Raw genomic sequence first — 144,179 nt, 5'->3', positions numbered from 1 at the left:
TTGCGCTGCACCTACAGCAGCACTGTTTCACCATCATCATCAGTGACAGGACCTCCAGCCTTTCCTGAGATTGATCAGTGGAGGAAGAAGCTTTCAGCTCCTTGTTCCACCATTCAGTTCACCCGTATGTCTCTGCTAACAGCTGATTGGACTGGTTAGTGCAACCAGCTGTGACATGCCACTGCCGCCTTGCACTATGTGCAGGCACAGGAGGCTGAAGGAGGAGGGTCTGGCAGAAACTGGGTGTGGTGTTAGTTGTGACTTCATGACTAGTCTCCGAACAGAACACGAAAAGACTAGTCAGGATGTGACCAGGTCCTCCAAAATCAGGAGTGAGGCTGGTCACATGCTGAAGTATAGTATGTAGGCAACGGTGCAGAATGCTGACAGTGAGTATATTACAAGGGGGCAGCATTCTGCAACTTAGACACACACATTGAAAAGTATAAAAGCTCGGACAACCCCTTTAAAGAGGTATTCCTATTTTGGTAACACACACCATACACTTTTTGCACGTAATGGTCCTAAGCCCAGAAGTAGCAGAATTCTCTACACTTGTCTCCATTAGTAGCAATGATATCACTCGATGCCTCGTAGTCCTCCAGCTGAGAAATTGTCATTTCTCATTACACAAAACTTCATTTATGGACATCTATGGTGATTTCTATGCCTGTGTGGATTGGATTGGCTGTTACCGACAGCTGGTGAGAATTTCATGGCAATAGCACCTTTAGAAATATATTTACTGATGACAGCTTCTCTCAGAAGAAAAGGATTGGGCATGCTGCTATCCAATATGCCTGATCTTTCCTTCGCAGACATGAAGAAACACCATACATGTTAGGTGGTGAATATGAGCAGGCTTGGTCCACATCCACCCAGTGAGTGTGAGCATTGTTACCGGGAGTTCACACTAATAAATCCCTTGTGCATTTGCAATGTGATCTACGAGCAGAGATTCATGGCTGACCCTATGATTCCCGCTGCAGGTTTAGGCTCTGTGCACACAGCGCCTTTATCAGGCCGGTACGCTCCACAACCCGTCTGAAGAACAACCACCCAATAAATAGATAGAATGACCATATACCCTGCAATGTAATCCGCCTCGCTGTGCACATGGTCAGTCCTTTAACCGTTTCACGTTTATGAAGAGGCCACACGGTTAGAAGTGACCGCTCCGTTCTCCAGGCGGTTTCTGCTCGGAGTTCTCCCTGTCTCGGTTTCTGCAGCTTCTTCCTGTAGTAAAGCTGAGCGGGTCGCTGCCACCTACAAGACGTGGTGCGCACAGACCCTTATACTTATATCCAGAACATGAGGACCACGGGAGCATTTTTCTTGCACACGTGAAGATCACGGAGGTGTGAATGAGACCCCACTCGTATCCAAGGTGCGGAGCTCCGAACAGTCATCGTTTCTGGGGCGTCACCGGCAGATCTCTTCTAGGAGATCACAGTGGATCCGGAGATCTCCAGCATTTCTCCATCTTTATGTCTCACTATATTGTGGCTGATATCAGCGACTCCACCCTTATAAATGTACAGAGGCCACAGGTGCAACACACCAGACCCCCTGACCACAACACCCCGGACACCCTGACCACCAGGGCACAACACCCCGGACCCCCTGACCACCAGGCGGTCACTATGGGGGCTAATGGACTATGTTACTGGCGGAGAAAAGGATTTCTATAGAATCAGTAGGAAACACCCTGAAGGTTTCTCTTTGCGGCTTTTCTCCAGGATTTTCCTCACCCGTCATTTATCGCTTCTCATTATTGCCAGAATCCCAGTGGGTGAGGACGATCCCGGACAGCGCCCTCAATAGTGAAGTGCACCGAGGAACGCTGCAGACAATCAGTAGCTATAGATCGGCTGCAGACATCACATTCTATATGTAGGTATGGGCTGAGTGTGGGATGGAAATACTGAACAGCCCCTGCTGATCACCCCCTAGTCCTCCATGCTGCTGGTCGGGTCCCACCAGGCTCCTTTCCCAGTACTGTTGGCATGTGACTGCTGCAGCCAATTCAGTGGCCATACCTGCTACCACCACTACTTGAATGGGAAAGGCACGAGCCAACAATGGAAGAAGAGAAGAAAGTAGCGGGGACCCGGTCAGCAGGACGGAGGAATGGAGGGGGGGTGGATATCAGCAGCACGGAGGAATGGAGGGGGTATATCAGCAGCAGCACGGAGGAATGGAGGGGGGGGTATCAGCAGCACGGAGGAATGGAGGGGGGGATATCAGCAGCACGGAGGAATGGAGGGGGGATATCAGCAGCAGCACGGAGGAATGGAGGGGGGATATCAGCAGCAGCACGGAGGAATGGAGGGGGGAATATCAGCAGCAGCACGGAGGAATGGAGGGGGGATATCAGCAGCAGCACGGAGGAATGGAGGGGGAGATATCAGCAGCAGCACGAAGGAATAGAGGGGGGATAGCAGCAGCACGGAGGAATGGAAGGGGGGATAGCAGCAGCACGGAGGAATGGAGGGGGGGTATCAGCAGCACGGAGGAATGGAGGGGGGATAGCAGCAGCAAGGAGGAATGGAGGGGGGGATAGCAGCAGCACGGAGGAATGGAGGGGGATAGCAGCAGCACGGAGGAATGGAGGGGGGGATAGCAGCAGCACGGAGGAATGGAGGGGGGGATAGCAGCAGCACGGAGGAATGGAGGGGGGGGATAGAAGCAGCACAGAGGAATGGAGGGGGGGATATCAGCAGCACGGAGGAATGGAAGGGGGATATCAGCAGGGCGGAGGACTGAGGGGAGGGAGATCAGCAGCACGGAGGACTGTGGAGGGGGGGATCAGCAGGAGAGAAGGCGATGGGGAATATCTCATAGCACACTGGGACCTCACCAACACTAACATTAACGGCAGAAAATACCGTTGATAAAATATTCAGCTATCAGAAAATAATATAATAACATTGATACCCATCACTGGAGTGGACGTCCTTATGTGCCACGGCCACCGGGCCAGGAGGAACAGCAGGAGGGTCCTTCACCTCCTCGTGTCTATTACTCAGGGGCTACTCACATCTTATAGGGTCACATTGTAACCCGGAATATTAGGATCACAATGGCACAGAGCGACGCTGCAGCTAATCCCTGGTATATAACGATCACAATGGCACAGAGCGACGCTGCAGCTAATCCCTGGTATATAACGATCACAATGGCATAGAGCGACGCTGCAGATAATCCCTGGTATATAACATCACAATGGCACATAGCGACACTGCAGCTAATCCCTGGTATATAACGATCACAATGGCACAGAGCAACGCTGCAGCTAATCCCTGGTATATAACGATCGCAATGGCACAGAGCGACGCTGCAGCTAATCCCTGGTATATAACTATCACAATGGCACAGAGCGACACTGCAGCTAATCCCTGGTATATAACGATCACAATGGCATAGAGCGACGCTGCAGATAATCCCTGGTATATAACATCACAATGGCACATAGCGACACTGCAGCTAATCCCTGGTATATAACGATCACAATGGCACAGAGCAACGCTGCAGCTAATCCCTGGTATATAACGATCGCAATGGCACAGAGCGACGCTGCAGCTAATCCCTGGTATATAACTATCACAATGGCACAGAGCGACACTGCAGCTAATCCCTGGTATATAACGATCACAATGGCACAGAGCGACGCTGCAGATAATCCCTGGTATATAACATCACAATGGCACAGAGCGACACTGCAGCTAATCCCTGGTATATAACGATCACAATGGCACATAGCGACGCTGCAGCTAATCCCTGGTATATAACGATCACAATGGCACATAGCGATGCTGCAGCTAATCCCTGGTATATAATGATCACAATGGAACATAGCGACGCTGCAGCTAATCACTAGGACTTGGTTACAATCCGCTTCTTACAGCCAATCCCAGCTGTAGAATACTGGCAGATCAGCAGGTGATCGAGTCTCCCAGGGCACAGTGAGCGGCACAAGTCTCCCGGGCACTGGCAGCGTTACCAGGGCAGGTGCCAGTCTCACCCCATCACCCCAGACACCACACACTATGGGCATCTCCTCCTGCCAGCTTCCCTGGCACTGCTGCGTCCCCATCTGACCAGTATGTGCCCACATCACACAGGACCCATCACCTGCTGCCAGTCCCGGATGCCATCGCCTCTGCCAGCAGCAATCAGCAGCCGGAGGCTTCTCAGCCCGGGACATGGGCTGCGGGCACGGGGCTGCTACTTACCTGAGCCCGCAGCAGCGGCCGGTGATGGATGGAGGCAGCGGTCAGGCTCTCCCCGGCTCCCTGACAGGAGGGGCGGCTCACTGACAGGATCTCTCCGCGGAGTGTGGAGGAGACAAGGCGGCTGTGATCTCTGCTGCCCACAATCCCCAGCGTTATATCAGACTGCAAGAGCAGAGGAGAGCAACATTCCAGCCTGGAAAAGTCTGCCGCCACCTAGTGGCCAGCGACTGCACCCAGCAATTGTAATGGAAGCAACAGCAGAGATGCCCCTCCACCTAGTGGCCAGCGACTTCACCTGCACGCTAGTATTGGCTGCAACAGCAGAGGTGCCCCGCCATCTAGCGGCCATGTGCGGTAATGTCGGCGCTGGACTTGCAGCGGAACATGGAGGGAAGGAGCTCTGTTGCTTGTCTGCTGGACCTTGTAGTTCTAATGGATGGGGAAGACATTGTCCCCAGGGTGTCCTGCACGTTAGTAGATGGCTGCACCAGGTCCTGGGTCACATAGTCCTATTGCTTCCTCTTTGCTTTCCAACTTTCTTATTTTTTTTATTTGCAGTGTTTGCTGTAGTTTTTATCCTTACTATTTTGGGGTCCATACTGTGAAGATCTGAGATGGTGCATTTCAATAATTACTTAGGCAGGTTAATAATAATAATGATTTTTATTTATATAGCGCCAACATATTCCGCAGCACTTTACAATTAAGCGGGGACATGTACATACAATAAGTTCAATACAAGGTAAGACAGTTTAAACTGTTACATGAGGAGTGAGGTCCCTGCTCCTAAGCTTACCATCTACAAGCAACACTATTTTATTCCTTACATCCATGGTAATACAGCAATTCCAGGTAAATGTCCAAAATACAATTGTCTCAGTCCACAAGATCCCCTCCCCGGGGAGGTAATTCCACTGCCTTTGTGCCAAGCGATACTCACTATCCCCCAACTTTTGGTTGGCCCACATATTTCGTATCTCCAGCAAGTATAGTCTGTAGTCACAGTCCACGATCCTCCATATGACACATAAAACCATAGAAGCAAAGGTGCCCAGTAGCAACAGTCCTTTAAGAAAATGTATCAAATCCAGACAATGGATCCCGGATCCCACAACTGTAGCACATTTATTCAGCTCAGGTGGTAGCTGATCTCTACGCCATAAGCCATCGATTCATCCATGGTCCAGATCCTCAGACTAGATACTATCCCTTCAACGACATTCCACCAACTCTAACCATGTGGCTTCTTTTCTCCTTCACTGGGATCAGCCCTCTGAATGGACAGAACTGCTCTCACCCTCCCCCCCAAAGCTAGTGGAGGTATTTTTCTCAGGTCAAACACTTCACCTGGGTCTACATGTGAGACTCCTTGTGGGCCTATTATAATGCCTCAATAATACTGCCATACAGTGGTCAAATTAATTCCACCAAACAATCCCTAAATACCCACCATATGAAACTCTAAAGAATAGTAACACATAATTACTAAAAACGACGATACAATAACTAAATAATGGCGCCATACAGTCCATAAGAAAATAATTCCATAAAGTGGTCAAATAATTCTGTCATAAAATAATACCGTACGGTGTTCAAAATGTTACATAGACTATAAAAATAGAAGCAATTACATTAGTATGAACAGAATTGTACAGTCCATAAAATGATGACACAAAGTTTCAGAATAATAGTATCCATAGTGCCAAAAACTACTACCATATGCTGGCCAAATAATATAGCCACACAGTTCTATGGAAAATAGTGCAATACAGTGCACAAAATAATTCTACCCCACAGTCCATAAATACAAGTCAGAAAGTCCCCAAATAATAGTGCTGTACAATACTGAAATACACCGGCCAAATAACTGTGCCATAGTCCTGACATCACACCGTAAAGTTTATTGTATTCAAGTTTTAAATATTACTACAATACAAATCATTACCTAAAAATACTGTTATACCCTGGCCGAATAATTGATAAATTAATGTCCCAAATACTGCACAAACAGCATAAAACCTCCCATATCAGTGTCAGCTCCCATACTCCGGAGGGCCCAATTCCCAACAAAATAAGCAAAATGTTGTGGACCAGGGTCCTCTCTCTGTGGAAAAGCCGCAGCGTATTATAGCACCAGGAAAGCGGATGGAAGTTTACAAAATGTAATCTGCACGCTGAAAATAAATGTCTCTGCTGATTTCATGCAGAAATTGTTTGCAATGTAGAATTAAAATCTGCATCATGTCAATGTATGTGACACATTTATGTGACGCCCCTTTAGCGTTTCCAAGCGCCTCCTGCCCATTAAACCCTAAAAGACGAACATCGCTCAAATGACGTGGATAGCATCCGAGTGCTGTGCATTTTCCTTACAAACTTTCACTCGAAGGGGCGAGTTTTATCTGCAAATCCGATGGAAAATGGATATATCCATGTTTTATCTTTGTGGACATTGTGAACATGACCATAAATTACAGCCCCAATTCCCAAAAAGTTGGGGCCGTGTGTAAAAATGGAAAGAAAACAAGAATGCAATGATTGGGAAATCTCTTATAGCCACATTTTATTCACAACAGAACATAGATCACAGATCAGAGGGTGAACATCAGACATTTTCCATTTCATTTGAAAAACTTACCTAATGTAGAAATTGACGGCAGCAACACAACTCAAAATAAGCTCATGGTCATGTCTACCACTGTGTGGCATCTCCTCGTCTTTGTACAGCAGTCAGTAAACCTCCGGGTAATGAGGAGACCAATAGTTGGAGTTCTGGGAGAGGAACGTATGTACCTTCATCCATCCTGGTTAGGTGTATATGCCACTCCATCCATCCCGGTCAGTATATGCCCCCCTCCATCCATCCATCCTGGTGGGTATATCCCCCCCTCCATACTGGTGGGTATATGCCTCCCCTCCATCCATCCTGGTGGGTATATGCCCCCCTTCCATACTGGTGGGTATATGCCCCCCCTCCATCCATCCTGGTGGGTATATGCCCTTCCTCCATCCTGGTGGGTATATGCACCCTCCATCCTGGTGGGTATATGCCTCCTCCTCCATCCTGGTGGGTTTATGCCTCCTCCTCCATCCTGGTGGGTTTATGCCTCCTCCTCCATCCTGGTGGGTTTATGCCTCCTCCTCCATCCTGGTGGGTTTATGCCTCCTCCTCCATCCTGGTGGGTTTATGCCTCCTCCTCCATCCTGGTGGGTTTATGCCCCCATATATTCAATGCAAAGGAAAAAAAAACAAAACAATAAACGCTTCTACTCACCTTCCACGTTCCCACGCAGCGCTGTGTCTGTGTTGCCTGAAGATGTCGGCGGTGATAACAGCAGAGAAGCTGAGATCACCGCACGGCGCCGCCGCAGATACTCACTCGGGGCCTCCACTCCCAGGCATTTCCTCCACGGCAGCTCCTGTCATGGCACGCTCTGACTGAGCAGTGCGTGCGACGACAGGGGGAATGTACAGCTTACACTGCAGGCTCCACAAAGATGGCTGCAATCTCCTCCCATGGCTGCGACCTGGACAGCCAAGGGGGCGTGCCCAGGTCACAGCTAGAGGCAGGAGGAGCTGCCTCTAATGTTAGAGATAGGGTTGGTGACAGACTACTGTCTCTTATGGCCAGGGCTGCCGTAAATGAGGTGTGTAAGAGCGCTTCTTACACCCCCCCCCCAAATAAAAATGGCAGCCCCTAGTGGCCAATGAAAAAATAAATAAAAAACTAATAAAGTGGGACATTTAATTTTGCATTAAAAATAATTGATTACATAATTATTAATACAAAACATAAAATGGTGGCCCCTTCCCTGTAAGAATAGCACATGGCTCTTTTCACGTCTGGTTATTTCTCTAACAGGTAGAATATGCTCCGTTATAGACCGGGGACAGGTTTACAGCTCTATTTTTTGTGGACGATTGATCTGTAAATCAGAACTGAGACCGGTCCGATTTCCATCTGATTTGTAGATAAAGATCATCTATTGAAGTCAATGAGTCTGTCAGAAAAATGGTCAGAACCAACCATGTTGCCTGTACTGCTTGTTCTCCAGGGTCTATAGGCCGGGCAAGCGAGGCGAGGAAACCTTTAGCTTTTTACTTTACATATAAAAAAATATGCCCCACTGAGGAGAAAAACTGCCACACTGACCAAAATCAGATGAAAATGAGAAAAAAACACTGATTAAAACCTGACATGTGAACGGGGCCTTAGGCCTTAATCAGATGTCAGTGACTTATCGTATATGCAAAAAATGTCTGAAAGTGGTCAGTTTTTATCTTCAGCGTTTCATCAGCTTTTCTTGTATGCAAAATAAATCCATAAATTGAGAAGCTTCTCCTCTGGTGACAGTGTTATCACAGACAGCACATGGATGGCAATGCCAGCTGTCAGCGATGTCATGGACCCATAGATCTGACTGGAGAATTTTCATCAACCACTAGGATAAAAAACGGACACTACGCGGTTTTCAAAAAAAAATGACATGTGGACGACTCCACAGATTATATTGTGTATGTGATCTATCCGTAACAAATATGGAGAGGACACAAACATGAAAAACAGACGTCTGAATGAGGCCAAAGATATATGTTTCCACACTGATAAGGGAGCGAGAAATATCTATTTCAGATTTGCCAATGAGTCCATGGCAGAAAATTCCAGTTAACCCCTTTATCACCTCAGGTTTTTCCGTTTTTGCGCTTTCATTTTTTGCTCCCCTTCTTCCCAGAGCCATAACTTTTTTATTTTTCCGTCAATATGGCGTAGTTACCAAAAATGTGTAGCTTCTATTTTATTTAAGTGGTGAAATCAAAATTCAAAGCTTGTAAAAAAAATAATCATTTTTCCGAGACCCGTAGCGTCTCCATTTTTCGTGATCTAGAGCCGGGTCAGGGGTTATTTTTTGCGCACTGAGCTGACATTTTTATTGATACCGTTTTGGTGTAGATATGATGTTATGATCGCCTGTTATTACATTTTAATGCAATGTTGCGGCGACCAAAACAACTTAATTTTGGAGTTTTGTTTCTTTCTCGTTATACAGTTTACTGATGGAAGTCATTCTTTTTATATATTGATAGATCGGGCGATTCTAAATGCGGCGATACCAAACGTGTATTTTTGATTGTTTTATTTTGAATGGGGTAAAAGGGGGGTGATTTGAACTTTTAAATATTTTTTTTTACTTTTTACATGCTTCAATAGTCTCCTTAGCAGACTAGAAGCTGTGATCTTCCGATCGCTTGTGTTACACAAATGGCCGCCTGAGGCAGCAGATGCGCAATTGAGACCTCAGTAGCCGAGATCTCAGGAGACATTTACTTGGTTTGGCTTTCTACTTCTTTATCTAACTGTATTGCCCTCTGTATCATCCATTCTGTATGGACTGCTCTGTACTCATATTGGACATTTATGCATTTAGTAGGGCTTAAGGGGATTATTGTGCTTGTTACCCATCAAATCTGTAGATGCGCTCACTAATTAGACTTTGTTTAGGGCAATTTTAAAGTATAATATTGATAACGGTCCTGCACAGTGACAAGATTATGTTACAGGATTCTGGACAAATGTACAATGCCAGTCATTCAAGGGTTAATTCTTTGGAACACTGAGAGAGACTTTCTAGCCAGTGAAGCACCAGTAATGAACACCTGTGGTAACTACGGCAACTGTGCTGATGTCATAAACACATACATCTATGATATAGAAGATGATTCCGGAACCACAGGTCATTCAGCCGTATGAAGCGCCATACTTGATGTGTCTGGAGACCTGGAGCTTCATCACTCCATAACCTGTAAGGGAGGAAGGGGATACGGCCTAGCCAGCCAGATCAGCCATACCGCCTAGCCAGCCAGATCAGCCATACCGCCTAGCCAGCCAGATCAGCCATACCGCCTAGCCAGCCAGATCAGCCATATCGCCTAGCCAGCCAGATCAGCCATACCGCCTAGCCAGCCAGATCAGCCATACCGCCTAGCCAGCCAGATCAGCCATATCGCCTAGCCAGCCAGATCAAACTAACCCTAGCGATCAATGGGGTGACAGATGTTGCAGCCAGATCTCCCTCACGTCCAGTACTAGTTGCCTTCACCTTTATGTGTACGGCCTGGAGATGTCGCATTAGACTTCTCCATATGGTGCTCGCACAGGGCACCTACTTTGACCTTCTCCATTACTGTCTGTTTTCTGATGATGTAATGTGTAACTTGTGTGACTATGTGATGTCACTGCTATCATATCTATAGTGGATGTATATTATGTCTCACTGTAAATATGATACAATGTACAAATTCTAGTACAATTTGCTGTTACTTGTTGGCACTATCCTTCTAAGCCCGAGGGATGGGCAAGTCCTCCAGCCATGGTTCCCTAGAGGTTTCCTCCACAGGGGGTTTTCCTCTCCTGAGTGCTGACGGATGATTCTTCGTGAGTCGGAGGTTTGCCATTTTCAGTGTCTTTTTCATAGCAATTGGCTTATTCTAAATTTCAGACACTGAATGAAATAATATGATTTGTAATAAAATTTGGTCTACTTAACATTCACTAAAAGTGTTTTGTGCATTTCTTTCACAATCTTGGGTTGGTGGGATTCTCTTGGGAATCAGGATCCAGCATCTATGATCAAGCCATGAAGCCGGATATGGAGTCAGAGCATTTTTAACCCTCTGCTTGAAGACAGAATGGAGCAGAAATGAAAAAGTGTTACTGCACAAGTAGCACAAGTTCACAATCTTCCTTGCATTCAGATAATGGAGGTGGCTGCTGCAGAAAAACATACCCACAGCATGATACTGCAACCACCATGTTTCACTGTGGGGATGGTGTTCTTGGGGTGATGAGCTGTTGGTTTGGTGCCAGACATAGCATTTACCTTGGTGGCCAAAAACTTCAATTTTGGTCTCATCTGACCACAGCACATTCCTCCATATATTTTGGGAGTCTCCAACATGTCTTTTGGCAAACTCAAATCGAGCCTTACAATTTTTAAGCAGAAGCTTTTTTTCTGCCCACTGAAAGAGACAACTATAGACTGGACAAGGGGATCAGAGGATGCCCGCAAGCTCGGACACTGAGTTTTCAGCTCCTGTAGTGTCAGTGTGTGCAGGGCTGAGGATTCAATATAGGCAGTGCTGTCAATCACCATAAGGGGCGGGGCAGAGGATGGAAAGTAAGGGAGGGGTGTAAATGGTTTGTTTGCATAAAAATATAATCTGTACCTAAAGTAGAATTTTTTTTATAGGAGCCAAGATTCCTATACAAATCCATAAATGATTTGAGTATTGGGGGTGACAGACTCCCTTTTAGAAACTGAGACCACCCCATTAACTGGTTGTAGAAAAAACATGAAAGGTGTGAATTAACCAGACAGGTAAATTACAAAAAAGGAGATAAACACGAATGGAAATTTTTTGAAAATGTGATCAGTTTATTTTTATTAAGCATAAAACACGTTTTCCTGGAATATCCCTGTGTTTCCAAATAAATACCAGTAACGCAGTGAAGGATGGACATGGTGGAACAGGTTTCTATTAAAGTGCTTGAGCATATATTATGGATGCACCAAAATTCTGTAGTATAACAAAGCCTGCATCTTGGAGGGTTTCGTCCATATCTGGAGTAATATTAATAAAAATGTGGAGTTGGTGCATCTCTAGTATACTGCTATATCACTAGTAATACAATGGGACACACACAAAGCACTGTGTGCTGCCACCTAGACAGGGTGCGGATTCGGCACAGATTGTCTATGATGACAGATATGTTGAGCTGTCCTCCACATTTATCTGATCGAAACTAGAGGGCTCCACAGCAAACAGTCTTCGCATATCCAGTTCTAGGGGATGCATGCAGCCGCTGATCACCAGGGAATGAAGAGGACCTCCAAAGTCAACAGTGCTGAGTTGCTGCAGAGTGCCCGCCGCTATATGTTGGCCAGATGCCCCCCACTCGGCCCAGTCCCACGCAGATTGTGTTCTCAGGTAGAGCTGAGGATCGCAACAGAAACATTTATATCTCAATGATATCGCAATACGGTCTTCTATTTAAAAACATTATAAGAAAACTCACAAGCAAAAATACTTATTTTATATATATATATAAACCTTTAAGCACAATGGATATTGATGCAAATCAAGGTATTTATTCAGACAATAAATTGTTCATGATACAGATGTATGACCAACACTTCAGCCTCAGCCTTTATCAAGGTTTATCTAAAACAATACAAAAATGGGAAGAACTGTATAAAAAACGAAAATCCATCGTCTCAAGATAAATCAAATTACAATCATATCTGAGAAAAAGAGGGGGGGTAACAAATAAGCCGACACTCAGCACATGAAAATATCTCATATAAATGAATACAAAGCGGTGCTTCATTCCAGAGTTAACCACTAAAGAGGAAAAATAAAAAATATACACGATTTAGTTATGGATTGTAACACATATAAGCTTCAAGTGTAAAACAGCCTCCTTCAAAAGAGTAAAAAGGGGGGGACATACTATGAGGTCAGACGTATCACAGGTATCAAAAGAGCCAAAGCGTAATGACACCATATGGTGAGCCACAGAGCAATGGCCCTATATATTGCATTACAGCGTAATGGCCCAATATACGCCCTACAGTATATGCCCCTCATCCTTGTATATGCCCCATCCTGGTATATGGAATATGGTCCCCATCTTGGGTGGGTGTATATGCACCTCCATCCATCCATCCATGCATCCTAGCTAGGTGTAAATGCCCCTCCAGCCATCCATCCTGGATAGATGTATATTCTTTTCCATTCATCCATCCATCCATCCTCGGTAGGTGTATATTCCCCTCTATCCATCCATCCTGGGTAGGTGTATATGCCCCAACCATCCATCCTGGGTATGTGTATATGCCCCGCCATCCATCCATCCTGGGTAGGTGTATATGCCTCTCCATCCATCCATCCTGGGTAGGTGTATATGCCTCTCCATCCATCAATTCTGGGTAGTTGTAGATACCCCTCCATCCATCAATCCATCCTGGGTAGATGTATTGGCCCCTCCATCCATCCTGGGTAGGTGTATATGCCCCTCCATCCATCCTGGGTAGGTGTATATGCCCCTCCATCCATCCTTTCTGGGTAGGCGTAGATGACCCTCCATCCATCCATCCTGGGTAGTTTATTCTAGTATGTGTTTATGCCCCTCCATCCATCCTGGTTAGGTGTAGATGACCCTCCATACATCTATGCTTGGTAGGAGTATATGCCCCTCCATCCATCCATGCAGGGTAGGAGTATATGCCCCTCTATCCATCCTTGGTAGGAGAATATGCCCCTCCATTCATCCATCCTGGGTAGGTGTATATGCCCCTCCTTCCATCCATCCTGGGTAGGTGTATATGCCCCTCCATCCATCGATCCTGGGAAGGTGTATATGCCCCTCCATCCATCCATCCTGGGTAGGTGTATATGCCCCTCCATCCATCCATCCTGGATAGGTGTTTATTCCCCTACATCCATCCTGGGTAGGTGTATACACCCCCCCCATCCATCCAGGGTAGGTGTATATGCCCCTCCATCCATCCTGGGTAGCTGTAAATGCCCCTCCATCCATCCATCCTAAGTAGGTGTATATGCCCCTCCATCCATCCATCTTGAGTAGGTGTATAAGCCTCTCCATCCTTCCATCCTGAGTAGGTGTATATGCCCCTCCATCCATCCATCCTGGGTAGGTGTAAATGCCCCTCCATCCATCCATCCTGGGTAGGTGTATATGCCCCTCCATCCATCCATCCTGGGTAGGTGTATATGCCTCTCCATCCATCCATTCTAGGTAGGTGTAGATGCCCCTCCATTCATCCATCCTGGGTAGGTGTAAATGCCCCTCCATCCATTCATCCTGGGTAGGTGTATATGCCCCTCCATCCATCCATCCTGGGTAGGTGTATATGCCCCTCCATCCATCCATCCTGGGTAGGTGTATATGCCTCTCCATCCATCCATTCTAGGTAGGTGTAGATGCCCCTCCATTCATCCATCCTTGGTCGGTGTAGATGCCCCTCCATCCATCCATGATGGATGTGGATACCCCTCCATCCATCCTTCCATCCATTATGGGTAGGTGTATATGCCCCTCCATCCATCCATCCATCTTGGGTAGCAGTATTTGCCCCTCCATCCATCCTGGGCAGGTGTATATACCCTTCCATCCATCCATCCTGGGTAGGTGTATATACCCTTCCATCCATGCATCCTGGGTAGGTGTATATCCCCCTCCATCCATCCATCCTGGGTAGGTGTATATCCCCCTCCATCCATCCATCCTGGGTAGGTGTATATCCCCCTCCATCCATCCATCCTGGGTAGGTGTATATCCCCCTCCATCCATCCATCCTGGGTAGGTGTATATGCTCCTCCATCCATCCTGGGTAGGTGTATATGCCCCTCCATCCATCCATCCTGGGTAGGTGTTTATGCCCCTCCATCCATCCATCCTTGGTAGGAGAATATGCCCCTTCATCCATAATGGGCAGGTGTACAGTACAGACCAAAAGTTTGGACACACCTTCTCATTTAAAGATTTTTCTGTATTTTCAGGACTATGAAAATTGTACATTCACACTGAAGGCATCAAAACTATGAATTAACACATGTGGAATTATATACTTAACAAAAAAGTGTGAAACAACTGAACATATGTCTTATATTCTAGGTTCTTCAAAGTAGCCACCTTTTGCTTTGATGACTGCTTTGCACACTCTTGGTGAGTTTCAAGAGGTAATCACCAGAAATGGTCTTCCAACAATCTTGAAGGAGTTCCCAGAGATGCTTAGCACTTGTTGGCCCTTTTGCCTTCACTCTGCGGTCCAGCTCACCCCAAACCATCTCGATTGGGTTCAGTTCTGGTGACTGTGGAGGCCAGGTCATCTGGCGTAGCACCCCATCACTCCCCTTCTTGGTCAAATATCCCTTACACAGTCTGGAGGTGTGTTTGGGGTCATTGTCCTGTTGAAAAATAAATGATGGTCCAACTAAACGCAAACCGGATGGAATAGCATGCCGCTGCTGTGGTAGCCATGCTGGTACAGTATGCCTTCAATTTTGAATAAATCCCCAACAGTGTCACCAGCAAAGCACCCCCACACCATCACACCTCCTCCTCCATGCTTCACAGTGGGAACCAGGCATGCAGAGTCCATCCGTTCACCTTTTCTGCATCGCTCAAAGACACAGTGGTTGGAACCAAAGATCTCAAATTTGGACTCATCAGACCAAAGCACAGATTTCCACTGGTCTAATATCCATTCCTTGTGTTCTTTAGCCCAAACAAGTCTCTTTTGCTTGTTGCCTGTCCTTAGCAGTGGTTTCCTAGCAGTTATTTTACCATGAAGGCCTGCTGCACAAAGTCTCCTCATAACATTTGTTGAAGAGATGTGTCTGCTGCTAGAACTCTGTGTGGCATTGACCTGGTCTCTAATCTGAGCTGCTGTTAACCTGCGATTTCTGAGGCTGGTGACTCGGATAAACTTATCCTCAGAAGCAGAGGTGACTCTTGGTCTTCCTTTCCTGGGGTGGTCCTCATGTGAGCCAGTTTCTTTGTAGTTCTTGATGGTTTTTGCAACTGCACTTGGGGACACTTTCAAAGTTTTCCCAATTTTTTGGACTGACTGACCTTCATTTCTTAAAGTAATGATGGCCACTCGTTTTTCTTTACTTAGCTCCTTTTTTCTTGCCACAATACAAATTCTAACAGTCTTTTCAGTAGGACTATCAGCTGTGTATCCACCAGACTTCTGCACAACACAGCTGATGGTCCCAACCCCATTTATAAGGCAAGAAATCCCACTTATTAAACCTGACAGGGCACACCTGTGAAGTGAAAACCATTTCCGGTGACTACCACTTGAAGCTCATCAAGAGAATGCCAAAAGTGTGCAAAGCAGTCATCAAAGCAAAAGGTGGCTACTTTGAAGGACCTAGAATATAAGACATATTTTCAGTTGTTTCACACTTTTTTGTTAAGTATATAATTCCACATGTGTTAATTCATAGTTTTGATGCCTTCAGTGTGAATACACAATTTTCATAGTCATGAAAATACATAAAAATCTTTAAATGAGAAGGTGTGTCCAAACTTTTGGTCTGTACTGTATATGCCAATTCATTCACCGATCCTGGGTAGCTGTATATGCCCCTCCATCCATCCTGGGTAGCAGTATATGCCCCTCCATCCATCCTGCGTAGGTGTATGTGCCCCTCCATCCATCCTGCGTAGATGTAAATGCCCCTCCATCCATCCTGGGTAGGTGTATATGCCCCTCCATCCATCCTGGGTAGGTGTATATGCCCCTCCATCCATCCTAGGTAGGTGTATGTGCCCCTCCATCCATCCTAGGTAGGTGTATGTGCCCCTCCATCCATCCTGGGTAGGTGTATGTGCCCCTCCATCCATCCTGCGTAGATGTAAATGCCCCTCCATCCATCCTGGGTAGGTGTATATGCCCCTCCATCCATCTTGGGTAGGTGTATATGCCCCTCCATCCATCCTAGGTAGGTGTATATGCCCCTCCATCCATCTTAGGTAGGTGTATCGGCCCCTCCATCCATCCATCCTGGGTAGCTGTATATGCCCCTCCAGCCATCCATCCATCCTGGGTAGGTGTATATGCCCCTTCATCCATTCTGGGTAGGCGTAGATGCCCCTCCATCCATCTATCCATCCTGGATAGTCTATTCTGGTAGGTGTATATGCCCCTCCATCCATCCTGGGTAGGTGTAAATGCCCCTCCATCCATCCATCCTGGGTAGGTGTAAATGCCCCTCCATCCATCCATCCATCCTGGGTAGGTGTACATGCCCCTCCATCCATCCATCTATCCTGGGTAGGTGTACATGCCCCTCCATCCATACATGGTAGGTGTAAATGCCCCTCCATCCATCCATCCATCCTGGGTAGGTGTAAATGCCCCTCCATCCATCCATCCTGGGTAGGTGTAAATGCCCCTCCATCCATCCATCCTGGATAGGTGTATATGCCCCTCCATCCATCCTGGTTAGGTGTAGATGCCCCTCCATTCATCCATCCTGGTTAGGTGTAGATGCGCCTCCATCCATTCATCCTGGGTAGGTGTATAAGCCCCTTCATCCATCCATCAATCCTGGGTAGGTGTAAATGCCCCTCCATCCATCCATGCTGGGTAGGTTTATATGTCACCCCATCCATCCATCCTGGGTAGATGTATATGCCCCTCCATCGATCCATCCATTCTGAGTAGGCGTATATGTCCCTCCATCGATCCATCCATTCTGAGTAGGCGTAGATGCCCCTCCATCCATCCATCCTGGACAGGTGTAGATGCCCCTCCATCCATCCTGGGTAGGTGTATATGCCCCTCCATCCATCCATCCTGGATAAATGCATATGCCCCTTCATCCATCCATCCATCCTGGGTAGGAGTAAATGCCCCTCTATCCATCCATCCATCCATCCTGGGTAGGAGTAAATGCCCCTCCATCCATCCATCCCTCCTGGGTAGGTGTAAATGCCCCTCCATCCATCCTGGGTAGGTGTAAATGCCCCTCCATCCATCCATCCTGGGTAGGTGTAAATGACCCTCCATCCATCCATCCTGGGTAGGTGTAAATGTCCCTCCATCCATCCATCCATCCTGGGTAGGTGTAAATGCCCCTCCATCCATCCATCCTGGGTAGGTGTAAATGCCCCTCCATCCATCCATCCATCCATCCTGGGTAGGTGTACATGCCTCTAAATCCATCCATCCATCCATGGTAGGTGTAAATGCCCCTCCACCCATCCATCTTGGGTAGGTGTAAATGCCCCTCCATCCATCCATCCTGGGTAGGTGTAAATGCCCGTCCATCCATCCAGGGTAGGTGTGAATGCCCCTCCATCCATCCATCCATCCTGGGTAGGTGTATATGCCCCTCCATCCATCCATCCATCCATCCATCCATCCATCCAGGGTAGGTGTAAATGCCCCTCCATCCATCCATCCATCCTGGGTAGGTGTAAATGCTCCTCCATCCATCCATCCCTCCTGGGTAGGAGTAAATGCCCCTCCATCCATCCATCCCTCCTGGGTAGGTGTAAATGCCCCTCCATCCATCCATCCCTCCTGGGTAGGTGTAAATGCCCCTCCATCCATCCATCCTGGGTAGGTGTAAATGCCCCTCCATCCATCCATCCATCCTGGGTAGGTGTACATGCCCCTTCATCCATCCATCTATCCTAGGTAGGTGTACATGCCCCTCCATCCATACATCCATCCATGGTAGGTGTAAATGCCCCTCCATCCATCCATCCATCCTGGGTAGGTGTAAATGCCCCTCCATCCATCCATCCTGGGTAGGTGTAAATGCCCCTCCATCCATCCATCCTGGATAGGTGTATATGCCCCTCCATCCATCCATCCTGGGTAGGTGTATATGCCCCTCCATCCATCCTGGGTAGGTGTACATGCCCCTCCTCCATCCATCTATCCTGGGTAGGTGTATATGCCTCTCCATACATCCATTCTGGGTAGGTGTATATGCCCCTCCATCCATCCTGGATAGGTGTATATGCCCCTCCATCCATCCTGGGTAGGATTATCTGCCCCTCCATCTTTCCTGGGTAGGTGTATATGCCCCTCCATCCATCCATCCTGTGTAGGTGTAAATGCCCCTCCATCCCTCCATCCATCCTTGGTAGGTGTAAATGCCCCTCCATCCATCCTTCCTGGGTAGGTGTAAATGCCCCTCCATCCATCCATCCTGGGTATGTGTATATGCCCCTCAATCCATCCTGGTTAGGTGTATATGCCTCTCCATCCATCCATTCTGGGTAGGTGTATATGCCCCTCCATCCATCCATCCTGGGCAAGTGTATATGCCCCTCCATCCATCCATCCTGAGTAGGTGTATATGTACCTCCATCTATCCTGGTTAGGTGTATATGCCCCCCTCCATCCATCCATCCTGGTGGGTATATCCCCCACTCCATACTGGTGGGTATATGCCCCCCTCCATCCTGGCTTGTATATGCCCCCCCCTACATCCATCATGGTGGGTATATGCCCCCCCTCCATCCATCCTGGTGGGTATATGCCCCCCCTCCATACTAGTGGGTATATGCCCCCCCCATCCATCCCGGTGGGTATATGCCCCCTCCTCCATCCCGGTGGGTTTATGCCTCCTCCTCCATCCTGGTGGGTTTATGCCTCCTCCTCCATCCTGGTGGGTTTATGCCCCCATATATTCAATGCAAAGGAAAAAAAAAAACAAAACAATAAACGCTTCTACTCACCTTCCATGTTCCCACGCAGCGCTGTGTCTGTGTTGCCTGAAGATGTCGGCAGTGATAACAGCAGAGAAGCTGAGATCACCGCACGGCGCCGCCGCAGATACTCACTCGGGACGTCCACTCCCAGGCATTTCCTCCCCGGCAGCTCCTGTCATGGCACGCTCTGACTGAGCAGTGCGTGTGACGACAGGGGGAATGTACAGCTTACACTGCAGGCTCCACAAAGATGGCTGCAATCTCCTCCCACGGCTGCGACCTGAACAGCCAAGGGGGCGTGCCCAGGTCACAGCTAGAGGCAGGAGGAGCGGCCTGTAATGTTAGAGATAGAGTCGGTGACAGACTACTGTCTCTTATGGCCAGGGCTGCCGTAAATGAGGTGTGTAAGAGCGCTTCTTACACACCCCCCAAATAAAAATGGCAGCCCCCAGTGGCCAATGTAAAAATAAATAAATAAAAAACTAATAAAGTGGAACATTTAATTTTGTATTAAAAATAATTGATTACATAATTAATAATACAAAACATAAAATGGTGGCCCCTTCCCTGTAAGAATAGCACATGGCTCTTTTCACGTCTGGTTATTTCTCTAACAGGTAGAATATGCTCCGTTATAGACCGGGGACAGGTTTACAGCTCTATTTATTGTGGACGATTGATCTGTAAATCAGAACTGAGACCGGTCCGATTTTCATCCGATTTGTAGATAAAGATCATCTATTGAAGTCAATGAGTCTGTCAGAAAAATGGCCAGAACCAACCATGTTGCCTGTACTGCCTGTTCTCCAGGGTCTATAGGCCGGGCAAGCGAGGCTAGGAAACCTTTAGCTTTTTACTTTACATATAAAAAAATATGCCCCACTGAGGAGAGAAACTGACACCCTGAGCAAAATCAGATGAAAATGAGAAAAAACACTGATTAAAACCTGACATGTGAACGGGGCCTTAGGCCTTAATCAGATGACAGTGACTTATCGTATATGCAAAAAATGTCTGAAAGTGGTCAGTTTTTATCTTCAGCGTTTCATCAGCTTTTCTTGTATGCAAAATAAATCCATAAATTGAGAAGCTTCTCCTCTGGTGACAGTGTTATCACAGACAGCACATGGATGGCAATGCCAGCTGTCAGCGATGTCATGGACCCATAGATCTGACTGGAGAATTTTCATCAACCACTAGGATAAAAAACGGACACTACGCGGTTTTCAAAAAAAAATGACATGTGGACGACTCCACAGATTATATTGTGTATGTGATCTATCCGTAACAAATATGGAGAGGACACAAACATGAAAAACAGACGTCTGAATGAGGCCAAAGATATATGTTTCCACCCTGATAAGGGAGCGAGAAATATCTATTTCAGATTTGCCAATGAGTCCATGGCAGAAAATTCCAGTTAACCCCTTTATCACCTCAGGTTTTTCCGTTTTTGCGCTTTCATTTTTTGCTCCCCTTCTTCCCAGAGCCATAACTTTTTTATTTTTCCGTCAATATGGCCATGTGAGGGCTTGTTTTATTGTGGGATGAGTTATTCTTTTGAACACCACCATTGATTTTACCATATTGTGCACTGGAAAATGGGAAAAATATCCAAGTGCAGTGAAATGGCAAAAAAAGTGCAATTCCACAAAAGGTTTTTTTTACCATGTTCAGTAAATGCTAACACTGACCGGCCATTATGATTCTCCAGGTCATTACGAGTTCATAGTTACCAAACATGTGGAGCTTCTATTTTATTTAAGTGGTGAAATCAAAATTCAAAGCTTGTAAAAAAAAATAATCATTTTTCCGAGACCCGTAGCGTCTCCATTTTTCGTGATCTAGAGCCGGGTCAGGGGTTATTTTTTGCGCACTGAGCTGACATTTTTATTGATACCGTTTTGGTGTAGATATGATGTTATGATCGCCTGTTATTACATTTTAATGCAATGTTGCGGCGACCAAAACAACTTAATTTTGGAGTTTTGTTTTTTTTCTCGTTATACAGTTTACTGATGGAAGTCATTCTTTTTATATATTGATAGATCGGGCGATTCTAAATGCGGCGATACCAAACGTGTATTTTTGATTGTTTTATTTTGAATGGGGTAAAAGGGGGGTGATTTGAACTTTTAAATATTTTTTTTTATTTTTTACCTGCTTCAATAGTCTCCTTAGCAGACTAGAAGCTGTGATCTTCCGATCGCTTGTGTTACACAAATGGCCGCCTGAGGCAGCAGATGCGCAATTGAGACCTCAGTAGCCGAGATCTCAGGAGACATTTACTTGGTTTGGCTTTCTACTTCTTTATCTAACTGTATTGCCCTCTGTATCATCCATTCTGTATGGACTGCTCTGTACTCATATTGGACATTTATGCATTTAGTAGGGCTTAAGGGGATTATTGTGCTTGTTACCCATCAAATCTGTAGATGCGCTCACTAATTAGACTTTGTTTAGGGTAATTTTAAAGTATAATATTGATAACGGTCCTGCACAGTGACAAGATTATGTTACAGGATTCTGGACAAATGTACAGTGCCAGTCATTCAAGGGTTAATTCTTTGGAACACTGAGAGAGACTTTCTAGCCAGTGAAGCACCAGTAATAAACACCTGTGGTAACTACGGCAACTGTGCTGATGTCATAAACACATACATCTATGATATAGAAGATGATTCCGGAACCACAGGTCATTCAGCCGTATGAAGCGCCGTACTTGATGTGTCTGGAGACCTGGAGCTTCATCACTCCACAACCTGTAAGGGAGGAAGGGGATACGGCCTAGCCAGCCAGATCAGCCATACCGCCTAGCCAGCCAGATCAGCCATACCGCCTAGCCAGCCAGATCAGCCATACCGCCTAGCCAGCCAGATCAGCCATACCGCCTAGCCAGCCAGATCAAACTAACCCTAGCGATCAATGGGGTGACAGATGTTGCAGCCAGATCTCCCTCACGTCCGGTACTAGTTGCCTTCACCTTTATGTGTACGGCCTGGAGATGTCGCATTAGACTTCTCCATATGGTGCTCGCACAGGGCACCTACTTTGACCTTCTCCATTACTGTCTGTTTTCTGATGATGTAATGTGTAACTTGTGTGACTATGTGATGTCACTGCTATCATATCTATAGTGGATGTATATCATGTCTCACTGTAAATATGATACAATGTACAAATTCTAGTACAATTTGCTGTTACTTGTTGGCACTATCCTTCTAAGCCCGAGGGATGGGCAAGTCCTCCAGCCATGGTTCCCTAGAGGCTTCCTCCACAGGGGGGTTTTCCTCTCCTGAGTGCTGACGGATGATTCTTCGTGAGTCGGAGGTTTGCCATTTTCAGTGTCTTTTTCATAGCAATTGGCTGATTCTAAATTTCAGACACTGAATGAAATAATATGATTTGTAATAAAATTTGGTCTATTTAACATTCACTAAAAGTGTTTTGTGCATTTCTTTCACAATCTTGGGTTGGTGGGATTTTCTTGGGAATCAGGATCCAGCATCTATGATCAAGCCATGAAGCCGGATATGGAGTCAGAGCATTGTTAACCCTGTGCTTGAAGACAGAATGGAGCAGAAATGACAAAGTGTTACTGCACAAGTAGCACAAGTTCACAATCTTCCTTGCATTCAGATAATGGAGGTGGCTGCTGCAGAAAAACATACCCACAGCATGATACTGCAACCACCATGTTTCACTGTGGGGATGGTGTTCTTGGGGTGATGAGCTGTTGGTTTGGTGCCAGACATAGCATTTACCTTGGTGGCCAAAAAGTTCAATTTTGGTCTCATCTGACCACAGCACATTCCTCCATATATTTTGGGAGTCTCCCACATGTCTTTTGGCAAACTCAAATCGAGACTTACAATTTTTAAGTAAAAGCTTTTTTCTGCCCACTGAACGAGACAACTGTAGACTGGACAAGGGGATCAGAGGATGCCCGCAAGCTCGGACACTGAGTTTTCAGCTCCTGCTGTGTCAGTGTGTGCAGGGCTGAGGATTTAATATAGGCAGTGCTGTCAATCATCGTAAGGGGAGGGGCAGAGGATGGTAATTAAGCGTGGGGTGTAAATGCTGTTTTTGCATAAAAATATCTGTACCTAAAGTATATTTTTTTTATAGGGGCCAAGATTCCTATACAAATCCATAAATGATTTGAGTATTGGGGTGACAGACTCCCTTTAAGAAACTGAGACCACCCCATTAACTGGTTGTACAAAAAACATGAAAAGTGTGAATTAACCAGACAGATAAATTACAAAAAAGGAGATAAATACCAATGGAAATTCTCTGAAAATGTGATCAGTTTATTTGTATTAAGCATAAAACACGTTTTCCTGGAATATCCCTGTGTTTCCAAATAAATACCAGTAGCGCAGTGAAGGATGGACATGGTGGAACAGGTTTCTATTAAAGTGCTTGAGCATATATTATGGATGCACCAAAATTCTGTAGTATAATAAAGCCTGCATCTTGGAGGGTTTCGTCCATATCTGGAGTAATATTAATAAAAATGTGGAGTTGGTGCATCCCTAGTATACTGCTATATCACTAGTAATACAATGGGACACACACAAAGCACTGTGTGCTGCCACCTAGACAGGGTAGCTGTTCAGCAGTGAGGGGTGCGGATTCAGCACAGATTGTCTATGATGACAGATATGTTGAGTTGTCCTCCACATTTATCTGATAGAAACTAAAGGGCTCCACAGCAAACAATCTTAGCATATCTAGTTCTAGGGGATGCATGCAGCCGCTGACCACCAGGGAATGAAGAGGACCTCCAAAGTCAACAGTGCTGAGTTGCTGCAGAGTGCCCGCCGCTATATGTTGGCCAGATGCCCCCCACTCGGCCCAGTCCCACGCAGATGGTGTTCTCAGGTAGAGCTGAGGATCGCAACAGAAACATTTGTATCTCAATGATATCGCAATACGGTCTTCTATTTAAAAACATTATAAGAAAACTCACAAGCAAAAATACTTATTTTATATATATATATATATATAAACCTTTAAGCACAATGGATATTGATGCAAATCAAGGTATTTATTCAGACAATAAATTGTTCATGATACAGATGTATGACCAACACTTCAGCCTCAGCCTTTATCAAGGTTTATCTAAAACAATACAAAAATGGGAAGAACTGTATAAAAAACGAAAATCCATCGTCTCATGATAAATCAAATTACAATCATATCTGAGAAAAAGAGGGGGGATAACAAATAAGCCGACACTCAGCACATGAAAATATCTCATATAAATGAATACAAAGCGGTGCTTCATTCCAGAGTTAACCACTAAAGAGGAAAAATAAAAAATATACACGATTTAGTTATGGATTGTAACACATATATGCTTCAAGTGTAAAACAGCCTCCTTCAAAAGAGTAAAAAGGGGGGCACATACTATGAGGTCAGACGTATCACAGGTATCAAAAGAGCCAAACCGTAATGACACCATATACGCCCTACAGTATATGCCCCTCATCCTTCTATATGCCCCATCCTGGTATATGGAATATGGTCCCCATCCTGGGTAGGTGCAGATGCCCCTCCATCCATCCATCCATCCAGGGTAGGTGTATATGCCCCTCCATCCATCCTGGGCAGGTGTATATGCCCCTCCATCCATCCATCCTGGGTAGGTGTATATCCCCTTCCATACATCCATCCTGGGTAGGTGTATATCCCCCTCCATCCATCCATCCAGGGTAGGTGTATATCCCCCTCCATCCATCCATCCTGGGTAGGTGTATATCCCCCTCCATCCATCCATCCTGGGTAGGTGTATATCCCCCTCCATCCATCCATCCTGGGTAGGTGTATATCCCCCTCCATCCATCCATCCTGGGTAGGTGTATATCCCCCTCCATCCATCCATCCTGGGTAGGTGTATATCCCCCTCCATCCATCCATCCTGGGTAGGTGTATATCCCCCTCCATCCATCCATCCTGGGTAGGTGTATATCCCCCTCCATCCATCCATCCTGGGTAAGTGTATATGCCCCTCCATCCATCCATCCATCCTGGGTAGGTGTATATGCCCCTCCATCCATCCATCCATCCTGGGTAGGTGTATATCCCCCTCCATCCATCCATCCATCCTGGGTAGGTGTATATCCCCCTCCATCCATCCATCCTGGGTAGGTGTATATCCCCCTCCATCCATCCATCCTAGGTAGGTGTATATCCCCCTCCATCCATCCATCCATCCTAGGTAGGTGTATATCCCCCTCCATCCATCCATCCTAGGTAGGTGTATATGCCCCTCCATCCATCCATCCTGGGTAGGTGTATATGCCCCTTCATCCATCCATCCTGGGTAGGTGTAGATGCCCCTCCATCCATCCATCCATCCTAGGTAGTCTATTCTGGTAGGTGTATATGCCCCTCCATCCATCCTGGTTAGGTGAAAATGCCCCTCCATCCATCCACCCTGGTTAGGTATAGATGCCCCTCCATCCATCCACCCTGGTTAGTTATAGATGCCCCTCCATCCATCCACCCTGGGTAGGTGTAGATGCCCCTCCATCCATCCATCCATCCTGGGTAGGTGTATATTCCCCTCCACCCATCCATCCTAGGTAGGTGTATATTCCCCTCCACCCATCCTAGGTAGGTGTATATTCCCCTCCATCCATCCATCCTGGGTAGGTGTATATGCCCCTCCATCCATCCATCCTGGGTAGGTGTATATGCTTCTCCATCCATCCATCCTGGGTAGGTGTATATGCCCCTTCATCCATCCATTCTGGGTAGGCGTAGATGCCCCTCCATCCATCCTGGGTAGTCTATTCTGGTAGGTGTATATGCCCCTCCATCCATCCTGGTTAGGTATAGATGCCCCTCCATCCATCCACCCTCGGTAGGTGTAGATGCCCCTCCATCCATCCATCCTGGGTAGGTGTATATTCCCCTCCATCCATCCATCCTGGGTAGGTGTATATTCCCCTCCATCCATCCATCCTGGGTAGGTGTATATTCCCCTCCATCCATCCATCCTGGGTAGGTGTATATTCCCCTCCATCCATCCATCCTGGGTAGGTGTATATTCCCCTCCAACCATCCTGGGTAGGTGTATATGCCCCTCCATCCATCCATCCTGGGTAGGTGTATATGCCCCTCCATCCATCCATCCTGGGTAGGTGTATATGCCCCTCCATCCATCCATCCTGGGTAGGTGTATATGCCCCTCCATCCATCCATCCTGGGTAGGTGTATATGCCCCTCCATCCATCCATCCTGGGTAGGTGTAGATGCTTCCCCATCCATCCATCCTGGGTAGGTGTAGATGCTTCTCCATCCATCCATCCTGGGTAGGTGTAGATGCCCCTCCATCCATAAATCCATCCTGGGTAGGTGTATATGCCCCTCCATTCATCCATCCTGGGTAGGTGTATATGCCCCCTCCCTCTATTCTGGTGAGTATATGCCACCTCTCCATCCTGGTGGGTATATGCCACCTCTCCATCCTGGTGGGTATATGCCACCTCTCCATCCTGGTGGGTATATGCCCCCCCTCCATCCATCCTGGTGGGTATATGCCCCCCCCTCCATCCATCCTGGTGGGTATATGCCCCCCCTCCATCCATCCTGGTGGGTATATGCCCCCCCTCCATCCATCCTGGTGGGTATATGCCCCCCCTCCATCCATCCTGGTGGGTATATGCCCCCGTCCATCCATCCTTGTCGGTATATGCCCCCCTCCATCCTTGTCGGTATATGCCCCACCTTCATCCTTGTGGGTATACACCCCCCCTCCATCCTTGTGGGTGTATGCCCCCCCTCCATCCATCCTGGTGGATATATGCCCCCTTCATCCATCCTGGTGGGTAAATGCCCCATTCATCCATCCTGGTGGGTAAATGCCCCCCTTCATTGGTGGGTATATGCACACTCCCTACATCCTGGTGGGTATATGCCTCTTCCATCCATCCTGGTGGGTATATGCCTCTTCCATCCATCCTGGTGGGTATATGCCTCCCCCTCCACCCTGGTGGGTATATGCCTCCCCCTCCACCCTGGTGGGTATATGCCTCCAACTCCACCCTGGTGGGTATATGCCCCCATATATTCACTGCAAAGGAAAAAAAAACAAAAAACAAACGCTTCTACTCACCTTCCACGTTCCCACGCAGCGCTGTGTCTGTGTTGCCTGAAGATGTCGGCGGTGATAACAGCAGAGAAGCTGAGATCACCGCACGGCGCCGCCGCAGATACTCACTCGGGGCCTCCACTCCCAGGCATTTCCTCCACGGCAGCTCCTGTCATGGCACGCTCTGACTGAGCAGTGCGTGTGACGACAGGGGGAATGTACAGCTTACACTGCAGGCTCCACAAAGATGGCTGCAATCTCCTCCCACGGCTGCGACCTGAACAGCCAAGGGGGCGTGCCCAGGTCACAGCTAGATGCAGGAGGAGCGGCCTCTAATGTTAGAGATAGGGTCGGTGACAGACTACTGTCTCTTATGGCCAGGGCTGCCGTAAATGAGGTGTGTAAGAGCGCTTCTTACACACCCCCCAAATAAAAATGGCAGCCCCCAGTGGCCAATGTCAACATAAATAATTAAAAAACTAATAAAGTGGAACATTTAATTTTGTATTAAAAATAATTGATTACATAATTATTAATACAAAACATAAAATGGTGGCCCCTTCCCTGTAAGAATAGCACATGGCTCTTTTCACGTCTGGTTATTTCTCTAACAGGTAGAATATGCTCCGTTATAGACCGGGGACAGGTTTACAGCTCTATTTATTGTGGACGATTGATCTGTAAATCAGAACTGAGACCGGTCCGATTTTCATCCGATTTGTAGATAAAGATCATCTATTGAAGTCAATGAGTCTGTCAGAAAAATGGCCAGAACCAACCATGTTGCCTGTACTGCTTGTTTTCCAGGGTCTATAGGCCAGGCAAGCGAGGCTAGGAAACCTTTAGCTTTTTACTTTACATAAAAAAAATATGCCCCACTGAGGAGAGAAACTGCCACACTGACCAAAATCAGATGAAAATGAGAAAAAAACACTGATTAAAACCTGACATGTGAACGGGGCCTTAGGCCTTAATCAGATGTCAGCAGGGTCGGACTGGGGTGTCTGGGGCCCACAGGGGACAGTGACTCTAGGGGCCACCTACAGCAATATGCAGATCTCTTTTCTCTGCTCTCCCTGTTATAGTGGAGCAGTGACCGGCGGCTCCTCACATCTACTGTGCACAGACTAGAACAGGGATGGACAATTTCTGGAGTTTGCATGAAAGAGCTTCTTTGGTTAAAACAAGTGATCACAGATTCATGGGCTACACAGGATAGGTGATCACTTATTGATTGGAAGAATGGGGAAGTTTTATCCCTGACAGGACACTTATCCCCATTTTACAATGCAGCGACAGGTGAAACGTCTGACCACAGCCTCATTCGTTCTCTTGGGGGCTTCCAAAAAAGAGCAGCGCTCGCAGCCTCTGAGGGAATGAATGGATCAGTGGTCGAGTCGCACATGAGCTCCAGTCTAATGGGGAGAAAAGCTCCACATTCTGCCGATCGGTGCAGGTCCCAGTAGTCAGACCCCACCAATCAATAAGTTATCACTGATCCTGTGGAGAGGTGATGACTTGTTTTCACCGGAGAACCCCTGTAAGTGCATCTCTGACGCTCTGCTCCAAGTATTTCATCTCTAAGGCCACAGCCACACTATCAGTATTCAGTCAGGATTATTCTCAGGAGTGGGAGCCAAAACCAGGTGAGGAACAATCAGAGAAAAGGGAGAATAGAAACAAGTCACCAATTCTGGATTTATCACCCACTCCTGCTTTTGCCTCTCACTACTGAGAAAAAATACTGACCAAATACTGATAGTGAAGCCGTGGCCTCATGGAAAAAAATCTTTTCCTAGTTAATCTCAGCGAGAACAAATAACCGCCATACACAACATAATCCACTATAACAACACCAATAATACCACATACAAAAGGGACAAATATCACCACACCATGACCAGACCACATATTACCACCACATAGTGACCAAATAATACAATACTGATCAGGAATAAAAACCACAATACTAACAACACTGTCACTATACATATGAGCTCTGTATATAGTGTCAGTGTACAGGTAATACAGTGATCACCAGTGACATTATACACAGGAGCTCTGTATATAGTGTCAGTGTACAGGTAATACAGTGATCACCGGTGACATTATACACAGGAGCTCTGTATATAGTGTACAGGTAATACAGTTATCACGAGTGACATACACAGGAGCTCAGTATATACTATATAGTGTAAGTGTACAGTAATACACTGACTCACCAGTGATGTCTCTAGGTGAAGTTCTTCATCTTCGCTTTTCTTCATCTGGCACAGTCCGCCATCACTTCTTCCAGCCAGGAATCATCTCTGCAGAAAATAACACACAGTTATCAATAACTGATCTCTTTTAGAGCACATTCCCACTTTTCCCCAGGATTCTACACTACACCAGTTGAAGAAATAAAGCGACATAGTGGCGCCCTGCACAGTAACAGGACCCCCCTTTTGTCCCCTCTTATGGAAAACAGTTTCCTAAAAAGTAAATTATATTACAGAAGTAATAATGTCCCTAATTGGACTCTAAAGTAATAATGTTCCCCATTCGCCATCATAAACTAATAAAGTTCCTCAATCTGGCCCCTAAACAGTAATAAAGTCCCTTGTCCAGCGTGGCCACCCATCTATCCAACCTGACCCCCCCCCCCCCCCCATATATCCATTCTGGTCTCCATGTGTCCAGCCTGCCCCTCCCATATATCCATCCGGGCCTCCATGTGTCCAGCCCGCCCCCCTTCATATATCCATCCTGTCCCCCTCATATATGCATCCCACCCCACCCCATATATCTATCCAGGTCCCCATGTGTCCAGCTTGCCGCCCTTCACCTCCATGTGTCCATCCAGGTCCCCAACTTGGCCACCTTCACCTCCATGTGTCCGATCATGCGTCCAGCCAGCCCCCCCCTTCAGCCCCGTGCCTCCATCCATAAGTCTCCCCATGCGTCCAGCCAGCCCCCCCCTTCAGCCCCATGCCTCAATCCATGTCTCCCCATGCGTCCAGCCAGCCCCCCCTTCAGCCCCCTGCCTCCATCCATATGTCACCCCATGCGTCCACCCAGCCCCCCCTTCAGCCCCATGTCCCCATGGGTCCATCCAGCCCCCCTTTCCGCCCCATGTCCCCCTCCATGTCCCCATGGGTCCAGCCAGCCCCCCTTTCCGCCCCATGTCCCCCTCCATGTCCCCATAGGTCCAGCCAGCCCCCCCATCAGCCCCATCCATGTCTCCATGGGTCCAGCCAGCCCCCCCATTCAGCCCCATGTCCCCATGGGTCCACCCAGCCCCCCCATTCAGCCCCATGTCCCCATGGGTCCATCCAGCCCCCCCTTCAGCCCCATGGGTCCATCCAGCCCCCCCTTCAGCCCCATGGGTCCATCCAGCCCCCCCTTCAGCCCCATGGGTCCATCCAGCCCCCCCTTCAGCCCCATGGGTCCATCCAGCCCCCCCTTCAGCCCCATGTCCCCATGGGTCCATCCAGCCCCCCCTTCAGCCCCATGTCCCCCTCCATGTCCCCATGGGTCCAGCCAGCCCCCCCATCAGCCCCATCCATGTCTCCATGGGTCCAGCCAGCCCCCCCATCAGCCCCATCCATGTCTCCATGGGTCCAGCGAGCCCCCCCTTCAGCCCCATCCATGTCTCCATGGGTCCAGCCAGCCCCCCCTTCAGCCCCATCCATGTCTCCATGGGTCCATCCAGCCCCCCCTTCAGCCCCATGTCCCCATCCATGTCCCCATGGGTCCATCCAGCCCCCCCTTCAGCCCCATGTCCCCATGGGTCCATCCAGCCCCCCCTTCAGCCCCATGTCCCCATGGGTCCATCCAGCCCCCCCTTCAGCCCCATGTCCCCATGGGTCCATCCAGCCCCCCCTTCAGCCCCATGTCCCCATCCATGTCCCCATGGGTCCATCCAGCCCCCCCTTCAGCCCCATGTCCCCATGGGTCCATCCAGCCCCCCCTTCAGCCCCATGTCCCCATGGGTCCATCCAGCCCCCCCTTCAGCCCCATGTCCCCATGGGTCCATCCAGCCCCCCCTTCAGCCCCATGTCCCCATGGGTCCATCCAGCCCCCCCTTCAGCCCCATGTCCCCATGGGTCCATCCAGCCCCCCCTTCAGCCCCATGTCCCCATGGGTCCATCCAGCCCCCCCTTCAGCCCCATGTCCCCATGGGTCCATCCAGCCCCCCCTTCAGCCCCATGTCCCCATGGGTCCATCCAGCCCCCCCTTCAGCCCCATGTCCCCATGGGTCCATCCAGCCCCCCCTTCAGCCCCATGTCCCCATGGGTCCATCCAGCCCCCCCTTCAGCCCCATGTCCCCATGGGTCCATCCAGCCCCCCCTTCAGCCCCATGTCCCCATGGGTCCATCCAGCCCCCCCTTCAGCCCCATGTCCCCATGGGTCCATCCAGCCCCCCCTTCAGCCCCATGTCCCCATGGGTCCATCCAGCCCCCCCTTCAGCCCCATGTCCCCATGGGTCCATCCAGCCCCCCCTTCAGCCCCATGTCCCCATGGGTCCATCCAGCCCCCCCTTCAGCCCCATGTCCCCATGGGTCCATCCAGCCCCCCCTTCAGCCCCATGTCCCCATCCATGTCCCCATGGGTCCATCCAGCCCCCCCTTCAGCCCCATGTCCCCATCCATGTCCCCATGGGTCCATCCAGCCCCCCCTTCAGCCCCATGTCCCCATCCATGTCCCCATGGGTCCATCCAGCCCCCCCTTCAGCCCCATGTCCCCATCCATGTCCCCATGGGTCCATCCAGCCCCCCCTTCAGCCCCATGTCCCCATCCATGTCCCCATGGGTCCATCCAGCCCCCCCTTCAGCCCCATGTCCCCATCCATGTCCCCATGGGTCCATCCAGCCCCCCCTTCAGCCCCATGTCCCCATCCATGTCCCCATGGGTCCATCCAGCCCCCCCTTCAGCCCCATGTCCCCATCCATGTCCCCATGGGTCCATCCAGCCCCCCCTTCAGCCCCATGTCCCCATCCATGTCCCCATGGGTCCATCCAGCCCCCCCTTCAGCCCCATGTCCCCATCCATGTCCCCATGGGTCCATCCAGCCCCCCCTTCAGCCCCATGTCCCCATCCATGTCCCCATGGGTCCATCCAGCCCCCCCTTCAGCCCCATGTCCCCATCCATGTCCCCATGGGTCCATCCAGCCCCCCCTTCAGCCCCATGTCCCCATCCATGTCCCCATGGGTCCATCCAGCCCCCCCTTCAGCCCCATGTCCCCATCCATGTCCCCATGGGTCCATCCAGCCCCCCCTTCAGCCCCATGTCCCCATCCATGTCCCCATGGGTCCATCCAGCCCCCCCTTCAGCCCCATGTCCCCATCCATGTCCCCATGGGTCCATCCAGCCCCCCCTTCAGCCCCATGTCCCCATCCATGTCCCCATGGGTCCATCCAGCCCCCCCTTCAGCCCCATGTCCCCATGGGTCCATCCAGCCCCCCCTTCAGCCCCATGTCCCCATGGGTCCATCCAGCCCCCCCTTCAGCCCCATGTCCCCATGGGTCCATCCAGCCCCCCCTTCAGCCCCATGTCCCCATGGGTCCATCCAGCCCCCCCTTCAGCCCCATGTCCCCATGGGTCCATCCAGCCCCCCCTTCAGCCCCATGTCCCCATGGGTCCATCCAGCCCCCCCTTCAGCCCCATGTCCCCATGGGTCCATCCAGCCCCCCCTTCAGCCCCATGTCCCCATGGGTCCATCCAGCCCCCCCTTCAGCCCCATGTCCCCATGGGTCCATCCAGCCCCCCCTTCAGCCCCATGTCCCCATGGGTCCATCCAGCCCCCCCTTCAGCCCCATGTCCCCATGGGTCCATCCAGCCCCCCCTTCAGCCCCATGTCCCCATGGGTCCATCCAGCCCCCCCTTCAGCCCCATGTCCCCATGGGTCCATCCAGCCCCCCCTTCAGCCCCATGTCCCCATGGGTCCATCCAGCCCCCCCTTCAGCCCCATGTCCCCATGGGTCCATCCAGCCCCCCCTTCAGCCCCATGTCCCCATGGGTCCATCCAGCCCCCCCTTCAGCCCCATGTCCCCATGGGTCCATCCAGCCCCCCCTTCAGCCCCATGTCCCCATGGGTCCATCCAGCCCCCCCTTCAGCCCCATGTCCCCATCCATGTCCCCATGGGTCCATCCAGCCCCCCCTTCAGCCCCATGTCCCCATCCATGTCCCCATGGGTCCATCCAGCCCCCCCTTCAGCCCCATGTCCCCATCCATGTCCCCATGGGTCCATCCAGCCCCCCCTTCAGCCCCATGTCCCCATCCATGTCCCCATGGGTCCATCCAGCCCCCCCTTCAGCCCCATGTCCCCATCCATGTCCCCATGGGTCCATCCAGCCCCCCCTTCAGCCCCATGTCCCCATCCATGTCCCCATGGGTCCATCCAGCCCCCCCTTCAGCCCCATGTCCCCATCCATGTCCCCATGGGTCCATCCAGCCCCCCCTTCAGCCCCATGTCCCCATCCATGTCCCCATGGGTCCATCCAGCCCCCCCTTCAGCCCCATGTCCCCATCCATGTCCCCATGGGTCCATCCAGCCCCCCCTTCAGCCCCATGTCCCCATCCATGTCCCCATGGGTCCATCCAGCCCCCCCTTCAGCCCCATGTCCCCATCCATGTCCCCATGGGTCCATCCAGCCCCCCCTTCAGCCCCATGTCCCCATCCATGTCCCCATGGGTCCATCCAGCCCCCCCTTCAGCCCCATGTCCCCATCCATGTCCCCATGGGTCCATCCAGCCCCCCCTTCAGCCCCATGTCCCCATCCATGTCCCCATGGGTCCATCCAGCCCCCCCTTCAGCCCCATGTCCCCATCCATGTCCCCATGGGTCCATCCAGCCCCCCCTTCAGCCCCATGTCCCCATCCATGTCCCCATGGGTCCATCCAGCCCCCCCTTCAGCCCCATGTCCCCATCCATGTCCCCATGGGTCCATCCAGCCCCCCCTTCAGCCCCATGTCCCCATCCATGTCCCCATGGGTCCATCCAGCCCCCCCTTCAGCCCCATGTCCCCATCCATGTCCCCATGGGTCCATCCAGCCCCCCCTTCAGCCCCATGTCCCCATCCATGTCCCCATGGGTCCATCCAGCCCCCCCTTCAGCCCCATGTCCCCATCCATGTCCCCATGGGTCCATCCAGCCCCCCCTTCAGCCCCATGTCCCCATCCATGTCCCCATGGGTCCATCCAGCCCCCCCTTCAGCCCCATGTCCCCATGGGTCCATCCAGCCCCCCCTTCAGCCCCATGTCTCCATCCATGTCACCATGTGACCAGCCTGCGACCCCTCCATATATGGATGATGACCAATGCTGGGAACACTCACCCAGAAAAATGTGGATATTGCACTTGACTTGAAGTTGAAGCAGGGAGAGCTGTAGCCGGGGCCGGCAGCCTTGTTTCCAGGGTGATGGTGAGAGAGCAGAGTGCAGGTCACCGCATACTCAGCCCAGGAGCCGGCTTAAAAGGCCAAGAGAGCAGGAGAGAAGAGGGCGGTGCGCGGTGCTGGTGCGGTGTTACATACCCGGACGGGAGCCGGTGTTACAAGGCCAATTCCAAGGGAGCAGGAGCCGGGACTCGAGAGCAGAGCGCGGCGTCGGCGTATCAAAAACCGGCAGGGGAGCAGGGAGAGGAGAGCGTGACGTCAGCGTGTCACCTGACACCACACAACTGCCAGCCACCAGCGGGAAAGCAGAGCGCGGTGCGTGTCACCGCCCACCAAGATCACGTCCTCCTGTCATGTGACTATGCGCGTCACCCGCTGTCACCACTGAATAGTAGGAGCGCCGCGCGCGACGCTACATTTCCTTCGGCTGCGCTTTTAAAGGGTCCGCACTTTTTAAGAGCCCCCGCTACCAATTCTCTCACTCTCTCATCGGGGCCCACCGGGAATTTATCACACCAGGCCAGTCCGACCCTGCATGGGCCCATCAGGTAAAGTGATGGAATGAAGTTTTCTCTCCTCATGTTGAAAAATGACATTTTCTGCCACCTATTGATGAGAGAAAAAAAGTGATGAAGATTTACAAACTTCTAACATTAGTCAGTGAAAAACATACAGAACAAGGATGCAAATGGATCTTTTTTTGGCAATCCAATCATTTGAATGGGCCAGTTTTATCTGCAAATCAGATTACAATCAAACATGTCTCAAATTTCTTTTGTGAACCATCAGCATCAGAAAAGGTCCATAGACTATAATTATTATGTTTTTATAAGCAAAGAAAAGGAACACAATGCAAACTCTAAAATCAGACATTTAAATGGATGAGTTTGGTGGGCATACAGGGTCTGACTGGAGCACCGGGACACTGGACGATTATCCGGTGGGCCAGGGTCCTTGGCAGGACCTTGAGCAGGACGTAGAGGGGGCCCACTGGTTTCAACTGAATGTGCGTCCGAGGACATTTCATTAATGATCAGTATTGTAATATTCGGTCACTATGTTGTAATATCTGGTCCGGTCATGGTGTGGTATTTATCCCTGTATGTGTTATTATTTAGTCACTATGTGGTGTGGACATGGTGTGGTGGTATTTCTCCCTTGTATGTGGAATTATTTGGTCGCTATATGTTGGTAATATCTGGTCTGGTCATGGTGTGGCGATATTTCTCCCTTTTACAGTATGAGGTATTGTTCGGTCACTATGTGGTGGTCATATGTGGTCTGCTCACGGTGTGACGGTAGTTCTCCCTTCTATGTGGAATAATTTGGTCGCTATATGCTGCTAAAATCTGGTCTGGTCATGGTGTGGCGATATTTGTCCCTTTTACAGTATGAGGTATTGTTCGGTCACTATGTGGTGGTCATGTGGTCTGCTCACGGTGTGACGGTAGTTCTCCCTTCTATGTGGAATAATTTGGTCGCTATATGCTGCTAAAATCTGGTCTGATCATGGTGTGGCGATATTTGTCCCTTATACAATATGTGGTATTATTCGGTCACTATGTGGTGGTAATATGTGGTCTGGTCATGGTGTGGCTGTATTTCTCCCTTCTACGTGGGATTATTCGGTCGCTTTATGCTGGTAATATGTGGTCTGGTCACAGTGTCACGTTAGTTCTCCCTTGAATGTGGTATTATTGGTCTTGAAAAAGTGGATTGTGTTGTGTATAGCAGTCAATTGTTCTCTCTGATATTAGGAGAATAATCTTTATTTAGATTTGTGATTAAATACTTGGAACAAGATGCACTTACAGGAATTCTACTGTGAAAACAAGTAATCACCTTTCCAAAGGATAAGTGATAAGGTATTGATTGGTGGGGGTCTGACTGCTGGGACCCGCACCGATTGGTAGAATGTGGAGCTTTTATCCCCACTAGACTGGAGCAGCATGTGCGACTTCACCACTGATCCATTCATTCCCTCAATGGCTGCGAGCGCTGCTCTTGTTTTTTTCTGGAAGCCCCATAGAGAATGAATGGATCTGCGGTCAGACATCCCACCTATAAAATTGTCCTGTCAGGGATAAAACTTCCCAATTCTGATCAGTGCGGTTTCCAATGGTCGGACCCAAACGATCATTAAGTTATCACCAATCCTGAGGAGCCCATGGATCGGTGATAACTTGTTTTCACCAAAGAAGCCCTTTAATGCACACTACCGTAATTGTCCATCCCAGTTGTGCTGTGCGCACAGTAGATGTGCAGGAGCCGCCTGTGTTTTACAGTCGAGGTCCCACTATAACGGGGATAACGGCTAACAGGTATCTGCATCTAGCTGTAGGGTGGGCCCCAGTCTCCCCAGTCCGACGCTGTGGGCAAATATAACCTGTCTGGGCAATTGTAGCCAATTTTGCTGCAAAAAAAGAAAAGTCTTTTTACCTTTTTAACCATAACTTTCAATGTCTTGGATAAATGTGTAACCCTTTATTAAATTCTGCCTTTATTATGGGGATCTCATGGTAGTAGAGCATACCAGAGGTTGACTATATTTTATTTTTTATTTATTTATTTTTTACTGAAAGATCCACGTAAAGAAAAAAAAAAAAGTAAAACAAAATGGAAACCAAAAGAAAATAAACAGACCACACCTTTTTGGTAAATTTTTATACTCTGAGCAGCCCCATGATATAAGGTCACTAATCAGACAAATCCACATGAATGAGTGTAAGAAGTGAATGCAGCACTCACCGCTATAATAAAACATTGTATTCCATCATTAATAACCATCAGCTTCTCACAGAGGGAGGTCGGCGAGTGGTAGATACAGCGCATTGTGAAAGGATTTGGCCCCCTTGAACTTTTCTACCTTTTGCCACATTTCTGGCTTCAAACATAAAGATATAAAATTCAAATTTTTTTGGGAAGAATCAACAAGTGGGAATGAAATTAATTGGATATTTTAAACTTAAAAATAAAAAATGAAAAGTGGGGCGTGCAATATTATTCAGCCCCTTTACTTTCAGTGCAGCAAACTCACTCCAGAAGTTCAGTGAGGATCTCTGAATGATCCAATGTTGTCCTAAATGACTGGTAACGATAACTAGAATCCACTGATCCAATGTTGTCCTAAATGACTGGTAACGATAACTAGAATCCACCTGTGTGTAATCAAGTCTCTGTATAAATGCACCTGCTCTGTGATAGTCTCAGGGTTCTGTTTCAAGTGCAGAGAGCACCATGAAGACCAAGAAACACACCAGGCAGGTCCGAGATACTGTTGTGGCGAAGTTCAAAGCCGGATTTGGATACAAAAAGATTTCCCAAGTTTTAAACATCTCAAGGAGCACTGTGCAAGCGATCATATTGAAATGGAAGGAGTATCAGACCAATGCTAATCTACCAAGACCCGGCCGTCCCTCTAAACCAGTGTTTCCCAAACTCCAGTCCTCACGGACCACCACAGGTCATGTTTTCAGGATTTCCTTAGTATTGCATAGGTGATGGAAGTATCATCAAGGCATCAGGAATTTTCTCACCTGTGCAATACTATGGAAATCCTGAAAACATGACCTGTGGGGTCTGTGAGGACTGGAGTATGGGAAACACTGCTCTAAACTTTCATCTCGAACAAGGAGAAGACTGATCAGAGATGCCGCCAAAAGGCCGATGATCACTCTGGATGAACTGCAGAGATCTAGAGCTGAGGTGGGTTAGTCTGTCCATAGGACAACAATCAGTTATACACTGCACAAATCTGGGCTTTATGGAAGAATGGCAAGAAGAAAGCCATTTCTCAAAGATATCTATAAAAAGTCTCGTTTGAAGTTTGCCACAAGCCATCTGGGAGACACACCAAACATGTGGAATAAGGTGCTCTGGTCAGATGAAACCAAAATCAAACTTTTTGGCCACAGTGCAAAACGATATGTTTGGCGTAAAAGCAACACAGCTCATCACCCTCAAAACACCATCCCCACTGTTGAACATGGTGGTGGCAGCATCATGGTTTGGGCCTGCTTTTCTTCAGCAGGGACAGAGAAGATGGTTAAAATTGATGGGAAGATGGATGGAGCCAAATACAGGACCATTCTGGAAGAAAACCTGTTGGAGTCTGCAAAAGACCTGAGACTGGGACGGAAATTTATCTTCCAACAAGACAATGATCCCAAACATAAAGCAAAATCTACAATGGAATGGTTCAAAAATAAACATATGCAGGTGTTAGAATGGCCAAGTCAAAGTCCTGACCTGAATCCAATCGAGAATCTGTGGAAAGAGCTGAAAACTGCTGTTCACAAACGCCCTCCATCCAACCTCAATGAGCTCCAGCTGTTTTGCAAGGAAGTATGGGCAAGAATTTCAGCCACTCGATGTGCAAAACTGATAGAGGCATACCCCAAGTGACTTGCAGCTGTAATCGCAGCAAAAGGTGGCGCTACAAAGTATTAACTCAAGGGGGCCGAATAATATTGCACGCCCCACTTTTCAGTTTTTAATTTGTTAAAAAAGTTTAAAATAGCAAATAAATTTCATTCCACTTCACGATTGTGTCCCACTTGTTGTTGATTCTTTCCCCAAAAAATAGAATTTTATATCTTTATGTTTAAAGCCAGAAATGTGGCAAAAGGTAGAAAAGTTCAAGGGGGCCAAATCCTTTCACAATGCAGTGTATAGGTGACGGCAGTACTGTGTATCTGCAGGATTCCAGGCCAGTATCTGCCACCCGCTGGATTTCCCATGGGAGAAGCTCTGGGATTTTATTACAGGGAAACTGTCATCAGCTTTTTGCTATGTAATCTAAAAGCAACAAGTCGGGGCAGAGGACCTTATCCCAGCGATGTGTCACTTGCTGGTCTGCATGATGGCATTTTGATATAATCCCTCTTTTATCTGCTGCAGATCTAGCAGTTCCCTGAATTCACAGATTATGTAGAGACCAATGCGGGAAAGTTACCCCAAATGTGATAGAAGTCAGCACTGGATTTTCTGCTTTCAGATCACCTCACAGACCAATGTAAGTTAAGGGACAAGTTCAGATGACGGTTTATCCCACTGTTTTTTTTAAGAAATCGCCATTAAAACTCATGCATCCAGTACAAAAAGAAATAGATGCCACAACCAGGGCCGGCTCCAGGATTTCATGGGCCCCGGGCAAAAGTCTCAGTGGGCCCCTTTCACACCTACCACGATTCATGATGCACAGAAATATAGGTATAGTACAATGCTAAAGATTTCACTGACTTCTCACATTACATGAGTGATATCTATTGTAAAGTCTACAACAGCTCAGAAACCGGCGAATCCTCCCAGCGCACAGTTCAGACCAGACAATATAGTCCTCTATACAGTATTATGGGCCCCACGTAGTCCTCCATATACAGTATTATGGACACCACGTGGTCCTCCATACAGTATTATGGACACCACATGGTCCTCCATCCAGTATTATGGGCAGCACATGGTCCTGCATCCAGTACTATGGGCACCATATATTGCTCCATACAGAATAACGGACCGTATATAATGCTCCATACAGTATGATCCCCATATATTGCTCCATTCAGTATAATGGATCCCATATATTGCTCCATAAAGTAAAATGAGCCCCATATATTGCTCCATACATAATGGGTACCATATAATGCTCCATACAGAATAATGGAACCCAAATATTGCTCCATACAGTATGGGCCCTATATATTGCTCCATAAATAGTGGGACCAATATATTGCTCCATAAAGAATAGGCCCCATATAATGCTCCATAGATAATGGGCCCTATATAATACTCCATACATAATGGGCCCCATATATTGTTCAATAGATAATGAGCCCCATATAATACTACATACATAATGAGCCCCATATATTGTTCAATAGATAATAAGCCCTATATAATACTCCATACATAATGGGCCCCATATATTGTTCAATAGATAATGAGCCCCATATAATACTCATAACATAAAAAAAAAAAATCAAATACTCACCGCTCCTTGCTGGAAGCAGGCCTGTCTCATCAGCGTCTTCCGACTCTCTGCACTGGGACTGCTCAGCAGAGGGCGCTCTGTAGTGACGTCATTGCGCCCTCTGCCCTGAGATGTCACAGAGTAAGAAGACGCAGAAGACAGAGGAGCAGCAGAGGAACAGGGAGAGGTAAGTATTGCAAACAGTTTAAAGCACTGGGGAAGGCCCAGTGCACGTGCCCATTCGCTGGCATCAGGCCCCGCTGACTCATGGGCCCCATAGCGCGCTGGTGTCCCAGAGGGTGAGTGGGCCCCCTGCTCGCTCAGGGCCCAGGCACTTGCCCGGGTGGTGATGCCGGCCCTGGGTACAACACATACGGCACCCGTTTTTAACTGATCCGCTGCAATGATTATGTAGGAAACTGTATTCATTTACAATCATCCACAGCGTGAGAGAAAACAGCTACAACATTACTGAATAAACAGAAACCCTGCAAGTATAAGAAAATGATTTTATTAAAATTATTTTCCATATCAATCCAGTTTGAAAAAAAATAACTCATTAAGCATTTTTTGCAACGTAGCAGTCCACATCTGACAGACTCCTGTAAGGCTGTGTGCCCACGTAGCATTTTTCAAGCGTATATGCTGCGGAATTTCCGCAGCGTAAACGCTTGAAAAACGCATGTATATCCGCACCCCATGGTCCCCAATGGGATTCCGCAAGTTCTATGCACATGCTGCGGATTTTTCCGCAGCGTTTATGCCGCATTCAAAAATCCGCAGCATGTCATTTAATTTTGCGTTTCCGCAAGCGGAATTGCCTTTGTCCAATGCATAAAAAACGCAAGGCAATTCCGCATGTGGAAAACGCGTGATAAACGCGCGAAAAATGCGCGATAAACGCGTGCGGAATTCCGCATGCGTTTTTCCGGGAGAGGACTTGCATTTATGCAGCAGAAATTTTCTGCTTCATAAATGCAACGTGGGCACATAGCCTAACTCTGGACACAGTATAATAGTGTGGCCGCTGTTCTCTAGCAGGACCCTCTAATGATAGAAGCAGGACGGCATACTGGATCTCGCACAACGCTACCTGCACGCCATCTGATTGGCTACTGTAAGTGCTCCAGCCGTATAAAGATCACTATGTATACAATATACTCCGAAAAGATGTCAGTGATTACTGTGAAGTCAAAATATTGTGGCCCCCATTGAGCAGGAATGATTAGAGATGGACGAGCTCCAGTTGGCAGACAGTCAGTGATGGCGGAGAGCTGATCATCTTTACTCGCTGCTCATTAGGAAAGTGGTCGCTTTCTGAAACCATTTGACTCTGAACTCGGCGTCAGACGCCATTATGTAAGAGGCCAATGTCTGAGTGGTTTTTGTGTCCATTTGTCCTTCCTCTGTTCTTTCTGCCAAAAGATCCTCACCCATAACCTAAGGATTAAAATAAAGTTGAATTGTTACTAATATTTTTTTACATTTAGCACATGAATTGAATTTCATAAATTAAAAGAAAACTTTCCCTCCGATGTCCACAAAACTGAGCGCCACTACATAAGCCACAAATAGTCGCCCCTCTCTCTCCCAGTCTGTGCAGCGGACGGGAACCATTTAAATGGGTGCAGGGCCGATTTTAGATAAAGTGGGGCCCTGGGGAAAAGTTTAAAGTGGGGTCCCAAATGCTGACATACAGCACCACACAAACATTTAGCTTGTATTTACATGCGCTGAGATCAGGCCGCTAAACGAGCGCAATCCATAATACTGAAGCCGTTCGACGCTTGTTTCCCGACCTCTTTACACCAGCTGAGGAAGAATGATGGATACAGAACAATCACTAATAGATCAATCTGTCCCCATACAGCATCATGTTATCCACCGGGCGATGTGCTGCTGAGAACAAGGATTTTTGTTCTGGCATAAACAATCCAATTACTCGATGAATAGGCAGCATTTTGCTTGTTTAGTATAATACATGCCATAGTCCTCCATATTTTATAATGTGCCCCACAGCACCCCATATTGTATAATGAGGCCCACAGTCCTCCATATAGTATAATACACTCCCGATAGCCCTCCATATTGTATAATGCACTCCCCATAACCCTCTATATAGTATCATATACTCCCCATAGTCCTCCATATTGTATAATGTGCCCCACAGCCCTCCATATTGTATAATGCACTCCCCATAGCCCTCAATATTGTATAATGCACTCCCCATAGTCCTCCATATAGTATAATACACTCCCGATAGCCCTCCATATAGTATAATGCACTCCCCATAACCCTCTATATAGTATAATATACTCCCCATAGTCCTCCATATTGTATAATGCACTCCCCATAACCCTCTATATAGTATAATATACTCCCCATAGTCCTCCATATTGTATAATGTGCCCCACAGCCCTCCATATTGTATAATGCACTCCCCATAGTCCTCCATATTGTATAATGCACTCCCCATAGTCCTCCATATTGTATAATGTGGCCCATATTCCTCCAAATAGTATAATACACTCCCCATAGCTCTCTATATAGTTTAATGCACCTCATAGTTCTCCATATAGTATAATGCACCTCATAGTCCTCCATATAGTATAATGCACCTCATAGCCCTCCATATAGTATAATGCACCTCATAGCCCTCCATATAGTATAATATACTCCCCATAGTCCTTCATATAGCATAATGCACTCCCCATAGTCTTTCATATTGTATAATGTGCCCCACAGCCCTCCATATTGTATAATGTGGCCCATTTTCCTCAATATAGTAAATACATTCCCCATAGCCCTCCATATAGTATAATGCACCTCATAGTCCTCCATATAGTATAGTACACTCCCCATAGCCCTCCATATAGTATAATGCACTCCCCATAGCCCTCCATATAGTATAATACACTCCCCATAGCCCTCCATATAGTATAATGCACCTCATAGTCCTCCATATAGTATAATACACTCCCCATAGCCCTCCATATAGTATAATGCACCTCATAGTCCTCCATATAGTATAATACACTCCCCATAGCCCTCCATATAGTATAATATACTCCCCATAGTCCTCCATATAATGGAATGCACCTCATAGTCCTCCATATAGTATAATGCACTCCCTATAGCCCTCCATATAGTATAATGCACTCCCTATAGCCCTCCCTATAGTATAATGCACTCCCCATAGCCCTCCCTATAGTATAATGCACTCTCCATAGTCCTTCATAGTGTATAATGCACTCCCCATAGTCCTTCATATAGTATAATGCATTCTCCTCAGTCCTTAATAGAGTATAATGCAGCCTCCCTATAGTATAATGCAGCCAAACATATAGTACATATAATATAATGCAACCCATAGTCCTCGTAAAGTATAATTCGGCCCCAACCATAGAGTATAATTCAGCCACTCCATACAGTATAATGCAGCCCCCCAGTTCTGCAGTATTATGGTCACCACGTATAAAAAACAAATACATACAATACTCACCTCTCCTCGTTCTCCAGCTGCTCCATGCTCTGCAGAGCGTCTCAGCAGCTCCACTCTGCAGGCACAGTCATTCCCCCGCTACCGATACAGTTCAATGCGCAATGCGGGGGGACGAACTCACGGACCCTATAGAGGCATGCCACGGGCTGGAGGCCCCAGGCAGATGCCTAGTCTGCTTGCCATTACGCCGGCCCTGAATGGGTGTCTCATGCTGGGGACATGTTTTTCTGCTTTTTTTCTTGCCATAGTACAAATTCTATTCAGTAGGACTATCAGCTGTGTATCCACCAGACTTTTTAAACCTGACAGGGCACACCTGTGAAGTGAAAACCATTTCCGGTGACTACCTCTTGAAGCTCATCAAGAGAATGTCAAGAGTGTGCAAAGCAATCATCAAAGCAAAAGGTGGCTACTTTGAAGAACCTAGAATATAAGACATATTTTCAGTTGTTTCACACTTTTTTGTTAAGTATATAATTCCACATGTGTTAATTCATAGTTTTGATGCCTTCAGTGTGAATGTACAATTTTCGTTGTCATTGAAAATACAGAAAAATCTTTAAATGAGAAGGTGTGTCCAAACTTTTGGTCTGTTACTGTATATATCCAGGATGTGTGATCACGGGGTGCCATACATACCAGAATGGGAGATCAAGGGGTGTCATGCATACCAGGATGGGTGATCAAGGGATGCCATGCATACCAGGATGGGGGATCAAGGGGTGCCATGAAAACTAGGATGGGGATCAGGGGGTGCCATGCATACCAGGATGGTTGATCAAAGGGGTGCCATGAATACTGGGGGCTCAAGGGGTGCCATGCATTCCAGGATGGGGATGAGGGTCACGTATACCAAGATGTGATGGGGGCCACATATACCAGGAAGGAGGGACCATACATACCAGGATGGAGGATAGTAACAGAATTGGGGGACATTACCCCAATACCAATGTCAGCAGCAGACTCCTATTAGACAAAGATAGCACAAGTATACACAAAATGCAGTTTTTAAAAGGAAGGTTTTTATGATTAAGGGAAAAGGAAATCCAAACCTAAAGGGCCCTGTGTGAAAAAGTGATTCCCCTCCCTCCTTAAAACATAAATTAACTGTGATTTGTCACATCTTTGGGAAGCTGAGTTCAATTTCCGTAGCCCCACACAGCCCTGTTTACTGCCACACGTGTTCTCAATCAAGAAATCACTTAAATAGGACATGCCTGACAAAGTGAAGTAGAACAAAAGATCCTCTAAAGCTAGACATCATGCTGCGATCCAAAGAAATTCAGGACCAAATGAGAAACAAAGTAATTGAGATCTATCAGTCTGGAAAAAGTTCTAAACCCATTTCTAAAGATTTGGGACTCCAGCGAATCACAGTGGAAGTCATTATCCACAATAGGCAAAAATATGGAACAATGGTGAACTTTCCTAGGCGTGGCCGGCTGATCAAAATTACCCCAAGAGCGCAGCAACGACTCATCCAAGAGGTCACAAAAGACCCCACAACAACATCCAGAGAACTGCAGGTCTCACTTGCCTCAGTTAAGGACAGTGTTCATGACTACACCAAAAGAAAGAGACTGGGCAAAAATTACACGCATAGCAGAGTTCCAAGACGAAAACCATTGCTGAGCAATAAGAACAAAGGCTCATCTCAGTTTTGTCAGAAAACATCTTGATGATCGCCAAGACTTTTGGGAGAATACTCTGTGGACTGACAAGACAAAAGTTGAACTTTTTGGAAGGTGTATGTCCCATTACATCTGGCGTAGAAGTAACACTGCATTTTAAAAAAGGAACATCATACCAACAGTAAAATATGGTGGCGGTAGCGTGATGGTCTGGGACTGTTATGCTGCTTCAGGACCTGGAAGACTTGCTGTGGAAATGGAACCATGAATTCTGCTGGTTAACCAAAAAATCCTGAAAGAGAATGTCTGGCCATCTGTTCATGACCTCAAGCTGAAGTGCACTTGGGTTATGCAGCAGGACAATGATCCAAAACACACCATTAAGTCCACCTCTGAATGGCTTAAGGAAAACAAAATTAAGACTTTGCAGTGGCTTAGTCAAAGTCCTGACCTTAAGAAAGAGGTTCATGCTCGGAAACCCTCCAATGTGGCTAAATTACAACAATTTTGCAAAGATGAGTGGGCAAAAATTCCTCCAGAGTGTTGTAAAAGACTCATTGCCAATTATCCCAAACACTTGATTGTAGTTGTTGTTGCTGAGGGTGCTTCAACCAGTTATTAGGTTTAGAGGGCAATCACTTTTTCACACAGGGCCCTGTAGGTTTGGATTTCTTTTTCCCTTAATAATTAGGATCTTCATTTAAAAACTGCATTTTGTGGTTACTTGTGTTATCTTTGTCTAATATTAAAATTTGTTTTGAGATCTGAAATATTTAAGTATGACAAACATGCAAAAGAATGAGAAATCAGGAAGGGGCAAACAACTTTTCACACATACACATATACATATATATATATTCATCCCACAATGTGACATTCATGGTAGAAGAGAGGGATTGGTAAGATGGGACAACCATTACAAACCAGCCACCTGATCAGACGTTATTGAACACCTTTCCAGAAGCTTTAATCAATCTTATCTACTGTTATTTTCTGAAGAGAGGAAACAAATGTCCTAAAAATAAAAAAATATAAAAATGAAAGTTAAGAAAAAAAAAAAAAATAATAATAATAGTCTCACCTCCACTATGAGCATTTTTTGCTCTTCTAATAATCCAAGCTTTCCTAATTGTTCTTCTATTTGCTCCTGCGTCCTCATATTCCTCTCCAGCACAAATGATGCATGCTGGGGCTGTAAGAGCTGTAATAGAAGCCTAGAAGAACCATCAGAGGTCAGGCCCATCTGGTTACAGAAAGAACACAGATACACGCTGTATAAGACAATGGGATGGAAACAAGATTTTAAAAGGAGTTATCAAACACTTTTATACTCCACTGGATAGGTCATTAATATAAGATAGGTGGGGGTCCAACCATCGGCCCCCCGATGATCAGCTGTCATCACCTCTGGCAAGATGCAGGCAATGTTCAAAGTGGAACAAAACCGCTCCGTACACTGCGGCCGCTGCCGGGTGCAGACCAGCTATTGAGGAGTACCGGAGGTGATCTGCAGCACCAGGCAGTGGCCACTGGGGTGCGTTCTGTTCACAAGTTACATCCGGCCGTTGCCAGAGCTATAAACAGCTTATTGGTGGGGAGCCAAGAGTCGGACCTACAACGATCTGATATAGACCACCTATTTTATGCATAAATCATCTGCATTAAAGTATTAGAGAACGTCTTTAAGAGCCCTGCATTTTCAGAGCCAAACTTCAGTCAACATCTAATAACCAATTACAAGGTCTTTCTTAGGACTCGTTCACACGAATGTATTTTCAGTAGGAAAGTTGTCTGTGGAACAAATGGACGGCACTCAGACCAATGGGATTCAATGGGAAAGTGCAGAGGAGTCATTTTTCTTTTTTGTCACTGATCGAATCTGTGTGTGAGCAAAAAATAAAGAAAGAAAATGGCAGCATGTCCTCGTTTCATCCGTCAGACAAGATTCACCCATTCAAGTCTATGGGTACAGAAAAAAATCTGCTTTATACAGATACATTGCAATCCTGTAGCCCTGGAAACTGTAAATGGTTAAAAAGCCAGATTAGATCTGGACTGCACATGGACGACAAGTGAGGAAAGAATTCTCCCACTTTTCTGGATGAAACTCTGAATGATATTTTATCTGCTTGTGTGAACAGGCCCTTAGAGGTCTCGACAAGACGGAGGAGCTGATCCAGAGTGTCCAGGGAAAGCTAGCAGTCCAGGTAATGGCGGATACGGAGGCAACCATCCACATCGTGCTCCATGCCCTTCTAATCTGACCTCCGTGACAGTGATGCTCAGTGTAAAGCCTGAGCTCAGGAGATGTGGGCTCGGACCCTGTTCAGACACACTGGAACTGATCAATCTCCATTCACCATTATGAACGTAAAACTGGAGCACTGGTCCCACTCAAATATATTGCATTATGGTCAAATCATTCCCTTTAGGAGCTGAGTGCTGTGTAATAGAGGAGGATAAGGCCCCCCGTATACAGCAATCTATTCTCTGATAGGCGAGAGGGCAGAGACGTCATCTCCTCCTTTCTGATAATGTCCCCTGTATCCTGCTGACAGTGATTGTGCCATCCCAGCAGGTGGCACTAGAGCCGCTCCCCACTCTTAGGCTATGTGCCCATGTAAAACCGTCTGCCATGCAAAGCAATGTGAATTGGGATGTGCTGTGCACATGATGCGCTAATTAGCGCGCCGAATTCACATTGCAACACGCAGCATGACCATTTCTACCGCGATTACGCGGCCATTGAAAAGCAGCAAACCCGCAGGTATATGTGGATTTACTGCGTTTCAATTAAATTCAATGGCCGAGAATTTGCAGCGTAATCGGGGTGCGTGTGGCACCCAGGATGAAGAAGAGACTACAACTCCTCTTCATCCCGGCTACCAAGCGGTGAAAAAAAGAAATAAATAAGTTAAAAAAAAAAAACCCTGTATACTCCCCTCTCCGGTCTGCTCCCGGCGGCGATCCTCTCTCCTCGGCGTCCCGCGGTGTACTGGCAGGACCTGCGGTGACGTCATCTAGTCAGCTGATGGTCACGCGACCGCTGACGTCAGAGGTCAGGTGATGGTCGCGTGACCAGCTGACTAGATGACGTCACCGCAGGTTCTGCCAGTATACCGCGGGACGCTGAAGAGAGAGAACGCCGCCGGGAGGAGACTGGAGAGGTGAGTATACAGGGTTTTTTATTTTTAACTTTTTAATTCTTTTTTTTTACTATAGATGCAGCATTTAAAGCATCTAAGTTGGTCACACAATATAAATCCATGCCGGTTGCCGGTTGCATGGATTTATATTGTGTGACCAACTTGTCAAGCACTTTCCAGGTGATGCTCAAAATCACTTGGAAAAGTGCTTGAAAAAACGCTGAAAAAATGCTGAAAAAAACACTTCTCTCTGCATGTAAATCTGCATGCGTTTTTTTCTGCCAGAGAGAGGCAAAAACGCTCTGCATCAAATCTGCTACGTGGGCACATAGCCTTAGCGTGTATGTGCTGTACTTATCATTCAGGACTGTGCAAAGACCTGCCTGTGACCAAAAGAACAACAAGGCTGTGTGCACACGCTGCAGATTTGGTGCGTTTTTCAATGGAACAGGCTGCCACGAGAGGTGGTGAATTCTCCTTCAATGGAAGTCTTCAAACAGAGGCTGGACAGACATTTGTGTGAGATGGTTTAGTGAATCCTGCATTGAGCAGGGGTTGGACACTAGGACCCTGGAGGTTCCTCCAATTCTAATGTTCTAGGATTCTATGTATAAACACCAGCTGCAATCTTCCATGGAGAAGTAACTGTGGTTTCAGGAGAACTTGCAGCAGAAGGTCTGTGCCTTCCGCTAGCTCCTCCCCCTTCCGCTAGCTCCTCCCCTTCCTTCTGTAAAGAGTATTAATAGCACTAACTGTCATCTATCTCACTAATAGGAAAGTTTGTCTTCACTGAATACAGATTTTACAGATGTTACCGCGAATTGAGACTGAAAGATCAATCCAGCAGGAAAAAGAAGACTTCTCTGATAAGATTATAAAATTACTTGTTTTCATGTGTAATATTAATTTACAAAACAAAAATTAAAACAACGGTTATTCTTTAACTAATAAAGCACTTAGGACAGGGATTCATTAAGACTGGCCATATTCAAGCTGCTCTTGATGAGGGAGCGTGCTGGAGTCAGACGGTCCAGATTCATTAAGTGGAGCATGAATTATGCGCTTCTGACAAGTGGTGTGTGCATTTTCACAAATCTTACTCCAGTCACGGACTGGAGTAAGATTTCTGGTGTAAGGGAAGCCACAGTTCGCTATGAATTAGACAAGCTGTGGTGCCACACTTCCATCCTGCCCCAACTCTGCCCATTTTGGTGAAGCTGGGCAAAACTGACGTGAAAACACCAAACGTCACAGCATTTTTGATCAACTCAGTAATGTACGAGGTATATGAAGCGGAGCCGCGCGAGGACAAGGTGTGCGGAGCGGAGCCGCGCGTGTACGAGGTGAGTGGAGCCGCGCGTGTACGAGGTGTGCGGAGCAGAGCCCCGCGTGTACGAGGTGTGCGGAGCGGAGCCGCACGTGTACTAGGTGTGTGGAGCGGAGCTGCGCGTGTACTAGGTGTACGGAGCGGAGCCGCGCGTGTACTAGGTGTGCGGAGCAGAGCCCCGCGTGTACGAGGTGTATGGAGCGGAGCCGCTCGTGTACTAGATGTGCGGAGCGGAGCCGCGGGTGTACGAGGTGTACAGAGCAGAGCCGCGCATGTATGAGGTATGCGGAGCGGAGTCGAGCGTGTACGAGGTGTGCGGAACCACGCGTATATGAGGTGTGCGGAGCAGAGCCACACGTGTACGAGGTGTGCAGAGCAGAGCAGCGCATGTACGACGTGTAAGGAGCGGAGACGCGCGTGTACGAGGTGTGCGGAGCAGAGTCGTGCGTTTACGAGGTGTGCAGAGCAGCGCATGTACGACGTGTAAGGAGCGGAGATGCGCGTGTACGAGGTGTGCAGAGCAGAGCCGTGAATGTACGAGGTGTACGGAGCGGAGCCGCACGTGTCCGAGGTGTGCGGAGCGGAGTGGAGCCGCACGTGTACAATGTGTACGGAGCGAGACCGCGCAAGTACGAGGTGTACGGCGCGGAGCCGCGCGTGCACGAGGTGTGCTGAGTGGAGCCGCGCAAGTACGAGGTGTACGGCGCGGAGCCGCGCGTGCACGAGGTGTGCGGAGTGGAGCCGCGCGTGTAAGAGGTGTGCGGAGTGGAGCCGCGCGTGCACGAGGTGTGCGGAGTGGAGCCGCGCGTATACGAGGTGTGCGGAGTGGAGCCGCGCGTATACGAGGTGTGCGGAGAGGGGCCGCGCGTGTACGAGTTTTACGGAATGGAGACGCGCATGTACGAGTTGTACGGAGCGGAGCCGAGCGTGTATGATGTGTGCGAAACGGAGCCGCGCGTGTACGAGGTGTATGGAGCAGAGCTGCGCATTTACGAGTGTGCGGAGCGGATCCGCGCTTGTACAAGGTATACTGAGCGGAGCTGTGCGTGTACGAGGTGTGCAGAGCGGAGGCGCGCGTGTATGAGGTGTATAGAGCGGAACTGTGCGTGTACGAGTTGTGCGGAGCGGAGCCGCGCGTGTACAAAGTGTACAGAGAAAAGCTGCGCGTGTACGAGCTGTACGGAGCGGGCCGAACGTGTACGAGGTGTACGGAGCAGAGCAGCGCGTGTACAAGTGTGCGGAGCGGAGCCGCGCGTGTAAGAGTGTGCGGAGCCGAGCATGTATGAGGTGTGCAGAGCAGAGCCGCGCGTGTACTAGGTGTGTGGAGTGGAGCTGCGCGTGTACAAGGTGTGCAGAGTGGAGCTGCGCGTGTACGAGGTGTGCGGAGCGGAGCCGCGTGTGTACGAGGTGTATGGAGCGGAGACACGCGTGTACAAGGTGTGGAGCAGAGCCGCGCGTGTAAGAGGTGTGCGGAGCGGAGCCGTGCGTGTACAAGGTGTGCGGAGCAGAGCCGCACATGTACGAGTGTGCGGAGGGGAGCCAATGGTGTACAAAGTGTGCGGAGTGGAGCGGATCCACACGTGTACAAAGTGTACGGAGCGGAGCCGCGCGTGTATGAGCTGTACAGAGCGGAGCCGTGCATGTACGAGGTGTGCAGAGCGGAGCTGCACGTGTACAAAGTGTATGGAGCGGAACCATGCGTGTACAAGGTGTACGGAGCAGAGCTAATCGTGTATGAGTTGTACGGAGCGGAGCCGCATGTGTACGAGGTGTGCGGAGCGGATCCGCGCGTGTACAAAGTGTACAGAGAAAAGCCGCGCGTGTACGAGCTGTACGGAGCAGAGCAGCGCATGTACGAGTGTGCGGAGCGGATCCACGCGTGTACAGGGTGTACGGAGCGGAGCTTAGCGTGTACGAGGTGTGCAGAGCGGAGCCGTGCGTGTACGGGGTATGTGGAGAGGAGACACGCGTGTACGAGGTGTGTGGAGTACAGCCGCGCGTGTACGAAGTGTGCGGAGCGGAGTCGCGCGTGTACGAGGTGTGCGGAGCGGAGTCGCGCGTGTACGAGGTGTGCAGAGCAGAGCCGCACATGTACGAGTATGCGGAGCGGAGCCAATCGTGTACGAGGTGTGCGGAGCGGATCCGCGCGTGTACAAAGTGTATGGAGCGGAGCCGCGCATGTGCGAGGTGTGCAGAGCAGAGCTGCGCGTGTACAAAGTGTATGGAGCGGAGCCGCGCGTGTACGAGGTGTGCGGAACGGATCCGCGAGTGTACAAAGTGTACGGAGCGGAGCCGCGCGTGTGCGAGCTGTACGGAGCGGAGCCGCGCGTGTGCGAGCTGTACGGAGCGGAGCCGCGCGTGGACGAGCTGTACGGAGCGGAGCCGCACGTGTACGAGCTGTACAGAGCGGAGCCGTGCATGTACAAGGTGTGCAGAGCGCAGACATGCGTGTACGAGGTGTGCTAAGCGGACCCACGCGTGTACGAGGTTTGCGGAGCAGAGCCGCAAGTGTACGAGTGTGCGGAGCTTAGCCGCTCGTGTACAAGGTGTACGGAGCAGAGCCGCGCGTGTATGTGGTGTGTGGAGCGGATCCGTGTGTGTACAAGGTGTACGGAGTGGAGCCGCGCGTGTAGGAGCTGTACGGAGCGGAGCCGTGCGTGTACGAGCTGTACGGATGTATGATGTGTGCAGAGCATAGCCGCGCGTGTACGAGTGTGCAGAGCTGGAGCGGAGCCGCACGTGTACGAGATGTACGGAGCGAAGCCACGCGTTTACGAGGTGTACGGAGAGGAGCCACGCGTGTACGAGGTGTACAGAGCGGAGCCGCGCGTGTCCGAGTGTGCGGAGCAGAGTCGGACGTGTACGAGGTGTACGGAGCGGAGCCACGCGTGTAGGAGGTGTACGGAGCGGAGCCGCACGTGTACTACGTGTAAGGAGCATAGTCGCGCGTGTACGAAGTGTGCAGAGCGGAGCCGCGCATGTACGAGCTGCACGGAGCTGAGCCGAGCGTGTACGAGTTGTACGGAGCGGAGTCGCACATGTACGAGTGTTTGAAGCGGAGCTGCGTGTGTAAGAGGTGTACACAGTGGAGCCGAGTGTGTACGAGGTGTACGGAGCTGAGTCGTGCTTGTACGAGTGTGCGGAGCAGAGTCGCGCGTGTACGAAGTGTATGGAGCAGAGTCGCGCGTGTATGAGTGTGCGAAACGGAGCTGCGTGTGTACGAAGTGTACAGAGTGGAGCCGAGTGTGTACGAGGTGTACGGAGCTGAGTCGCGCTTGTATGATGTGTGCAGAGCATAGCCACGCGTGTACGAGGTGTACAGAGCGGAGCCGCGCGTGTCCGAGTGTGCGGAGCAGAGTCGGACGTGTACGAGGTGTACGGAGTGGAGCCACGCGTGTAGGAGGTGTACGGAGCGGAGCCGCGTGTGTACTAGGTGTACAGAGTGGTGCCGCGCATGTACGATTTGTACGAAGCTGAGCCGCGTGTGTACAAGACGTACGGAGCAGCGTCGTGTGTGTACGATGTGTGCGGAGCAGAGACGCGCGTGTACGAGTATGCGGAGCGGAGCCGCCCATGTACGAGATGTGCAGAGCGGAGCCGCGCGTGTACGAGATGTGCAGAGCGGAGCCGCGCGTGTACGAAGTGTACAGAGCAGAGCAGCGCGTGTACGAGTGTGCGGAGCTGGAGCGGAACCTCGAGTGTACGAGATGTATGGAGCGGAGACACGCGTGTATGAGGTGTGCGGAGTGGATCCACGCGTGTACAAGGAGTATGGAGCGGAGCAGCGAGTGTATGAGCTGTACGGAGAGGAGCCACGCGTGTACGAGGTGTACAGAGCGGAGCCGCGCGTGTCCGAGTGTGCAGAGCAGAGTCGGACGTGTACGAGGTGTACGGAGCGGAGCCACGCGTGTAGGAGGTGTACGGAGCGGAGCCGCGTGTGTACTAGGTGTACAGAGTGGTGCCGCGCATGTACGATTTGTACGAAGCTGAGCCGCGTGTGTACAAGACGTATGGAGCAGCGTCGTGTGTGTACGATGTGTGCGGAGCAGAGACGCGCGTGTACGAGTATGCGGAGCGGAGCCGCCCATGTACGAGATGTGCAGAGCGGAGCCGCGCGTGTACGAGATGTGCAGAGCGGAGCCGCGCGTGTACGAAGTGTACAGAGCAGCGCGTGTACGAGTGTGCGGAGCTGGAGCGGAACCTCGCGTGTACGAGATGTATGGAGCGGAGACACGCGTGTATGAGGTGTGCGGAGTGGATCCACGCGTGTACAAGGAGTATGGAGCGGAGCAGCGAGTGTATGAGCTGTACGGAGCAGAGCCGTGCGTGTACGAGGTGTGCAGAGCGGAGGCGCGCGTGTATGAGGTGTATGGAGCGGAGCTGTGCGTGTACGAGGTGTGCGGAGCCGCACATGTACGAGTGTGTGGAGGCCAGCGTGTATGAGGTGTGCAGAGCGGAGCCGCGCGTGTACGAGTGTGCGGAGTGGAGCTGCGCGTCTACGAGGTGTGCGGAGTGGAGCCGCACGTGTACGAGGTGTGTGGAGCGGAGACACGCGTGTACGAGGTCTATGGAGCAGAGCCAATCGTGTACGAGGTGTACGGAGCGGAGCCGCGCGTCTACGAGGTGTGCGGAGTGGAGCCGCACGTGTACGAGGTGTGTGGAGCGGAGACACGCTTGTACGAGGTGTGTGGAGCGGAGACACGCGTGTACGAGGTCTATGGAGCAGAGCCAATCGTGTACGAGCTGTACGGAGCAGAGCCGCACGTGTACAAGCTGTACAGAGCGGAGCCGTGCATGTACGAGGTGTGCAGAGCGGAGCCGCGCGTGTACGAGGTGTGTTGAGCAGAGCCACGCGTGTACGAGGTGTGCGGAGCAGAGCCGCACGTGTACGAGTGTGTGGAGCTTAGCCGCTCGTGTACGGAGCGGAGCCGCGCATGTACGAGGTGTATGGAGCGGAGACACGCGTGTATGAGGTGTGCGGAGCGGATCCATGCGTGTACAAGGTGTACGGAGTGGAGCCGCGCGTGTAGGAGCTGTAAGGAGCGGAGCCGCGCGTGTACGAACTGTACGGAGCGGAGCCGTGCGTATACGACGTGTGCAGAGCGGAGCTGCGCGTGTACAAAGTGTATAGAGTGGAACCGTGCGTGTACGAGGTGTGCGGAGCAGAGCTGCGCGTGTACGAGTGTGCGATGCCGCACGTGTACAAGGTGTGCAAAGCAGAGCCGCACGTGTATGAGGTGTGTGGAGCGGAGCCGTGCGTGTACAAGGTGTGCGGAGCGGAGCCGCGCGTGTACGAGGTGTGTGGAGCGGAGCCGTGCGTGTTCGAGGTGTACAGAGCAGAGCACTGCGTGTACGAGTGTGCGCAGCGGAGCCGCACGTGTACGAAATGTGCAGAGCAGAGCAGCGCGTGTACGAGGTGTGTGGAGCGGAGACACGCGTGTACGAGGTGTGTGGAGCTGAGCCGCGCGTGTACGAGGTGTGTGGAGCACAGCCGCGCATGTATGAGGTGCGCGGAGCTGAGCGGATCCGCACGTGTACAAGGTGTACGGAGCAGAGCCGCGCGTGTACGAGCTGTACGGAGCGGAACCGTGCGTGTACGAGGTGTGCAGAGCGGAGCCGCACGTGTACGAGATGTGTGGAGCAGAGACATGCATGTACGAGGTGTACAGAGCAGATCCGCGCGTGTACGAGCTGCACGGAGCGGAGCCGAGCGTGTACGAGTTGTACGGAGCGGAGTCGCGCATGTACGAGTGTTTGAAGCGGAGCTGCGTGTGTAAGAGGTGTACACAGTGGAGCCGAGTGTGTACGAGGTGTACGGAGCTGAGTCGCGCGTGTACGAACTGTATGGAGCAGAGTCGCGCGTGTACGAACTGTATGGAGCAGAGTCGCGCGTGTACGAGTGTGCGAAACGGAGCTGTGTGTGTACGAGGTGTACAGAGTGGAGCCGAGTGTGTACGAGGTGTACGGAGCTGAGTCGCGCTTGTATGATTTTTGCAGAGCATAGCCGCGCGTGTGCGAGGTGTACAGAGCAGCGCGTGTACGAGTGTGCAGAGCTGGAGCGGAGCCGCACGTGTACGAGATGTACGGAGCGAAGCCACGCGTTTACGAGGTGTACGGAGAGGAGCCACGCGTGTACGAGGTGTACAGAGCGGAGCCGCGCGTGTACGACCTGCACGGAGCTGAGTTGCGCGTGTACGAGTGTACAGAGTGGAGCCGAGTGTGTACAAGGTGTACGGAGCGGAGTCGTGCTTGTATGATGTGTGCGGAGCGGAGCCACGCGTGTACGAGGTATACAGAGCAGAGCAGCGCGTGTCCGAGTGTGCAGAGCAGAGTCGGACGTGTACGAGGTGTACGGAGCGGAGCCACGCGTGTAGGAGGTGTACGGAGCGGAGCCGCGTGTGTACTAGGTGTACAGAGTGGTGCCGCGCATGTACGATTTGTACGAAGCTGAGCCGCGCGTGTACAAGACGTACGGAGCAGCGTCGTGTGTGTACGATGTGTGCGGAGCAGAGACGCGCGTGTACGAGTATGCGGAGCGGAGCCGCCCGTGTACGAGATGTGCAGAGCGGAGCCGCGCGTGTATGAGATGTGCAGAGCGGAGCCGCGCGTGTACGAAGTGTACAGAGCAGAGCAGCGCGTGTACGAGTGTGCGGAGCTGGAGCGGAACCTCGCGTGTACGAGATGTATGGAGCGGAGACACGCGTGTATGAGGTGTGCGGAGTGGATCCACGCGTGTACAAGGAGTATGGAGCGGAGCAGCGAGTGTATGAGCTGTACGGAGCAGAGCCGTGCGTGTACGAGGTGTGCATAGCGGAGGCGCGCGTGTATGAAGTGTATGGAGCAGAGCTGTGCGTGTACGAGGTGTGCGGAGCCGCACATGTACGAGTGTGTGGAGGCCAGCGTGTATGAGGTGTGCAGAGTGGAGCTGCGCGTGTACGAGTGTGCGGAGTGGAGCTGCGCGTGTACGAGGTGTGCGGAGTGGAGCCGCGCGTGTACGAGGTGTGTGGAGTGGAGACACGCTTGTACGAGGTGTGTGGAGCGGAGACACGCGTGTACGAGGTCTGTGGAGCAGAGCCAATCGTGTACGAGGTGTACGGAGAGGAGACAATCGTGTACGAGGTGTACAGAGCGGAGCCGCGCGTGTACGAGGTGTGCAGAGTGGAGCGGATCCGCGCGTCTACAAAGTGTACGGAGCGGAGCCGCGCGTGTACGAGCTGTACGGAGCGGAGCCGCGCGTGTACGAGCTGTACGGACCAGAGCCGCACGTGTACAAGCTGTACAGAGCGGAGCCGTGCATGTACGAGGTGTGCAGAGCGGAGCCACGCGTGTACGAGTGTGTGGAGCTTAGCCGCTCGTGTACGAGGTGTACGGAGCGGAGCCGCGCATGTACGAGGTGTATGGAGCGGAGACACGCGTGTATGAGGTGTGCGGAGCGGATCCATGCGTGTACAAGGTGTACGGAGTGGAGCCGCGCGTGTAGGAGCTGTAAGGAGCCGAGCCGCGCGTGTACGAACTGTACGGAGCGGAGCCGTGCGTATACGACGTGTGCAGAGCGGAGCTGCGCGTGTACAAAGTGTATCGAACGGAACCGTGCGTGTACGAGGTGTGCGGAGCAGAGCTGCGCGTGTACGAGTGTGCGGTGCCGCACGTGTACAAGGTGTGCAAAGCAGAGCCGCACGTGTATGAGGTGTGTGGAGCGGAGCCGCGAGTGTACGTGGTGTGTGGAGCGGAGACACGCGTGTACGAGGTGTGTGGAGCGGAGCCGTGCGTGTACAAGGTGTGCGGAGTGGAGCCGCGCGTGTACGAGGTGTGTGGAGCGGAGCCGTGCGTGTTCGAGGTGTACAGAGCAGAGCACTGCGTGTACGAGTGTGCGGAGTGGATCCGCGCGTGTACGAGTGTGCGCAGCGAAGCCGCACATGTACGAAATGTGCAGAGCAGAACAGCGCGTGTACGAGGTGTGTGGAGCAAAGACACGCGTGTACGAGGTGTGTGGAGCTGAGCCACGCGTGTACGAGGTGTGTGGAGCACAGCCGCGCATGTATGAGGTGCGCGGAGCGGATCCGCACGTGTACAAGGTGTACGGAGCGGAGCCGCGCGTGTACGAGCTGTACGGAGAGGAGCCGCGCGTGTACGAGCTGTACGGAGCGGAACCGTGCGTGTACGAGGTGTGTGGAGCAGAGACACGCATGTACGAGGTGTGTGGAGCAGAGCCGCACGTGTTCGAGGTGTGTGGAGCTGAGCCGCGCGTGTACGAGGTGTGTGGAGTACAGCCGCGCATGTATGAGGTGCGCGGAGCGGATCCGCACGTGTACAAGGTGTACGGAGCGGAGCCGCGCGTGTACAAGGTGTATGGAGCGGAGCCGCGCGTATACGAGCTGTACGGAGAGGAGCCGCTCGTGTACGAGCTGTACGGAGCGGAACCGTGCGTGTACGAGGTGTGCAGAGCGGAGCCGCACGTGTACGAGGTGTGTGGAGCAGAGACACGCATGTACGAGGTGTGTGGAGCAGAGCCGCACGTGTACGAGGTGTGTGGAGCGGAGTCGAGCGTGTACGATGTGTGTGGAGCGGAGACACGCGTGTATGAGGTGTGTGGAGCTGAGCCGCGCGTGTACGAGGTGTACGGAGCGGAGCCGAGCGTGTATGAGGTGTACGGAGCAGAGCTGCACGTGTACAAGGCGTGCGGAGCCGCGCGTGTACAAGGTGTGCGGAGCGGAGCCGCGCGTGTACGAGGTGTGTGGAGCGGAGCCGTGCGTGTTCGAGGTGCACAGCAGAGCACTGCGTGTACGAGTGTGCGGAGCGGATCCGCGCGTGTCCGATTGTGCGCAGAGGAGCCGCGCGTGTACGAAATGTGCAGAGTAAAGCAGCGCATGTACGAGGTGTGTGGAGCTGAAGACACGCGTGTACGAGGTGTGTGGAGCTGAGCCGTGCGTGTACGAGGTGTGTGAAGCACAGCCGCGCGTGTATGAGGTGCGCGGAGCGGAGCGGATTCGCACGTGTACAAGGTGTAAGGAGCAGAGCCGTACGTGTACGAGCTGTACGGAGCGGAGCCGCGCGTGTACGAGGTGTACGGAGCGGAACCGTGCGTGTACGAGGTGTACGGAGCGGAGCCACGCTTGTACGAGGTGTACAAAGCGGAGCCACGCGTGTAGGAGGTGTATGGAGCAGAGTCTCCAGTCTACGAGTGTGCGGAGCGGAGCCGCGTGTGTATGAGATGTAAGGAGCAGAGCCGCGCATGTACGAGTGTGCGGAGCGGAGCCGCGAGTGTACGAGGTGTACAGAGCAGAGTCACACGTGTATGAGGGGTACGGAGCAGAGCCGCGCATGTACGAGTGTGCGGAGCGGAGCCGCGCATGTACGAGTGTGCGGAGCGGAGCCACGCGTGTACGAGTGTGCGGAGCGGAGCCGCGAGTGTACGAGGTGTACGGAGCAGAGACGCGCGTGTACGAGGTGTACGGAGCAGAGACGCGCGTGTACGAGGTGTACGGAGCAGAGCCGCGCGTGTACGAGTGTGTGGAGTGGAGACACGCTTGTACGAGGTGTGTGGAGCGGAGACACGCGTGTACGAGGTCTGTGGAGCAGAGCCAATCGTGTACGAGGTGTACGGAGAGGAGACAATCGTGTACGAGGTGTACGGAGCGGAGCCGCGCGTGTACGAGGTGTGCAGAGTGGAGCGGATCCGCGCGTCTACAAAGTGTACGGAGCGGAGCCGCGCGTGTACGAGCTGTACGGAGCGGAGCCGCGCGTGTACGAGCTGTACGGACCAGAGCCGTGCATGTACGAGGTGTGCAGAGCGGAGCCGCGCGTGTACGAGGTGTGCTGAGCGGAGCCACGCGTGTACGAGATGTGCTGAGCGGAGCCACGCGTGTACGAGGTGTGCGGAGCAGAGCCGCACGTGTACGAGTGTGTGGAGCTTAGCCGCTCATGTACGAGGTGTATGGAGCGGAGACACGCGTGTATGAGGTGTGCGGAGCGGATCCATGCGTGTACAAGGTGTACGGAGTGGAGCCGCGCGTGTAGGAGCTGTAAGGAGCCGAGCCGCGCGTGTACGAACTGTACGGAGCGGAGCCGTGCGTATACGACGTGTGCAGAGCGGAGCTGCGCGTGTACAAAGTGTATCGAGCGGAACCGTGCGTGTATGAGGTGTGCGGAGCAGAGCTGCGCGTGTACGAGTGTGCGGTGCCGCACGTGTACAAGGTGTGCAAAGCAGAGCCGCACGTGTATGAGGTGTGTGGAGCGGAGCCGCGAGTGTACGTGGTGTGTGGAGCGGAGACACGCGTGTACGAGGTGTGTGGAGCGGAGCCGTGCGTGTACAAGGTGTGCGGAGTGGAGCCGCGCGTGTACGAGGTGTGTGGAGCGGAGCCGTGCGTGTTCGAGGTGTACAGAGCAGAGCACTGCGTGTACGAGTGTGCGGAGTGGATCCGCGCGTGTACGAGTGTGCGCAGCGGAGCCGCACGTGTACGAAATGTGCAGAGCAGAACAGCGCGTGTACGAGGTGTGTGGAGCTGAGCCGCGCGTGTACGAGGTGTGTGGAGCACAGCCGCGCATGTATGAGGTGCGCGGAGCGGAGCGGATCCGCACGTGTACAAGGTGTACGGAGCGGAGCCGCGCGTGTACGAGCTGTACGGAGAGGAGCCGCGCGTGTACGAGCTGTACGGAGCGGAACCGTGCGTGTACGAGGTGTGCAGAGCGGAGCCGCACGTGTACGAGGTGTGTGGAGCAGAGCCGCACGTGTACGAGGTGTGTGGAGCTGAGCCGCGCGTGTACGAGGTGTGTGGAGCACAGCCGCGCATGTATGAGGTGCGCGGAGCGGATCCGCGCGTGTACGAGCTGTACGGAGAGGAGCCGCGCGTGTACGAGCTGTACGGAGAGGAGCCGCGCGTGTACGAGCTGTACGGAGAGGAGCCGCGCGTGTACGAGCTGTACGGAGAGGAGCCGCGCGTGTACGAGCTGTACGGAGAGGAGCCGCGCGTGTACGAGCTGTACGGAGCGGAACCGTGCGTGTACGAGGTGTGCGGAGCGGAGCCGCGCGTGTACGAGGTGTGTGGAGCAGAGACACGCATGTACGAGGTGTGTGGAGCAGAGCCGCGCGTGTACGAGGTGTGTGGAGCGGAGTCGAGCGTGTACGATGTGTGTGGAGCGGAGACACGCGTGTATGAGGTGTACGGAGCGGAGCCGAGCGTGTATGAGGTGTACGGAGCAGAGCCGCACGTGTACAAGGCGTGCGGAGCCGCGCGTGTAAAAGGTGTGCGGAGCGGAGCCGCGCGTGTACGAGGTGTGTGGAGCGGAGCAGTGCGTGTTCGAGGTGCACAGAGCAGAGCACTGCGTGTACGAGTGTGCGGAGCGGATCCGCGCGTGTCCGAGTGTGCGCAGAGGAGCCGCGCGTGTACGAAATGTGCAGAGTAAAGCAGCGCATGTACGAGGTGTGTGGAGCTGAAGACACGCGTGTACGAGGTGTGTGGAGCTGAGCCGTGCGTGTACGAGGTGTGTGAAGCACAGCCGCGCGTGTATGAGGTGCGCGGAGCGGAGCGGATTCGCACGTGTACAAGGTGTACGGAGCGGAGCCGCGCGTGTGCATGGTGTAAGGAGCAGAGCCGCGCGTGTGCATGGTGTAAGGAGCAGAGCCGCGCGTGTACGAGGTGTACGGAGCGGAGCCGCGCGTGTACGAGGTGTACGGAGCGGAGCAGCGCGTGTACGAGGTGTACGGAGCGGAGCCGCGCGTGTACGAGGTGTACGGAGCGGAGCCGCGCGTGTACGAGGTGTACGGAGCGGAGCCGCGCGTGTACGAGGTGTACGGAGCGGAGCCGCGCGTGTACGAGGTGTACGGAGCGGAGCCGCGCGTGTACGAGGTGTACGGAGCGGAACCGTGCGTGTACGAGGTGTACGGAGCGGAGCCACGCGTGTAGGAGGTGTATGGAGCAGAGTCTCCAGTCTACGAGTGTGCGGAGCGGAGCCGCGTGTGTATGAGATGTAAGGAGCAGAGCCGCGCATGTACGAGTGTGCGGAGCGGAGCCGCGAGTGTACGAGGTGTACAGAGCAGAGTCACACGTGTATGAGGGGTACGGAGCAGAGCTGCGCATGTACGAGGTGTACGGAGCAGAGCCGCGCATGTACGAGTGTGCGGAGCGGAGCCACGCGTGTACGAGTGTGCGGAGCGGAGCCGCGAGTGTACGAGGTGTACGGAGCAGAGACGCGCGTGTACGAGGTGTACGGAGCAGAGCCGCGCGTATACGAGTGTGCAGAGCCGCGCATATACGAGTGTGCGGAGCCGCGGGTGTACGAAGTGTACATAGCAGAGCCGCGCGTGTACGAGTGTGCGGAGCGGAGCCGCGTGTGTACGAGATGTAAGGTGCAGAGCTGCGCGTGTATGAGTGTGCGGAGCGGAGCCGCGAGTGTACGAGGTGTTCGGAGCAGTCACGCGTGTATAAGGTGTACGGTGCAGAGCCGCGCGTGTACGAGGTGTACGGAGCAGAGCCGCGCGTGTACGAGTGTGCGGAGCGGAGCCACGCGTGTACGAGGTGTACAGAGCAGAGCCGCGCGTGTACGAGTGTGCGGAGCGGAGCCACGCGTGTACGAGGTGTACAGAGCAGAGCCGCACGTGTACGAGGTGTACAGAGCAGAGCAGCGAGTGTACGACGTGTAAGGAGCGGACCCACGCGTGTATGATGTGTATGGAGCGGAGCCGCCCGTGTATGAGGTGTGCAGAGCGGAGCCGCGCATGTACGAGGTGTGCAGAGCAGAGCCGCACGTGTACGCGGTGTACAGAGCAGAGCAGCGAGTGTACGACGTGTAAGGAGCGGAGCCACGCGTGTACGAGGTGTATGGAGCGGAGCCGCACGTGTATGAGGTGTGCAGAGCGGAGCCGCGCATGTACGAGGTGTGCAGAGCAGAGCCATACGTGTACGAGGTGTACAGAGCAGAGCAGCGCATGTACGACGTGTAAGGAGCGGAGCCACGCGTGTACGAGATGGAGCGAAACCGTGCGTGTATGAGGTGTGCGGAGCAGAGTCGCGCATTTACAAGGTGAGCAGAGCAGCGCGTGTACGAGGTGTACGGAGCGGAACCGCACGTCTACGATGTGTGCGGAGCGGAGTGGAGCCGCACGTGTACAAGGTGTACGGAGAGACGCCGCCAAGTACGAGGTGTACGGAGCAAAACTGCGCAAGTACGAGGTGTACGGAGCGTAGACGTGCGTGTACAAGGTGTGCAGAGCAGAGCAGCGCGTGTACGAGTGTTCAGAGTGGAGCGGAGCCGCGCATGTACGAGGTGTACGGAGTGGAGCCACGCTTGTATGAAGAGTACGGACCGGAGCCACGCGTTTACGAAGTGTACGGAGCAGAGCCGCGCGTGTTCGAGGTGTACAGAGCGGAGCCGCGCGTGTACGAGTGTGCGGAGCGGAGTCGCGTGTGTACGAGGTGTACGGAGCAGAGTCACGCGTGTACAAAGCAGAGCTGCACGTGTACGAAGCAGAGCCGCGCGTGTACGAGTGTGTGGAGCGGAGCCGCCCGTGTACGAGGTGTACCGAGCGGAGCCGCACGTTTACGAGGTGTCTCTGCATACAGCTGAATTTTACCACCACAAAAGGACTAGGTGGACTCTGGCTAGCAACAGAAAAAAAATTATATTTTTTTTACTGTGCATACAAATCAATTTCACCCCCAAAAACTGATAAGGTGGGCTACTATACCTTGCGCTATCACACTGGCAAATTATAAAAATATATTTTTGTGTTCTGCACTCAGCTCTGTATAACAGCTGAATTTCAATCCCACAAAATGAAAAGGTGTGCTAGTCTTTATTAAAGCCATAAAAATTAAATAAAAAGTTGAATAAAATGTAACACTAAAGCCAAGTTCACACAACATGAAGACTGCATTTTTTTATGCAGGTGTCCGCACCATACAACAAAATAACAATCTTATTATTGTGTGTTTGCTGAGTTTCTTTTGAGTTTTCCCCCTTAAAATGTGTTTTGGTGAAGCTGTGAATCTACATTTTTAATACTACAGAAAAACTTAGATTTTTGAGCTTAAAAATGTTTTTTTTTTTTACAGGCTCCACAGAGGCTTATATATATATATAATAAAATGCATGAAATCCGCACAGTTCAGCAGCGTCTTTAGACTCACTGCAGGCGTAGATTTCATTAAATCACATCCACTGCACTTGCACATTTAGGCCGTGTTCAGATGTAGCATAAGTGCTGTGTTTTTTCAGCTGCTTTTTTGGAACAGTCATTTTGCAGCATTTAAATGGCCAAGAAAAGTGAATGTGATTTCATGAAAACGGCTCTGTGGTCTAAAGACGCTGCTGATCTGTACGGTTATGGTTTATTTTACGTCTAGAGGCTTCTATGTGGAAAAAGAGAGAAAACGCAGGTAAAAAGACTGCAGGTACCTTAAGAGCAGAATCAAAGCCATTCTGTATTATAACAAAAAATGAACAATGCGGCTTCACATCTGCACCAAAAAACATCAAATAAGGGGGAAAAGGCATAAAAAATGCAGCAAGTACGCAATAATCAGAGAAGATTGTTATTGTGTAGTTTGGTGCGGACATCTGCAGAAAACAAAAAAAAAATACAGTATTTATTCAACATGTGAACACGGCCTTGCAGACACAAAAAAGCCAATGTCAAATAGTGAAGCTACATAAAGATGAGAAAGTTGAATGGACAGAAAATAAATCCATAGATCCCAAGTGAAAGAAGCACGACGCACAGATGACATCATGCCAGCTTCATCAAAAGTCACGCCGGATGAGGTAAGGTTAGTAGTGACGCATGAGCGTGTTCTCTTAACCCTCTCACAGAGCACGCTCAGGTGCTGCCTGAGTATTTTTGGCATCTATGCTCGAGCCGCCGCGGCTGCAAGTGTCGCAGCTGTTAGACAGCTGTGACACATGCAGGGATTGCATGTTTGTTAGGCAATCCCTGCATGTGTCACAGCTGTCTAACAGCCCCAGCGGCCCGAGCATAGATACCGAGCACGCCGAAAATACTCGGGCAGCAACCGAGCGTGCTCGGTGAAAGGGTAAACTGAGCACGCTCGTGCAACACTATAGGTAAGAGATTCGTGGCCTCCTGTCCAGCGTCCCATGAATTGATCCTCTCAGCTCTAGTTCCAACTGTCCCGGATACGGTGAACAGCCCCGTATAAATAAACTAGCTACTGTGAGCGAAATACGCTCTCTTCTATGCCTTCCGAACTCCAAATTAATAAGATTTGTTTTACGAGCGCTCGGGAAATTAATACAGCACAGCCTTGTATGGTGTACTAGAAAAGACTTCTGCTTTATTAGCACATGTGGCACTTTAAATAGGGTCAGAGACAAAGGAATAGTTCCCTCTGACCTATGAACCAATAGTAACCTTAAGGGAGTGAATAGTAATGTGAAACCTCACTGCCCATCAGTGTTACCTGATGACCATTACATAAGAGTGAAAACAAAATGGAAACCACAGAGAAACAAGATGGATTCTTTTCTCTCACACTACTGAATCCGTTCTACACCCGGGTGGCGAGCATCTTTATTGGTATATGGTCTCCCATGCTGGTATGTGCTGCCCCCCTCCTGGTATTTGTGCTGCCCCCATCATCCTATACTGGGATGCATGGCACCTCTCACCCCCCAATCCTGGTATGCGTGGCCCCCCTCATCCCCCAATGCTGGTATGTGTGGCCCCCTCATCCCCCAATCCTGGTATGCATAGTACCCCTCATCCCCCAATCCTGGTATGCGTGGCCCCCCTCATTGCCCAATGCTGGTATGCGTGGCACCCCTCATCCCCAATCCTGGTATGCATGGCACCCCTCATCCCCCAATCCTGGTATGCATGGCACCCCTCATCCCCCAATCCTGGTATGTATGGCATCCCTCATCCTCTAATCCTGGTATGCATAGGGCCCCTCATCCCCCAATCCTGGTATGGATGGGGCCCCTCACCCCCCAATCCTGGTATGTATGGGCCCCTTACCCCCCAATCCTGGTATGTATGGCATTCCTCATCCCCCAATCATGGTATGCATGGCGTCCCTCATCCCCCAATCCTGGTATGCATGGCGTCCCTCATCCCCCAATCCTGGTATGCATGGCGTCCCTCATCCCCCAATCCTGGTATGCATGGCGTCCCTCATCCCCCAATCCTGGTATGCATGGCGTCCCTCATCCCCCAATCCTGGTATGCATGGCGTCCCTCACCCCCCCCAATCCTGGTATGCATGGCGTCCCTCATCCCCCAATCCTGGTATGTGTGGCCCCCTCATCTCTTTCACGCTGCACACACATACAAAAAAATAAACACTTATACTCACCTTTCTTCCCTGTGCTCCAGCGCTGCTGTGTCCTGCTCTGCCGGGGGAGGAGTGCGGCGCCGGAGTACGTGCGTGCCCATACCGCGCTGTCCGGCGCCACTTTGCTGAAGAGACACTGCAAATGTGTCTTCAGTAAAATGGCGCTGGATAGCGCTATGCGCATGCGCTGATCCGACGCCTCACTCCTGCCCCGGTCTCCGGCGAAGAGAGAGGCGCCGCGACAACGCTCCTCCCGGTCAGGTAAGTATATGAGTATGCATTCAGTGTCTAGGCATACCGCGATCTCCGGCGCCATACACTGCTCTTACCTGTAACGGCTCCATGCGTTCTTCTGTCTAGAGCCAGACTGCGCGTCACACATGCGCAGTCTATCGAGGCTTCAGACAGAGGGACGCTTAGCTGATTATATTATAGATATAATTATAACACTGTTTATCAATGTACTATATTTTGTTGCTGTGGTGCTCTTTCAGTCATATTTTGATTTATTTTTTTATCTGCAGCATGTGGTCTGAAGCACGGCAGGCACAATCTAGTACCGTCCTCCCGTGCGGTCTGAAGCACGGCAGGCACAATCTAGTACCGTCCTCCCGTGTGGTCTGAAGAGCGGCAGGCACTATCTAGTACCGTCCTCTCGTGTGGTCTGAGGCACGGCAGGCACAATCTAGTGCCGTCCTCTCGTGTGGTCTGAGGCACGGCAGGCACTATCTAGTACCGTCCTCTCGTGTGGTCTGAGGCACGGCAGGCACTATCTAGTACCGTCCTCCCGTGCGGTCTGAGGCACGGCAGGCACTATCTAGTACCGTCCTCCCGTGTGGTCTGAGGCACGGCAGGCACTATCTAGTACCGTCCTCCCGTGTGGTCTGAAGAGCGGCAGGCACTATCTAGTACCATCCTCCCGTGTGGTCTGAGGCACGGCAGGCACAATCTAGTACCGTCCTCTCGTGTGGTCTGAGGCACGGCAGGCACTATCTAGTACCGTCCTCTCGTGTGGTCTGAGGCACGGCAGGCACTATCTAGTACCGTCCTCCCGTGCGGTCTGAGGCACGGCAGGCACTATCTAGTACCGTCCTCCCGTGTGGTCTGAGGCACGGCAGGCACTATCTAGTACCGTCCTCCCGTGTGGTCTGAAGAGCGGCAGGCACTATCTAGTACCGTCCTCCCGTGTGGTCTGAGGCACGGCAGGCACAATCTAGTACCGTCCTCTCGTGTGGTCTGAGGCACGGCAGGCACTATCTAGTACCGTCCTCTCGTGTGGTCTGAGGCACGGCAGGCACTATCTAGTACCGTCCTCCCGTGCGGTCTGAGGCACGGCAGGCACTATCTAGTACCGTCCTCCCGTGTGGTCTGAGGCACGGCAGGCACTATCTAGTACCGTCCGACTTCTTTACAGCACTCTAGGGCATACAGGTGGTGGTCGTACTTTATATGGGGAAAAACAGGTGACAGGTTCCCTTAAGGCTGTGTGCCCACGATGCATTTTTTAAGCAAAAACGCTGCAGAAACGCTTAAAAAACGCATGGTAGAAGGCCTGCCATGTTCCCCAATGATAATCCGCATGTGCTGTGCACATGCTGCGGAAATTTCCTCTGCGGATCATCATTGCGGAAAAAAACACAGCACTACCAATTATTTTGCGGAAGTGCTGCATTTTCGCCGCCAATGACTTGCATTAGATCGCATGGATTACGCATCACTGTATATGTAGATGCGCATTCCATGCGTTCTAGTGTGCGGATGGTACCCAGGTATAGAGGAGAGGAGACTCCTCCGGACCAGGGTACCATAGAAAGCTGTAAAGAAAAAAAAAAGAATAAAATAAAAAATAAATATATACTTACCTTCTGGCGGCCCCCCGCTGCACTCCTCCTCTCATGCCGGCAGTTCGCGATGTACTGAAGGACCTGTGCTGACATTATAGTCATGTGACAGGTCACGCGACGCTGACGTCGGCAGGTCCTTCAGTGTATCGCTGCTGGCAAGGGAGAACGGAGGGAAAGCAGGACACCGGGGGCCATCAGAGGGTAAGTATATATTTATTTTTTTAACATTCTTTCGGTCACACTATATAAATCCATCCCGGTTGCATGGATTTATATAGTGTGACCAAGTTGTCAAACACTTTCCAAGTGATGCTAAAATCGCTTGGAAAGCGCTTGTCAACCCGCATGCGGAAATGCAAGTGAAGAACGCTTCACTTCCGCTTGTCCCTGGCAGCAAAACGCATGTACAATCCGCATGCACAATCCGCATTGTGATGCAGCAGGCATCCCTTTAATGGTTCAGTGTGTGTTTTGACGGACCACGTACCTCCCTCAGCTGACTGGTCACATGACTGTGACATCACACAGGTCCTTTTGCACAACAGAAGGTCTGGACATGTGACTGTGAGATAAGCACAGGTCCTGTGGCTGTTTCTATAGGATATAAAAACCCTGGTAATTTGAGACAGAAGTATGCAGGGGTGCAAGGGGTGTGATAGGCGTGAGGCCTGTTACCCGTGTGTGTGGCACCGTGTGAGGCCTGATGAAGCTTGGTGGACTCCTGGAGGGTGAAGCCTGGATCCTTGTGTGTGTAAGTGATGCCAGTAAGCCTTGGAGAGCCAGAGGTTTTGGAGGATAAGCGTCCTGGAGGGCAGAGCCTGGATCTGTGTGTGTGAGAGATGCCAGTGGCCTTGGACTGGATAAGGGCTGGAGACCACGTGTGGTAATCTGTAGAGCCACAGCGGTGGCGGAACCAAATGGACTGAAGCAGCTAAAACCTGACAAAGGTAATACACTTTGTTATATGGACATTGCTATAGTATTACCTTGCTGAAGGCTGTATCTGAAGCCAAGTGGGCCTGTCTGCCACTTGAGCTTGTGGACATTATATGTGTGAACTGCGGTTTATGAAGTATAATAAACTGCTGAAGTGTGAAAACCGGAAAGACATTGCTGGTGTGCATTAATTGACGCGCTGCAGCGAGTATTCCCCAGGATGATGACTAGCGCTGCCTTACAGCATGCACAATCCGCATGCACGATCCGCATGGACAATCCGCATGCGTTTTTTTCTGCCAGGGAGTTGCAGAAACTCACAGGATAAAATCCTGAGCATTTCTGCATCGTGGGCACACAGCCTCAGGGTATGTGCACACGATGCAGAAATGAAGCAGAAAATTTCTGCATCATTTCTGCATCTCCCTGGCAGAAAAAACGCATGCAGATTGTGCATGCGTTTTTCCTGCAGAATACATGCGGATCCACATGCAGATTCACATGCGTTTCCGCATGCAGATTGACAAGCGCTTTCCAGGCGATGTTAGCATCACCTGGAAAGTGCTTGATAACTAGGTCACACTATATAAATCCATGCAAACAGCATGGATTTTATACAGTGTGAACCGAGAAAGTGTATATACTTACCTCCGATGGCCCGCGCTGTCCTGCTCACTCCGTTCTCCCGGCTGCCGGCAACTTTGAATTGAAAGACCTGCCGACGTCAGCGTCACGTGACCCGTCACATGACTCTGACGTCACCGCAGGTCCTACAACTCACTGCAAGTGCCGGGAACCAAGCGGGAGCGCTGCGCGGGCCGACAGAAGGTAAGAATACATTTATTTTTTATTTTATTCTTCTTCTTTTTACAGCTTTTTTAATGGTACCTGGGTGTGGATGAGACTCTCTTCTCCTCCACACCCGGGTACCATCCGCACATTAGAACGCACCAATTACGCAAGTACAAATGCTGTCTTGCGGAATTGGCGTGTTCTAATGCAAGTCAATGGCGGCGAAATCGCCGCGTTTCCGCAAAATTAATTGACATGCTGCGGATTTTTGACCGCAGCGTTAACGCTGCGGAAAAATCCGCATCATGGGCACAGCACATGCGGATTTCCATTGGGGAACATTGCTGCCCTTCTACCATGCGTTTTTCATGCGTTTCCGCGGCGTTTACGCAACTGCAAAAACGCCGCGGAAACGCATGAAATACGCATCGTGTGAACACAGCCTCAATCAGGTTTTCATCTATGCAGCTTGTACAAGTGAACTTCATTGTTTGAAAAGTGGGTTACCTGTCTAAGCCATGTTATTATAGTACCTTTTATATGGTTTACACAGGAGCATCATGGGCTTTCCCTGCCCTATGAGTAAAATGAAAGGCTAAAATACAATGTGGAAGCTTAATCAGAGAAATGTTTTATTTACATTCAGAACAGGTTTAAAAGAAACAAAATAACCATTACCACAGAAATCTCAAACGTTTAATTGTAGAAATATTATAGAAATAACATTTTACCATTATGTATAGAAATAATTCTAATTTAATAAAAGTGCATTGATGGGAGGATTGTGGGTAAGGTCTTTGGCTTTGCCCCGACCCCTCGGCCTGCCTCCGGTGTCTGATGTCTCCGCGTCCTGGAACTGAGATCATGATGCTGCTTTGGATAGCAAATCAATAGCCTTGAAAAACCCAGGAATAAGGGAAGGGGGTCTTTAGGGAAATTGGTCTCGAAAACAAGGCAGCGTGGAAAAATCTATTTTGTGGCTGTAGTCGACAACATCTCAGACCCAAGCGTTGTTGACTACCGAGAGCCACTGATCCCGGAACCAAAGGAGACGGCCGCCCACCCTGAGAAACATCCCAGGTGGGAATCTTCTAGATCCGGGCCTGGCAGACCAGCGCTGGTGGGTTCGTTGATGCCAGGAGGGGGCTAGCCTAAAGGAAGGTCTCTTCTTTTCCTGGTGGGCCGGAGTGTTGTCCTTTTGGTTGCTTTTCTACACTGAAAATTTCCGAAAGGACCATAAATGGACTGTGCGTCTCTTGGGAGGAGGGCATATGGCCCTCTGTTGCAGAAACAAAATACTCTTACTCCCCATGGCATTAGAGATCATCTTATCTAGCTATTCGAAAAGGCAGCAGCCCTGGAAGGTGAGGCTGGTGGACTTTTTGGAAGCTGAATACAAGTTCCATGATTTCAGCTATGAGGCCATGGGGATGGTGATGTTGCCGGCTGCCAGGGCTGAATAGGGGGCTGCAGGGGGGCGGGCACACTCTCCTTATGGGGTCTCTGGGGGGATATAATGTTTGCAGGGGGCCATCTGCTGGGACGCCCCCCCCCCACAAGCGCGCCCCCCCCACACACACACAAGCGTGCATCATCCGCCCCCCCCCCACACACAAGCGTGCATCATCCGCCCCCCCCCCCACAAGCGTGCATCATCCGCCCCCCCCCACAAGCGTGCATCATCCGCCCCCCCCCCCCACAAGCGTGCATCATCCGCCCCCCCCCCACAAGCGTGCATCATCCGCCCCCCCCCCACAAGCGTGCATCATCCGCCCCCCCCCCACAAGCGTGCATCATCCGCCCCCCCCCCACAAGCGTGCATCATCCGCCCCCCCCACAAGCGTGCATCATCCGCCCCCCCCCACAAGCGTGCATCATCCGCCCCCCCCCCACAAGCGTGCATCATCCGCCCCCCCCCACAAGCGTGCATCATCCGCCCCCCCCCCACAAGCGTGCATCATCCGCCCCCCCCCACAAGCGTGCATCATCCGCCCCCCCCCCACAAGCGTGCATCATCTGCCCCCCCCCCAAGCGTGCATCATCCGCCCCCCCCCAAGCGTGCATCATCCGCCCCCCCACAAGCGTGCATCATCCGCCCCCCCACAAGCGTGCATCATCCGCCCCCCCACAAGCGTGCATCATCCGCCCCCCCCACAAGCGTGCATCATCAAGCCCGCAGCATCCCCCAGAATACCTCCAGAGCCCGCAGCATGCACCCAGAGCCCCCACAAGCCTGCAGCATCCCTCCAGAGCAACCACCAGCCCGCAGCATGCCCCCACCAGAGCCATAGACATGCCCCCACAAGCCTGCAGCATCCCTCCAGAGCAACCACCAGCCCGCAGCATGCCCCCACCAGAGCCATAGACATGCCACCACAGCCCGCAGCATTCCTCCAGAGCCACCACCAGCCCGCAGCATGCCCACACAGCCCCCACCAGAGCAATAGACATGCCACCACAGCCCGCAGCATGCCACCAGCATCCCCACCAGCCCGCAGCATCCCTCCAGAGCCCCCACCATGCCCTCAGCATCCCCACGAGCCCGCAGCATCCCCCCAGAGCCACCACGAGCCCGCAGCATCCCTCCAGAGCCCCCACCAGCCCGCAGCATGCCTAGACAGCCCCCACTAGAGCAATAGACATGCCACCACAGCCCGCAGCATGCCCCCAGCATCCCCACCAGCCCGCAGCATCCCCCCAGAGCCACCACGAGCCAGCAGCATCCCTCCAGAGCCCCCACCAGCCCGCAGCATGCCCCCACAAGCCCGCAGCATTCCTCCAGAGCCACCACCAGCCCGTAGCATGCCCACGGAGCTCCCAGAGCCCCCACACGTGTGCATCATCCGCCCCCACACGTGTGCATCATCCGCCCCCCCCAAGCGTGCATCATCCGCCCCCCCCCAAGCGTGCATCATCCGCCCCCCCCCAAGCGTGCATCATCCGCCCCCCCCAAGCGTGCATCATCCGCCCCCCCCCAAGCGTGCATCATCCGCCCCCCCCCAAGCGTGCATCATCCGCCCCCCCCCAAGCGTGCATCATCCGCCCCCCCCCAAGCGTGCATCATCCGCCCCCCCCCAAGCGTGCATCATCCGCCCCCCCCCCAAGCGTGCATCATCCGCCCCCCCCCCAGCGTGCATCATCCGCCCCCCCCCCCAAGCGTGCATCATCCGCCCCCCCCACAAGCGTGCATCATCCGCCCCCCCCCGGCAGGGGTGCATCATCCGCCCCCCCCCGGCAGGGGTGCATCATCCGCCCCCCCACAAGCGTGCATCATCCGCCCCCCCCACAAGCGTGCATCATCCGCCCCCCCCCACAAGCGTGCATCATCCGCCCCCCCCCCACAAGCGTGCATCATCCGCCGCCCCCCCCACAAGCGTGCATCATCCGCCGCCCCCCCCACAAGCGTGCATCATCCGCCCCCCCACAAGCGTGCATCACCAAGCCCGCAGCATCCCCCCCAGAATACCTCCAGAGCCCTCAGCATCCCCACAGAGCACTCAGAGCCCGCAGCATGCACCCAGAGCCCCCACAAGCCTGCAGCTTCCCTCCAGAGCAACCACCAGCCCGCAGCATGCCCCCACCAGAGCCATAGACATGCCACCACAGCCCGCAGCATCCCCCCAGAGCCCCCACACGCGTGCATCATCCCCCCCAGAGCCCCCACAAGCGTGCATCATCCCCCCCAGAGCCCCCACAAGCGTGCATCATCCGCCCCCCCCCCCACAAGCGTGCATCATCCGCCCCCCCCCCCCCACAAGCGTGCATCATCCGCCCCCCCCCCCCACAAGCGTGCATCATCCGCCCCCCCCCCCCCACAAGCGTGCATCATCCGCCCCCCCCCACAAGCGTGCATCATCCGCCCCCCCCACAAGCGTGCATCATCCGCCCCCCCCACAAGCGTGCATCATCCGCCCCCCCCACAAGCGTGCATCACCAAGCCCGCAGCATCCCCCCCCAGAATACCTCCAGAGCCCGCAGCATGCCCTCAGCATCCCCACAGAGCCCGCAGCATGCACCCAGGGCCCCCACAAGCCTGCAGCTTCCCTCCAGAGCAACCACCAGCCCGCAGCATGCCCCCACCAGAGCCATAGACATGCCACCACAGCCCGCAGCATCCCCCCAGAGCCCCCACACGCGTGCATCATCCGACCCCCCCCCCCAGAGCCCCCACACGGGTGCATCATCCCCCCCCCCCGCAGATTACCTCCAGAGCCCGCAACATGCTCCCACAGAACCCGCACCAGCCCCATAGAGCACCCACGAGCCCGCAGCATGCCCCCAGAGCCACAAGCCCACAGCATGCCCCCACCATCCCCCACAGACCCGCAGCATCCCCCCAGAGCCACCACGAGCCCGCAGCATCCCTCCAGAGCCCCCACCAGCCAGCAGCATGCCCCCAGCATCCCTCCAGAGCCCCCACAAGCCCGCAGCATCCCTCCAGAGCCACCACCAGCCCGCAGCATGCCCACAGAGCCCCCACCAGAGCCATAGACATGCCACCACAGCCCGTAGCATCCCCACAGAGCTCCCAGAGCCCCCACACGCGTGCATCATCAGCCCCCACCAGCCCACAGCATGCCCCCACCATCCCCCACAGACCCGCAGCATCCCCCCCAGAGGCACCACCAGCCCGCAGCATCCCTCCAGAGCCCCCACCAGCCAGCATGCCCCCAGCATCCCTCCAGAGCCCCCACAAGCCCGCAGCATCCCTCCAGAGCCACCACCAGCCCGCAGCATGCCCACACAGCCCCCACCAGAGCAATAGACATGCCACCACAGCCCGCAGCATGCCCCCAGCATCCCCACCAGCCCGCTGCATCCCTCCAGAGCCACCATGAGCCCGCAGCATCCCTCCAGAGCCCCCACCAGCCAGCAGCATGCCCCCAGCATCCCCACAGAGCCCCTACAAGCCCGCAGCATCCCTCCAGAGCCACCACCAGCTCGTAGCATGCCCACAGAGCCCCCACCAGAGCCATAGACATGCCACCACAGCCAGCAGCATCCCCACAGAGCTCCCAGAGCCCCCACACGCGTGCATCTGCATCATCATCAATCATCATCATCATCCCAGACCACTCAGCCCGCAGCACCCCCCCAGAGCCCAGCACTGACCTCCTCCTGAAGCTTCACCGTATCACTTTCTGCATGAATCTATGGCGTCTGGTGCTAAACTAGAACACGCCCATAATGCAGTCAGGACACGCCCACGGAAACGACGTCATACCTGGAAGGAGCCCATACATTCTAGCGTTTACCAGGGAGGAGGCTGCAGAGCGAGTGGTTGGTGGTGAGGCTGCTGAGTATTGGGGAGACATGGCGGATGACTGCGCACCCCACACTGAGCTCCCGGGGGGCAGTCTCAGTCCTGGGGGGACACCCTGGCTTCCTGTGGATGTGGTTAGTCCCCTGCACTATAGAGAGCGGCTCATAGACTGCTGTAGAGCAGCAATGGTCGGTGACGGGTCAGAGCCGGTGATTACAGGGAGCCGCAGCCTCTCACCTGTCAGCAGTTGGACTATAAACCAGGTTTCCAGTCACTGACAGTATGGCTGGAGCTGCGCCCATTATGCACTGTTAGAACTTGGCGATGTCTGCCATGTTTGGAGGTTCCTGGATTCTGTATTTTTCTGCACAGGGTTTGTCCATGAGAAAAAGGAACACAGAGCGCCAGTCCTGGCCACAGGTTGTGTCTGGTACTACAGCTCCGGTCTAGTGACGTGACAGGTGCTGAGCTGTAATGCCACACACAGCCTGTGCCCAGGGGTGGCGCTGTAATACAACAGCTCTGACTTTCTACTCTAGGACAACTTCTGTAAGGCTGAATTCACACTTCTGTGCTCCACGGAGCGAGCTCAGATCTGACAACCGCTGGGTCACCAGTGCTGATCTGTGATTACCTCCTAGGAATAGATGAGGCACTGATCAGGTCCGGAGAGCCGGGCCGGGTCCTCGGATCCCACCACGGATGTGTGAATTCCTCCTTAAGTTAATATCTTAGTGTTAGAGTTCTCCTTTAGAATTTCTGTTCACATGAGAGTAATTTATTATAGTTTATTGTGTAACTTTTGAAAAACGTATCGATTACTAATCCTGAGTTACAGCCAGTGATAGTCTAGAGCTGCGTTCAGAGATCTGCAGGCTTCTGAGCTGAAATCTCCCAGCAGTCCTTGCTGAGATCACTATTGTTAGCGTTGCAATGTTAAGGCAGGTGCAGATAGCAGTGTTTTCGGTCGGAGTGCGATCTGACAAAACATTGAATCGCACTGTGACTAGTGTTTGTCCAAGAAGAAAAATCGGACATGTGCACGGCCCCATAGACAGTCTGTCCGAGGACAAAAATCACTATGCTTGAGTTTCATCTAATATTCGGATCATGCTCGGCCATACAAGTTAATGAGTTCTTGGAAAAGATCACACTGCACTCAGATGACATCTGAGTGCAGTCCCATTTTTCACGGATTGACGTAACGAAGAAGATGGAGAATTTTTTTTGACCTATGTCTTGTATCTTGTTTTGTGTCACTTTATGTACAGTTCTGGCCAAAAGTCTTGTGACTGATAGAAATTTTGGTGTTCACTTCAGTGATTTTAGATCTTTTAGTCAGATGTTTCTGTGGTTACTGCAGTACAATTATCAGCATTTTATAAGTTTTATACTTTTATTGACAAATACATCAAGTTTATGGAAAGATTCAATATTCACAGTGTTGACCCTTATTTTTCAAGACTCGTTCCCTTCGCCTTGGCAGCTGGATATCGGCTGCTGGGCCAAATCCTGACTGACGACGGACAATTTTTGTCTAATCAGTGCTAGGAGCTCACTACATACATTTCTGTTTGTCCACCCGCTTTTTGAGGAGTGACCACAATCGAATTGAGATCTGGAGAGTTTACTGGCCATGAACCCAAAATGTTAATGTTACCCAGACACTTGGTTGTCACTTTTGCCTTGTGACATATTCTCCGTCATGCTGGTATATGCATTGCTGTGTTCTTAGGTATAATTGTGAGTGAGCCCACTCCCTTTTGATGATGGATAACTCCACACATGACTCGTCTCGGGGTGCTTTACTGTTGGCATAACACAGGACTCAAAGTAGCGCTCAGCTTTTATTCTCCGGACATTCATTCTTCCATATGTCCCTAACAGTTTGAAGGGGGCCTTCATCAGGGAAATAACTTTACCCCAGTCCTCTGTAATCCAATCACTGTAGTTTACTGCATTTTATAATCCTGTTCTTAATCTTTTTCATGGAGAAAAGTGGTTTCTTTGCTGCCCTACTTGACACCAGCACAGCCTCCAAAATCCTTCTCCTCACGCTGTGTACAGATGCACTGACGCCTGCCTGCTGCCATTCTTGAGCAAGCTCTGCACTGGTGTTGAACCAATTCCATAGCTGAATCCTATGTAGGAGATGATACAGGGACTTGCTGGACTTTCTTCGGAGTCCTGAAGTCTTCACAGCAAATTAACCTCCCCCTATTAAGTTATTATTTATTATAGTGCCATTTATTACATGGAGCTTTACATGTGAAAAGGGATATACACAGCAAAAAACAAGTACAATAATCTTGAACAAAACGAATCACCGACTGGTACAGGAGGAGGGAGGACCCTGCCCGCGAGGGCTTACAGTCTACAATGAATGGGTGAGGATACAGTAGGTGAGGGTAGAGCTGGTCGTGCAGTGGTATGATGGAGCGGTGGTTACTGCAGATTGTAGGCTTGTTAGAAGAGGTGAATCTTCAGCTTCCTTTTGAAGGTTTCCACGGTTGGCAACAGTCTGATATATTGGGGTAGAGAGTTCTAGAGTAGGGGGATGCATGGGAGAAATCTTGCGTGTGATTGTGGGAAGAGGAGATAAGAGGGGAGTAGAGAAGGAGATCTTGTGAGGATTGGAGGTTGCGTGCAGGTAAGTACCGGGACACTAAGTCACAGTTATATGGAGGAGACAGGTTGTGGATGGCTTGGTATGTCATGGTTAGGGTTTTCAACTGGAGTCTCTGGATAATGGGGAGCCAGCGAAGGGATTGACAGAGGGGAGAGGCCAGGGAATAGAGGGGAGGACAGCTGGATTAGTCGGCCAGCAGAGTACAGTTATCTGACAGGAGAAAACAAACTCCTTTGTCATGCTTGCCGATGGGGCGAGGGGTGTGGGAAAGGTGGAATCCAACGTATGAAAGTGCAGCTGGAGAGGCCATGTCAGAGGGGGTGAGTCAGGTACCATTGATGCCAAGGAAGGAAAGTTTGTTAGTAATGAAAAGGTCATGGATGTAGGAAAGTTTGTTGCAGACGGAGAGAGCGTTCCATAGAGCTCCTGTTAGTGGGATTGGGGAAGCAGGGGATGGGCAATGGGTATAGGGTTAGAAAGGTTGTGGAAATTTGATAGATTGTGGATGAGAGGTAGAAGTGACTGTGGGGATGTGGTGAGGAGGGCCATGATTTGGAGAGATATTGCCAGCAGTGAGGAGCAGCAGGAGAGAGCGTGAGGTGGCTGTCTGTGTTTGGAGACAGAGGATTGTATGTTGAGGAACAGATCTGAGGAGGAGGTGAGATGGAGGGAGAGATGACCAGTTCATTACTAGGTGTAGGGATGAGAAGGGTTAGTAGAACGTGTAGGACTATAGGGGTGAGAGTGAAAACAAAGAGAAACATTTTTTACTCTGGCTGTGCAGTTACCTTCAGTTATCTTCTGGTTCAATTCTGGTCTAACTCAGTGCACCACACTGTAAGGTGGCTGCCAGACAGGTCGTGGACGGGAGGTATGTGTCCCCGAAGTACCAAACTTCGGTGATGTAGGACATGGAGAAGCAGGCTCCAGAACACATAGTGCTGGGAGGGAGTTAATGGGCCTTATTAAAGGGCCGGGTTTCAAGAGCAGCTGAAAGAGTTGGGGGGGAAACAGCTGCTCACTTACCTCCAGTCCAGGTCTTGGAAGGCCTGATTTAAGACAGCTGCGCCTGTCTCAGTGGTGCTGTGTGTTGTGCATCGTGAGCAAACCTTGCATGTGCTGCTCAGTCTGCTGGAGGCAGAGAAAAGCACTAGATTTAAACGGCTGATGCCGTGCTGTATGGACTAGTTATTTTTAGTTTTGTTCTGTTATAGCAGTGTTTCCCAAACCCCATCCTCACGGACCCCCATAGGTCATGTTTTCAGAATCTCCTTAGTATTTGGGAAATACTGCGTTATACCTTTTGTGTATCTGTTGTATGGTGGCAGAAGGTGCCATGCACCCCCTGCTTTGGGCAGAGGGGGGGGGTATGTAAGGTTGCTGCCGGACAGGTCGTGGACAGGAGGTATGTGTCCCCGAAGTGCCAAGCTTTGGTGATGTAGGACCCGGAGAAGCAGGCTCCAGCACACATAGTGTAGGGAGTTAGTGGGCCCGGATTAAAGGGCCGAGTTTTACGAGCAGCTGAAAGAGCTGTTATGTTTTGGTTTCCTGGTTGGTTTATGGACATTTAATAAACCACCAGTTTGTTTTGGAACCTGTGGACTGCATTCCTGTGTGAACCTGCGCCTACCCAAGAGCTGATCCGTCACAACACATATATGATGCACCGCAGACTAAATTCTTAATGATCCCATAAATGGTTGATCTAGGGGCAATCTTACAAGCAGCAATGGCCTTGCCTGCAAAGCAATGATGACTGCACATGTTTTCTTGAAGGTAATCAGAAGACAATGATTTGAAGCACCAGCCTGCTCTTGTAATTCAGTAAGCATGACTGTGGAAATGGGGGTTTTGTGGTTAAGTAATTTCCTTGGGAAAAAATTAATATGCATTTTTTTTTTTTTTTAACAATTCATCTGATCATTCTTCATAACAATCTACAGTTAATGCAAATTGACACTATAAAAACTGAAGCAGCAAACTTTATGAAAGCCAGAATGTGTTTCAGTCTCCAAACTTGACGACTGTGTATTATTGTGTTACCTCTTTTGTATATTATTGTCACCTCTTATCTTGTGTGTCGCTTCTCTTTTCAGTTTGTTAGCCACATGCTGCCAGGCGAGAGCTTGTGGGCACAATCATGCGGCTGGTGATTCTTGATGACTATGCCCTGGCCAGCGAATGGGCAGCAAAATACATAAGTAATCGCATCGCCCAGTTCAATCCTGGACCTGACAATTACTTCACACTTGGGCTACCCACAGGTAATGTGCCTTTTATCTATCTTTATCCATGTGTACGGCAAAGCTTCATAGAGGAGGGAGACTCCAAGTTCACCGCTGAACATCTGCTCTCTCCATGTTTCGTTGCGATCTACCAGTGTCTCCGTAAGATTTGGCCATTCTCTACTGTTATATGCAAGAGTGTGCCAATTTTCCAAAGGAACAAGGAGATTGAGTAGCTCAACAGCCTCTTGCCACTGATCGGCAAACAAATTTGGAGAAAATAATTGGACAAAGCCTGAAGGACGCTGTAATGCAGGGCTGTGTTCTGGGGGATCGATGAAGACATAAGAAATAGGAGTGTGAGTTGGGGGGTCTCCCAGTGGTAATACAGTTGGAATCACTGCCTTATTAATACAACGGGGAACTGTTTTGATTTCAATTAACATTAAAGGGGTTGTCCGTACCCTACACTGATTTAATCCTAAATCTCTATTTAATTTAATAATCTACCGTATTTTTCGGACTATAAGACGCACTTTTTTTCCTCCAAAATTTTGGAGGAAAATGGAGGGTGCGTCTTATAGTCCGAATGGGGGGGGGGGGTGTGTATGTGTGTGTGTGTGTATATATATTCCTGGTATTTGTGCTGCTCCCCTCATCCCCAATCCTGGAATGCGTGGCTCCCCTCATCCCCAATCCCGGTATGCGTGGCTCCCCTCATCCCCAATCCCGGTATGCGTGGCACCCCTCATCCCTATTCTGGTATGCGTGGCTCCCCTCATCCCCAATCCCGGTATGCGTGGCTCCCCTCATCCCCAATGCCATTATGCGTGTCACCCCTCATCCCCAATCCTGGTATGCGTGTCACCCCTCATCCCCAAAAAAAATAAACAGTTATACTCGCCTTTCTTCTCTGTACTCCAGCGCTGCAGCGTCCTGTTCTGCCGGAGGCCGGGGGAGGAGTGCGGCGACAGAGCACAGCGCCGACCGGCGCCAATTTGCTGAAGACACACTGTAAATGTGTCTTCATAAAAATGGCGCCGGATAGCGCTATGCGCACGCTCCGATCCGACGTCTCACTCCGCCCCCGGTCTCCGCTGAAGAGAGGCGCCGCGGCAACGCTCCTCCTGGTCAGGTAAGTATGGCGCCGGAGATCGCAGTGTGTGTTCAGTGCCTACACACACCACGATGTCCGACGCCATACACCTCTTACCTGTAACGGCTGGATGCGGTCTTCTGTCTGGAGCCAGACTGCGCGTCACGCATGCGCAGTCTATCGAGACTTTGGACAGAGACCCGCATTCCCGGTTATATTATAGATGTGGGGTGTGAGGGGAGTGGTAGCTGTGGAGGAGCGGGGCACAGGAGGCAGCGGTGCAGCCTACACTGTCCCTGCTGCTAAAGAAAATGAATATTCACTGCTCCTTAATAGCAGCACACAGTGTAGCCGCGCTGCGGCTCCTGCTGCTGCCGGAATCGCCTGTGTCCTCTGTTAAAGGGCATGAATATTCAACCTCTCTCCACGCCCATGGGCGTGGGGAGGGGGTGAATATTCATGCCTTTTAATAAGCGGGCACACGCTATAGCCCGGCAGCAGCAGGAACCGCAGCGCGGCCAAGCTGTGTTCCGGCTATGAAGGAGAGTGAAGTCACTGCTCCCCGCGCACACAGACCCGGCGTGGGGAGCAGTGACTTCCGGCAGCTGATCTCTCCATGTGAGCCGCGCATGGCAGTGACGTGTGACTCACATGGAGAGATCAGTGCGGGCAGACAGGAGGAGAGAGAAGAAAGGTGAGTATAAGTGTTTATTTTTTTTATGTGCAGCCTGATGGGGATTAGGGGGACCATGCATATTAGGGTATGGATGAGGGGGCCATACATACCTGGACGGGGATGATGGCCGCCGTGCGTACCTGGACGGGGATGATGGCCACGTATAAAAGGAAGGGGGTTGGGCATATATACCAGGATAGGGGATATTGTCAAAATTGGGTATTACCCCTATACCAGTGTCAGCAGAAGACCCCCTCCCCCTTAAAAGTGCATCATGAACAATTTTTTGCTTAATTTTTTTTTTTTTTTCCTCTAAAACCTAGGTGCGTCTTATGGTCCGGTGCGTCTTATAGTCCGAAAAATATGGTAATTGCTTTTCTAATATACTTTAATTAAAAGTTAATCTAAATTTATCTAACTGGGGTGTGTTTGTATGTGTGTATACATTTGTTTTTTTTACCAACTTCCTGTTTGATAACATTTAGTTTGAAAATCCCCAGTGCATCCTGGGATATGAAGACGGACGTGATCAGGGAGCAGAGGCTGCGGTCCCTGCTGCTGCCTCTTTCCCCACCCTGAATGAAGCGTCATCAGTGATGCCTGTTTCAGGGGCTGGGCTAGTCCCTGCTACTCTGCGCATGTGTCGGTTGTCAATTCTAACTCTCAGTGGCTCAGCAGGATCTTGTCACTGTGCAATATTCTTTTTAATGCGCAGCGTCAGGGATTCCTCAGACGACACCGGGGAGATCACGCAATATCTCACCCTGCCGTCACTGTGTCATGGATTTCGTCTGGAATCGCGAGCACACGATCCAGATTACTTCGACAGTTCAGCAGTTTTTGGGGATTGCGAATCTCAAGAATGCTACCTCCCGGAAGCTAAAATACGATAAATGAGGGGCCCGGTGAAGAAAGCCATAGCAAATTCGGTCATGTCCCTTGGAGGTGCAATGTACCTGTTGGGTACCCTGATATCGTGGGTTCTGTGAGCACAATACCATTCCAGGGTTTTACAGTGGGATCTGCTACATAATGAAGTTTCTCTTAAGGGGCACTTGGAAGGGAAGATGTCCTTATCACCCCGGTCAGTAAAATCTTTATAGAGGTTAGGCTCATCCTGCCACCAATCTCGAGGGGTTCCCTGGGTACTTGGGGTCACTAGCACAATTACCACAGATGCGAGTCCCAGAGGGTGGGGAGCCCAGGGGACCTGGTCAGATATTGAAAAGGGTCTCTCCTCCAATGCAAAAGAACTTTTGTCGGTCCGAGCTCTGCTGTGCCTGTTTGGGGTGAAGTTTGGGTCCTAGGAGGCATCGACTATGCAGCCTGCACAGCAGATCACAGCCCGGGCACCACGTCTCCGGGTAAATCTCCACCTTTTGAGTTACTTCAGTTACTCCAAAGACATACTGATAGGGAATTTAGATTGTGAGCCCCGATGGGGACAGCGACGATAATGTATGTAAAGCGCTGCGGAATATGTTAGCGCTATATAAAAATAAAGATTATTATTATTATTATTATTATTACTTCTTGTGCAGCAGCCCCATGCAAGTTGCTCTGCTCTCCTCGGCCAGCTCCTGCTGAAGACTGAGCTCCTCTGTCCAATCTAGGAGCTCAATAGCCCTGATCACGTCAGTGGTAGCCCAGCGCTGCTGGATCAGATTTACAAATGGCAAACTAATCAGCCCTAGGCATTTCTAATATGTGCAGAGCAGGCGACATAAGTCTGACCGGTGTCCTCATAGACCTTTCCTCAGCCGGGGTCTAATAGGAGCAGTAAGATGGCCGTCATGGGGTCCATTGTTAGATCTCGGCTGCCATAGAAACTCATCGGCACCATGATCGCGCCTCCCTCTCCTGTCTAAAGTGCCTAAATGCTGTGGAAGCCCCCTACTGTGTCATACAGTGGATTAAGCTGCCAGGATCAAGGTTGGCTCCACTGTCGGTGGCTGAGGCAGGAGCAGGACTGTGTTATACAGCCACACTTCTGCCGCAGATCTTGTAAGAGCCCTGACAGGACCTGCCTGATGATAATGTGTCCTATAGAGCGGGTCCTGGTACAAGACTGCCCTGTACATACTCACCACTAGCTGGGAACCAGTTACTTACAAGGTCTAGTTTCGGATGTGTTTCCAGAATCTGTAGTTATCAGCATTTTATCCTTAAGGCCGAGTTATAATATCACTGTAACACTCTCGCCCTGTACCTGTATCCCTGCCCTGTGTGCTGCACAAAATTATATAACAAAGTGTGTGTGTGTGTACACAGATATCTATCTCCTGAATGGAATTACTGCTAGATCTCCTGTACATAGAAATATGAGGTTCTTAGCGCACATTTTGAGCAAATTGTGCGAGCCCATCTGCCAACGTCAAGGCGACCTCTTCAGATGGGTCCCTACACTAACACTACACTAACTTAGTAACTGGGACTAGTTTTTTGTATTATTATTACCACCATGTTTACTATTTATTATTATTGCCGTAATGCAATTAATTGTAACTGTTATAACACTAATTAAAAAAATGTAATTAATTTTTTTTTATTATACTTGTGATTCTAATAATGGTATTACTAAAATCCCTTTGCCTAAAGCTGTTGATCCAGAAGTAGGCAAAAACCCCAGGACACCTAACGGCAATATGTTTCTTAGGGGAAAAAATTCCTTCTTGACCTATGGAAAAGGCGATCAGTCCTAGGACCCTGGATCAAACCTAATAATGTTATTACAAGTTATATAATATTACGCTAATTATTGTACTACTGGAGTTATTTTAATTTGTTTTTATAAATCTAACTATTTGAGATGGTTATTATTAACATTGTGCTATCTTATTACAGTATTATTCTTCTTTCCTATCACTACTAATACTGCCCTATACCTACAGTGTTGATCCAGAAGAAGGCAAAAACCCCAGGACACCTTCAGCCAATTTGTGTTACAGGGGAAAAAGTCCTTCTTGACCCCGAGAAAAGACGATCAGTCCTAGAACCCTAGATCAAACCTAATTATGTTACTAGTTATGTAATTACTATTACTGTACTAAATGTACTTCTACAGTTTTTAATATAATTTTTTTTATATATTTTGTCTTATGTCCTGCTTTCTTATTAAAGTACTACTCTAACTTTTCTATAACTATTTAATATTACAGTATTGATTGAACTACGTCTATAATTTTTATTTACTCTTTGTTCTTTCTAGAGATATAACTAGTTTATATTATTATTATCCTGCTATCTTATTACTGTATTATTCTTCTTTCCTATTACTACTAATACTACCCTATACCTACAGTGTTGATCCAAAAGAAGGCAAAAACCTCAGGACACCTTCAGTCAATTTGTGTCACAGCGGAAAAATTCCTTCTTGACCCCGAGAAAAGGCGATCAGTCCTAGAACCCTGGATCACACTGTTATTCTACCTACTACTGTTATTTTATTACTTTCTTACTATTATCACTAGTATTATTACTCAAATTACACTAATACTGATATACTACCACTAGATTACTACTATCCTGCGATTATTACTTTGGTGGATTTCTACTTACCAGCCGGTATTGCCGTATGATGATATCGGCAGAGAGGTCCCAGCAGGATGGTCCACATGGTGTTCCTCTTTCCTCTCAAATACCTTTTGATGTAATGGCAGATGTTGTTCTGCTTCTTCCTTTATGTTGTAGGATGTCCTCTTCTGTCCTCTTCTGTCCTCTTCTGTCCTCTTCTGTCCTCTTCTGTCCTCTTCTGTCCTCTTCTGTCCTCTTCTGTCCTCTGCTGTCCTCTGCTGTCCTCTTCTGTCCTCTGCTGTCCTCTGCTGTCCTCTGCTGTCCTCTGCTGTCCTCTGCTGTCCTCTGCTGTCCTCTGCTGTCCTCTTCTGTCCTCTTCTGTCCTCTGCTGTCCTCTTCTGTCCTCTTCTGTCCTCTTCTGTCCTCTTCTGTCCTCTTCTGTCCTCTTCTGTCCTCTTCTGTCCTCTTCTGTCCTCTTCTGTCCTCTTCTGTCCTCTTCTGTCCTCTTCTGTCCTCTTCTGTCCTCTTCTGTCCTCTTCTGTCCTCTTCTGTCCTCTTCTGTCCTCTTCTGTCCTCTTCTGTCCTCTTCTGTCCTCTTCTGTCCTCTTCTGTCCTCTTCTGTCCTCTTCTGTCCTCTTCTGTCCTCTTCTGTCCTCTTCTGTCCTCTTCTGTCCTCTTCTGTCCTCTTCTGTCCTCTTCTGTCCTCTTCTGTCCTCTTCTGTCCTCTTCTGTCCTCTTCTGTCCTCTTCTGTCCTCTTCTGTCCTCTTCTGTCCTCTTCTGTCCTCTTCTGTCCTCTTCTGTCCTCTTCTGTCCTCTTCTGTCCTCTTCTGTCCTCTTCTGTCCTCTTCTGTCCTCTTCTGTCCTCTTCTGTCCTCTTCTGTCCTCTTCTGTCCTCTTCTGTCCTCTTCTGTCCTCTTCTGTCCTCTTCTGTCCTCTTCTGTCCTCTTCTGTCCTCTTCTGTCCTCTTCTGTCCTCTTCTGTCCTCTTCTGTCCTCTTCTGTCCTCTTCTGTCCTCTTCTGTCCTCTTCTGTCCTCTTCTGTCCTCTTCTGTCCTCTTCTGTCCTCTTCTGTCCTCTTCTGTCCTCTTCTGTCCTCTTCTGTCCTCTTCTGTCCTCTTCTGTCCTCTTCTGTCCTCTTCTGTCCTCTTCTGTCCTCTTCTGTCCTCTTCTGTCCTCTTCTGTCCTCTTCTGTCCTCTTCTGTCCTCTTCTGTCCTCTTCTGTCCTCTTCTGTCCTCTTCTGTCCTCTTCTGTCCTCTTCTGTCCTCTTCTGTCCTCTTCTGTCCTCTTCTGTCCTCTTCTGTCCTCTTCTGTCCTCTTCTGTCCTCTTCTGTCCTCTTCTGTCCTCTTCTGTCCTCTTCTGTCCTCTTCTGTCCTCTTCTGTCCTCTTCTGTCCTCTTCTGTCCTCTTCTGTCCTCTTCTGTCCTCTTCTGTCCTCTTCTGTCCTCTTCTGTCCTCTTCTGTCCTCTTCTGTCCTCTTCTGTCCTCTTCTGTCCTCTTCTGTCCTCTTCTGTCCTCTTCTGTCCTCTTCTGTCCTCTTCTGTCCTCTTCTGTCCTCTTCTGTCCTCTTCTGTCCTCTTCTGTCCTCTTCTGTCCTCTTCTGTCCTCTTCTGTCCTCTTCTGTCCTCTTCTGTCCTCTTCTGTCCTCTTCTGTCCTCTTCTGTCCTCTTCTGTCCTCTTCTGTCCTCTTCTGTCCTCTTCTGTCCTCTTCTGTCCTCTTCTGTCCTCTTCTGTCCTCTTCTGTCCTCTTCTGTCCTCTTCTGTCCTCTTCTGTCCTCTTCTGTCCTCTTCTGTCCTCTTCTGTCCTCTTCTGTCCTCTTCTGTCCTCTTCTGTCCTCTTCTGTCCTCTTCTGTCCTCTTCTGTCCTCTTCTGTCCTCTTCTGTCCTCTTCTGTCCTCTTCTGTCCTCTTCTGTCCTCTTCTGTCCTCTTCTGTCCTCTTCTGTCCTCTTCTGTCCTCTTCTGTCCTCTTCTGTCCTCTTCTGTCCTCTTCTGTCCTCTTCTGTCCTCTTCTGTCCTCTTCTGTCCTCTTCTGTCCTCTTCTGTCCTCTTCTGTCCTCTTCTGTCCTCTTCTGTCCTCTTCTGTCCTCTTCTGTCCTCTTCTGTCCTCTTCTGTCCTCTTCTGTCCTCTTCTGTCCTCTTCTGTCCTCTTCTGTCCTCTTCTGTCCTCTTCTGTCCTCTTCTGTCCTCTTCTGTCCTCTTCTGTCCTCTTCTGTCCTCTTCTGTCCTCTTCTGTCCTCTTCTGTCCTCTTCTCAGGAAACGCAACCCTCAACTGACAGAGCGCCATTACTGACCTCATCCCGCTAAGTAAAAGTGTTTTTCCTGTTTTACACAGAATGCAGACTACCGTGCAGCAACCTATACTCCCGAGGGGCCGCAGGAAACTGGAGTGAATAATGTCCTCCTCTTCCTTTGGATTACGCTTATGCCGTGTTCTCACTGGTGCTATTGGCTTCCATTGGAGATTTAAGCTTTTTGGTATTTTTGATGCTGTATAGTTAGTCACAAAGTTACCTGAGACGTAATAAATAGCATTAAAGCTGCAGTAATTTTTTTATGTACACTGCTCAAAAAATAAAGGGAACATTTAAACAACAGAATATAACTCCAAGTAAATCAAACTTCTGTGAAATCAAACTGTCCACTTAGGAAACAACACTGATTAACAATCAGTTTCACATGCTGTTGTGAAAATGGAATAGACAATAGATGGAAATTATTGGCAATTATCAAGACACCCTCAGTAAAGGAGTAGTTCTGCAGGTGGGGACCAGAGACCACATCTCAGTACCAGTGCTTTCTGGCTGATGTTTTGGTCACTTTTGAATGTTGGTTGTGCTTTCACACTCGTGGTAGCATGAGACGGACTCTACAATCCACAGAAGATGCTCAGGTAGTGCAGCTCATCCAGGATGGCTCATCAATGCGAGCTGTGGCAAGGAGGTTTGCTGTGTCTGTCAGCGTAGTGTCCAGAGGCTGGAGGCACTACCAGGAGACAGGCCAGTACACCAGGAGACATGGAGGGGGCCGTAGGAGGGCAACAACCCCGCAGCAGGACCGCTACCTCCGCCTTTGTGCAAGGAGCAACAGGAGGAGCACTGCCAGAGCCCTGCAAAATGACCTCCAGCAGGCCACAAATGATCCTCCTTAAGACTGTCAGAAGGAGCTCACTGATAGATTCTCAGTTAGCTAATTTTGCAGCCAGGAATAGACAGTGCAGCACAGATGCTACAGAAGGCAACATTTTTAATGAAACTCAATTACAGAAATCAATTTTAGCCCCAAATACTTGCATTAAAGTAAAAAAAAACAAATGACCCAAAATCTGGACAACCGCTTTAACTCCTTACCAACATCTGCCGTACGTGTCTGGTATAAGTCAGTAGCGGGTGTATGGAGCAGAGTCAGCTCGCCCCGTACATGGCAGATAATGGCTGTGACAAACAACCAGGACCTGCCTCTAAGAGCTGCGAGTGGAGCGAAGATCTGCCCACCGCTGTTAACCTGTTCAGTGCTGCTGTCAATCTCTAACAGCAGCATTAACAGCGCGCCGGCATTGGGACGCATCGTTCCATGCGCCCACCGGCGCTCCAGTGACGCGATCACAGGGCGCAGATGGACCGCTATGACATCCGGGGGTCTGCTGAAGCCTCTCGTGCCTGTCATCATAAAGCTTCATTTGGGCTGTAAAGAAGACCGTGATTTTGCTATATGGAGCATTACTGTGGTATCGCTGTATATAGCACAAGCAATTAGATGATGTATACAAATGCAGTGAAAATTAAAAAAAAAAAAAAAAAGTGTAAAATATTAAAACCCCACACGTTCAACTCACCTCCCACTAAAAATAAAGATAATAAAAATATACACATTTGTGGTATGGTCTCTTTCAGAGAAATATAATCTATCCAAATATAAAAAACAAACGATCAGTGAACACAGAAAAAAATTCAAAAAGCCCAAATTACATTTTTTTAGTTCGCCACAATACTACAGAAAACCCTGTAAGAAGCGATGACCATGTCATATGTGTCCCAAAATGTTATCAATAAAGTCCTCTTGCCCTTCAAAAAATAAGACCCCACACAGCTCCATCAACCCGAAAAACGAAAATGTTACGGGTCTCAGAAAAAATGGTGACACCATCAAAAAAAAGTTTTTTTTCTTTTGCCAAAACTCTTGGAGAAGTTTGTTCTTGCTGTAATCACACTGAGGAGTAGGATCCTATTACCGGGTCATTTTCACCACACTATGTACGCCGTTAAAACCCTTCCCAGAAAAACAGTGTCAGGCTTTTTTTTTCCTCGCACTTTTACTGCACTTGGACTTTTTTCTCCGTTTTCTAGTACTATGTGGTAAATGAATGGTGGGATTTATAAGTACCGCTCATCCTGCAAAATAACAAGACCTCACACTATGTGGACAAACATGAAAAAGTTATAGCCCTTGGAAAAAGCGGAGGAAAAAACAGAAAAAACCATCAATTGGTTCTGTTGGGAAGGGGTAAAGCTGAAGAAACGCATGTAACAGCAGAATATGGAGGAAGGTGAGATATCACAGGCTGGTGGATACTACCTGCTCCATCGCTGGCAGAGTAACCCATCCCCATGGTGGCCGCTGAGATCTTCTCTTGTAGAAACGTATCCAAAATCTATAAAACATCGGGAACAGTCAGCAGAGGGTTTGGTGATTGGCTCATATTGGCGATATACCCAGGGGCATTACTGGGCACAGGGAAGATTGGGAATGAATAGGATTGGCTGTTAGATATGTGATCTCTTCAATTAAAGGGGATGTCTAGTTGGAACAAGTTCTCACTGATCTCTGGATAGGTGATGACTCTTAGATCGGTGGGTTTGGCCGCTATGACCCAATCAGCAGAACAGCACTTATAGATAGAAGTGAGCGAAGTGCAAATGTTCAACCGCCGGTCCGTTCATTCTCTATGGGGGGCGCTGTACTCAGCTTTCTCCTGCATAGAGAATGAATGGAGCGGTGGCCGGGGAGGTACTAGCAGGGATTAGTTGGGTTCCCAGCAGATCTAGAAGTTGTCACTTATCATGTGTTGGGGAATAATGACTTCTCCTCTGATAAATGGGCTGATTCCTGTCAGTTGTGGTCGCTGAGTGCGTGTGATGGGATGTGGCTCCGTCCGTTATATTATATCACGTCTTATACCTATAATCTCGCTGATCGCAGGTGTCTGTCTTCACACTCAGATGAGATGGAACAAACTGACCATATAGAACTTTTTTTTTCTTCTTCAAATTCAAACCGAGCAATCCTATTGGCTGAGTATGAATGCAGTTACCATGGTGACAGAAGTAGCTGCACATTTAAAGGGACAAGATACTAATATTGTACTAAAGTGTATTTTATTATACACTTCACATAACTGACTGGGTGCACCTTGGTGCTGGTGGGATGGCTTTTTTTTTTTTTATCAAACAACATGTTTACTAAGTACCCTATATTATATATATTTCCTATTGCTTTTTACTTACTTATAGCAGGGTATATGTTCATATTGTTTCTATCCTAAGTTTGTTGATTTTCTAATAGATGGTGGCAAACTTCTTCCTCGCCTTTGAAGCACAGCTTTCAATTATTCCTATCGGAAACAAGGTAAAAAGCTTCGAGCCGAGCGCGATCAGACTCCTTCAGTCCCGCAGCAGGTAAATCTGTGACCATCGCCGGCACTCCTGCTGCTCCTAGTACTGATCCCTCTGAGCGGCTGTGCAGTAATGAAGGCAGGATTCACCCCAAACTTGCTCGTCTTTTTTTTCGATTTCCAGTTCTGGTAATTAGTGATACACATGTGTATATCCAGTGGTCAACTCAAAACCTATGTATGGAAAATCAATTGTTTGCTGTATGCATCTCATTTGTAGGATGCACACTATTCATTTCAATATGGAGCGGAGTAGGAGGAGACTTTCATTGCTGTCGCCCTTTACTTCCTCCCTGCTGATAGGAAATGCCATGCTGTTTGCTTGTGTCTTGTGATTACAGCAGCCTGCAACAGTTTTCAGCGTGCACTCCCCGGCTCAGGCATCAAGCAGTAAATGATAACATTAAAACGCTGCTACCCCTTTGTTAGTCACTTTTTTATCTTCTTCCCCCTTCTACGAATGCTATAGTCCGTTATTCTAGAACTGCTCTGAAAATGGTTCTCTCTGGAGTGTTGGGATTTGGGTTTAGGGTGGGTTATGGGAATTGAAGTTCAGATACTTTGTTCATATTTTTACTATGGAATTACTATGTCATGTATGTTATTTGAAAGATGGAATATTTGTAGTTGGAGTTTTTCAATAAAAATGGTTTGATTAAAAATAAATATGAAATTAAAATTCCTCTGTTCTTGAGAAAGCATAGGATTTTACTAAGAGGTAAATTGCACGTTCCTTGTTTTCCAGGCACTTTACATTTTTGCTAGTTTTGTGCGATTACACAATCCCTTTTATAGGCCAGTGCCAGTTGTACATCTCTCCCTAAACTCTTGTTCACACTATATTTTAAGCCAGTTTTATTATATGGTTTCTAGATGTTGTCCAGCTTTGATAAATAATTAGTATTTATACTTTGCTTTTAGATAGACTTGAAGAATGCAGATCCGGAAAGGGTGGAGAAACAAATTGAGAAGATGTTTGACGTTCCCGCTAGTGACTGTATCCGGGTACGATGCGCTCCAGATCAAAATCATTCCTGTAGGCAAATTTAACTCCGCTGTCTGCACCTTGTCTTTTATTTTTTTCTACAAAATGTGGCTGGAAAAGGGGCAATGTAGCGAGGAATTTACATCAATTTTTGTGTTAAAAAAAAGCAAAAAACTTTTGTGATGCATCATTTTTGCGCAAAAATGTGCAGCTTCCTATTTTACAGCACTCTTGCCACTTTTAGAAATTGGGCTTGGTAAGCCACACAGGTCTAAGAACGACCCATTGGGGTTTTAGGTGTTAAAAAAATGATCATATGAAAGATTTTGTGATCTGCGGTTACGTGATTGTAATAACAACATTAAAGCTCCATTCAGATGTGCAGGTTTTATCTATGAGAAACTGAGCAGAACGATATATAGGTTTGTGGGAGAAGATTCAGTATAAATTGTAATTTATTCATTAGATTTGAGAGTCCTCAGTGGTTGATACCTTTAATGGCTAACTGAAAAGATGGTAACAAATTGCAAGCTTTCCAGACTACTCCAGCTTCTTCATCAGGCAGACCTGAGTAGTCTGGAAAGCCTGCAATTTGTTTCCTTTTAATGGTTAACGGAAAAGATGGTATCAACCACTGAGGACTCTCAAATCTAAATACTCTTCTATCTACTGGCTAATACGGTACAAAGATAGATATTTTTCCTGTATCAATTTATTCAGTGGAATCCTGCTGTTTGTACAGATGAGTCCAGTGGGCGGTCCTACTAGTGATTGACAGCTATCTTTGCCTGCATGGTCATACAGGGAACTGTCAATCACTTAGTAGGACCGCCCACTGGACTAGTGTACATACGGCAGGACTTTTCACTGCATAAAATGCCAGTTTTGCTGACTCTCTTCCCACAGATATGTCTATCAGTCTGATCAACTTCTCTGCTCTACAACACCCCCCTACAGATCTTATACCATTTCAGCATGACAGGTTCCTTTAATCACCTGCAGATGACATAAGTAGCCATGTTCTGTGTGGCTTACGGAGGGGCTTGATTGCTTGTCAGCTTCAAACAGGTTTCATTTCTTCTGATTCGTTGTAGCCGAGTTCTAAACTGTATTAAGAAATTCATTTCTCTGTTTATTTCTATTAGATGTCGGGGAAGCTTGGAACAAATGTGGAAAGTGTTCTTCAAGAAGTTGTCAGGAGGCTTCCACCCTGAGTACGGACTAATGCGGCTCTATCCATCTTCTCTTTATTAAAGGGAACCTGTCACCTTGGAAAATGCTATGTACCTGCAGGTATAGGGTTAATCTGCAGATAAATATTGTTACAATGCTGCCCGGCCGCCTTATTGATAGTGTAGGTACCGGGAGAAAATTAACTTCTTTCCTCCCTGCAGCCGCCGGCCTTCACTCATCGTTGTGCACGGAGCGGCTACAGTCTTGGATCACAGCACCGCTCGCTATATCAGGGGCGACGGCTGTAAACCCGGCCCGGATTTTGATTGACAGCTTGCTCTGCACAGATGCGCTGCGGAACCACTTAGAATCTGAGTGAAGGAGTAGTATGTTCACAGATAGAGAATATGGCTCATTCACGTGCAGATCTGCTCCACGTCCAATTACATATTTGTGGGAGAAACCCTAGTGGCAGCCTCATATTTCTGACATGGATCCTCTAGCACTATTTGTGAAACTGCGGCTCCCAGCATAACTTGATGAGAGACCGTCAGTCTGCTGGGACCTGTAGTTTCACTACAGCAGGAGTGTCACAAGCTGCGGACCTCTGCTCACTCCAGCACTGGTCGGCATTTTCAGCACGTGAACGTACGCTATGCTTTCTGGAGACACAAGGGTGTAGATAATTTTATCAAACCCTTGACTGTAAGTTTGCTGAACCCTAAGTGGATTATATTGTTCCCACTGTTTCAGTTTTGGACCATTTAAGGGGAATTTAAAGGGTTCTGGCCACTGATTTTCCTTAAAGGGGATCAGTATCCCTGTATGTCTTTGTATATACTTGATAAAGACCTATAACAGGTCGAAACGTTATGTGATGGCGAAATAAACTTTGTCTTTGGAATTCATCACTCTGGACTGAACGCTGTTTACTTACCTTTATCCCCCTTAACAGGATGTCTTATTCTTGTGTTTTAGTCCCAAGATTGAAAAGGGCAGCCCTCTTAAAGCCCTGCTGTTTCACTCCACGTTTGATCACTACAGAGGCGTCGTAGCAGCATCGCCCTGTGTGGAGGTGACGTGTGTAAAGGCAATAAAATCGTGTCTGCCCACTCTGGCAAGTGCTATGAAGTCAATGAGGTTGGCTTGGCATACTGACCCCAGAGGAAGTGCCAGCCAAAAAACTAAGTTTTTTTTTAATAATTTTATTAGCCTTTCCCTCTGTCTTCACCAATCAGCCCTCTGTATTGATGATCAGATCAAAGATGTAGACAGGGATTGTCTCACGCTGCATCTCCTTCCTGATTGTATCACTGAGAAGACAGAAGCTGCCCCATCCCATTCTCCAAGAAATGCAGAACCCAATGCATCTGCTGTCCGTGATCCGCTTATTGTCAGAGGACATCATTAGGGACTGCATTTTCTCATTGCTTAAGAAATTGTTGGGGGATCCTGCTAATTGCCGGTTGCATGAATTTATATAGTGTGACCAAGTTGTCAAGCACTTTTCCATGTGATGCTAAAATCGCCTGGAAAGCGCTTGACAACCCACATGCGAAATCACATGTGCAAAACGCGTGACAAACGCTTGTCCCTGGCTGAAAAAAACGCATGTAAAATCCGCATGCCAGGGAGATACAGAAACGTTCAGGAAAAAAACTGGAGCATTTCTGCATCGTGGGCACATAGCCTTAGAGTGCCGCTGTGCAGGCAAAGACAACATCCCCCTCTTTCTGAGAATCAGTGGGGCTTGAAGGGGTACGGCTCCCCATCAGTTATAAAGCCATGTCATGTCATCAATCATATGAGTGTTATGTGGCAATGGCATTGTCTTGACAGCCAAGGATCCTACTGAAGGCCTCCATGTCTTCCATGATTGTACAACTATGAAGCCCGTCCCATAACTGGGATTAATATGAGATTGGTCATTTTACTCTACACTGTAGCGGTAAAGCCATTGGATGTTTTCGGTGACCTGAGCCTGCAAAGTTAAATTCTCCCGTTACATCATTTTTGGCTTCACCACATCTGTTCGTGTTAAAACTAAAAAAAATATCTTCTAGAAATCCTATCGAGAGGATGATGGAATGAAAAAGAAAAAAAAGATGAAGCGGCAGAATCTCTGGAGTTTATTTTGTTCACTTTGCCTCACCAAGAAAAGTAATAAAAAGAGATCAGAAAATATTTATAAAAACTACAGCTCTAACTGCAAAAAAAGCCCAGATACAACGAATCTACTGGAAAAAAAGCCCAGATACAACGAATCTACTGGGAAAAAAGCCCAGATACAACGAATCTACTGGAAAAAAAGCCCAGATACAACGAATCTACTGGAAAAAAAGCCCAGATACAACGAATCTACTGGAAAAAAAGCCCAGATACAACGAATCTACTGGAAAAAAAGCCCAGATACAACGAATCTACTGGAAAAAAAGCCCAGATACAACGAATCTACTGAAAAAAAAGCCCAGATACAACGAATCTACTGGGAAAAAAAAGCCCAGATACAACGAATCTACTGAAAAAAAGCCCAGATACAACGAATCTACTGGGAAAAAAGCCCAGATACAACGAATCTACTGGAAAAAAAGCCCAGATACAACGAATCTACTGGAAAAAAAGCCCAGATACAACGAATCTACTGAAAAAAAAGCCCAGATACAACGAATCTACTGGGAAAAAAAAGCCCAGATACAACGAATCTACTGAAAAAAAGCCCAGATACAACGAATCTACTGGGAAAAAAGCCCAGATACAACGAATCTACTGGAAAAAAAGCCCAGATACAACGAATCTACTGGAAAAAAAGCCCAGATACAACGAATCTACTGGAAAAAAAGCCCAGATACAACGAATCTACTGGGAAAAAAAGCCCAGATACAACGAATCTACTGGAAAAAAAGCCCAGATACAACGAATCTACTGGAAAAAAAGCCCAGATACAACGAATCTACTGGGAAAAAAGCCCAGATACAACGAATCTACTGGGAAAAAAGCCCAGATACAACGAATCTACTGGGAAAAAAGCCCAGATACAACGAATCTACTGGAAAAAAAGCCCAGATACAACGAATCTACTGGGAAAAAAAAGCCCAGATACAACGAATCTACTGAAAAAAAGCCCAGATACAACGAATCTACTGGGAAAAAAAAGCCCAGATACAACGAATCTACGGAAAAAAAAGCCCAGATACAACGAATCTACTGGGAAAAAAAAGCCCAGATACAACGAATCTACTGAAAAAAAGCCCAGATACAACGAATCTACTGGGAAAAAAGCCCAGATACAACGAATCTACTGGAAAAAAAAGCCCAGATACAACGAATCTACTGGAAAAAAAGCCCAGATACAACGAATCTACTGGGAAAAAAGCCCAGATACAACGAATCTACTGGGAAAAAAGCCCAGATACAACGAATCTACTGGAAAAAAAAGCCCAGATACAACGAATCTACTGGAAAAAAAGCCCAGATACAACGAATCTACTGGAAAAAAAGCCCAGATACAACGAATCTACTGGGAAAAAAGCCCAGATACAACGAATCTACTGGGAAAAAAGCCCAGATACAACGAATCTACTGGGAAAAAAGCCCAGATACAACGAATCTACTGGGAAAAAGCCCAGATACAACGAATCTACTGGGAAAAAAAGCCCAGATACAACGAATCTACTGGGAAAAAAAGCCCAGATACAACGAATCTACTGGGAAAAAAAGCCCAGATACAACGAATCTACTGGGAAAAAAGCCCAGATACAACGAATCTACTGGGAAAAAAGCCCAGATACAACGAATCTACTGGGAAAAAAGCCCAGATACAACGAATCTACTGGGAAAAAAGCCCAGATACAACAAATCTACTGGGAAAAAAAGCCCAGATACAACAAATCTACTGGAAAAAAAAGCCCAGATACAACGAATCTACGGGAAAAAAAGCCCAGATACAACGAATCTACTGAAAAAAAGCCCAGATACAACGAATCTACTGGGAAAAAAAAGTTTTATAGCTTTTAGAAGGCAAGGATAAAAAAAAATAGTAAAAGTGAAGATTATCCCACATGCACTTTGTCACCCAAGGATCTGCATAAACTGCAGCCGCCCATCTCAGCACCACTTCTTTTGTTTGTGCTTTTTCCTTATTGCTTTCTGTGTCTTTTTAAAAGGGTTTTTCCATCATTTTTTTAAAGTAATTTTTTCCGATATCCAAAGCATTTAAAATTGTGTACGACCCTGTGCAGGATATAATAGAGCGACATTTTAGCACACTAGGAATATTCTTATAGTGCCACTAGATGGCGCTCTAATCCTGCATGCAGTAGTGATGCTCCTGTCGGTGCTGCTTTCTATGAATATACATGTGTGTTTGGAGCCCAGGAGAGAGCAGAGCTGAAAGGGGATTCTGTTATTAAAGCAAATAAAATGTCAATATTGTGTTATGGAAAGTTCTGCAAATTAAAATACAATTTTGTGTTTTTATTGCCATTCAATACAAATCTGTTGTGGCCGTATGATGGTTCTCAGCTTGTTACAGTGCGATTAGCAGAGCTCTCTGATGTGGTATTTAGGCTCTGGGAAGTTATAACATATATGTTGATAGATCCAAAATAGTTTTACATCCAAAATTCAGTGCTGACTAATGTCACAGCATTTCTGACTTAAATGAATGTAACTAGATGAAATACTATTTTTGCTGCATGCAGCCACCACCAGGGGGAGCTGTTGACATGTGATTATGTACAGCTAGTATTGGACCCACCCGCAGCAGTAGAAGTCTGTCTCCAGTGAGCGCCCTCTAGTGCCAGCTGTATATAGCTGTAGTGAACTCATGCAGTGCTGGGTCTCAGAGCCGTTGCTACCTTCTTTTATGGCTGATTTGTACCCGATATTCAATGTAGAATTTGATGAATCTGCACTAATTGTGAATATATATTACTCTCATTGTTTCTAAGATATGCTGGGCAAGTAGGTTATCTAATCGCTGGGATGAAGGACGCACAGGAAGCACAAATAGGAGACACTCTGCATTTACTGAAGCAGCCAGTGGCTCTGCCCGGCTTTAAGCCTGCGAAACCCATGGTGTTTGCAGGTGAGTTGAACCCTAATACAAATTAAATGGTCCCTGTACTTGATCTCATTCAATAGATAATGTGCAAAATCCCTTTATAAAGTTCAATTAAGTTGGAGTTACTTTTCAGGGGTTAGATAACCTAAAAGTGTCGGCCGGTAGGGTCTCCCTTCTGTCTAAGTGTAATTTGTCTCTAGCAGCAGAAACCCCCCTATATGGATTACCGGAAGAGGGGCTTGGCCTTTGTCTCTTTGCTCCTGCCTGTCAAACTGTATATGCAGGCATAACAGAGATGCAGCATCTCAGTTAATTGTAGGCATCTCATTAAGCAATGGCGGAAGCAATGCATGCTGAGTAATGAGAGAAGGGATGTCCCGGGACCTATAGTGCTGACAGAATGCTGATAAAGAGGAATCGTCCACTCCAAAAGAGTGGATGGCAAGTTACAGAGCATGTGTATTGGTACTGTTCCAGGACATACTGTTTTATCTACAGTCCATTTAGAATCAAAACTCTGTTCTACATAATATTGTACATGGAACAGAGTATTATGACAATGTAACTGCAACACGCATCGAAGTCAAAATCTAGGCAGAATTACACCTATAGCCCCCTCAGACTATGCAAAACACCAATTGAGCTTTAACAACTTCAGCTCAAGTGCTCAAAAACTGTGTAACGGGGTCGGAAAGCTATTGTACAGTATACAGTATATATTTTATTAGCGTAATATTAAGACCTGTATTACAAGAGCACTTAGTTCAAGATTCAGCCTCCAGATGGCGTGACATCAGAGATTAGACACATCTGCAAGAGCGTCCTCAACAATGAATATATAGTCAATCACAGGGACTAGACGTGTAATGTATTAGTACAACAGTATAACGAGTGTTGTGTAGAGATGAGCGAACCCGAAGTGTAAAGTTTGGGGTTCATACCGGACACCTAGTGTCCAATGCTGAACTCCGAACACTGACAAGTCCGTTTTAAGAGTGAGAGACCTCCTAGCCCTTACTACGACCATTTTACAGCATCAAAGTTTGTGCCTCCATTGACTTCTATGGGGTTTGGGTTCAAGTTCTGGTACCCGAACCGAAGTTTGGTCGAAACCGAACATCCACGGGGTTCGCTCATCCCTAGTGTAGTGTAAATTCTACATATTTTGCGCCTGAGTACCAGTAATGAGGAGATCCTTACCCATTATGTGCCTGCCACTCTCCTAAACACGCGTTTCACTTTTTTAGCTTCTTCAGAGGGACACAGAGTATACCAAACACTGCCCCCCGGGCACCAGATGTAACCCACTGTATCAATTCCTTTAAGGCTAAAGTTACAGCTATAGAATAGATTGACCTTGACAATTCAAGTGCTTTCTTGTGGGAAGTATGTGCACCTCCCGATCATTTCAGTGGAGAGCGACCATTCCCAGCCACCTCTATTGAGAATCCATGACCGGCACAGGCGCTGTACCCTCGCCTGTCACACTTCAGAAATCCTACTAATTCCTTGTAACAGCCAGGAACGCCTCCACGATTGGATTAGGAACGGTGATCACAGAGTAGATAAATGCCAGAGAACCTTTATTCTGCAGCCGCATCTTTCATCCCATTAGACTCGGCCTATTTTACAGAAGCCGAGATAATTGAGGAGAGATGTAAGGAAGGAACCTCACGATCCTCCAGGACTAGAGAGCTCAGAGCCGTGACGTGTGGACAAGGTTTTTCTACATTGTGGGGAATTTAGGGAGCGTTGCAGCAAGGGGGTTGGTAATGACACGCCACCGTGACACATAATGCATGGACTGTCTCCTCTCATCTGTTCTTTGAAGCTTGTTTTCCTCGTGAGTGATGCTCGGCGCATGAGAAAAGCCCAAACAATTAACATCAAATGGGTTTTCTGCGATTTGTAAAAAATATATAGCAGAGAGATGGGAATCTAGGAATGATTACATATGGAATAAAAAAATAAAAGAAAAGACCTTCTCAAACTCTGCCCTTTCAGAATCGCGGCTCTCACGGTCCCTGCTCACTTTTGGCAGTGACCAAATCCAGTATATCATTCATGTGGACACTTAAAGTGTATCCGTCATTTTAATTTTTATTTCATAAATCAATAGTTTACGTGAAAATAGGAAACTTTGGAATATATCTTATCAAAGAAATTTGCTTCTTTATTTACTAAAATTGATCAGTCATCATCAAGTCTCAATTCTGAGGTAAAAATTTGTATTCAGTGCAGACAGACTTTCCCATTACTGAGATAGGAGATGGCAGCTGCTACTGATAAGGGGGAGGAGCTGTCTCTAGCTCCTCCCTCTTCCTGCCCACATAGAATTGTATCAGTAGCAGCTGCCATCTCCTATCTCAGTAATGGGAAAGTGTCTTCACTGAATACAGATTTTACCTCAGAATTTCATAGTGAATGATACATTTTGGCAGAGAATGAAGAAAATGTCTTTCATAAGATATATTACAAAGTTGTTTAATTTCATGTGTACTCTTGATTTATGAAATAACAATTAAAAGAGGGTTACTCTCTAAGATAATCGGGTGCCTTAAAGGTCATGTGCTGGAGATGTCGGCTTCACTGCTGAGGTCAGTACTAGTGTTGAGCGAGTATGTTCTATTAACCCTTGTACCGAGTATGCTCGGGCCGAGCTCCGAGTATTTACAGCTGCTCGGTGATATGGTTGAATCGCTCCCGTGTGCATGATTTGCAACTGTTTGACGGTTTTATTACATGAGAGGAATGTCTATTTCTTACACATTCCTCACATGTAATAAAACTGTCAAACAATTCAACCATATCACCGAGCAGCTATAAATACTCGGAGCTCGGCCCGAGCATACTCGGACAGAACATACTCGCTCAACACTAGTCAGTACCTTAGTCACATGAATGATGTACGGAAAGCCTGCAGGAAGTAAGCGGAGACCAGTGCGGACTACCGGAGCAATAGTGATGGAGCCATGGGGGGAACAAAGAGGTGAGAATAGGGATTTTGAATTGAACCCATTCCCTGCTGCTTCCTGAGTTTTTGGAAAACCAATGTAAGATATGTGCACACGGCGTCTCTTAGATTTCGGTACCGCCACTGAGATTTCCCAGACAAAGCCGCTTGAGGAAGACCGCAACGGTCGTTTTCCTGAGGTGTCTTCTCCGGCGGCTTTGCAGCGGCTTTCACTTTACGCTGGTAACTATAGAGAGCAGGCGGCTTCCTAGCGGAAGACACTCAAAGAATGAACCTGTTCCTTATTTTAACCACTTCAGTTTCCGAATCCTAAAGTGGTTAAAAGACATAAGACAGAAGATGTGCACAGCAATGTTGCTTTGACATTGCTGTGCATTATGTTCATATTATGGGGCGCTTTATCTGGCAGATTCCAGGCTGAAAAAGCAGCCTGGAAGGAATCCACTTGAAAAAGATGCCATGTGCGCACACCCTTGGGGTAAGTTCACACACAGTATTTTAATGTGGATTTTTTTATGTGCATTTATTGAGTGGCCATACCCACTCCCAGTTGAGTTCTGACCACCGTTCAAAAACTTGGCAAAGTGTTCCCAGACGGGCAAAAAAAAAAAACACAAAATTTTAAGCAATTTTACACTAGAAAACGGACGTAAACTTCTGGATGAATCGGCCCCTTCGTTTTCTGAAGCAGTCAAAAAACTCAGTGTGAACATACCCTAAATGTGGTTTTTGGAGCAGAATCCACTTCAGAATATTGTGTGAACATACCCTAATGGTTTCTTTTAACTTTCTGTTCCAGGAATGTTTCCAGTTGACCAATCCGAATACAGCAATATGAAGAGTGCGCTGGAAAAGCTGACCTTGAACGATTCAAGTGTCTGTTAGTCGGGACAGCAGTGCAGCTCTGGGTGCTGGCTGGAGGTGCGTCTTCTACTGCCATTATCTGAATTATTTTATATCACTATATATTTTATTTCAGTCATTTCCTATACTTATGATGAAAATATACCGTGCGGGCATTAATGTGTCCTACAGTGATCATAAGGGCACAGTTATCACCTACGGACCGATTAATTGAGCATTAGATAGACATTTCAATAACTTTAATTTCTGAAAAGGGGTCATTTGTGCAAGTTTAATTATTGATTTAGTGTGTAAGGCTGAAAAAAAACGTCTTCAGCTCAGAAAATTCTTCTGTAACAATGATCAGGAGGAAAGCAAAAACACATTACAAGGTAAAGTCCAATTTTTGGCAGAGCAAACCACTGGGTCAACAATTCATCTTGGTAATGTGTTAACCACTTGTATATTACACTCACGAATGGTATCTAGTCCCCTAGTGAATTCATCAGAGAGTTGCACAGTCTCACGCTCTTACAGTAAAGAATCCTGGTCTTGGCCCTTTTGTTATAGATACGGTACTGAATATATTACAGTATGTCACTCCTTAGCATTTTTTTTAACTAATAATTTAATAATAATAACTAATAATTTTAACTAATTAATTGTATTACTCTTTCCTTGTATTACAGTCCACCTATTCCATCTTTGCTTTAATCTCCCACCTTGAACTTGCTAGACCTCGGCTTTGCCTTTCTTGCACACTGGTGGCCAAATCTGTGCACCATGTTCCATATGGAGTCTGACTAGTGAAAATGTATTTTTCATTGTTAATTCACATTTGTCCCATCTCGGCCCAAACCTCCAGCTTATCCAGATATGTTTGTGACATATTATCCTGCAGTTCCATAGCCAGGATTGTCACCGGTACAGTATTGTGTAGATCTGAATCCTCATATCCTCATCAATACACATGTACATGTACACATGAGCCTGCTGGACTTCCCATAGAGAAGTCAGAAATGGTTTATTACCACCTCTGCCTTCCTGATTGTTTCGACTGATTGTTTCCTAAACAAGTGCTGTGCGTATAGTTTAGGAAGCAATGGCGGTGATCATGTGAGTACCGGTTGCTGGCAGCATGTGTTGCTAGGTTAGCCCCAGATTGATTCAGCAGTTTTCAGGTAGTCGCCCCTCCAGTGAGAGTGAGTGAGGGCGATTGTTCATTAGCATTCTGCACCTGTGTTACCTCCTTCTAACAAAAGGGGGCCGGCCGTGTCCTGGTGTGCATTTTTTCTTGAAACCTTGGCTGGTGAGTACCATTGCCTTTTGCTATTTGCTAAAAATTCTGTCTATTGTTCTGGCTATGCTGTTTGTTTTTAATATTAGAGTAGGGACTCGCAAAACCGTGAGGACCCTTGACGATGGGTTGCGAGCTTACGTATTTTGGCCAAAATATCAACTAATACCTCATATGATATTTTTTGCACTTTTTTTATCTGCCAGGGCACGGCCAGGCCCAGTAATGGTGACCTTGTGAGTGGGGGCTTCACAACTCTGCGATGCACAGATAGGGTGCCGGGCATCCCGCCTAGTCGAATAGTAGGGGCGTGTAATAGGATGCTGGCTAGGCACAGTGCCGCGAGTGTGTGAATTGCACCCTACTGCAAGTTTCATCTGTGTGCAGTTTTAATGCTGGGTAGTCGCCCCTCCAGTGAGAGTGAGTGAGGGCGATTGTTCATTAGCATTCTGCACCTGTGTTACCTCCTTCTAACAAAAGGGGGCCGGCCGTGTCCTGGTGTGCATTTTTTCTTGAAACCTTGGCTGGTGAGTACCATTGCCTTTTGCTATTTTCTAAAAATTCTGTCTATTGTTCTGGCTATGCTGTTTGTTTTTTGGGAAACAAAATCAGTAAAATTGGACTTTGATTTTGAGATGTTGACATTTTTTGTTCAGTATTTGCAGTTGAAGTGGTTTTCTGCTACTGTAACATTAATGACCTAATTCCAGCACTGGTCATCAATGTCAGATCAGTGGAAGTCCCAACAACTGGCATCACCAACAATCTGCTGTGTGCAGCGGTGGCCAGATGGTGTTCAGCGCGGATCCACACCGCTGCAGCACGCTGGTCACTGCCGGGTTCTGCAGATCAGCTCCAATTGTATGATCCCATCTAATTTTCCACATTATTTCTTTAGGAATGTGGAGAATCGGAGATTACTATTGTAAATCCATCTGAATTTCCTGACAAATCTGTAGTAAAGGAATATCTTGAACCTATTATTTTGGGCACAATTATCTCACCAGATGACTATCTTGGAAAGATCATGTCGCTGTGTCAGGTCAGTGACCATTGGATCACAAAATTTGAGGTGATGACATTGGGAAATTATATCATAAACATTAATTTTTCAAACACATTATATATGTTATCTTAAACTCTCCATATGTTAAAGGGGTTGTCCAAGACTTAGATATTGATGACTTATCTTTTGGATGGGTGGAGGTCCGCAGCAGCTCCCCTGGCAGCTGGGTGTACACAGTATACGGAGATGGAACACCTGAGCTCTGTACACTGTGTAGAGACTGTTATCAGGTTCTGCAGCTCTGCTCTTATTTACTTCAGTGGGAGCTGAGCTGTAGTACCTGAGAATGGCCACTATGTGGTGTCCTGACTCCATACACTGTTCACTTTTGGGTGCCATGTGAGCTGCAAACAGTGGATCACCGAGTGTAAGAAGCCCCCTGATCTATCAAAGTCCTAGATAACCCCGTATAATACAAGGACGGCAGATTATAGGAAATGTCACCCTATTTTGGGGTAGATGTAGCAAAACTAATGTAGGAGCCAAGTGGAGCAGAGACACGTAGCAGGCAATTTGGTTTCTGCCACCCTCCATTACATCAGGTTTCCACTCCCTTTTAATGTAGTGGTAATGTATGTAGAAATAACGAAGACCGGATATACCAATTGTAAGTCAATGGGACTCACAAGGATTCATTTTGTTTCATTAGAAGATGGATCTCTTGGTCCATGGCTCCATGAGGAATGGCAGCTGTTATGCCAATGTGAACTACGTTCCAATAAAGCCAATTGCTTATTTCCGCAGACCCGGCGAGCAGAGCAGAAGAGCTTTCTTTACATAGACGAACACTGGATCATGATGAAGTATTTGTTACCTTTGAATGAAGTTGTGGTTGATTTTTATGACAACTTAAAATCCTTATCTTCAGGATATGCAAGGTGAGACCTACAAAACCATGCAAAACCTTCACCCCTTCCGCCCGGCCTTTGCTGTTCCCAAACAAGATATATCTATATAGTCAAAAGATGGTACGATTGTTCTACATTTTCTTCTTACTCAACTCCAAGAGACTGACAGTCTATTTGGTCCAGTTTGAGGCACATTATCACAAGAAGATCAGATGCCCCATAAGGGAATCTCCTAGGGCTTTCTCTAGGGGTCTAGGACTCTTCGATGAATAAGGGGCTTATGAGGTTTACCTTCTCCAGCAGCAATAAGTGAGAGTACATAAAACCGTACACCATAGCAGGGTGTACATAATCGGGAAAGGAGAGCAAGAAACCAAATCCATTCCAAGGTCTCAATCTTGACAGCGTTTAGCAACCTAAACCTTGTGAATCTCAGTGGTGCTAGGCCAGGAGTATCGAGCCAAGAAGCCCATAGGTCTTCACGTTTTTGCAGAGAGCCTGGAAGCTTTTGTTGATACGGAGATCACATCCACTGAGTTCATCATAAAACATTAAACTTTACAATTTACAAGATTTAAAAGGAAATTGTATTTTCAACCAGCTTTACATAACTCAATAGAACAGGAGATTACTAAAAAACAAAAAAAAACACCTTGTAATATATCTGATCAGAGAAATCTGCTTACTTCTCCACTCCCCTTACCTCCTGAACTTGTCATAAAAAAAAACAAACTCAAATCTAACTTGCTGGGAGAAGACGGACAGCAGGCTCACTGTGGTGTCGTGACGCTGCCCATTATAATCTATGGAGAGTGGAAGGAGTGAGACGCAGACTGAGGAAAATGAGGGCTGAGCTTCCTCTTAAGTGCTTTACCTTACATAAGAGCTGGATGCACAGCTACACAGCTCCGTACTGCTGTATAATGTTCTTCTCTCTACTTCCCCATTACCCTGTATTCTATAAGCCCTTGAGGGCAGGGTCCTCTTCTCTGTACCAGTCTATTTGTTATATGTATATAAACCTGTTCACATGTCCAGCACCCTCGAATTAATGGCGCTTTAAATAAATAATAATAATGTCCTCCATGCTTCTGCTTTGTCATCTGTGTGCTAAGGAATAAAGAGCAGGAATCCCTCTGTAGCTGCCAGGATTCTCCTCCCACCAGCTCAGCATCTGTTGAAAATTAAGAAATAAAGCCTGCAGAGGGGAAAACTGGTGAAAATGCAGGAAAACAAGTCCTATAATGGCCAGAAAGTGTTATTCCTTATGCACAAACACAAGACTGGTTATTCGGAAACATTACTTGAAAGCACAACTAAAAAAAAAACTAAAAAAAAAGTGAAGTTAAGTATTGCACCACCTGGTGTTCAAAGTGTGTATCAAATTGCATGTCCATCTAATAAGCTTAATGCTAATGGACCTATGTCCCCCCATCCTGTCCTCTGCACAGTTATCCTCTGTTCACTGTAAAGGACCAATGGGAATAGTTTCCTGTGCACGGACACAGAGATCTGGCTGTGGAGACTGAGCATGTGTGTCCTCTAGCACTTTTTTTTATACTTATGCTATAAAATCCTATTCTACTGGAAAGTGAAAGGGGTATCCCAACAAGAGACGCAGGCTATAGATTTGTCATGTATGACACTTTATGGGATATTCCTATCAAAGGAAACCTGTGATGTCTTCCAAGTCTCCCAAACTGTTATTATCCTTCATTATGATGCAGGAACCAAAAGTTGATTGCTACGTGCAGTAAAAACATTTCTTACATCGCTGCTAGCAATATGCAAATTGGCTGGAACTAGTCCAGAGGGGGGGGGTCTATTGGCTGGGACTAGTCTGGAGGGGGGGGCAGCGGCATCTATTGTCTGGGACTAGTCCAGAGGGGGAAGTAGGGATGCGCAATCTATTGGCCGCCAATACTAGTCCAGAGGGGGGTGGGCATCTATTGGCCGGGACTAGCCCGGTCTCATGTGCTATAATCATGCCCCCTCTTTGTGACTGAAGAAGAGATCAATGTCCCTGTCATAGTTTTAGTGTAAGACGTCACTCGCTTCCCAAAATCTCCTGCACCGAGGCTGTGATGGGGACAATAAAGAAACATCCAATTCTAGTCACCTGAGCGCTGCTGCCAATCACAGGCTTTAGCAGTCTTGGGTCCTCCAAACGGAGCAGGCAGCACCGACCTCAGAGTGAACTGTGTTGGATTTATTTTTTAAATATATATTTTTTAGGAGCATCCATGCCTTACAAGAAATTCTCAAATCTGCTGAGATATTTTTCCTTTATAAACACAAATTCTGTACTGAACTTTATTGCAGATTTGGATGGTGAATCCTCAATAATTACGCCCCATGTAAACATATTGTAGCCTTACAATAGTGAGAGCATTAAAAGTGTTGGAGCGAGTAACTGTTCTTCTTGTGCTTATTGCCCTTAAGATCATTCCATACAGAATAGAATATTAAGTCTTTACAGCAGACGGCGACTCGGGGCTCATATTTCCGGGTCATAACCTAATTCTTTGGGTTACACTGAAAGGCTGTGTTCACACGATGCGTATTTCATGCGTTTCCGCGGCGTTTTTGCAGTTGCGTAAACGCAGCGGAAACGCATGAAAAACGCATGGTAGAAGGGAAGCAATGTTCCCCAATGGAAATCCGCATGTGCTGTGCCCATGATGCGGATTTTTCCGCAGCGTCAACGCTGCGGTCAAAAATCCGCAGCATGTCAATTAATTTTGCGGAAACGCGGCGATTTCGCCGCCATTGACTTGCATTAGAACGCGCCAATTCCGCAAGACAGCATTTGTACTTGCGTAATTGGTGCGTTCTAATGTGCGGATGGTACCCGAGTGTGGAGGAGAGGAGAGTCTCATCCACACCCAGGTACCATTAAAAAAGCTGTAAAAGAAGAATAAAATAAAAAATAAATGTATTCTTACCTTCTGTCGGCCCGCGCACCGCTCCTTCTTGGTTCCCGGCACTTGCAGTGAGTTGTAGGACCTGCGGTGACGTCAGAGTCATGTGACGGGTCACGTGACGCTGACGTCGGCAGGTCTTTCAAATCAAAGTTGCCGGCGAGGGAGAACAGATTGAGCAGGACAGAGCGGGCCATCGGAGGTAAGTATATACACTCTCTCGGTTCACACTGTATAAATCCATGCTGTTTGCATGGATTTATATAGTGTGACCTAGTTATCAAGCACTTTCCAGGTGATGCTAACATCGCCTGGAAAGCGCTTGTCAATCTGCATGCGGAAACGCATGTGAATCTGCATGTGGATCCGCATGTATTCTGCAGGAAAAACGCATGCACAATCTGCATGCGTTTTTTCTGCCAGGGAGATGCAGAAATGATGCAGAAATTTTCTGCTTCATTTCTGCATCGTGTGCACATACCCTAACAGCATGCTTATTTCTGCGTGTGCTGCTATATTATACCTCTTCTTCTTCAGAATTAAAGCCTACAGAAAGAACGTCTTGGTAAAATGTGTATGTATTTTATAGCTCTTATATTTATATATGCTTTTGCTGCTTTGATTTAAAAAAAAAAAAAAAAAAAGTATATTAACGCCCATTCAAAGATTCTGATTTTCTCCATTTACAGCTGAGCCGGAAGATGAAGCAATGTCTCTAGGGTTATAAAGTATTGAAGCCTTGTGTGGCCGGGTTGAACAATACATTGACTTGTCAAACACTTTCTCTATTTAAAAAAAAAAAATCCAACCTCCTCCACCCCTTAATATCCGGCCTCAGTATTTCATCATTGCCCAAGACAGCACCAAAAATTGGAGCTAAAATGAGCAGGAGGAAATCCTATTACCGGTCAGTGAAAAATGTTTGGCACATGCCTAAATCTGTTGATCCAGAAGAAGGCAAAAACCTCAGGACACCTTCAGCCAATTTGCATCACAGGGAAAAATTCCTTCTTGACCCCGAGAAAAGGCGATCAGTCCTAGAACCCTGGATCAAACCTAATTATGTTATTACTAGTTATATATTTAATATTACACTACTTATTGTACTACTGCAGTTATTAATTAATTTGTTTTTATTTTTATAAATGTGACTATTTGATATCGTTACTATTATTAACATCCTGCTATCTTATTACAGTGTTATTCTAACTTTCCTATCACTAATACTACCCTATGCCTACATTGTTGATCCAGAAGAAGGCAAAAACCCCAGGACACCTTCAGCCAATTTGAGTCACAGGGGAAAAATTACTTCTTGACCCCGAGAAAAGGCGATCAGTCCTGGAACCCTGGATCAAACCTAATTATAATACTAATTATGTAATTACCGTACTATTACCGTACTACATGTACTACTATAGTTGTAACATTTTGTCTAATTTAACTGTAACCCTGAATGTTATGTGTATCGAGGAAATCGTCCAGCCCTTTTTTGAAAGCTGTTATAGTGTCTGCCATCACTACTTCTTGTTGTAGGGAATTCCACAGTCCCACTGCTCTGACTGTAAAGAACCCTTTCCTGTTTAGGTGCCTTAAAAATGAAAATATTCAAATTACACGTTTAACCCACTTCATTATGTTGTTATTTACAGATACAACTAAAAACTCTTACATTTTTCTTATATTAAAAAGCTTTGCAGGTTTTTTTTGTTTTAACTATATAGATGTTCCATGAGAAGGCTCAATGGCTTCTGGAATGGGTACCCCTGGCATGGACTGGAATGACATTGGCATGGGTGTCTTCACAGGACTTTGATGAAATAGTCCTCCATTCTTACCCCCAGCTCATAGGTGGATCTGCCGGCTCTGCCATCCTCAGGGTCTTAACAAAATGTACTTTTTAGGACTGTGGCTCTCATTTTACACTTACATCTGGAGGATGTGCAAGTCCACTAGCTGTAAGCTCTTGTGTTCTCCATAGGCCAAATTTTCCCTATTTAAAAAAAAAAAAAAAAAAAAAAAAAATCCGGCCTCCTGCCACCCCTTAATAGCCGGCCATCTCTCACCTTTTTCCCCACTCCTATGACAACACTGTCATAAGTATGAGGAAATCCAACTGCCGGTAATGGTAGATTTATCATAGGCAAGTGCAAGATGTTGTTAAAAAAAAAAATCCGGCCTCCTGCCACCCCTTAATAGCCGGCCATCACGCACCTCAGTATTTCATCATTGCCCAAGACAGCACCAAAAAATGCAGCTAAAATGAGCAGGAGGAAATCCTATTACCGGTCAGTGAAAAATATTTGGCACATGCCTATGATTGGAATAAAGCGCAGATATTAGTAACATTGTAACGTAGGTTGAAGAAAGACCTCGGTCCATCAAGTTCAACTTTCCTCCCCCAATTGTACTCCCTACACTAACACTACACTAACTTACTAACTAACTGGCACTAGGCCTCACAAATGTATTATTATTATTATTATTATTACCATTTTTATTATTGCTGCACTATAACAATTAAGAATGTACCCGTTTATAATTTTATTTTTTAATTAGTTTTATATTTTGTATTACTCTTGTGATTCTAATAATGGTATTACTAGAATCCCTATGCCTAAATCTGCTGATCCTGAAGAAGGCAAAAACCCCAGGACACATTCAGCCAATTTGCATCACAGGGAAAAATTCCTTATTGACCCCAAGAAAAAGCGATCAGTCCTAGAACCCTGGATCAAACCTAATTATGTTATTACTAGTTATATATTTAATATTACACTACTTATTGTACTACTGCAGTTATTATTTAATTTGTTTTTATTTTTATAAATGTGACTATTTGATATCGTTACTATTATTAACATCCTGCTATCTTATTACAGTATTATTCTAACTTTCCTATCACTAATAATACTACCCTATGCCTACATTGTTGATCCAGAAGGCAAAAACCCCAGGACACCTTCAGCCAATTTGTGTCACAGGGGAAAAATTCCTTCTTGACCCCGAAAATAGGCGATCAGTCCTGGAACCCTGGATCAAACCTAATTATCATACTAGTTATGTAATTACTATTATGGTATTAAATGTACTTCTATAGGTGTAACATTTTGTCTAATTTAACTGTAACCCTCAATGTTATGTGTATCGAGGAAATCGTCCAGCCCTTTTTTGAAAGCTGTTATAGTGTCTGCCATCACTACCTCTTGTGGTAGGGAATTCCACAGTCCCACTGCTCTGACTGTAAAGAACCCTTTCCTGTTTAGGTGCCTTAAAAAATGGGAATATTCAAAATACACTTTTAACCCACTTCATTCTGTTATTATTTACAGATATAAGAAAAATGTAAGAGGTTTTAGTTGCATTAAAAAGCTTTGCAGGTTTTTTTGTTTTGTTTAACTATATAGATGTTCCATGAGATGGCTCAAAGGCTTCTGGAATGGGTACCCCTGGCATGGACTGGAATGACATTGGCATGGGTGTCTTCACGGGACTTTGATGAAATAGTCCTCCATTCTTACCCCCAGCTCATAGGTGGATCTGCCGGCTCTGCCATCCTCAGGGTCTTAATGAAATGTACTTTTTAGGACTGCGGCTCTCATTTTACACTTACATCTGGAGGATGTGCAGGTCCACTAGCTGTAAGCTCTTGTGTTCTCCATAGGCCAAATTTTCTCTATTTAAAAAAAAAAAAAAAAATCCGGCCTCCTGCCACCCCTTAATAGCCGGCCATCTCTCACCTTTTTCCCCACTCCTATGACAACACTGTCATAAGTATGAGGAAATCCAACTGCCGGTAATGGTAGATTTATCATAGGCAAGTGCAAGATGTTGTTAAAAAAAAAAAAATCCGGCCTCCTGCCACCCCTTAATAGCCGGCCATCACGCACCTCAGTATTTCATCATTGCCCAAGACAGCACCAAAAATTGGAGCTAAAATGAGCAGGAGGAAATCCTATTACCGGTCAGTGAAAAATATTTGGCACATGCCTATGATTGGAATAAAGCGCAGATATTAGTAACATTGTAACGTAGGTTGAAGAAAGACCTCGGTCCATGAAGTTCAACTTTCCTCCCCCAATTGTACTCCGTACACTAACACTACACTAACTTACTAACTAACTGGCACTAGGCCTCACAAATGTATTATTATTATTATTATTACCATTTTTATTATTGCTGCACTATAACAATTAAGAATGTACCCGTTTATAATTTAATTTTTTTAATTAGTTTTATGTTTTGTATTACTCTTGTGATTCTAATAATGGTATTACCAGAATCCTTATGCCTAAATCTGTTGATCCAGAAGAAGGCAAAAACCCCAGGACACATTCAGCCAATTTTCATCACGGGGAAAAATTCCTTCTTGACCCCGAGAAAAGGCGATCAGTCCTAGAACCCTGGATCAAACCTAATTATGTTATTACTAGTTATATATTTAATATTACACTACTTATTGTACTACTGCAGTTATTAATTAATTTGTTTTTATTTTTATAAATGTGAGTATTTGATATCGTTACTATTATTAACATCCTGCTATCTTATTATAGTATTATTCTAACTTTCCTATCACTAATAATACTGCCCTATGCCTACATTGTTGATCCAGAAGAAGGCAAAAACCCCAGGACACCTTCAGCCAATTTGTGTCACAGGGGAAAAATTCCTTCTTAACCCGAGAAAAGGCGATCAGTCCTGGAACCCTGGATCAAACCTAATTATGATACTAATTATGTAATTACCGTACTATTACCGTACTACATGTACTACTATAGTTGTAACATTTTGTCTAATTTAACTGTAGCCCTGAATGTTATGTGTATCGAGGAAATCGTCCAGCCCTTTTTTGAAAGCTGTTATAGTATCTGCCATCACTGCTTATTGTGGTAGGGAATTCCACAGTCCCACTGCTCTGACTGTAAAGAACCCTTTCCTGTTTAGGTGCCTTAAAAATGGAAATATTCAAATTACACGTTTAACCCACTTCATTCTGTTGTTATTTACAGATACAACTAAAAACTCTTACATTTTTCTTATATTAAAAAGCTTTGCAGGTTTTTTTTGTTTTAACTATATAGATGTTCCATGAGAAGGCTCAATGGCTTCTGGAATGGGTACCCCTGGCATGGACTGGAATGACATTGGCATGGGTGTCTTCACGGGACTTTGATGAAATAGTCCTCCATTCTTACCCCCAGTTCATAGGTGGATCTGCCGGCTCTGCCATCCTCAGCGTCTTAACAAAATGTACTTTTTAGGACTGCGGCTCTCATTTTACACTTACATCTGGAGGATGTGCAAGTCCACTAGCTGTAAGCTCTTGTGTTCTCCATAGGCCAAATTTTCCCTATTTAAAAAAAAAAATCCGGCCTCCTGCCACCCCTTAATAGCCGGTCATCGCTCACCTTTTTCCCCACTCCTATGACAACACTGTCATAAGTATGAGGAAATCCAACTGCCGGTAATGGTAGATTTATCATAGGCAAGTGCAAGATGTTGTTAAAAAAAAAAAATCCGGCCTCCTGCCACCCCTTAATAGCCGGCCATCACGCACCTCAGTATTTCATCATTGCCCAAGACAGCACCAAAAAATGCAGCTAAAATGAGCAGGAGGAAATCCTATTACCGGTCAGTGAAAAATGTTTGGCACATGCCTATGATTGGAATAAAGCGCAGATATTATGGCGCTTATTCTTACCGCCAGCCCATAGGTGGATCTGCTGGCTCCGTCATTCTCTGTGTCTTCATTCGGGGTCCCTCGACGTCTCCATGGTCACCTTCATTCTTGCAGCGTTTGTTCCAGTGATGTCCAGTCTTCTGATTTTCAGTCTTCCGGAGGCTCAGGTGGGCCGCTCGCTCTGATGACTATAGAGCTGGGGTCTGCTCAAGGGTTTCCAAGTTGACAAATGAAAATCCCTCAAACAATGCCTGGTCCTTTGTTGATATAGGTGCTGTGGCCTCTGCTGCTTCTAGTTTCTCCAGATGGAATGGTTTATGACGACGGGGAGGCTCAGATGGCTATAAAGGAAAAAAGGAATTATAACATTAAAATTATGACTTTATATCAGAGTCTCCGTTAAAAACAAGTTGTGTTGATTGAAAACTAGTAAAAGAATAGACACAAAGATTTTAATACTAAGAAACCATATCTGCTCATATACTTACTACAGGGACGTATGGTGGAGGCAGTTTCAGGGCTTCCACAGAGACCCAGTCGATACGCTGAAAAAACCTGTGCTTTCTGATGTTACCGTTGGCTCCTAAGCGACTGGCAGGATCTTTCTGAAGGAGCTAATAAAGATAAAACCAAAATCCATGAATGTAAACTGGAGAGAAAATGATGACTACTATGCAGAGATGAGCAAATCCACTTGATGCGAACTGAATTTGTGTTGAATTTTTGTGAATCTGCTGAACCCGGTGAATTTCAACAATTTGTGATTTGCTTCTTAGGAATCACCTAAAATAATTGCAGCCAATTTTCATACAGTATTTCTAAAAATTACATCAGCCAGAGAAGACTTATAGGACCTCTGATGTAAGCCGTCCAGGCTTCACCATAATGCTTTAAGGTGTCACATCACATGTTATAGCACAATCAGGAGGGACTATCATAGCCTGTATGAAAGCCAAAGCAATGAATGTAGGAGTCATTTTGTGGTGAATCTGGATAGGGAGAGCACATCACAGCTTAGCAGTAGAGATTGAGAGAGAAAGACATAAAACAGTAAAAGACTGCACAGATAGTATGTGACAGCACAGCAGTAAAGAACGGTTACCACAAGTTTACCCATTTATGTTGAGTACTTGCGATTTTAACATTTTTGGGAAAAAATTGGAACAAGCTGGTTAATTTGAATTTCAAAAGGTTTGCTCATCTCTACAACTATAACATTGTATACATCATAGTACTAATGACTGTTAAGACAACTGACCTGTTTAATGATGTTCCTGATGCCGGAAGATTTATCGTTGAGTGTCTGATGGTAGGCGCACTCATCGGTAACCATTTCTTTTAAGATGACACCAAAAGAATACCAGTCTACTCCGGCGTTATACTCCTTCCCAGCCAAAATCTACATAAAGAAGAAGAAAATAGATAAAGAGTTGGTCAAAAAGTTCCATATCTTCAGTGTAACAAAGTTCTCAGCATAATAATTGTAAGACTATGTAATATAGTGAGAGTGGATGATTCCTCTGGTTGTGGCATCACTTGAATATTATGATTACTACACTAATGACTGAAAGGAGCCATGCTGCTCTTCTGAGCTCCAGAACCTTTGTGGGCTGACTTGTAACTCTTTGGGTCTCTAATGCTGGCAAAACATATAGCATGATCATGTATTGTGGCCGGACTCACAGATTCCGGAGAGATCATCTAATGTGTATGGAGACATCCCAATTCAGCTCAAACACTGGATGCTGAATTTCAGTGCCCGATCCTTTGTGTCTGGCATGGTCATACTCCCCCCTCCCATTCAGAACGCATGTACACTCAGCTGAGCCAAGCTGCCTATCTAATGTGTATGGCATGCCAGATGTCAATGTCAGAATGTCCCATTTACTGTAATGAACATTTGTTTGATTATGTGTGTGATCCAGGCAGACATACAATTATAGTATGAAAAAAAGAGAAAATCCTTGTTCTTCTCACCTCAGGAGCCATGTAACCGGCAGTTCCAGCGTATCCAGTGGCTGTTCGGTCTCCATGCATGTTGTCAATTGCGAGACCGAAATCTGTGATCTTAATATGGCCCGTTTCAGCCACCAAGATGTTCTCGGGCTTGAGGTCTCTGTGGATGACGCCCTTTGAGTGGAGATGTTGGATTCCACAGACGAGTTCAGCGGCATAGAATCTGACAGAGAGAGAAGAAATTAATGAGTGTCTACAGAAATACAAGAAATCCTGCCCTATCCATAGTGTAATAAAGTGGCCGGTCAGGATTCTGTCCAGGTTCTGATGACTAATATATTGCTTTAGTCTAATCCATATTGGCATCAAAGAGCAATCAATACTGATGACAGAACTGCTGTTTATATATACTGTATATTTCTATTCGTGTATAATTACATAAAAATAAAACTTTACCTTGCACTGGGGATGTCAAGCTGCCCCTTCATCAGTAAGTAGCTGTAAAAGTCCCCGCAGCTCACGTATTCCAGACCAAGGAGCAAATGCAGCTGTTGTACAGAGCAGAGATATAGGTGAATTGCCAGATTATTACAGTACCTACACATCTACTACAGAATAGGACAGAATAACTATAGGCTACATGGTAAATGCCTGTCTGATTGTCCAGATACAAACATAGAGACATAACTATAGTAGGTACATGTGTTGCAGTCGCACTTAGCCCTGGAGCCTATGGGGCCAAAATATCCTTTTGGCCCATAAGAGAACACCAGTACTATTAAAGATCTGTAATGGTTGGGGGCCATGTTGGAAATTTTTCATTGGGGCTGTAATGCAGCGGCTTGCGGCATTACTGTAATGGTCCAGGGTGTGTTTTGGCCGACCATGTACCTCCCGAGGTGACTGATCACATGACTGTGACATCGCACAGGTCCTGTGCATACAGAAGGTCTGATCACATGACTGTGACATCAGCACAGGTCCTGTGTGTGCACTAGAGGATATATAAACCCTGGTAGATTTGAGACAGGTGTGAAAGGCGTGAGGCCTGTTCCCGTGTGTGGGACACCGTTAGCCTGGAGAGGCTTAGTGAGGCCTAGTGAAGCCTGAAAGGCAGAGGCTGGATCCTTACGTGTAAGCGATACCAGTAGCCTTGGAGGGCCAGAAGCTTGGAAGGCAAGAGTCCTGGAAGGCAGAGGCTGGATGTTAGGTGAGAAAACATACCAGTAGCCTTTGAAGGAACGAGGGCTGGAGACCCCCATCTGGGAAGCCCTAAAGCCACAGTGGTGGCAGAACAAATCTGACTGAAGCAGCTAAAACCGGGCAAAGGTAAAGCACTGCATTATATGGACGCTGATATAAGTGACTTTGCTGATGGCTGTAACTGGAGCCAAGTGGGCCTGTCTGCCACTTGAAAGGCTCCTGGACATTATATGTGTATGTCGGCGAGCCACTGAGTTGGACTCGGTGATAAGCAGTAGTGAAGTGTAATAAACTGCTGGATTGTGAAATACTGGAAAACGTGGCTGGTGTGCTTTAATTGACCCGATGCAGCGAGTGGCCCCCAGCATGATGACTAGCGCTGCCTTACAGGGCCTATAAACTTCAAGCAACGCCACTATACACATACTGTATATACTCACACACATGCACATGTACTGTATGTACACACCAATGTGTAAGTGTGTCTATATACAGGGTCGGACTGGGGCACCGGGACACCGGAGAATTCTCCGGTGGGCCCGGGTCCTCAGCGGGCCCCCGAGCAGGACACACGGGTGCCCCTGGTTAACATGGCCGCCGGTGCTCCGCACTGCAAGGGCCTGGAGGGTCAGGGGGGCCCTTTCAGTGCGGCTGATGAAGGCAATCTGGCCTGCTTCTCGGTCCCATGGGCAGATTGCCCTCATCCTGTGCGGCAGGCAAGGAGCGATCCCTCCAGCTCCACTGCCGACAGGAGGAAAATGGCAGCATAGCTGCAGGGATCCGTCCTCACCTCTGCTTTCTGCCCGGCGTTTCCTCCCTCACACAGGCTCGCGCTGCTTGATGACGTCATCATACAGCATGGGCCTGTCAGGGAGAAAGATGCCGGGCAGGAAGCAGAGGACAGTGCTGCGGGGGAGCGCGATGAGAGATAAGTTTTGGGGTTTTTTGAGGGAGAGCAATGGTGATTGAGGAGGTGGGGGGAGATATGACATGGTGGGGGATATATGGCATGGCAATGGGGGAGGTGGGGGGAGATATGTATGGCATGGTGATGGAGGAGGTAGGGGGAGATATGACATGGCATTAGTGATAGAGGAGGTGGGGGAGATATGGCAATGATGGTGGAGCAGGTGGGGGGAGAAATGGCAATGATGATGGAGTAGGAGGGGGGAGATATGGCAATGATGACGGAGCCGGTTGGGGGAGATATGGCAATGATGACAGAGCAAGTGGGGGAGATATGGCAATTATGACGGAGCAGGTGGGGGGAGATATGGCAATGATGGAGGTGGTGGGGGGAGATATGGCAATGATGATGGAGGTGGTGGGGGGAGATATGGCAATGATGGAGAAGGTGGGGGAGATATGACAATGTTGGAGAAGGTGGGGTAGAGCAATGATTGGGATGGGGAAGAGCAATTATGGAGGTAGGAGAGAGAAATGATGGGGAATTATTTGGACGCTATTTGCTGTTAATATCTGGTCTGGTCATGGCATGGTGGTATTTCTCCCTTGTATGTAGTAATATTCGGTCACTATGGGGTGGTAATATCTGGTCTGATCAAGGTGTGGTGATATTTCTACCTTGTATGTAGTATTATTCGGTCACTATGTGGTGGTAATATGCGGTCTGGTCATGGTTTAGTGGTATTTCTCCCTTGTATGTGGTATTATTCGGTCACTATGTGGTGGTAATATGTGGTCTGGTCATGGTGTGGTGGTATTTCTCCCTTGTATGTAGTATTATTTGGTCACTATGTGGTGGTAATATGTAGTCCAGTCATGGTGTGGCAGTATTTCTCCCTTGTATGTGGTACTGTTTGTGTTGGTACAGTGGATTGTGTTGTGTATGTCAGTCATCTGTTCTCTCTGATATTAATTAGGAGAAGATTCTTTGTTTCCATTAGTGATTAATTAAATACTTGGAACAAGATGCACTTACAGGGGTTCTCCGATGAAAACAAGTAATCACCTCTCCACAGGATAAGTGATAAGTTATTGATTAGTGGGGGTCTAAATGCTGGAACCTGCACCGATTGGTAGAATGTGGAGCTTTTATCCCCATTAGACTGGAGCTCATGTGCGACTTGACCACTGATCCATTCATTCCCTCAGTGGCTGTTCTTGTTTTTTTTCTGGAAACCCCAAAGAGAATGAAGGGAGCTGCAGTCAGACGTCCCACCTGCCGCTGCATTTTAAAATGGGGATAAGTGTCCTGACAGGGATAAAACTTCCCCATTCTTCTGATCGGTGCGATTTCCAATGTTCGGACCCAAACGATCAGTCAGTTATCACCTATCCCGTGGAGCCCTTGGATCGGTGATAACTTGTTTTAACCAAAGAACATTGTACATCCTAGTTATAGCATGTGCACAGTAGATGTGCAGGAGCCGCCTGTGATTTACAGCAGACGCTCCACTATAACGGGATATCGGCTATCAGGTATTTACATATAGCTGTAGGGTGGGCCCTGAGGATCAATTCCACCTGTGGGCCCCAGACACCCCAGTCCGACACTATATATATATATATATATATATATATATATATATATATATATATATATGTATATATATATATGTATATATATATATATATATATATGTATATATATACTGTATATATATATATATATATATATATATATACGAGAGTTGCCATTAAAATGGTATTGGTTGTATATCTCATACTTATGTTCAAAGATATATTGACCTCTAGAACCATGCCACTACTACAAGCCCAACAGGCACATGCTCACTGGGCTGCAGCCCTCACCTACATTGTGGGCCATCGGCCGTGGTTTTGCAGCTGCTGGCCTTTTAATATTTTTTCATGTCCATGTCGTGTGTACCCGCCCATGCGCGCCCATGCACGACGCACATGCACAGCGTTCAGTACACCGCAGTGGCGTACTCTTTGCCAGGCCTAGTGCCAGATAGTGTTATCAGGATGTTCTTGGTAGAAGGGGCTACCGCTCTCTGCGCGCCGGCTCTTACTTTCCTGCAGGCTCATCTTCAAGCTCTGGGAGGGCTGCATGCTACACTGATTCATCTCCAGGCTATGAATGAGTTAACAAGCAGAGGCCATGTAATGTATGTACATCAGCCCTAGTGTATCCTATGTGATGTACATACTGTACATCAGCACCTGTATATCCTATATGATGTATATACATCAGCCCCAGTGTATCCTATACGATGTATATACTGTACATTAGCTCCAGTATCTCTTATATGATATATATACATCAGCCCTAGTGTATCCTATATGATGTTTGTACATCAGCCCCAGTGTATCCTATATGATGTATATACTCTACATTAGCACCCGTATATCCTTTAAGATGTACTATATATACATCAGCCCTAGTGTATCCTATATGATGTTTGTACATCAGCATGTCACAAGGAGGTTTTCTCTAACATCACAAACTGTGATGGCGGCGTCCAAGTCTGTGGATTCCACAGATTCATATACTGCTCCTTGTAACTCCATTGATAGCTATGGTCAGTGCAGGGTGACTAGGGCATCGACTCTTAGAGCTGCAGCTCCTTGGCAGGTGAGCAAAAGTTAGTCTTTGCTGGGCTGAGGTTGTTGACTGCCTTTGATCACATGCTAGAGGAGAACCAGTCGTGTCTGCTGTTTCTCCATTTAAGCCGGCTGTGCTTTGCTGGCAATGCCAGTATAGTTTTTCTCTATCCTGTTCTGGAAAGGTGAACACATACTGGTTTAGTGGTTATTGCTAAAGTTGTTGCAAGCGTTGTTTGGTAACCCTTTCCTTTTTCCCTAGGTGTCTTTATATTACTTTGTTGCCTCTCGGGTTTTAGACTTTATATTCCTTTGTGTATTTCCCTGAGAGCGTGTTGTGTGACTGTGCTTCAGTTCTGTCCTATCTTGTTTTGTATTCCCCCCATACACTGTACAAACTAGTGCTGCTTAGGAGCATAGTAAGGAACGAGGCTCGGGCATCTCCACATTCAGGAGTAATCCTGGGAACAGAAATAGCTAGGGACCCCGAGCCTGAGGGTCAGAATAGGAGCACACTTGCTATCCCACAGTCACACCATGACACAGCCCCAGTGTATTCTATATGATGTATATATATCGGCCCCAGCGTATCCTATATGATCTATGTACATCGCTCCCAAGGTATCCTATATGATGCATATACACTGGCACAAGCGTATCCTATATGATGTATATACATAGTCTCCAGCATATCCTATGTAATGTATGTACATCATCACCAGTGTATCCTACATGACGTATATACATCAGCCCCAGTGTATCTTATATTATGTATACTGATCAGCCCCAGCATCCTATATGATGTACAGGTGCATCTCACTAAATTAGAATATCATCAAAAGTTAATTTATTTCAGTTCTTCAATGCAAAAAGTGAAACTCATATATTATATAGAGTCATTACACACAGAGTGATCTATTTCAAGTGTTTATTTCTGTTAATGTTGATGATTATAGCTTACAGCCAATGAACAAAAGTCATTATCTCAGTAAATTAGAATACTTTACAGCAACAACAGCTTGAAAAATGTTTTTACAATCCGAAATGTTGGCCTACTGAAATGTATGGTCAGTAAATGCACTCAATACTTGGTCGGGGCTCCTTTTGCATCAATTACTGCATCAATGCGGCGTGGCATGGAGGCGATCAGCCTGTGGCCCTGCTGAGGTGTTATGGAAGCGCAGGTTGCTTTGATAGCAGCCATCAGCTCGTCCGCATTGTTGGGTCTGGTGTCTCTCATCTTCCTCTTGACAATACCCGATAGATTCTCTGGCCAATCAAGCTCAGTGATACTGTTGTTTTTAAACCAGGTATTGGTATTTTTGGCAGTGTGGACAGGTGCCAAGTAGGGTTGAGTGAGTATGTTCTGACCGAGTATGCTCGGGCCGATCTCCGAGTATTTCCAGCTGCTCGGTGATGAGGTTAAATCGCTCCCGTGTGCATGATTTGCAACTGTTTGACTGCTTTATTACATGTGAGGAATGTGTAAGAAATAGACATTCCTCACATGTAATAAAGCTGTCAAACAGTTGCAAATCATGCACACAGGAGCGATTTAACCTTATCACCGAGCAGCTGTAAATACTCGGAGCTCGGCCCGAGCATAGTCGGCGAAAGGGTTAATAGAACATACTCGCTCAACACTAGTGTCAAGTCCTGCTGGAGAATGAAATTTCCATCTCCAAAAAGCTTGTCGGCAGAGGGAAGCATGAAGTGCTCTAAAATGTCCTGGTAGATGGCTGCGCTGACTTTGGTCTTGATAAAACACAGTGGACCTACACCAGCAGATGACATGGCTCCCCAAACCATCACCGATTGTGGAGACTTCACACTAGACCTCAAGCAGCTTGAATTGTGGCCTCTCCACTCTTCCTCCAGACTCTGGGACCTTGATTTCCAAATGAAAATTGGAACTCTGGGACCTTGTGGAGTGTGTCAATGACTGCCTTCTGGACATCTGTCATGTCAGCAGTCTTCCCTATGATTGTGGAGCCTTCTGAAACAGACTAAGGGACCTTTTAAATGCTTAGGAAGCCTTTGCATGTGTTTTTTTGTTAATTATTTTAATTCACTGAGATAATGGCTTTTGTGTTTTCATTGGCTGTAAGCCATAATCATCAACATTAACAGAAATAAACATGTGAAATAGATCACTCTGTTTGTAATGACTCTATATAATATACTAGATGGTGGCCCGATTCTAACGCATCGGGTATTCTAGAATATGTCTCCCGACGGGAGACGTACTTATTTTAAATCTGCCGCCAATTGGCCGGAGACCGTGTTTAAATTTGGCGCCACAATCGCAGATTGGTCGCCGCGGGCGGCCGCGAGCAATCAGCAGAGCGGTGTTTAAATTTGGCGCTGAAATAGCTGATTGGTCGCGGCCGGTGGCTGCGACCAATCAGCGAACCGTGTTAGTGACGACCGGGGAGCATCCACCTGCCTTATAATGCCCCATGCAGGTTGTCACTTCCCCCTCCCCCATATAATGCCCCATGCAGGATGTCACATCGCCCCCTCCCTTATAAAGCCCCATGCAGGATGTCACCCCCCTCCCTTATAATGCCCCATGCAGGATGTCACATCGCCCCCTCCCTTATAATGCCCCATGCAGGATGTCACCCCCCCTCCCTTATAATGCCCCATGCAGGATGTCACTCCCCCCCATATAATGCCCCATGCAGGATGTCACATCCCCCCTCCATTATAATGCCCCAAGAAGGATGTCACATCCCCCCCATATAATGGCCCATGCAGGATAATGCCCCATGCAGGATGTCACATCCCCCCTCCCTTATAATGCCCCTTGCAGGATGTCACATCCCCCCTGTATAATGCCCCATGCAGGATGTCACATCCCCCCCTTCTTTATAATGCCCCATGCAGGAAGTCACATCCCCCCCTTCTTTATAATGCCCCATGCAGGAAGTCACATCCCTCCTATAGAATGCCCCATGCAGGAAGTCACATCCACCCTATATAATACCCCATGCAGGAAGTCACATCCCCCCTATATAATGCCCCATGGAGGAAGTCACATCCCCTCCATAGTGCCCCATGCAGGATGTCACATTCCCCCCACCCTTATAATGCCCCATGCAGGATGTCACTCCCCCCCCCACCATATAAATGCCCCATGCAGGATGTCACCACCCCCCTTATAATGCCCCATGGAGGAAGTCTCATCCCCCCTCCCTTATAATGCACCATGCAGGAAGTGACATCCCCCCTATATAATGCCCCATGGAGGAAGTCACATCCCCCCCATAGTGCCCCATGCAGGATGTCACATCCCCCCCTCCCTTATAATGCCCCATGCAGGAAGTCACATCCCCCCTATATAATACCCCATGCAGGATGTCACATCCCCCCATAGTGGCCCATGCAGGATGTCACACCCCCCCTCGCTTTTAATGGCCCCTCCACGATGTCACACACCCCCACCCCACCATTTAATGCCCTATGCCCCCATACAATAAAAAAAAATCCAATACTCACCTCAATTCTCAGCTGCTGCTCCGGACTCCAGAGTAGCCGGCATCTTCCCGCTGCGCTCTGTGACCGCTCAGGAGAGAGTGCAGTGTAAAGACGTCACCGAGCCCTCTGACCTGAGACGTCACAGAGCGGCAGTGGAAGACACAGGAGCTGCTGCGGAGGCACAGGGAGGGGTAAGTATGGCGCCGGGTGCTGGGGCCCTGAGCAAGCGGGGGGAGGGGAGGGGGGGAGAGGGGAGAGGAGCGGAGAGGAGAGGGGAGGGGGGGTGTCACACTTGCCGTCGGGAGATAAGAGGCCGTAGTCGCTGATCTCCTGACGGTAGCTGCATGGAGGTCAGCGGCGCCTCCGGTCGGGGGACTTATGCTGCGAGCAGCCGGCTGCATCTCCTGGCTGCATCGCCGCTGACCTCCGTGCGGCAGATGAGCCGCTAACGGCCGCCATCTTTTTCTGAAATGCCGCATTGCTGATTGGCCGCGCCGGACCAATCAGCGACGCGGGATTTCCTGAACAGAAGGACAGACAGATTGACAGACGGGATAAGACAATTATATTAATGACTCTATATAATATATGAGTTTCACTTTTTGTATTGAAGAACTGAAATAAATTAACTTCTTGATGATATTATAATTTAGTGAGATGCACCTATATATACATCGGCCCCAGTGTATCCCATGTGATGTATATACATCGTCCCCAACGTATCCTATGTGATGTATATACATTGTCCCCAACGTATCCTATATGATGTATATACACAGGGGTGGATTAAGAGTAGCCAGGGCCCCGGGCAGTTTAAAAGGTGTGGCCCCCCCCAGGTACCGGATGTATCACGTGAGTGACATGTCACATGATCCCCTTTGATAGATCATGTGATTGGACATGTGATCAACACACAGATGTTCTGATCACATCTATAGACAGAGAATGAGGAAAAAAAATTTCCAGAACCTAGCACTATATATAGTAGATCAGGGTGGCAGATTAATTTTCCCGAGGGGCCACATGAGAGATCGTGACTGTTATGGAGGCCGATCCAATAGGCTGAAATTAATTCTGCTCCATATTAATATTAACAAAATAATTTAAAAAAATTATATTAATTGTATGACTTAATATTGAGCAGAATTAAGTATGCTGACATCCCTCTATATACAGTATGAGCCCCCGCATAGCTCCCTAGATACAGTATGAGCACCCGCATAGCTCCCTAGATACAGTATGAGCCCCCGCATAGCCCCTCTATATACAGTATGAGCCCCCACATAGCCTCCTATATACAGTATGAGCCCCGCATAGCTCCCTAGATACAGTATGAGCCCCTGCAGAGCCCTGTACATAAAGTATGAGCCCCCACACAGCCCCCTACATACAGTATGAGCCCCCACATAGCCCTGTACATAAAGTATGAGCCCACACACTGCCACCTACATACAGTATGAGCCCCTACATAGTTATTTAGATACAAAATGAGTCTGCACATAGCCCCTATATACAGTGTGAGCCCGCACATAGCTCCTTATATACAATATGAGCCCGCACATAGCTTCCTATATAAAATATGAGTCCGCACATAGCTCCCTATATAAAGTATGAGCCCGCACATAGCTCCCTATATACAGTATGAGCCCGCACATAGTTCCCTATATACAATATGAGCCCGCACATAGCTCCCTATATAAAGTATGAGCCCGCACATAGCTCCCTATATACAGTATGAGCCCGCACATAGCTCCCTATATACAGTATGAGCCCGCACATAGCTCCCTTCTCTGATCGACTGTCGGTTTCACAGCAAGCTCAGAGAATGGTCGACTCCCACTCTGGGGGCGGCAAATTGCAGCTGCCTGGGAGACACCTCTGACCACCGCATGAGGTGGCCCGAAGGCACCCCCCTGACGGCTGTACCCAGGTCACATGCCCCTCCTCTTCCCCTAGGTACAGCCTTGTAGAGTCTATATGAGAATACATGACTATCTATAATATAATCAGGGATGTGTCCGTCAGTCCGAAGCCTCTATAGACTGTGCACGCAATGCACCTGCACAGTCTGGCCGGAGACAGAAGAACACATCAGATGTTACAGGTGACAGGGAGGAGGACGAGGATAAAGGATTGTAATGACGGAGATCACGTCATACTGCCATCTTCGGCGCCATTAGGACACATACCTTGATGTTCGGCGAGGTTGGAGGAGTGTGGCGTTGTGGTTCATGCATGCGCAGGTGCGAACTCTGGCGCCACACTCCTCCAGCCTTGCCGGTGTTCGAGGATGCACTGAAAGCGAGAGGGGAAAAGGCGAGTAGGAGTGTTGTTTTTTTTTTTGTATGGATGGAAGAACATCAGAGCAGGCAAGATGGGGGAACATATACCAGGATGGGGGATAAGGATGGGGAGGGAGCATATACCAGGATGGGGAGGGAGCATATACCAGGATGGGGGAGCATTTGGTTTTAGTAATGGGGTCTGGCCCGGCACCGGTTCAGTCATTACTTTGAGTATACAGAGCAACCCCTGTAATCCTGGCCCTGACTGACAGCCGGTCTCAATGTAGAGTCAGTGTCAGTCAGGGCCGGGGGCTCGGTTGCAGAGGACGCTCTGTATACTCAGAGTGGTGACCGAACCGGCACTGCCCTCATGACTGAAACCGAATGCTGGCGAGGAGAATAAAGATCATTTTCTCCCCACTGCATTCAGCTACTGGGCAGTATAAAAACGCTGTTTACCTGAACGCAGGTTAATAGCGTTATTTCTGATGAAAGGAACCCTTTAATTTTGTAGCACATTACTTCAATGAAATGGTGCCGGAGTCAGTGCATGCGCTTACCACGCTATCCAGCGCCATTTTATTGAAGTGTTTATGAGAATTCGCAGACACAGTGTCTTAAAAAAAATGGCGCCAGAAATGTACCACTAAAAATGCTTGTGACCCGGGTGTAAAACGGGTTCAATAGCTAGTATAATATACTGTGATACAGACATTAGATGTTATACTATACACATTGTTATATCCCATCTGATGTCTGTACCACAGTATACCATACACTAATCTGTTTACTGGATGTGACATTTTGTACAGGGATATACACTGTACTGATCACACCTGCCTACAGGACCTCACATATCATATATGGATCAGTACAGTATGTGATGTCCTGCAGGTTCAGGGTTGATCAGTCAGTGCAGGATCCTCTATGCAATGTCTGTGGTCGCTCTGCTGGGGCTCAGTGGGATTTATTACAGGACTCTGAATTTTCCTGCAGATCTGGTGATGCTGGAGCCGATGACCCAGAGTGACCTGATCTGCAGCAATGATGAAAGTCCTGCAATAACTTATACAGAGCCCTATCAGAGCGGCCGCTGAACTGACACTATGGAATCTTATGCAAACTCATCAGGAGGGGAGCAGCATCCTGCAGCCCCCTCCTCACTCCAGACATCCTCTCCAGACCTCATATTTACCGCCATTCACTGACCTGATCCACCAGCTCCTCTCCCGCAGGATAAAGAAGCTCCAGGCGCTGCTGTGTGATGTCAGTCCTGGAGACGCAGCACACAGCGCGCAGGGTGCGTGTCTGCCTCCCTGTGATGTGGCCGGCGTCTAAAAGGTACAGTGCGGTCCCCCTGCCAAACCTGCCCCTGCCTCTGCACAAAACATTATAATGAGGGCAATCTGGCCATGGGTCCCCCTGAAGCCTCGGGCCCCGGGCGGTAGCCCAAATTGCCCTCATTATAATCCGTATATACATCAGCCCCAGTGTATCCCATGTGATGTATATACATCGTTCCCAGCGTATCCCATCTGATGTATATACATCGGCCCCAGTGTATCCTATGTGATGTATATAGATCGCCCCCAGCACATCCCCTCAGAAGTATATACATCGGCCCCATTGTATCCTATGTAATGTATACATATCATCCCCAGTGTATCCTATGTAATGTATATGCATCGGCCCCAGATTATACTATCTGATGTAAACAGCATAATTAAGTACTGTATATAGTGTGGACCTGTGTATATAGCATGTAGTGAGGTGCTGTGTGTAATATATAGTGTAGATGTGATGTGAATATAATATGTGTGTATAGCATATAGTGTGGGCTGCACATTTTATATAAAAGGCACATCTCTACACTATATAGTATACACACAGCTCCATACCATGTTTTATAACCCAGTATATAGTGTGGAGCTCTGTATATGGTGTGGACCTCCCACTAAAAGTTATGTACTCAGGCACAGCACCACACTAAATAACTATATACACAGCTCCATAGTTCATACTATAATATATATACTATAATATTTACTACATGTATATACAATGGTCCCAGTGTTTGTGTGGGTATATATATATATATATATATTTAGATGTTTGTAGCATATATTTTGGAGCTATGTATGCTGTGTATTATTCTCCCTATGGCCACGGCCCCACTATCAGTATTTGGTCAGTATTCGGTCAGTATTTTTTCTCAGGAGTTGGAGACAAAACCAGGAGTGGGTGATAAATCCAGAATTGGTGACTTGTTTCTATTATACCTTTTCTCTGATTGTTCCTCACCTGGTTTTGGCTCCCACTCCTAAGAAAAAATACTGACCAAATACTGATAGTGGGGCCGTGGCCTTACACACAGTATATATAGGACATGAGAAGTGGTACTTTGCAGTGTACTGTAGATATACAGAATAATACGGATACTGACAATTGCAATCAGCATACAGACAGAAGTGGTACTGTGCAGTGTATACTGTATGTACAGAATAATACAGATACTGCGGAAATAATACTGACCAAATACTGATAGTGAGGCTGTGGCCTAAGTCTCAGTATCTGTATTATTCTGCATATTTACACTGCACAGTACCACTTCTCCTGCCCTGTATACTGGGTGTAATTCTCAGTATCTTTATTATTCTGTATATATACACTGCACAGTACCACTTCTCCTGCCCTGTATACTGATGTAAATCTCAGTATCTATATTATTCTGTGTATATAAATTGACTGCAATATTCTCAGTATCTGTAGTAATCTGTATATATACACTGCACAGTACTACTTCTCCCGTCTTGTATACTGGTTTTAATTCTCAGTATCTGTATTATTCTGTGTATATACTGTATATAGACTGCACAGTACCACTTCTCCTGTCCTGTATACGGAGTGTAATTTTCAGTATTTGGATTATTCTGTATACATATAGACTGCACCGTGCCATTTCCTCGGTCCTATTCTTGGAGAGACTGTATTACAGTTAGGTAGAGTCATTATTGGTTTATAATTTTCTACATTCCTATGGGCAAATAAAAATACATTTTGAAATCCTGTTTAAATGGGTTATCCCAAGTTTGGAAGTTATCCCCCTTCTTATAGATAGGGGATGACTTTCTGATCACTGCGGACCTAACCACTGGGACCACCATGATCCAGAGAAACGGAACTGTGAAAAGATAAATGGAGCTGTGGTTGATGATGCGCACTGCTGCGCCATTCACGTGGGGCTCGTCAAATAACTCCTTTAGGCTATGTGCCCACGTTGCATTTATGAAGCAGAAAATTTCTGCTTCATAAATGCAAGTCCTCTCCCGGAAAAACGCATGCGGAATTCCGCACGCGTTTATCGCACATTTTTCGCGCGTTTATCACGCGTTTTCCACATGCGGAATTGCCTTGCGTTTTTTATGCATTGGACAAAGGCAATTCTGCATGCGGAAACGCAAAATTAAATGACATGCTGCGGATTTTTGAACGCAGCATAAACGCTGCGGAAAAATCCGCAGCATGGGCATTGACATTGCGGAATGCCATTGGGGACCATGGGGTGCGGATATACATGCGTTTTTCAAGCGTTTACGCTGCGGAAATTCCGCAGCATATACGCTTGAAAAATGCTACGTGGGCACACAGCCTTAAGAGAGTGCTGAGGGCATGACCAAGAAAAGTAACACATAGGTGCGCTTGTACACATCTGTAGATGGACAAAGACAGCGGTGCACACAGCGCGCAGCGCAAAGTTTACCCTTATGTACAGCACCATACATAAAATGGCGCTATATAAAATAGAGCAGGGGTGGGAGATTAATTTTCCCAAGGGGCCACATGAGAGACCATGATTGTTGTGGAGACCAAACCAATAGGCTGAAATTAATTCTGCTCAATGTTAATATTAACATATTAATTATAATTATTTTTTATAATATAATATTTAATAATAATAAATAATAATAACTTAATATTGAGCACAATTAAGTATGCTGACATCCCCCTATATACAGTATGAGCCCTCCCACATCACCCCCTACATACAGTATGAGCCACCTCATAGCCCCCTACATACAGTAAGAGCCCCACATAGCTCCTTATATACAGTGTGAGCCCCCAGATAGCGCCTTAGATACAGTATGAGCCTCCATATAGCCTCCTATATACAGTATGAGCCTCCACATAGCCTCCCATATACAGTATGAGCCTTGCGCATAGCTCCCTAGATACAGTATGAGCCCCCATATAGCTCTCTAGATACAGTATGAACCCTCGCATAGCTCCCTAGATACAGTAGATACAGTATGAACCCTCGCATAGCTCCCAGGATACAGTAGATACAGTATGAACCCTCGCATAGCTCCCTAGACACAGTAGATACAGTATGAACCCTCGCATAGCTCCCTAGACACAGTAGATACAGTATGAACCCTCGCATAGCTCCCTAGACACAGTAGATACAGTATGAACCCTCGCATAGCTCCCTAGACACAGTAGATACAGTATGAACCCTCGCATAGCTCCCTAGACACAGTAGATACAGTATGAACCCTCGCATAGATCCCTAGACACAGTAGATACAGTATGAACCCTCGCATAGCTCCCAGGATACAGTAGATACAGTATGAACCCTCGCATAGCTCCCTAGACACAGTAGATACAGTATGAACCCTCGCATAGCTCCCAGGATACAGTAGATACAGTATGAACCCTCGCATAGCTCCCTAGACACAGTAGATACAGTATGAACCCTCGCATAGCTCCCTAGATACAGTAGATACAGTATGAGCCCCCGCATAGCTCCATAGATACAGTATGAGCCCCGTGCATAGCTCCCAAGATACAGTATGAGACCCCGCATAGACTCCTAGATACAGTATGAGACCCCGCATAGCCTCCTAGATACAGTATGAGCCCCGTGCATAGCTCCCAAGATACAGTATGAGCCCCCGCATAGACTCCTAGATACAGTATGACACACCGCATAGCCTCCTAGAAACAGTATGAGACCCCACATAGCCTCCTAGATACAGTATGAGACCCCACATAGCCTCCTAGATACAGTATGAGACCCCGCATAGCCTCCTAGATACAGTATGAGACCCCACATAGCCTCCTAGATACAGTATGAGCCCCTGCATAGCCTCCTAGATACAGTATGAGACCCCACATAGCCTCCTAGATACAGTATGAGACCCCACATAGCCTCCTAGATACAGTATGAGACCCTGCATAGCTTTTTGGTATTAATCTAAATTGAATACATTTTTAATTTTTAAATGGATAAATTTGTTAGCTAGTTATTACTAATCCTCAGATATACATCAGTTTTTTGTACACTGGTCCACATGCACATGTAGACACACACACAGGCAGTCATGCACAAACACACACGCAGTCACGCACATACACACACATGCAGTCATGCACATACACACACATACACACACATGCAGTCACGCACATACACACACATATGCAGTCACACACATACACACACATGCAGTCACGCACATACACACACATATGCAGTCACACACATACACACACATGCAGTCACGCACATACACACACATATGCAGTCACGCACATACACACACATGCAGTCACACACATACACACACATGCAGTCACACACATACACATGCATGCAGTCACGCACATACACACACACATGCAGTCACGCACATACACACACATGCAGTCACACACATACACACACACGCAGTCACACACATACACACACACGCAGTCACGCACATACACACATGCAGTCACACACATACACACACGCAGTCACGCACATACACACACATGCAGTCACACACATACACACACATGCAGTCACACACATACACATGCATGCAGTCACGCACATACACACACATGCAGTCACACACATACACACACAGGCAGTCACACACATACACACACACGCAGTCACACACATACACACACACGCAGTCACGCACATACACACACATGCAGTCACGCACATACACACACATGCAGTCACACACATACACACACATGCAGTCACGCACATACACACACATGCAGTCACGCACATACACACACATGCAGTCACACACATACACACACATGCAGTCACGCACATACACACACATGCAGTCACACACATACACACACATGCAGTCACGCACATACACACACATGCAGTCACGCACATACACACACATGCAGTCACGCACATACACACACATGCAGTCACGCACATACACACACATGCAGTCACACACATACACACACATGCAGTCACACACATACACCCACATGCAGTCACGCACATACACACACATGCAGTCACGCACATACACACACATGCAGTCACGCACATACACACACATGCAGTCACACACATACACACACATACGCAGTCACACACATACACACACACGCAGTCACGCACATACACACACATGCAGTCACGCACATACACACACATGCAGTCACGCACATACACACACATGCAGTCACACATACACACACACGCAGTCACGCACATACACACATGCAGTCACACACAGACACACACGCGCAGTCATGCACATACACACACATGCAGTTACGCACATACACACACATACGCAGTCACGCACATATGCATGCAGTCTTGCAAATACACAAACATGCAGTCAACACTCAGTCACGCACACACGTAGTCTTGTACACACATGCAGTCTTTTACACAAGCAGTCATACACATGCAGTCACATACACTCACGCGGTCATGCACACAGTCAGACACCAGCAGGCATGCGCACACATGGTCATACACACACGGTCATGCACATGCAATCACGCATATACGCACACGGAGTCACGTATACACATGCAGACTTGCACATATACGGGTCGCAGAAATGTGCGCACACAAACATATACAGACATATACAAAGACACATACAGACATAAACATATTTGAAGACATACAGAAAAATACATGTAAACAGACATATCACATATTACAACTGTGCTGGTCTCAGAGATGGTCTTCAATGTCCAAGGGCTACTAAATGGATTTGATGCTTACATTCATGTGATAATTTACCCCATACTGTAAATAATACTAATATTAGTGGTTTCCCTGGGAAGAAGCTAAACCACCCTAGCCACCGGTCTGAGGGTCCTTGGGATACTACAATTTAGGGTAAGCGGTCATAGGCCCTTTGGTCCATTATTCTGATACTTATACATTTGCTGATGGTGGCCCTGGGAGTTGGTATTTTAGCGGCACACTTAGTGCTTATACTCTCACCACTTGCCCTATATAGATTACCTGGGTCAACCTGTTACCACTAGCCTAAAACACCCCGCTTTTCCCAGCCTATACCTTGCATAGAGCTATATATAATCTCTGATTGGTTTTCCCCTGGGGGGCTTTCCTTACACTTACCCCTATGCACACTGTTTTTGTCTTTATTGTCTATTTGCTATTATGTATACATGTGTATTTAATAAAGATTTTGTCATATTTTTGCATAAGAAACTCCTAGTTTCTCTGTTTTTTTCCAAATTATACTAATATTAGTGGTTTCCCTAGGAGCATCAGGACCTAAGATGTTATTATACAGATGAGGGAACACTGCGAAAAATGTAATAATCTATAGTAAGGGGTATATTGGGGCTCATTTACCCCAAAAATGTCCTTGTTACCCATCCCAAGAAGTCAGAGCTCAGTGTAATGAGTACAATGCCGCACGTTACTAAATCATTGTGACGTCTATAAACATGGACCAGTGCATCCTACTGTAAACTCTAGACATATTAGCTGTCATCCAAAGAGCACCATGACCTAAAGAATCATGGGAATCTTGGGGTGATGGCCGATAAATCTGCTTTTTAAAAAAAAAATAAAAAAAATAAAAAAATTGAGGTTTTATTACTATTGATAACAAAGCCAATTTTAATATCAGACAGTATTTCTGAATAAGGCCTAATGTTACCCCTACTATTGTTAAAATATTAGCTGTCACCCCAAAGCCAAAACCAAGTGAGGAACAATCAGAAAAAAGGTATAATAGAAACAAGTCACCAATTCTGCATTTATCACCCACTCCTGGTCTTGGCTCCCACTCCTGAGAAAAAATACTGACTGAATACTGACCAAATACTGATAGTGGGGCCGTGGCCTAAGAGCTAAAGTCGGTCTCAGGGGGTGGTAAGCCTTTTTATCATGCTCTCCCACTGCTAACTTATAAAGGAGGCAGAAAAGCGTTTGTCGACATATGATGTAATAGCTCCTCCAGTGTCAGGTCTCTATGTATGGAGCAGGTTCAGGAGCTGAGCCCGCATCATACTGGGCAGATGCCTGTACACATAACACCGACAATGAATGGGGTATAGCTACACATTCAGGAAAAAAATACATGTGTATAATCATTAAGGTCCACTGGACCACAATTCAAGTATGAAATGACCTACAACAATCCAGTAAGGATTAAATAATACAGCAGACATAATGGAGTAAATTCTTTATTTGGATAAATCAGTGATCAGACATAGAAAAATACGTTAAAAAACATGTAATTGACAACTATACATTAAAACACACGTGGGCTGTAGAGACACAGCCTATGTATTGAATAGTGGTTCTCCCTAGGATGCACATATATTGGATTTCATCTAGTAAATACATGAATACAAGTAAATTAACACCATCGATATATTAAATACATAAAGTGCATGTGCAGATATATATATGTATATACCAGAATAACATCAAAGAGAAAAACAGTACAGCTAATATAATAAATAGGAAAAATCTCATATAATTCTTGTGACACATAACTTGAATATATGGCCGTAATAATGTACATAGTGCAAAAGTCATTGGCCAACATAAGAATAAATATCAGGATATAATGAAGAAATAAAGATGGGATTAGCCAAATCCAGAGGCAGTATGGCATGAGCGGTGTAGGGCTGTGTGACCTCCACCCACAGGCGTTTTGCTCGCGGTTCTACAGGGAGATGCCTGTACACAGCCGGCATCTGTAACCGCAGCCATCAGAGATTGTTCTGATCGCTGCTGTTACACTGATCACTGGCTGCGGATGGGTTATCATGGCAGCTGACTATGAGAACTACTAGGATGAGTGTAAAAATAAATGTTCCTGTGCTGAGATAATCTTATAAATGTGCCCCTGCTGTGTACTGTGTAATGGCCGTGTCTGACCGTGCTGGACAATGGTCTGATCATACCACAGCTCCTGGGCAGGAGGAAGCAAAAGAGGATACAGACAGGATCACAAATGATTATTTCTTTCAGGAAAAATATTGCTTAAAAACAGACAGCAAAATGTTTTACCTCACAAAATGAATCAGCTGTGATCCCGTGTTGTAATGTCTGTATACTCTTTTGTGTCCTCCCCTGCCCAGGAGCTGTGGTATTATCAGACCATGGCCCTGTAAGGTCAGACACATCCATTACACAGTACAAACCAGGGGCACATTTATAAGATTATCTCAGCACAGGAACATGTTTTTAACACATCCAATTGTAGAACTTATTTTTACTCCAAGATCTATTAGTTAAAATGTACTTTATTTGTGGAAAAACCCTTTAAATTCCATAAGAGGACTGAAAAAATAAAGTAAACATACATAAAAAAGTGTTAAAAATATAAACCAAATAAAAACTTATAATAATTTGAATCAACCCTTTTCCTTTATTAAGTATAAAAAAAAATAATTATATTATTATCAAAATATTCAATTAAGTGTGTTTTTGGCCGACACACTTTCCTAACAAAAGGCAATAAAATGTGATCAAAACATCTCCCCACCTCACAAAAAAAAGAATAAAACATTTGCAGGTCTTAGAAAATGGACGCACAAACCCAATGGTTTTTTATTTACAAATGTTCACATTTTTTTCATCACTTAAATTTAAAAAAAAAATAGACAAGTTTGGGGTCTTAGTAAATGTTCAGACCCCAAGAGAATGCCAAGAGTGTGCAAAGCAGTCATCAAAGCAAAAGGTGGCTACTTTGAAGAACCTAGAATATAAGACATATTTTCAGTTGTTTCACACTTTTTTGTTAAGTATATAATTCCACATGTGTTAATTCATAGTTTTGATGCCTTCAGTGTGAATGTACAATTTTCATAGTCATGAAAATACAGAAAAATCTTTAAATGAGAAGGTGTGTCCAAACTTTTGGTCTGTACTGTATATATATATACATATACAGTTAAAACCAGAAGTTTACACACACTATATAAAAAGACACATATGCATGTTTTTCTCAATATCTGACATGAAATCAGAATAAACCTTCCCGTTTTAGGTCAATTAGGATTACCATAATTTTTAATATTTGCCAAATGCCAGAATAATGGGAGAGAGATAATGTTTTAAGGCATTTTTATTACTTACTGCAAAGTCAAAAGTTTACATACATTAAGATTACTATGCCTTTAATCAATTCTGGACTGCGCATATGATGATATCATGTGTTTGGAAGCTTTTTTTGGCAACATCTGAGTTAATTAGAGACACATCTGTGGATGTATTTTAATGCACACCTGAAACACACTGCTTTATTGTGTAGCATCATGGGAAAGTCTAAGGAAATCAGCCAAGATATCAGAAAGAGAATTTTGGACTTGCATATGTCTGGCTTGTCCTTGGGTACATTTTCAGGATACCTGAAGGTGCCTTGTTCATCTGTACAAACAATTATACGCAAGTACAAACAAGATGGGAATGTCCAGCCATCATACCGCTCAGGAAGGAGACGGGTTCTGTGTCCCAGAGATGAACGTGCTTTGGTCCGACATGTGCATATCAACCCAAGGACAAAAGTAAAAGTTCTTGTGAAGATGATGGCGGAAGCTGGTAAGATTGTGTCAATATCCACAGTGAAATGAGTACTGTATCAACATGGGCTAAAAGGCCACTGTGCCAGGAAGAAGCCATTACTCCAAAAGAAACATAAAAAAGAGATTAATGTTTGCAAATGCACACAGGAACAAATACCTTAATTTTTGGAGACATGTCCCGTGGTCTGATGAAACTGAAATTTAACTTTTTGAGGATAATGACCATCGTTACATTTGGAGGAAAAAGGGAGAAGCTTGGAAGCATAAGAACACCATCCCAACTGTGAAACACAGGGGTAGCAGCATCATGTTGTGGGGGTGTTTTGCTGCAGGAGGGACTGGTGCACGTCACAAAATAGATGGCATCATGAGAAAAGAAGATTATGTGGCAATACTGAAGCAACATCTCAAGACATCAGCCAGAAAGTTAAAGCTTGGGCGGAAATGGGTCTTCCAAATGGACAATGACCCAAAGCATACTGCCAAAATGGTAACAAAGTGGCTTAAGGATAATAAAGTCAATGTTTTGGAGTGGCCATCACAAAGCCCTGATCTCAATCCTATTGAAAATGCAGGTGTGAGCAAGGCGACCTACAAACCTGGATCAGTGACACCAGTTTTGTCAGGAGGAATGGGCCCAAATTCCGACCAACTATTGTGAGAAGCTTGTGGAAGGATATCCCGAACGTTTGACACAAGTCATTGAGTTTAAGGGTAATGGTACCAAATAATAATGAAATGTATGTAAACTTTTTACTTTGCAGTAAGTAATAAAAATGCCTTAAAACATTCTCTTTCATTATTCTGGTATTTTGCAAATATTAAACATTATGGTAATCCTAATTGACCTAAAATGGGAATGGTTTATTCTGACTTCATGTCAGATATTAAGAAAAACCTGCAGATGTGTCTTTTTATATAGTGAATGTAAACTTCTGGTTTCAACTGTATATACATATATATATATATATATATATATATATATATATATAATATAGATACGTTTGTTCTAATTTTTTTTTCTTAAGGGGAATCTGTCACCCAGATTTTGCTACTTCATCTGAGAGCAGCACGATGTAGAGGCAGAGACCCTAATTCTGGTTATGTACGGGTGCATCTCACAAAATTAGAATATCATCAAAAGTTAATTTATTTCAGTTCTTCAATACAAAAAGTGAAACTCATATATTATATAGAGTCATTACACACAGAGTGATCTATTTCAGGTATTTATTTCTGTTAATGTTGATGATTATGGCTTACAGCCAATGAAAACACAAAACTCATTATCTCAGTAAATTAGAATACTTTATAACAACAGCTTGAAAAATGATTTTAAAATCCGAAATGTTCAGTAAATGCCCTCAATACCTGGTCGGGGCTCCTTTTGCATCAATTCCTGCATCAATGCGGTGTGGCATGGAGGCGATCAGCCTGTGGCACTGCTGAGGTGTTATGGAAGCCCAGGTGGCTTTGATGGCAGCCTTCAGCTCGTCTGCATTGTTATGTCTGGGGTCTCTCATCTTCCTCTTGACAATACCCCATAGATTCTCTATAATAGATTATCTATGGGGTTAAGGTCAAGCGAGTTTGCTGCCAATCAAGCACAGTGATACTGTTGTGTGTAAACCAGGTATTGGTACTTTTGGCCGTGTGGACAGGGGCCAAGTCCTGCTGGAGAATGACATTTCCATCTCCCAAAAGCTTGACGGCAGAGGGAAGTATGAAGGGCTGCAAAATGTCCTGGTAGACGGCTGCGCTGAGTTTGGTCTTGATAAAACACAGTGGACCTCCACCAGCAGATGACATGGCTCCCCAAACCATCACCGATTGTGGAAACTTCACACTAGACCTCAAGCAGCTTGGATTATGTGCCTCTCCACTCAGGGCCGGCTCCAGGTTTTCGTGGGCCCCGGGCGAAAGAGTCTCAGTGGGTCCCTTTAGCACATACCACGATTCATGATTCATGATGCACAGATGCGGCAGAGAAATATAGGTATAGTACAATGCCAAAGATTTCACTCCCTTCTTACATTATATGAGTGATATCTATCGTAAATTCTACAATATCTCAGAAAATGGTGAATCCTCGCAGCGCACAGTGCAGACCGGACAGTATAGTCCTCCATACAGTATTATGGGCCCCATATAATGCTTCATACGGGATACTGGCCCCCATACAATGCTCCATACAGTATACTGGCCCCCATAAAATGCTTCATGCAGGCTGGGCCCCATTTATTGCTCCATCCTGTATGGGCCCTATCCTGTATGGGCTTCATATAATGCTCCATCCTGTATGGGCCCCATATAAAGCTCAATCCTGTATGGGCCCCATATAATGCTCCATCCTGTATGGGCCCCACATAATGCTCCATTCTGTATGGGCCCCATATAATTCTCCATCCTGCATGGGCTCCATATATGCTCCATCCTGTATGGGCTCCATATAATGCTCCATCCTGTATGGGCCCCATACAGTATAATGCTCCATCCTGTATGGGCCATATATATTGCTCCATCCTGTATTGGCCCCAGAGATTGCTCCATCCTGTATGGGCCCCATATATTGCTCCATTCTGTATGGGCTCCATCCTGTATGGGTCCCATAGATTGCTGCATTCTGTATGGGCTCCATCCAGTATGGGCTCCAGCCTGTATGGACCTCATATAATGCCCCATGCCTCCATGCATAAAAAAAATAAAAAAATCAAATACTCACTTCACCTCTCCTGCTGCCGCTGCTCCGGACTCCTCAGCGTCGCTGGTGTCTTCCCGCTGTCTGCACTGTGACTGCTCAGCACAGGGCGCGCTGGAAAGACGTCATCGCGTCCTCTGACCTAAGATGTCACAGTCAAGAGACGGAAGAGACCAGAGCTGTGGAGGCACTGGGAGAGGTAAGTATTGTGTCGGGGCCCTGAGCAAGCGGGGGGAACCCACTTGTGGGCGCTGGCACCACACTCCTCCGCTCACGGGCCCCATAGCATGCCGGGTGCCCGACAGCGAGTGGGCCCCTGCCCCACCTGCTCAGGGCCCCGGCACTTGCCCGGGTGCTGACGCTGGGCCTGTTTCCACTCTTCCTCCAGACTCTGGGACCTTGATTTCCAAATGAAAATTGTAAATCTGGGACCTTGTGGAGTGTGTCAATGACTGCCTTCAGGACATCTGTCAAGTCAACAGTCTTCCCCATGATTGTGGAGCCTACTGAAACAGACTAAGGGACCTTTTTAAATGCTTAGGAAGCCTTTGCAGGTGTTTTTTGTTAATTATTTTAATTTACTGAGATAATGACTTTTGTGTTTCCATTGGCTGTAAGCCATAACCATCAACATTAACAGAAATAAACACTTGAAATAGATCACTCTGTTTGTAATGAATCTTTCTAATATATGAGTTTCACTTTTTGGATTGAAGAACTGAAATAAAGTAACTCTTTGATAATATTCTAATTTTGTGAGATGCACCTGTATCACTTACTGGGCTGTGTGCTGCCGTTTTGATAAATATACTATTTTATCTGCTGCAGATCTACCAGTTCTCTGAATGCGGAGCTCTGTATAACCCCGCCAAACCACTGATTAGCTGCTTTCTGTGTACACTGTGCAAAGGCAAAATCAACTAATCAGTGAGGGACAGGGATATACATAGCTCATGAATATGGAGGACTACCTGGTAGCAGGTGTACTAGTGATATATTCCTGCTGGTAAAATAGTGATTATATTAAAACTACAGCAAGCGGCCTAGTAAGTGACACATCCCTTGAATCAAGGTGAAAAAAATGATGACAGATCCCCTTTTAGATTAGTATTGCCTTATTCATACTGACCTGGAAAATCATATTGACAGGTAATTTTTACTGCACACTGAATGCCACACATACACACAAATTATGGAATTTCATTTTTAGCACCATTTTACCCCACTTTTTTTTTTTCGCTTTTTCAATATATTTTATGATAAAATGAGTAGTGACATATAAAACTACAACTCGTCCTCCAAAAAAAGCCTGTGGTTCTTGGAACAAATGGATGAAAAAATGAAAGCACAAAAAAAAAAGTCTGGGTCAAGAGTTAAAGGGAATCTGTCACTAGGTTTTTGCTACCCCATCTGAGAACAGCATAATATAGAGGCAGGGACCCAGATTCTAACGATGTATCACTTACAGAGCTGCTTGATATTGTTGAGGAAGGGCAATAACCCTTCACGGTTGACCAAGTGAGTGTCAAATTATTATGTTGATTGCGCAATCCACAGAAAACCAAACGGAGGCAATGCTCTGTATGGGAGGATTCAAAGAATCTCTGATCCCGTTTATTTTGCTTAGCATTTGATATTGTTTTGAGGTTATCAATAGCCAATCCCCTACAGCCGTACTACAGTACTACAGGCTTGAGCCAATGTTAGTGCAATTATTACGGAAACACATATATGGTCATATTATCATCGTTAGTTCGAAGCACGATGTAAATGTACAAGGTCAATCCTGGCCTAGACTAGTTAGATAACAGGAGCGGGTGTCTGACAAAATGTTCTTGAGATAAAAAGTTAGTGTGAGAAAGTTCCATGTAAAGCATGAGAAAAGCAGGAAAGAAGTATGTTATGCAAGGAGTGATAATAACATGATTTTGAAACAAGCAGACAAAATGGAGTTGCTATACCATGAATATCAATATGTCCTTTACAATATAATTTTGATAAAATCACAGTTTTATCTGCTGCAGATCTAGCAGTTCTTTGAATGCTGAGCTCTCTAAAACCCCACCCCCATCACTGATTGGCAGCTTTCTGCTCATGTACAGTGTACACAGAGCTCATGAATATGCTGGACTACCTGGCAGCAAGTTTACTAATCCTCTAATGATAATCTCCTCCTGATAAAACAGTGATTTTATTAAAACTACACTAAGCAGCCCAGTAAGTAACACATCGCTGGAGTCAAGGTCTCTGGCCCTACATTATGCTGCTATCAGATTAGGTGTAAAAAAAACCTTGTGACAGATTCCCTTAGTCTTTCCTCTTAACAAAGATCCTCCATGCCCCTTACCAGTTTTGTTGCTCTTCCTTCTACTTTTTCGCAGTCCAGGACATCCTTTCCATGAACTGGTACCGATAACTAAACTGCATATTCCAGATGAGGCCGCACTTACGCTTTGTAAAGTGGTAATATTACGTCTCTGTCCTACAAGTTCATGATTCTTTTAATACATGACTATATCCTGCTGGCTTTAGAAGCCACCTACTGACATTGCATGCTGATATTTTGTCTGTGATCTACAAGTACTCCTAGAGATATGAGAGACTTTTATTTTTTCCAGTCGATTTCCTGAGGGAGTAGTAGTAGTTCTGGGAAAGTAGTTCCATGAAAGGCTGTCCCAGAATTGAATGGTTCAGAAAGTTACTGCCAATTACTTAAGTACTGCAGAAAAGTAGATGCAGGAGATGGGAGTAATTTGCACTAAAAGGGATAGTTATAAGCAGGGGCGTAACTATAGTGGGTGTAGGGCTTCAGTCGAACCTGGAGTTCAGGGGGACCCAGAAGGTACCTTTGTATCATATGAGTACACAAATCCTATCAAAGACTCGTGATGGTTGAGTCCCCTAGTGGAGAATTTGCATTGGAGCCCACAAGCTTAAAGTTGCTGAACTCAGGGAATTCGAACAATCTACGATTAGCTTTGCAAAAGTTGCCTAAAATGGCTGCTGTGAGTTTATACAATGTAGAAGATTACATCAGCGACCGAAGGATCAAAAGACGTGGGGCAGGTTTGCAGTTATCACATCACATTACATAGCACAACAAATAAAAAGGGACTATCATAGCCTGCATAAAAGCAGAAGCAGGAAATGAAGCAGCTATTTTAGGGTCATTCTGGATAGTGATAGAATGTCACAGTTCACAGCTTAGCTATAGAGATAGAACCAATCCCAAGGGCTGCAATAAAACTTAAAGGTGTATTATCATCTGAGATAATGGCACATAGAACGTATATGGTACAAATGTTTGATATGTAGAAGTCCTGGAAGAGCAACCTAGCACCTATCGGGAGAATAGGGACCCATATTTGCTGTAGTTCAAATAGTTAATGTGAGGTGCTGAATAATAATAATAATAATTTTTATTTTTATAGCACCAACATATTCCGCAGCACTTTACAATTTTAGGGGGGACTTATACAGACAATACAGACGTTACAGAATAAGCATAACTCAGATATTAAAAGGAGTGAGGGTCCTGTTCGCAAGCTTACAGTCTATAAGAAAATAGGGGAGACACAAAAGGTAAAATGTACAAATATTGTATAATACAGCCATAATATGCTAAATAGGGTAAGTACATAACACTACATGAACTGGTCGCCAGCCAGTATGTGTACAGTACAGACAGAGGCTAATCAGTGCATGGATGGTATGAGCATGATTTTGAAGAAAATTTTAATATGGGCCAACTGGGACAGTTACAGTAGATAAGTGTGTTGAGGCGATAAGCCAGTCTAAAGAAATGGGTTTTTAGGGCATGCTTAAAACTGTGGGTATT

The 144,179-nt window shown here is 47.6% G+C and overlaps 2 long non-coding RNA genes across 2 annotated transcripts; one reads left to right on the top strand and one right to left on the bottom strand.

Annotated features, from left to right (window-relative positions):
- Positions 1–42,085: 42,085 nt before the first annotated feature.
- Positions 42,086–108,766, bottom strand: LOC141206950 (uncharacterized). The gene is made up of 3 exons (XR_012277435.1): positions 108,682–108,766; positions 47,166–47,327; positions 42,086–42,391 (listed from the first exon to the last, which is right to left on the bottom strand). It is a non-coding gene; the product is annotated as an uncharacterized lncRNA (long non-coding RNA).
- Positions 104,732–106,468, top strand: LOC141206949 (uncharacterized). Its single transcript, XR_012277434.1, has 2 exons — positions 104,732–104,864; positions 105,633–106,468. It is a non-coding gene; the product is annotated as an uncharacterized lncRNA (long non-coding RNA).
- Positions 108,767–144,179: the final 35,413 nt, after the last annotated feature.

The sequence above is a fragment of the Phyllobates terribilis genome, unplaced genomic scaffold (genome assembly GCF_046119375.1).
Source record: "Phyllobates terribilis strain yellow unplaced genomic scaffold, ASM4611937v1 Scaffold_152__1_contigs__length_4461920, whole genome shotgun sequence".
Taxonomy (NCBI): domain Eukaryota; kingdom Metazoa; phylum Chordata; class Amphibia; order Anura; family Dendrobatidae; genus Phyllobates; species Phyllobates terribilis.
This window is presented reverse-complemented; position numbering and strand designations above follow the sequence as displayed.